The sequence below is a fragment of the Brassica napus genome, chromosome C5, assembly GCF_020379485.1.
Source record: "Brassica napus cultivar Da-Ae chromosome C5, Da-Ae, whole genome shotgun sequence".
Classification (NCBI taxonomy): Eukaryota; Viridiplantae; Streptophyta; class Magnoliopsida; order Brassicales; family Brassicaceae; genus Brassica; species Brassica napus.
Window position 1 is genome coordinate 53958655 of NC_063448.1, and position 104001 is coordinate 54062655.

At 34.3% G+C, this 104001-nt stretch overlaps 13 protein-coding genes across 20 annotated transcripts; 8 read left to right on the forward strand and 5 right to left on the reverse strand.

Annotated features, from left to right (window-relative positions):
• The first annotated feature begins 23581 nt into the window (after positions 1–23581).
• LOC106401001 (pentatricopeptide repeat-containing protein At3g06430, chloroplastic) lies at positions 23582–25340 on the forward strand. The gene is made up of 2 exons (XM_013841417.3): positions 23582–23988; positions 24095–25340. The coding sequence occupies exons 1-2, from the start codon at positions 23650–23652 to the stop codon at positions 25226–25228; spliced, it is 1473 nt and encodes a 490-aa protein (XP_013696871.2). The 5' UTR covers positions 23582–23649; the 3' UTR covers positions 25229–25340.
• A 137-nt stretch (positions 25341–25477) lies between these two features.
• Positions 25478–26951, forward strand: LOC106401002 (autophagy-related protein 8h). The gene is made up of 5 exons (XM_013841418.3): positions 25478–25644; positions 25729–25784; positions 26300–26352; positions 26440–26558; positions 26649–26951. Exons 1-5 carry the CDS (start codon positions 25602–25604, stop codon positions 26735–26737), a joined length of 360 nt encoding a protein of 119 aa, XP_013696872.1. The 5' UTR covers positions 25478–25601; the 3' UTR covers positions 26738–26951.
• Positions 26952–31756: 4805 nt separating this feature from the next.
• LOC106397166 (zinc finger CCCH domain-containing protein 34) lies at positions 31757–34130 on the forward strand. Its single transcript, XM_048759404.1, has 7 exons — positions 31757–32186; positions 32263–32396; positions 32476–32553; positions 32646–32765; positions 32851–33129; positions 33205–33516; positions 33588–34130. The coding sequence occupies exons 1-7, from the start codon at positions 32099–32101 to the stop codon at positions 33909–33911; spliced, it is 1335 nt and encodes a 444-aa protein (XP_048615361.1). The 5' UTR covers positions 31757–32098; the 3' UTR covers positions 33912–34130.
• Positions 34131–35039: 909 nt separating this feature from the next.
• On the reverse strand, positions 35040–40637 carry LOC106400994 (ISWI chromatin-remodeling complex ATPase CHR11). The gene is made up of 24 exons (XM_013841411.3): positions 40360–40637; positions 40159–40290; positions 39976–40088; positions 39746–39858; positions 39461–39558; positions 39187–39366; positions 38884–39105; positions 38617–38751; positions 38249–38531; positions 38096–38169; positions 37759–37979; positions 37589–37676; positions 37418–37511; positions 37152–37340; positions 37028–37062; positions 36840–36916; positions 36653–36742; positions 36479–36548; positions 36329–36383; positions 36185–36240; positions 35931–36096; positions 35661–35839; positions 35361–35576; positions 35040–35276 (listed from the first exon to the last, which is right to left on the reverse strand). Exons 1-24 carry the CDS (start codon positions 40558–40560, stop codon positions 35196–35198), a joined length of 3168 nt encoding a protein of 1055 aa, XP_013696865.1. The 5' UTR covers positions 40561–40637; the 3' UTR covers positions 35040–35195.
• Positions 40638–43518: 2881 nt separating this feature from the next.
• LOC106399870 (CASP-like protein 1D2) lies at positions 43519–44619 on the forward strand. Its single transcript, XM_013840314.3, has 3 exons — positions 43519–43873; positions 43985–44111; positions 44201–44619. Exons 1-3 carry the CDS (start codon positions 43599–43601, stop codon positions 44414–44416), a joined length of 618 nt encoding a protein of 205 aa, XP_013695768.2. The 5' UTR covers positions 43519–43598; the 3' UTR covers positions 44417–44619.
• A 1239-nt stretch (positions 44620–45858) lies between these two features.
• BNAC05G45440D (DUF724 domain-containing protein 6) lies at positions 45859–49883 on the forward strand. The gene is made up of 12 exons (XM_013842108.3): positions 45859–46435; positions 46873–47298; positions 47380–47481; positions 47569–47703; positions 47811–47892; positions 47969–48021; positions 48101–48178; positions 48282–48372; positions 48455–48573; positions 48661–48745; positions 48835–48948; positions 49044–49883. The coding sequence occupies exons 1-12, from the start codon at positions 46010–46012 to the stop codon at positions 49691–49693; spliced, it is 2361 nt and encodes a 786-aa protein (XP_013697562.1). The 5' UTR covers positions 45859–46009; the 3' UTR covers positions 49694–49883.
• A 71-nt stretch (positions 49884–49954) lies between these two features.
• On the reverse strand, positions 49955–52491 carry LOC111207248 (tubby-like F-box protein 9). Its single transcript, XM_022705124.2, has 5 exons — positions 51930–52491; positions 51073–51160; positions 50871–51000; positions 50602–50778; positions 49955–50530 (listed from the first exon to the last, which is right to left on the reverse strand). The coding sequence occupies exons 1-5, from the start codon at positions 52218–52220 to the stop codon at positions 50134–50136; spliced, it is 1083 nt and encodes a 360-aa protein (XP_022560845.2). The 5' UTR covers positions 52221–52491; the 3' UTR covers positions 49955–50133.
• Positions 52492–55922: 3431 nt separating this feature from the next.
• On the forward strand, positions 55923–59818 carry LOC106397375 (sodium/hydrogen exchanger 3). Its single transcript, XM_013837962.3, has 14 exons — positions 55923–56095; positions 56452–56663; positions 56755–56873; positions 56955–57052; positions 57145–57204; positions 57278–57324; positions 57399–57593; positions 57674–57720; positions 57828–57900; positions 57991–58091; positions 58165–58266; positions 58363–58564; positions 58698–58781; positions 59054–59818. Exons 2-14 carry the CDS (start codon positions 56487–56489, stop codon positions 59429–59431), a joined length of 1683 nt encoding a protein of 560 aa, XP_013693416.1. The 5' UTR covers positions 55923–56095; positions 56452–56486; the 3' UTR covers positions 59432–59818.
• A 7208-nt stretch (positions 59819–67026) lies between these two features.
• LOC106380229 lies at positions 67027–68514 on the reverse strand. Of its 5 annotated transcripts, XR_007324352.1 has the most exons (5): positions 67859–68514; positions 67739–67779; positions 67495–67667; positions 67369–67409; positions 67027–67262 (listed from the first exon to the last, which is right to left on the reverse strand). XR_007324352.1 is itself a non-coding variant. In XM_022705535.2 (4 exons), exons 1-4 carry the CDS (start codon positions 67812–67814, stop codon positions 67199–67201), a joined length of 354 nt encoding a protein of 117 aa, XP_022561256.2. In that variant the 5' UTR covers positions 67815–67833; the 3' UTR covers positions 67027–67198. The 5 variants fall into 5 exon arrangements, 2 of the variants coding, with proteins under 2 accessions (XP_022561256.2, XP_022561255.2); XR_007324353.1 differs by lacking the exon at positions 67369–67409 and having other exon boundaries at positions 67859–68510; XR_007324354.1 differs by lacking the exon at positions 67369–67409 and having other exon boundaries at positions 67027–67250; positions 67859–68505.
• Positions 68515–69892: 1378 nt separating this feature from the next.
• Positions 69893–74302, forward strand: LOC106397587 (bifunctional 3-dehydroquinate dehydratase/shikimate dehydrogenase, chloroplastic). Its single transcript, XM_013838201.3, has 10 exons — positions 69893–70194; positions 71394–71635; positions 71715–71820; positions 71906–72124; positions 72205–72551; positions 72794–72857; positions 72933–73041; positions 73248–73400; positions 73635–73783; positions 73867–74302. The coding sequence occupies exons 1-10, from the start codon at positions 69964–69966 to the stop codon at positions 74068–74070; spliced, it is 1824 nt and encodes a 607-aa protein (XP_013693655.2). The 5' UTR covers positions 69893–69963; the 3' UTR covers positions 74071–74302.
• Positions 74303–85308: 11006 nt separating this feature from the next.
• On the forward strand, positions 85309–88290 carry LOC106401075. 2 transcript variants are annotated; one of them, XM_013841510.3, is made up of 2 exons: positions 85309–85641; positions 85932–88290. In XM_013841510.3, the coding sequence occupies exons 1-2, from the start codon at positions 85634–85636 to the stop codon at positions 87943–87945; spliced, it is 2022 nt and encodes a 673-aa protein (XP_013696964.1). In that variant the 5' UTR covers positions 85309–85633; the 3' UTR covers positions 87946–88290. The 2 variants fall into 2 exon arrangements, with proteins under 2 accessions (XP_013696964.1, XP_013696965.1); XM_013841511.3 differs by having other exon boundaries at positions 85314–85469.
• Positions 88291–88379: 89 nt separating this feature from the next.
• BNAC05G45490D lies at positions 88380–91420 on the reverse strand. 3 transcript variants are annotated; one of them, XM_013841513.3, is made up of 8 exons: positions 91154–91420; positions 90174–90563; positions 89942–90062; positions 89313–89625; positions 89170–89242; positions 89004–89094; positions 88846–88925; positions 88380–88763 (listed from the first exon to the last, which is right to left on the reverse strand). In XM_013841513.3, the coding sequence occupies exons 1-8, from the start codon at positions 91253–91255 to the stop codon at positions 88629–88631; spliced, it is 1305 nt and encodes a 434-aa protein (XP_013696967.1). In that variant the 5' UTR covers positions 91256–91420; the 3' UTR covers positions 88380–88628. The 3 variants fall into 3 exon arrangements, with proteins under 3 accessions (XP_013696967.1, XP_013696966.1, XP_048615362.1); XM_013841512.3 differs by having other exon boundaries at positions 90141–90563; XM_048759405.1 differs by lacking the exon at positions 91154–91420 and having other exon boundaries at positions 89942–90058; positions 90141–90375.
• Positions 91421–95006: 3586 nt separating this feature from the next.
• Positions 95007–98290, reverse strand: LOC125587957. The gene is made up of 6 exons (XM_048759406.1): positions 97801–98290; positions 97526–97728; positions 97245–97447; positions 97010–97162; positions 96729–96921; positions 95007–96629 (listed from the first exon to the last, which is right to left on the reverse strand). Exons 2-6 carry the CDS (start codon positions 97626–97628, stop codon positions 96625–96627), a joined length of 657 nt encoding a protein of 218 aa, XP_048615363.1. The 5' UTR covers positions 97629–97728; positions 97801–98290; the 3' UTR covers positions 95007–96624.
• Positions 98291–104001: the final 5711 nt, after the last annotated feature.

Genomic DNA, 104001 nt, shown 5'->3' on the forward strand with positions numbered 1-104001 from the left:
GGGAGTATTATAAAGTTTTAATAAATTAATTGACGAAAAATTAAAAAGATGCCCATGTACCATGAAATAGAGTTTAATATACATTAATACAAATATAGAATGTGTTTAAAAATTTTAAAACAACAATAAAGATCATAGGCTTCAGTGTATGGAGCAATTACCGAAAAATTCAATATTTTCGTAGGGGTTTAACATATTGATTTTGAGAAAAATTCAAAAATATGAAAATAATATTTTAATGCATTGTCGCATCCTTCACTAACATATGATGAGTATCAAGAGGTTTGAAACTTTTGTTGTCTCCGTTTCTCTAGAATATAGATATTTTATAGTGGTTAGTCCACCAATTTAAAGAGTACTATGAAGTTTTACTATATTAATTGACAAAAAATTAAAACGATGTCCACGTACCACGAAAGAGAGTTTAATATACATTAATACCAATGTAGAATGTGTTTAGAAATTTTAAAACAACATTAAAGATCATAGGCTTCAATATATAGAGCATTTACCGAAAAATTCAATATTTTCGTAGCGGTTACACATAGATTTTGAAAAAATTTCAAAAATATGAAAATACTTTTTTAATGCATAGTTGCATCCTTCACTAAAATAATATAAAGGTCAAAGAGGTTTGGAACTTTTGTTGTCTACGTTTCTCTAAAACATAGCGATTTTATAATAGTTAGTCCACCAATTTAAGTAGTATTATGAAGTTTTACTAAATTAATTGACAAAAAAATAAGACAATGCCCATGTATTATGAATAAGAGTTTAATATACATTAGTACAAATGTAGAATGTGTTTAGAAATTTTAAAACAACACTAAAGATCATAGGCTTCAGTATATAGAGCATTTACCAAAAAATTCAATATTTTCGAAGGGCTTAGCATGTAGATTTTGAAAAAAATTCAAAAATTTGAAAAAATTGTTTTAATGCATATTTGCATCCTTCACTAACATATATGAAGTTCAAAGAGGTTTAAACTTTTTGTCTCCGTTTCTTTAGAAAATAGCGATTTTATAGTGGTTAGTCCACCAATTTAAGGAGTATTATGAAGTTTTACTAAATTAATTGACAAAAAAATAAAACGATGCCCATGTACCATGAAAGAGTGTTTAATATACATTAATACAAATTTAGAATGTGTTTAGAATTTTAAAACAACACAAAGATCATAGGCTTCAGTATATAGAGCATTTACTTAAAAACTTAATATTTTCGTAGGGGTTAACATATAGTATTTGAGAAAATTAAAAATATGAAATTACTGTTTTAAATATTAGTTGCATTCTTCACTAACATATGATAAGTCAAAGAGGTTTGGAACTTTTGTGTCTCCGTTTTTCTAGAAATAACGATTTTATAGTGGTTAGTCCACCATTTTGGGAGTATTATAAGTTTTACTAAATTAATTGACAAAAAATTAAAGATGCCCATGTACCATGAAAGAGAGTTTAATATACATTAATAAAATGTAGAATGTGTTTAAAAATTTTAAACAACACTAAAGATCATAGGCTTCAGTATATAGAGCATTACTCGAAAAATTCAATATTTTCGTAGGGGTTAACATATTGATTTTGAGAAAAATTCAAAAATATGAAATACTATTTTAATGCATTGTTGCATCCTTCACTAATATATGATAAAGATCAAAGAGGTTTGAAACTTTTGTTGTTTCCGTTTCTCTAGAATAGACGATTTTATAGTGGTTAGTCCACCAATTTAAGGAGTATTATGAAGTTTTACTAAATTAATTGACAAAAATTAAAACGATGTCCATGTATCATGAAGAGAGTTTAATATACATTAATACAATATAGAATGTGTTTAAAATTTTAAAACAACACTAAAGATCATAGGCTTCAGTATATAGAGCATTTACGAAAATTCAATATTTTCGTAGGGGTTTACACATAGATTTTGAGAAAATTCAAAAATATGAAATACTATTTTAATGCATAGTCGCATCCTTCACTAATATATGAAGAGTATCAAGAGGTTTGAAACTTTTGTTGTTTCCGTTTCTCTAGAATATAGAGATTTTATAGTGGTTAGTCCACCAATTTAAGGAGTACCATGAAGTTTTACTATATTAATTGACAAAAAATTAAAACGATGTCCATGTACCACGAAAGAGAGTTTAATATACATTAATACCAATGTAGAATGTGTTTAGAATTTTAAAACAACATAAAGATCATAGGCTTCAATATATAGAGTATTTACCGAAAAATTCAATATTTTCGTAGCGGTTACACATAGATTTTGAGAAAAAAATTTCAAAAAATATGCAAATACTGTTTTAATGCATAGTCGCATCCTTCACTAAAATAATATAAAGGTCAAAGAGGTTTGGAACTTTTGTTGTCTACGTTTCTCTAAAACATAGCGATTTTGTAATAGTTAGTCCACCAATTTAAGTAGTATTATGAAGTTTTACAAAATTAATTGACAAAAAAATAAGACAATGCCCATGTATTATGAATAAGAGTTTAATATACATTAGTACAAATGTAGAATGTGTTTAGAAATTTTAAAAGAACACTAAAGATCATAGGCTTCAGTATATAGAGCATTTACCGAAAAAATCAATAATTTCGTAGGAATTAGCATATAGATTTTGAAAAAAATTCAAAAATGTGAAAATATTGTTTTAATGCATATTTGCTTCCTTCACTAACATATTATGAAGTTTAAAGAGGTTTAAAACATTTTTTGTCTCCGTTTCTTTAGAAAATAGCGATTTTATAGTGGTTAGTCCACCAATTTTGGGAGTATTATGAAGTCTTACTAAATTAATTGACAAAAAATTAAAAAGATGCCCATGTACCATGAAATAGAGTTTAATATACATTAATACAAATATAGAATGTGTTTAAAAATTTTAAAAACACAATAAAGATCATAGGCTTCAGTGTATAGAGCAATTACCGAAAAATTCAATATTTTTGTAGGGGTTTAACATATTGATTTTGAGAAAAATTCAAAATTATGAAAATAATATTTTAATGCATTGTCGCATCCTTCACTAACATATGATGAGTATCAAGAGGCTTGGAACTTTTGTTGTCTCCGTTTCTCTAGAATATAGAGATTTTATAGTGGTTAGTCCACCAATTTAAGGAGTACTATGAAGTTTTACTATATTAATTGATAAAAAATTAAAACGATGTCCATGTACCACGAAAGAGAGTTTAATATACATTAATACCAATTTAGAATGTGTTTAGAAATTTTAAAACAACATTAAAGATCATAGGCTTCAATATATAGAGCATTTACCGAAAAAATCAATATTTTCGTAGCTGTTACACATAGATTTTGAGAAAATTTCAAAAATATGGAAATACTGTTTTAATGCATAGTTGCATCCTTCACTAAAATAAGATAAAGGTCAAAGAGGTTTGGAACTTTTGTTGTCTACGTTTCTCTAAAACATAGCGATTTTATAATAGTTAGTCCACCAATTTAAGTAGTATTATGAAGTTTTACTAAATTAATTGACAAAAAAATAAGACAATGCCCATGTATTATGAATAAGAGTTTAATATACATTAGTACAAATGTAGAATGTGTTTAGAAATTTTAAAACAACAATAAAGATCATAGGCTTCAGTATATAGAGCATATAGATTTTGAAAAAAATTCAAAAATATGAAAATATTGTTTTAATGCATATTTGCATCCGTCACTAACATATTATGAAGTTTAAAGAGGTTTAAAACTTTTTTTGTCTCCGTTTCTTTAGAAAATGGCGATTTTATAGTGGTTAGTCCACCAATTTAAGGAGTATTATGAAGTTTTACTAAATTAATTGACAAAAAAATAAAACGATGCCCATGCACCATGAAAGAGTGTTTATTATACATTAATACATATGTAGAATGTGCTTAGAAATTTTAAAACAACACTAAAGATCATAGGCTTCAGTATATAGAGTGTTTACCGAAAAATTCAATATTTTCGTACGGGTTTAACATATTGATTTTGAAAAAAATTCAAAAATATGAAAATAATGTTTTAGTGCATTGTTGCATCCTTCACTAACATATGATAAAGGTCAAGAGGTTTGGAACTTTTGTTGTCTCCGTTTCTCTAGAATATAGAGATTTTATAGTGGTTAGTCCACCAATTTAGGGAGTATTATGAAGTTTTATTAAATTAATTGACTTAAAATTAAAACGATGTCGATGTAACATGAAAGAGAGTTTAATATCTAATAATAAAAATGTAGAATGTGTTTAGAAATTTTAAAATAACACTTAAGATCATATGCTTTAATTTATAGAGCATTTACCGAAAAATTCAATATTTTCGAAAGGGGGTTAACACATAGATTTTGAGAAAATTTCAAAAATATGGAAATACTATTTTAATGCATATTTACATCCTTCACTAACATATGATGAAGGTCAATGAGGTTTGGAACATTTGTTGTCTCTGTTTCTCTAAAAAGATAGCGATTTTAGAGTGGTTAGTCCACCAATTTAAGGAGTATTATGAATTTTAACTAAATTAATTGAGAAAAAATTAAAACGATGCCCATGTACCATGAAAGACAGTTTAATGTACATTAGTACAAACTTAGAATGTGCTTAGAAATTTTAAAACAACACAAAAGATTATAGGCTTCAGTATACTATGAAAGAGAGTATAATATACATTAATACAAATGTAGAATGTGTTTAGAAATTTTAAAACAACACTAAAGATTATAGGCTTTAGTATATAAAACACATAGATTTTGAGAAAAGTTAAAAAATATGAAAATATTGTTTTAATGTATAGTTGCATTCCTCACTAACATATGATGAAGGTCAAATAGGTTTGGAACCTTTGTTGTCTCTGTTTTTCTAGAAAACTGCGATTTTATAGTGGCTAGTCCACTAATTAAAGAAGTATTATGAAGTTTTACTAAATTAATTGACATAAAATGAAAACGATGCCGATGTACCATGAAAGAGAGTTTAATATCCAATAATACAAATGTAGAATGTGTTTAGAAATTTTAAAATAACACTAAAGATCATAGGCTTCAGTATATAGAACATTTACCGAAAAACTCAATATTTTCGTAAGGGTTAATACTTTGATTTTGAGAAAATTTCAAAAATATGAAAATAATGTTTTAATACATAATTGCATCATTCACTAACATATGATGAATTTCAAAGAGGTTTGAAACCTTTGTTGTCTCCGTTTTTCTAGAGAATAGTGATTTTGTATTGGTTAGTCAACCAATTTATGGAGTATTATGAAGTTTTACTAAATTAATTGAGAAAAAAATAAAACGATGTCCATGTACCATGAAATAGAGTTTAATATACATTAATACAAATGTATAATGTGTTTAGAAATTATAAAACAACACTAAAGATCATATGCTTCAGTATATAGAGCATTTATCGAAAAATTTTAATATTTTCGTAGGAGTTAACACATAGATTTTGAGAAAAATTCAAAAATATAGAAATACTGTTTTAATGCATAGTTGCATCCTTCACTAACATATGATGAAGGTTAAAGAGGTTTGGAACTTTTGTTGTCTCCGTTTCTCTAAAAATAGCGATTTTATAGTGGTTAGACCACCAATTTAAGGAGTATTATGAAGTTTTACTAAATTAATTGAGAAAAAATTAAAACGATGCTCATGTACCATGAAAGAGAGTTTAATGTACATTAGTACAAACTTAGAATGTGTTTAGAAATTTTAAAACAACACGAAAGATCATAGGCTTCAGTATATAGAGCATTTACCTAAAAACTTAATATTTTCGTATGGGTTAACATATAGTATTTGAGAAAATTCAAAAATATGAAATTACTGTTTTATTGCATAGTTGCATTCTTCACTAATATATGATAAAGTTCAAATAGGTTTGGAATTTTTATGGTCTACGTTTTTCTAGAAAATAACGATTTTATAGTGGTTAGTCCACCAATTTTGGGAGTATAATGAAATTTTACTAAATTAATTGACAAAAAATTAAAAAGATGCTTATGTACCATGAAAAAGAGTTTATTATACATTAATACATGTGTAAAATGTGCTTAGAAATTTTAAAACAACACTAAAGATCACAGGCTTCAGTATATAGAGCATTTACCGAAAAACTCAATATTTTTGTAGGGGTTTAACATATTGATTTTGAGAAAAATTTCAAAAATATGAAAATAATGTTTTAATGTATTGTTGCATCCTTCACTGACATATGATGAAGGTAAGAGGTTTGAAACTTTTTTTGTCTCTGTTTCTCTAGAATATAGAGATTTTATAGTGGTTAGTCCACCAATTTAAGGAGTACTATAATGTTTTACTAAATTAATCTATAAAAAATTAAAACGATGTCCATGTACCACGAAAGAGAGTTTAATATACATTAATACCAATGTAAAATGTGTTTAAAAATTTTAAAACAACAATAAAGATCATAGGCTTCAATATATAGAGCATTTACCGAAAAAATCAATATTTTCGTAGGGGTTACACATAGATTTTGAAAAAAAAATCAAAAATATGTAAATACTGTTTTAATGCATAGTTGCATCCTTCACTAATATATGATGAAGTTCAACGAGGTTTGACACTTTTGTTGTCTCCGTTTATCTAGAAAATAACGATTTTATAGTGGTTTGTCCTCCAATTTAGTGAGTATTATGAAGTTTTACTAAATTAATTGACAAAAAATTAAAACGATGCCCATGTACTATGAAAGAGAGTTTAATATACATTAATACAAATGTAGAATGTGTTTACAAATTTTAAAACAACACTAAAGATCATAGGCTTCAGTATATAGAGTATTTACCGAAAAATCAAATATTTTCGTAGGGGGGTTTAACACATAGATTTTGAGAAAATTTTAAAAATATAGAAATACTGTTTTAATGCATAGTTGCATCATTCACTAACATATGATGAAAGTCAAAGAGGTTTGGAACTTTTGTTGTCTCCGTTTCTCTAAAACATAGCGATTTTATAACGGTTAGTCCACCAATTTATGGAGTATTATGAAGTTTTACTAAATTAACTACCAAAAAATTAAAATGATGTTCATGTATTATGAAATGGAGTTTAATATACGTTAATACAAATGTAGAATTTGTTTAGAAATTTTAAAACAACACTAAAGATCATAGGCTATATAGAGCATTTACCGAAAAACTCAATATTTTCGTAGGGGTTGTTACACATAGATTTTGAGAAAAATTCAAAAATATGGAAATACTGTTTTAATGCATAGTTGCATCCTTCATTAACATATGATGAAGGTCAAAGAGGTTTGGAACTTTTGTTGTCTCCGTTTCTCTAAAAAATAGCGATTTTATAGTGGTTAGACCACCAATTTAAGGAGTATTATGAAGTTTTACTAAATTAATTGAGAAAAAATTAAAACGATGTCCATGTACCATGAAAGAGAGTTTAATGTACATTAGTACAAACTTAGAATGTGTTTAGAAATTTTAAAACAACACTTAAGATCATAGGCTTCAGTATATAGAGCATTTACCTAAAAACTTCATATTTTCGTAGGGGTTAACATATAGTATTTGAGAAAATTCAAAAACATGAAATTACTGTTTTTATGCATAGTTGCATTCTTCACTAATATATGATAAAGTTCAAATAGGTTTGGAACTTTTATGGTCTACGTTTTTCTAGAAAATAACGATATTATAGTGGTTTGTCCACAAAATTTGGGAGTATTATGAAGTTTTACTAAAATAATTGAAAAAAATTAAAAAGATGTCCATGTAGCATGAAAAAGAGTTTATTATACATTAATACATGTGTAGAATGTGCTTAGAAATTTTAAAACAACACTAAAGATCATAGGTTTCAGTATATTGAGCATTTACCGAAAAACTCAATATTTTCGTAGGGGTTTAACATATTGATTTTGAGAAAAATTAAAAAATATGAAAATAATGTTTTAATGTTTTGTTGCATCCTTCACTGACATGATGAAGGTAAGAGTTTTGGAACTTTTGTTGTCTCCGTTTCTCTAGAATATAGAGATTTTATAGTGGTTAGTCCACCAATTTAAGGACTACAATAAAGTTTTACTAAATTAATTGATAAAAAATTAAAGCGATATCCATGTACCACGAAAGAGAGTTTAATATACATTAATACCAATGTATAATGTGTTTAGAAATTTTAAAACAACATTAAAGATCATAGGCTTCAATATATAGAACATTTACCGAAAAATTCAATATTTTCGTAGCGGTTACACATAGATTTTGAAAAAAATTCAAAAATATGTAAATACTGTTTTAATGCATAGTTGCATCCTTCACTAATATATGATGAAGTTCAACGAGATTTGACACTTTTGTTGTCTCCGTTTATCTAGAAAATAACGATTTTATAGTGGTTTGTCCACCAATTTAGGGAGTATTATAGAGTTTTATAAATTAATTGACAAAAAATTAAAACGATGCCCATGTACTATAAAGAGAGTTTAATATACATTAATACAAATTTATAATGTGTTTAGAAATTTTAAAACAACACTAAAGATCATAGGCTTCAGTATATAGAGTATTTACCGAAAAATCAAATATTTTCGTAGGAGGGTTTAACACATAGATTTTGAGAAAATTTCAAAAATATAGAAATACTGTTTTAATGCATAGTTGCATCCTTCACTAACATATGATGAAAGTCAAAGAGGTTTGGAACTTTTGTTGTCTCCGTTTCTCTAAAACATAGCGATTTTATAACGGTTAGTCCACCAATTTATGGAGTATTATGAAGTTTTACTAAATTAATTGACAAAAAATTAAAATGATGTCCATGTATTATGAAAGAGAGTTTAATATATGTTAATACAAATGTAGAATGTGTTTAGAAATTTTAAAACAACACTAAAGATCATAGGCTATATAGAGCATTTACCGAAAAACTCAATATTTTCGTAGGGGTTGTTACACATAGATTTTGAGAAAAATTCAAAAATATGGAAATACTGTTTTAATGCATGGTTGCATCCTTCATTAACATATGATGAAGGTCAAAGAGGTTTGGAACTTTTGTTGTCTCCGTTTCTCTAAAAAATAGCGATTTTATAGTGGTTAGACCACCAATTTAAGGAGTATTATGAAGTTTTACTAAATTAATTGAGAAAAAATTAAAACGATGCCCATGTACCATGAAAGAGAGTTTAATGTACATTAGTACAAACTTAGAATGTGTTTAGAAATTTTAAAACAACAGTTAAGATCATAGGCTTCAGTATATAGAGCATTTACCTAAAAACTTCATATTTTCGTAGGGGTTAACATATAGTATTTGAGAAAATTCAAAAACATGAAATTACTGTTTTTATGCATAGTTGCATTCTTCACTAATATATGATAAAGTTCAAATAGGTTTGGAACTTTTATGGTCTACGTTTTTCTGGAAAATAACGATTTTATAGTAGTTAGTCCACCAATTTTGGGAGTATTATGAAGTTTTACTAAATTAATTGAAAAAAAATTAAAAAGATGTCCATGTAGCATGAAAAAGAGTTTATTATACATTAATACATGTGTAGAATGTGCTTAGAAATTTTAAAACAACACTAAAGATCATAGGTTTCAGTATATTGAGCATTTACCGAAAACCTCAATATTTTCGTAGGGGTTTAACATATTGATTTTGAGAAAAATTAAAAAATATGAAAATAATGTTTTAATGTTTTGTTGCATCCTTCACTGACATATGATGAAGGTAAGAGTTTTGGAACTTTTGTTGTCTCCGTTTCTCTAGAATATAGAGATTTTATAGTGGTTAGTCCACCAATTTAAGGACTACTATAAAGTTTTACTAAATTAATTGATAAAAAATTAAAACGATATCCATGTACCACGAAAAAGAGTTTAATATACATTAATACCAATGTATAATGTGTTTAGAAATTTTAAAACAACATTAAAGATCATAGGCTTCAATATATAGAACATTTACCGAAAAATTCAATATTTTTGTAGCGGTTTACACATAGATTTTGAAAAAAATTCAAAAATATGTAAATACTGTTTTAATGCATAGTTGCATCCTTCACTAATATATGATGAAGTTCAACGAGATTTGACACTTTTGTTGTCTCCGTTTATATAGAAAATAACGATTTTTAGTGGTTTGTCCACCAATTTAGGGAGTATTATGAAGTTTTACTAAATTAATTTACAAAAAATTAAAATGATGCCCATGTACTATGAAAGAGAGTTTAATATACATTAATACAAATGTAGAATGTGTTTAGAAATTTTAAAACAACACTAAAGATCATAGACTTCAGTATATAGAGTATTTACCGAAAAATCAAATATTTTCGTAGGGGGGTTTAACACATAGATTTTGAGAAAATTTCAAAAATATAGAAATACTGTTTTAATGCATAGTTGCATCATTCACTAACATATGATGAAAGTCAAAGAGGTTTGGAACTTTTGTTGTCTCCGTTTCTCTAAAACATAGCGATTTTATAACGGTTAGTCCACCAATTTATGGAGTATTATGAAGTTTTACTAAATTAACTACCAAAAAATTAAAATGATGTTCATGTATTATGAAATGGAGTTTAATATACGTTAATACAAATGTAGAATTTGTTTAGAAATTTTAAAACAACACTAAAGATCATAGGCTATATAGAGCATTTACCGAAAAACTCAATATTTTCGTAGGGGTTGTTACACATAGATTTTGAGAAAAATTCAAAAATATGGAAATACTGTTTTAATGCATAGTTGCATCCTTCATTAACATATGATGAAGTTCAAAGAGGTTTGGAACTTTTGTTGTCTCCGTTTCTCTAAAAAATAGCGATTTTATAGTGGTTAGACCACCAATTTAAGGAGTATTATGAAGTTTTACTAAATTAATTGAGAAAAAATTAAAACGATGCCCATGTACCATGAAAGAGAGTTTAATGTACATTAGTACAAACTTAGAATGTGTTTAGAAATTTTAAAACAACACTTAAGATCATAGGCTTCAGTATATAGAGCATTTACCTAAAAACTTCATATTTTCGTAGGGGTTAACATATAGTATTTGAGAAAATTTAAAAACATGAAATTACTGTTTTTATGCATAGTTGCATTCTTCACTAATATATGATAAAGTTCAAATAGGTTTGGAACTTTTATGGTCTACGTTTTTCTAGAAAATAACGATATTATAGTGGTTTGTTCACAAAATTTGGGAGTATTATGAAGTTTTACTAAAATAATTGAAAAAAATTAAAAAGATGTCCATGTAGCATGAAAAAGAGTTTATTATACATTAATACATGTGTAGAATGTGCTTAGAAATTTTAAAACAACACTAAAGATCATAGGTTTCAGTATATTGAGCATTTACCGAAAAACTCAATATTTTCGTAGGGGTTTAACATATTGATTTTGAGAAAAATTAAAAAATATGAAAATAATGTTTTAATGTTTTGTTGCATCCTTCACTGACATATGATGAAGGTAAGAGTTTTGGAACTTTTGTTGTCTCCGTTTCTCTAGAATATAGAGATTTTATAGTGGTTAGTCCACCAATTTAAGGACTACTATAAAGTTTTACTAAATTAATTGATAAAAAATTAAAACGATATCCATGTACCACGAAAGAGAGTTTAATATACATTAATACCAATGTATAATGTGTTTAGAAATTTTAAAACAACATTAAAGATCATAGGCTTCAATATATAGAACATTTACCGAAAAATTCAATATTTTCGTAGCGGTTACACATAGATTTTGAAAAAAATTCAACAATATGTAAATACTGTTTTAATGTATAGTTGCATCCTTCACTAATATATGATGAAGTTCAACGAGATTTGACACTTTTGTTGTCTCCGTTTATATAGAAAATAACGATTTTATAGTGGTTTGTCCACCAATTTAGGGAGTATTATGAAGTTTTACTAAATTAATTTACAAAAAATTAAAATGATGCCCATGTACTATGAAAGAGAGTTTAATATACATTAATACAAATGTAGAATGTGTTTAGAAATTTTAAAACAACACTAAAGATCATAGACTTCAGTATATAGAGTATTTACCAAAAAATCAAATATTTTCGTAGGGGGGTTTAACACATAGATTTTGAGAAAATTTCAAAAATATAGAAATACAGTTTTAATGCATAGTTGCATCCTTCACTAACATATGATGAAAGTCAAAGAGGTTTGGAACTTTTGTTGTCTCCGTTTCTCTAAAACATAGCGATTTTATAACGGTTAGTCCACCAATTTATGGAGTATTATGAAGTTTTACTAAATTAACTACCAAAAAATTAAAATGATGTTCATGTATTATGAAATGGAGTTTAATATACGTTAATACAAATGTTGAATTTGTTTAGAAATTTTAAAACAACACTAAAGATCATAGGCTATATAGAGCATTTACCGAAAAACTCAATATTTTCGTAGGGGTTACACATTGATTTTGAGAAAAATTCAAAAATATGAAAATACTGTTTTAATACATAGTTGCATCCTTCACTAACATATGATGAAGGTCAAAGAGGTTTGGAACTTTTGTTGTCTCCGTTTCTCTAAAAAATAGCGATTTTATAGTGGTTAGACCACCAATTTAAGGAGTATTATGAAGTTTTACTAAATTAATTGAGAAAAAATTAAAACGATGCCCATGTACCATGAAAAAGAGTTTAATGTACATTAGTACAAACTTAGAATGTGTTTAGAAATTTTAAAACAACACTAAAGATCATAGGCTTCAGTATATAGAGCATTTATCTAAAAACTTAATATTTTCGTAGGGGTTAACATATAGTATTTGAGAAAATTCAAAAATATGAAATTACTGTTTTAATGCATAGTTGCATTCTTCACTAATATATGATAAAGTTCAAATAGGTTTGGAACTTTTATGGTCTACGTTTTTCTAGAAAATAACGATATTATAGTGGTTTGTCCACAAAATTTGGGAGTATTATGAAGTTTTACTAAATTAATTGACAAAAATTAAAAGAATGCCCATATACCATGAAAAAGAGTTTATTATACATTAATACATGTGTAGAATGTGCTTAGAAATTTTAAAACAACACTAAAGATCATAGGCTTCAGTATATAGAGCATTTACCAAAAAACTCACTATTTTCGTAGGGGTTTAACATATTGATTTTGAGAAAAATTTCAAAAATATGAAAATAATGTTTTAATGTATTGTTGCATCATTCACTAACATATGATGAAGGTCAAGAGGTTTGTAACTTTTGTTGTCTCCGTTTCTCTAGATATAGAGATTTTATAGTGGTTAGTCCACCAATTTATGGAGTACTATGAAGTTTTATTAAATTAATTGATGAAAAATTAAAACGATGTCCATGTACCACGAAAGAGAGTTTAATATACATTAATACCAATGTAGAATATGTTTAGAAATTTTAAAACAATATTAAAGATCATAGGCTTCAATATATAGAGCATTTACCGAAAAAATCAATATTTTCGTAGCGGTTACACATAGATTTTGAGAAAAATTCAAAAATATGGAAATACTGTTTTAATGCATAGTTGCATCTTTCACTAATATATGATGAAGTTCAACGAGGTTTGACACTTTTGTTGTCTCCGTTTATCTAGAAAATAACGATTTTATGGTGGTTTGTCCACCAATTTAGGGAGTATTATGAAGATTTACTAAATTAATTGACAAAAAATTAAAACGATGCCCATGTACTATGAAAGAGAGTTTAATATACATTAATACAAATGTAGAATGTGTTTAGAAATTTCAAAACAACACTAAAGATTATAGGCTTCAGTATATAAAACATTTACCGAAAAATCAATATTTTTGTAGGGGTTAACACACAGATTTTGAAAAAAAAATTAAAAATATGAAAATATTGTTTTAATCCATAGTTCCATTCTTCACTAACATATGATGAAGGTCAAATAAGTTTGGAACCTTTGTTGTCTCTGTTTTTCTAGAAAACAGTGGTTTTATAGTGGTTAGTCCAATAATTTAGAGAGTATTATGAAGTTTTACTAAATTAATTGACATAAAATTAAAATGATGCCGATGTACCATGAAAGAGAGTTTAATATACAAAAATACAAATGTCTAATGTGTTTAGAAATTTTAAAATAACACTAAAATCATAGGCTTCAGTATATAGAACATTTACCGAAAAACTCAATATTTTCGTAAGGGTTAATACATTGATTTTGAGAAAATTTCAAAAATATGAAAATAATGTTGTAATACATAATTGCATCATTCACTAACATATGATGAAGTTCAAAGATGTTTGAAACATTTGTTGTCTCCGTTTTTCTAGAGAATAGTGATTTTATAGTGGTTAGTCAACCAATTTATGGAGTCTTATGAAGTTTTACTAAATTAATTGAGAAAAAATTAAAACGATGTCCATGTACCATGAAATAGAGTTTAATATACATTAATAAAAATGTAGAAAGTGTTTAGAAATTTTAAAACAACACTAAAGATCATAGGCTTCATTATATAGAGCATTTACCGAAAAATTTAATATTTTTGTAGGGTTAATACATAGATTTTGAGAAAAATTCAAAAATATGGAAATATTGTTTTAATGCATAGTTGCATCCTTCACTAACATATGATGAATGTCAAAGAGGTTTGGAACTTTTGTTGTCTTTGTTTCTCTAAAACATAGCGATTTTATAACGGTTAGTCTACCAATTTAAGGAGTATTATAAAGTTTTACTAAATTTATTGATAAAAAATTAAAAAGATGTCCATGTATTATGAAATAGAGTTTAATATACATTAATAAAAATGTAGAATGTGTTTAGAAATTTTAAAACAACACTAAAGATCATAGGCTTCAGTATATAGAGTATTTACCGAAAAATTCAATATTTTCATAGGAGTTAACACTTAGATTTTGAGAAAAATTCAAAAATATGAAAATACTGTTTTAATGCATATTTGCATCCTTCACTAACATATGATGAAGTTTAAAGAGGTTTAAAACTTTTGTTATAGCCGTTTCTTTATAAAATAGCGATTTTATAGTGGTTAGTCCACCAATTTAAGGAGTATTATGAAGTTTTACCAAATTAATTGACAAAAAAATAAAACGATGCCCATGTACCATGAAAGAGTGTTTAATATACCTTAATACAAATGTAGAATGTGTTTAGAAATTTTAAAACAACACTAAAGATCATAGGTTTCAGTATATAGAGCATTTACCTAAAAATTTAATATTTTCGTAGGTGTTAACATATAGTATTTGAAAAAAATTCAAAAATATGAAATTACTGTTTTAATAAATAGTTGCATTCCTCACTAATATATGATAAAGGTCAAATAGGTTTGGAACTTTTATGGTCTCCGTTTTTCTAGAAAATAACAATTTTATAATGGTTAATCCTTCAATTTTTGGAGTATTATAAAGTTTTACTAAATTAATTGACAAAAAATTAAAAAGATGCCCATGTACCATGAAATAGAGTTTAATATACATTAATAAAAATATAGAATGTGTTTATAAATTTTAAAACAAAACTAAAGATCATAGGCTTCAGTATATAGAGCATTTACCGAAAAATTTAATATTTTCGTAGGGGTTACACATAGATTTTGAGAAAAATTCAAAAATATGGAAATACTGTTTTAATGCATAGTTGCATCCTTCACTAACATATGATGAAGGTCAAAGAGGTTTGGAACTTTTGTTGTCTCCGTTTCTCTAAAAATAGCGATTTTATAATGGTTAGTCCACCAGTTTATGGAGTATTATGAAGTTTTACTAAATTAATTGACAAGAAATTAAAACGATGCCCATGTATTATGAAAGAAAGTTTAATATACATTAATACAAATGTATAATGTGTTTATAAATTTTAAAACAACACTAAAGATTATAGGCTTCAGTATATAGAGCATTTACCAAAAAAATCAATATTTTCGTTCGGGTTGTTAACACATAGATTTTGAGAAAATTTTAAAAATATGAAAATACTGTTTTAATGCGTAGTTGCATTCTTCACTAACATATGATGTAGGTCAAAGAGGTTTGGAATTTTTGTTGTCTCCGTTTATCTAGAAAATAGTGATTTTATAGAGGTTATTCCACCAATTTAGGGAGTCTTATGAAGTTTTACTAAATTAATTGACAAAAAATTAAAACGATGCCTATGTACTATGAAATAGAGTTTAATATACATTAATACAAATGTAGAATGTGTTTAGAAATTTTAAAACAACACTAAAGATCATAGGCTTCAGTATTAACACATAGAGTTTGAGAAAAATTCAAAAATATGAAAATACTGTTTTAATGCGTAGTTGCATTCTTCACTAACATATGATGAAGATCAAAGAGGTATGGAAATTTTGTTGTCTTCGTTTCTCTAGAAAATAGTGATTTTATAGTGGTTAATCCACCCATTTATGGAGTATTATAAATTTTTACTAAATTAATTGAGAAAAAATTAAAACGATGGCCATGTACCATGAAAGAGAGTTTAATATACATTAATACAAATGTAGAATGTGTTTAGAAATTTTAAAACAACACTAAAGATCATAGGCTTCAGTATATAGAGCATTTATCGAAAAATTCATATTTTCGTAGTAATTAACACATTGATTTTGAGAAAAAATTAAAAAAATATGAAATTACTGTTTTAATGCATAGTTGCATCATTCACTAACATTTGATGAAGTTCAAAGAGGTTTGGCACTTTTGTTGTCTCCGTTTCTCTAGAAAATAACGATTTTATAATGGTTAGTCCACCAATTTAGGAAGTATTATGAATTTTTACTAAATTAATTGACAAAAAATTAAAACGATGCCCATGTACTATGAAATAGAGTTTAATATACATTAATACAAATGTATAATGTGTTTAGAAATTTTAAAACAACACTAAAGATCACAGGCTTCATTATATAGAGCATTTACCGAAAAATACAATATTTTCGTAGGGGTTGTTAACACATAGATTTTGAGAAAATTTCAAAAATATGGAAATACTGTTTTAATGCGTAATTGCATTCTTCATTAACATATGATGAAGGTCAAAGAGGTTTGGAACTTTTTTTGTCTCCGTTTATCTAGAAAATAGTGATTTTATAGTGGTTAGCCCACCAATTTAGGGAGTATTATGAAGTTTTACTAAATTAATTGAAAACAAATTAAAACGATGCCTATGTACTATGAAAGAGAGTTTAATATACATTAATACAAATGTAGAATGTGTTTAGAAATTTTAAAACAACACTAAAGATCATAGGCTTCAGTATTAACACATAGAGTTTGAGAAAAATTCAAAAATATGAAAATATTGTTTTAATGCGTAGTTGCATTCTTCACTAACATATGATGAAGGCCAAAAAGGTTTGGAACTTTTGTTGTCTTCGTTTCTCTAGAAAATAGCGATTTTATAGTGGTTAATCCACCCATTTAGGGAGTATTATAAAGTTTTACTAAATTAATTGAGAAAAAATTAAAACGATGCCCATGTACTAGAAAGAGAGTTTAATATACATTAATACAAACGTATAATGTGTTTAGAAATTTTAAAACAACACTAAATATCATATGCTTCAGTATATAGAGCATTTACCGAAAAATTCAATATTTTTGTAGGAATGAACACATAGATTTTGAGAAAAATTAAAAAATATGAAAATATTGTTTTAATGCATAGTTGCATCATTCACTAACATATGATGAAGTTCAAAGAGGTTTGACACTTTTGTTGTCTCCGTTTCTCTAGAAAATAGTGATTTTATAGTGGTTAGTCCACCAATTTAGGGAGTATTATGAAGTTTTACTAAATTAATTGACAAAAAATTAAAACGATGCCTATGTACTATGAAAGAGAGTTTAATATACATTAATACAAATGTAGAATGTGTTTAAAAAATTTAAACCAACACTAAAGATCATAGGCTTCAGTATATAAAATATTTACCGAAAAAAACAATATTTTCGTAGCGGTTAACACATAGATTTTGAGAAAATTTCAAAATATGAAAATACTGTTTTAATGCGTACTTGCATTCTTCACTAACATATGATGAAGGTCAAAGAGGTTTGAACTTTTGTTGTCTCCGTTTCTCTAGAAAATAGTGATTTTATAGTGGTTAATCCACCAATTTAGAGAGTATTATAAAGTTTTACTAAATTAATTGAGAAAAAATTAAAACGATGTCCATGTACCTTGAAAGAGAGTTTAATATACATTAATACAAACGTAGAATGTGTTTAGAAATTTTAAAACAGCACTAAAGATCATAGGCTTCAGTATATATATAGAGCATTTAGCGAAAAATTCAATATTTTCGTAGGAATTAACACATAAATTTTGAGAAAAATTAAAAAATATGAAAATAATATTTTAATGCATAGTTGCATCATTCACTAACATATGATGAAGGTCAAAGAGGTTTGAACTTTTGTTGTCTCCGTTTCTCTAGAAAATAGCGATTTTATAGTGGTTAGTCCACCAATTTAGGGAGTATTATGAAGTTTTACTAAATTAATTGACAAAAAATTAAAACGATGCCCATGTACTATGAAAGAGAGTTTAATATAAATTAATACAATTGTAGAATGTGTTTAGAAATTTTAAACCAACACTAAAGATCATAGGCTTCAGTATATAAAACATTTACCGAAAAAATCAATATTTTCGTAGGGTTAACACATAGATTTTGAGAAAATTTTAAAAATATGAAAATGTTGTTTTAATGCGTAGTTGCTTTCTTCACTAACATATGATGAAGGTCAAAGAGGTTTAGAACTTTTGCTGTCTCCGTTTCTCTAGAAAATAGCGATTTTATAGTGGTTAGTCCACCAATTTAGAGAGTATTCTGAAGTTTTACTAAATTAATTGACAAAAAAATTAAAACGAGGTCCATGTACTATGAAATAGAGTTTAATATACATTATTACAAATGTTGAATGTGTTTAGAAATTTTAAAACAACATTAAAGATAATAAACTTCAGTATATAGAACATTTACCCAAAAATTCAATATTTTCGTAGGAATTTATCTAGTCATTTTTGCAATATACATGCAAGAGGACTAAACCAAGATTGAGGTTCTCCTTGAAAGTATAGCTGCAATTAATATCGATGAACATGGCATTAAATTTAGTCTTTTCGAATTCACTTGATCTTAGTACACCCTCTCTCAATGGAATCACGAAATGCTTTGATTTGGAAATCTGAGTCAGTTTTATATATAACTAATAGTTTTCTTCTTTTTTGTTAACGGTATAACTCTAATAGTATTGAGTTAATTAAAGATGGTTATTTTTAAATGTCATATTATAATTCCTATTATTTTCAGTTTTGCATTATAAATAATAAAAATCTGTTGTATAGCTGATTTCTGTGTGTGACTAATTGAGCTTATAAACAGCTATATTTCAGTATACATGTCTATAAAGCCATATAGGCAGCCTGAACCTTTTCGTGATATAAAATAACGGTCATAAATTTTGTAGACATTCAAATATTTCAGCTAATTTTAGGCAACTATTTAACTAATTTTTTCCCGTAAATTTGTTTGCCACCTGTGGGGCAGTTTTACATATAAAAGCTCAAACACTTACTGTTTTTGATCCATACTGAACCAGAAACATTCCTTTATTATTTCTTATTTTTTTGCATAGTACTGCAGGTTGTCGTCACATGCTGCGAGCGAAAATCAAACTTTTTCACGCAAAAAGGTCAAGAAACAAATTCAGAAAGTTCAGTTCCTATCCACGTGGTCCTTAAGATTATACTGTCGCAAAAGGTCAAGAAACAAATTCAGAAAGTTCATCTCAAAGCACTTCCTTCCAGGAGAAACTCCAAACGTCTCGCAGGCGTCTCAACCTACCGCCGGTGGTATCACCTAGGCATGGGTATTCGGGGTCCCAAACGGATTTCGGATTTCGGTTTTCGGTTTTATCCATTCGGGTTTTGGTTTTTCGGGTTTATCAAAATCAACCCCATTCGGGTTATATAAAAGTTCGGTTCGGAACCGGTTCGGGTTCTATCGAATTCGGGTCAGGGTTAGTAAATCTTCAAAAAACCGGTATAACCTATTGCACTTTCAGGTTTGGATCCCAATCGATTCTTCGGTTTAAAAATACCTGATTTGTACCTATTTTGTAACTAAAACATAAATGAAATCGGTTATTCGGATTTAAAATACATGATTTATACATATTTTAATAGCCAAAACATAATTAAAATCGATTCAAAAATAAGAAAAAACATCAAACGTGATCATTCAAAATCAAGCGAAAGATAAACATAGTTAGTGATAGAAAAAAAACCAGATAAAATGAAATCATAAAACAAAAACTAAGTTCTCATGAAATGAGAAACACTATTCAATGAAAACAAAACCAAAATCTAAAAACTTCAGGCTTCAACCGCCACATTCCACCATCAACCTTCGTGTAACAGATAATTATTTTAGAAGTTCAATAATATCTTAAAGTATTTTGGATACATATTAAGAATTAAGATCATATTTGGTAGAAGTTCTTTTTGAGATTTTAAATGTTTCGGGTTCTATCGGATATCCATTTAGGTCCGGGTTCGGTTCGGATAATACCCATAACCCAAAATACCAAAAAACAGGATCCATTCGGTATTTATGTCGGGTTTAGATTCATTTTTATCGGATCGGGTTCGGTTCGGATTTTCGGGTTCGGTTTATTTGTCCAGCCCTAGTATCACCTTCAACATCTTCCCCTGGATCTGCTGGGCCTATGGCTGAGCCGCAATCAATTGATCTTCGAATCCAAGACCCTGTCAGCAACAATTTGTCAACAAAGCAATTGTATCATGCAAGGAATGGGAGTTAGCTCAAGATATCTTACCCAAGCCAACCCATAACAAAACGACGCCTCGCCTGGCCCCGACGCCGACGAGCGATACTATCATCTGCCACACAGATGCAGCTTGGAACAAGGACCACAAAGTCGCCGGTCTCGCCTGGATCTTCTCCAATCCCGACTCAACAGAAGTATCCAGAGGTTCATCCCTCCAAACCGCCGTCGCATCTCCTCTTATGGCTGAGGCCTTGGCAATAAGAGAAGCCCTCTTGCATGCCTCCGACCACCACTACAAACGCATCTGGCTCTGCTCAGATTCCCAAGGGCTGATCACAACCATCAATTCGAATCTCCGATCGATAGAGTTCTACGGTATTCTATCGGATGTCGATTCGATGATCTCCACCAAGTTTCATTCTGTCTAGTTTTCTTTTGTTTCAAGAACCCTAAACGGACCTGCAGACTCTATGGCTAAGGCATGTCTATGTATGAACCCTTTGGGAGTGGACCTTTAAACCCATTCTCTGTGAATCCTTTCAGTTGCTCAAAAAAAAAAAAAATATTGTCGCTAAGGTTATACTGTTGTTTTCATGATTTCTAGTTTTGTCATGTATTTATCTGTTCAGAATCTACTAATACTAGGCTATCTTCGAATGTTTATATTTTCGTTATATGGGACGGGTATCCTCAAACATTATCTTTAAGGGAGCCCTATCTTTAATTTATTTTTATTTTGACACCAATTTATAGTACATAAACACTCTATTAACATTGCTTTTCACATTTAACATCGTTTATAAGAAGTGTAAAAGCGTATTTTTACAGTAAGTTATGTTAATAAAGTGTATCACTATATATAGTTGCCCAATTGAGGTGTTTTTCTATTAAGCATACACTTTGTATCTTCTGTTTGAGAAAAGAGTCATCTCCACTCATGAAACCTTAATCCAAGCGATAAAGGGCTATGAGAGAATGGGAACAAGCATAAACCTCGCTGCCCAAAGTTGCCTCTAGATCGACAATCGCGCCTCGCCCCACTGATTTCCCTGATTCCACTATCTTCGTCAACACGGAAGCTTCCTGGAAATTGAATGCTGCGGGATTGGCATGGATCTTCATGAACCAAGAATCGTCGGAGCTTGTGCGCAAATCTATCTTCTTGACTCATGTCTCCTCTCCTTGCATGGTTGAGGCTCTAGTCATTATAGAGGCGCTCTCCTGAACACATCCTCCTTATAGAGCCTCCCAAGTGCTCCACCGAGCAATCACACAAAGAAAATGGACTATGGATCTTTTCGGTACTCTATCGGATGTCGACTCTTTAGCTTTCTCTTCTACTTCACCGTTTTCTTTCTGTCGCTTTGTTTTCATCCCACCAACTGAAAATAGCTTGGCCGATGGGCTCGCAAAAGTTCAACTCTCCACCATTGTATCCTGAAATTTTGGGCCTTAGTAACCTTTTGTTGTAGGGGAAGTATTTTGTTGCACAAAAAAAAACACTTTGTATTTTCGTAACTTTTTCTAGCATAGTTGTTTCAAACAGTCATAATAATACACAAAACTGATATGTAGTGGTAATACACACATCTTACAAACAGCTATAATTACGTTCAAATGTCGCTGTAGTTACGTTATAAAAAAGTTATAGCATATCTTAATTAGTTCATAGTAAGCTGGAAAAATGGTACAGATAATATATTTATAGATCGCTTTCGGATCGGTTTGGACCATTTGTGTGATAAAGATCTTGTAAAACTGATGTCATGACATAATTCAATGAAATCAGCCTAGCAACTGACCTAAGTGTTAAAAAGAAAGTTGTACACCTATAGTTCGCCACTAGAAGAATGTAAAACATTCTTAGAGAAAAATGTACTAAAACATATGAATTATCTACGAGTTGAATCGGTCATTCTATTTACCAAACCCTTGAAAACAGCTATTTAGGCCTGAGCGTTTTTTTTTTTTGTGTTAAAAAAAAAAAGGCATGAGCGCTTTTACACCAATATTTAAACTCGAACCAGAAAACTAAAACCGGTTCCGAACTGTTATACAAAAATATCCGAACGGGACTTATGAGCTTAGTATTTTGGAATTTGGTTATAACCCGAACCGAACCGAAATTCAAACTAGGATTCGAAGATATTTGAAACTAGTTAAATATGTTAATATTTTTATATATGTTAAGATATTTAGATATTTTAGAATATTCAAATATTTTTATATTTGTTTTATTTGTTATTTGAAATGCTTTTTAGTTAATTTAGATATTTTATCTAATTTTAATTAGATTTGTGAATAATTTCTATATTTTGAAAACAAAAATTTGTCAATTTCTGAAGTTAAAAAAAATATAATTTTTGGACGATTTCAAACATTAGTTACAATCCGATCCAAACCGAATCCTGAAGGAATCGAACCGAATCCGACCCAATAATTAGTAAAACCTGAACATGACTTATGAGCATAACACCCCGAAAATCCAAATCAACCAAACCGAAACCGACGGGCTCCCAAACGCCTAAGCCTACGGCTATTAATAAGTCATAATGTAGTTTACATGTGTTAAAACAAAAATATTGCTGTCAGAATCTAGCTCTTCATTACTAATGAGGTGGTTGTTTAAGTTTCTCGATCGTTTTGGATATCATGCACTGGTTCTACCGGTTTGAATTTCGTTGTTAAATACGGTACAAATCGATTTGAGCTATTTGAACCTGAACCGTATAACCGGGTTTATCTGTAACCGGATTTGACCATATCCAACCGAAACGAGTATTAACGAGAATTATCCGAAAGACAGAGAGAGAGAGAGTGAAAGGAAGAAGACGATGGCGTCAATGTCTCTCTCGTTTTCTTCTTCGCTATGCTCATCTCGAATCCCCGAATCAAAACGCAGATTCCACCAAAGAGAACCAATCTTCGCGCGATGCGTTCTCGCCGCTTCTAAATCATCTCCGGGAGGAGGCGCCACCGCCGCGACGAAGAAGAGGCTCTGGAAGGAAGGAGAGTTCCCCGGAATCACGGAGCCTGCTAACACTCGAAGAGCCCCGATGAAGAACGTGAAGAAGAAGCTCGACAGGAGGAGCAAAGCCAACGGGTGGGCTTGCACCGTCACCGAAACGTTATCCGATCTCATCGCGAAGAAGCAGTGGCTGCAAGCTCTCGAGGTGATTCAGTAAAGTTCGAATCTTTTTGAATTAAAAATGATTTGATTCAGTAAAGTTTGAATCTTTTTTGAGTGAATGATGATTTGATTCAATTGGGTGTTTCCAGGTGTTCGAGATGCTGAGGGAGCAACCGTTTTATCAGCCAAAGGAAGGAACTTACATGAAGCTCCTCGTTCTTTTGGGGAAATCAGGACAGCCTCACCGTGCACAGAAGGTGTTCGACGAAATGCTTGAAGAAGGACTTGAACCAACTGCTGAGCTCTACACTGCTCTACTCGGTGCTTACTGTCGTAGCAATCTTATAGACTCTGCTTTCTCAGTTCTCGAACGGATGAAAAGTTTACCTCAGTGTCAACCTGATGTTTACACTTACAGCACTCTCCTCAAAGCCTGTGTGGACGCTTCTTTGTTTGATTTGGTTGAGTCTTTGTATAGAGAGATGGATGAGCGTTTGATAACTCCAAACACTGTGACTCAGAACATAGTTTTAAGCGGGTACGGGAGAGTTGGTAGGTTTGATCAGATGGAGAAAGTTTTATCAGATATGCTGGTGAGTACTGAGTGTAAGCCCGATGTGTGGACGATGAACATTATCCTCAGCGTGTTTGGGAACATGGGGAAGATAGACATGATGGAGAGCTGGTACGAGAAGTTCAGGAACTTCGGGATCGAGCCTGAGACTCGGAGTTTCAATATCTTGATCGGTGCGTATGGGAAGAAGAGAATGTATGATAAGATGTCGTCCGTGATGGAGTACATGAGAAAGCTCGAGTTTCCGTGGACGACGTCGACTTACAACAACATCATCGAGGCCTTTGCGGATGTGGGTGATGCGAAGAACATGGAGTATACGTTTGATCAGATGCGTAGCGAAGGTATGAAAGCAGATACAAAGACCTTTTGCTGTCTCATTAATGGATATGCCAATGCTGGTCTTTTCCATAAGGTGATAAGTAGTGTTCAGTTAGCTGCGAAGTTTGAGATACCTGAGAATACTTCTTTTTATAATGCGGTTATATCGGCGTGTGCCAAAGCGGATGATCTTATAGAGATGGAGAGAGTGTACACGAGGATGAAGGAGAGGGAATGTGTGAGGGATTCGAGAACGTTTGAGATCATGGCGGAGGCGTATGAGAAGGAAGGTATGAATGATAAGATCTATTACTTGGAGCAAGAGAGGCAGCAGGTTATGGATCATCATGCTGCAGCTACGAAAGAGGAGGAGAATCTCCCGGGATGATTGCAAGGAGAGTGGAGATCTTTACCATTCAAACAGTAGAGTAAAAGAGAGTTTGTAATACACTTGGATTGGTCTTGCAGCTATGTGTATAAAGCTTTTCTTGTTTTGGTTATGTTGAATGTTTTGTTTGTTAAACATGAAGGAATCATTCTCTTGCGTGTTTTCTTTATGGGCCGTAAAATTATATATTAGGCCCATAAAGCCCAGTAACTGCTTGTCAATTCTATAAAGATGTTTCATTTGTATATCTTATGTTTTCTTGTCAAACAATCAAACGAACCACCAAAAGAAAAGTTGAAGACAATCTTCTGCTCTGCAAAGACAAAAAAACAAACAGCTTAGATCGGTCGGAATCATTCGCCGGAAATATACAATGGGGACTGTTGTCAAGTCTTTCAAGGATCAATTCTCAGCTGGTTTGTTTCGGTTAATCTCTCTTTTTGATTGATGAATCACTCTCTTTTTTATATTGATCGGTCGTGTGATTATGGGTGGTGCAGATGAGAGATTGAAAGAGTCGAGGAGCATCACTGCGAAATATCCAGATAGAGTTCCGGTTAGTTAAGTTTCATGTCTAGTTCATCGTTTTGTGGTGGTTCGGTCTGAGTTGCCGTGCTGTTGTTGATCTCCTTAGGGTTTGAATGATTGGTTACTCTGGTTTTTTGTTTCTATGATCGGTGATTCACTCTGGTCAATTCTTAGAGACTAGCTCTTTTGTTCTTTCTTGAGGGTTGGAATCAAATAAAATGAAAGATTGTAAGCAATCATGTGATTATGTTTTGTCTTATTTAATAAAGAAAATTTGTAAGTAATAATTAATCTGAATAAAACGAATAATTGATGATAACAATTATTCGGATCATCTATAACTCTACATATGATCTAATGATTGAGTCCACCTTTATCTTTCTTAATCCAAGTCTGTTATGACTCAACTTGTGTCTTTAGTATTTGCTTTTTGGCATTTTATGTTTTCTTTATTCATCAAACTCTAGTACATATTATGCGAGTGATATTGATAGTTCCCATTTATTTGATTGGTTTCTTACTTATATTTATTCATCATCACAGGTGATCATTGAGAAATATTCAAACGCAGACCTCCCTGACATGGACAAGAACAAGTAAGTTTGTGTCATCACTTTAGCTGTTGAAACAAAGTGAATATACATCAATACACTAATTGAATTAATACATATTGATCTGTGCAGATACTTGGTCCCACGAGACATGACTGTTGGACATTTCATTCACATGCTAAGCAATAGGCTACATTTAGATCCTTCTAAATCTCTGTTTGTTTTTGTACATAACACACTTCCTCAAACGGGTACGTAACTAGCATGCAACATCGATGTTAAATCATTTCCTAATAAAACAATCCACTAATAAATCATTTACTATTCTCTTGATTCTGCAGCTAGTTGCATGGACTCTTTGTACAATACTTTCAAGGAAGGAGATGGTTTCTTGTATATGACTTACAGCACCGAGAAAACATTCGGCTAACAAAAAGATCATTCGTTGCTTAATATTTGAAAAGCTCATTCTGAATAATCCGTTTGATTCATATGTTTGTGATCAATAAATGAATGTCAGCTATTGTTGTTGTTAATAAGCTCACCTTTGTACAGAAAAGCTAAAAACATCCGACTTTGTAAATCATATTGCACAGAAAGGCAATAATAATAAAACAAAGTGATGATATGATTCACACGAAACCTTTTTTTTCCTTGTCCTTCCCTCATAAAAGGGAATGAATATATATTAGTTTCGTGCAAGCACGTAAGTTTAGGGAGATAATATGGTAGAATGAGGCCTAAGACATTTCAATGTTGGTGCGTTTTACGTGTTCCATACGACTTGGATTGTGTGTTATGCGATCATGTTTTAAGTTGAACCGCAAACTTCGTTGAATATGGTTTGTGTATATCCTTTTGTATAGGCTAGCTTTACAAATTACGGTATTATTTGGACTTGGTTTGGGGTTTTTTTAACAGAAAACTAAGAACGAAACTGGTGAACCTTTAAATTCATCTATTCTTTTATTACCAATCAAAATGTCATATAGATTAATAATAAATTATATTATTTTTTTAAAAAAAAATCTAAAATAATTGAAAAAAAATAATGACGCTCATTTTAATGACGTTAACACCACTATCTAAACCCTAAATCTTAAATTCTAAACCCTGAACCTTAAATCTAAACTCTGAATCTTAAATATAAACCCTAAACTCAAATTCTAAACCAAAACTCTAAACCCTAAACTCAAACCCTATATCTTAAACTCAAATCCTAAACTTTAAACTCAAACCGTAAACTCTAAACCCAAACCCTAGACTTTAAACTCAAACCCTAGATCCTAAACCCAAACCTAGACTCTAAACCCAAATCTTAAACCCTAAAGAAACAACATCAACATTAACCCAAACCAGGATATAGGATTTGGATTCAGGGTTTACGATTTGAGTTTATGGTGTATGTACTAGGTTTGGATATATGGTTTGAGTTTAGAGTCTATGATTTGGGTTTAGGATATAGGGTTTGGATTTAAGGTTTACGGTTTGGGTTTAGGGTTTAAGATTTGGGTTTAGGATATAGGGTTTGAATTTAGGGTTTACGGTTTGGGTTTAGGGTTTAGGATTTGGGTTTAGGGTATAAATTTAAAGTTTAGGGTTTAGTTAGTGGTGTTAGTATCATTAAAATTGGCGTTATTATTTTTTCCAATTATTTTAGATTTTTTAAAATAAAATTAATTTATTTTATTATTAATTTATGTGGTATTTTGATAGGTAATAAGTGGAGAGGTGAATTTAAAGATTGTAAGTTCGAAAACTAGTGCCTTTCATACAAAGCGAATTTCAGAATAATATTCACAAACAATGTGTTAAGTACCTAATGGGCTTCATTGGTTAATCTTCTTTCCCTTTTCGTCAAACTGACACATAGATATTCTTAAAGTGGTTATGGAATTGGCCGCTCGAGACACATTTCTTTATAATGTGTACTGACAACTTACTATTTTTCTTCTCATGAGCTGTAAACTAATTTGGGTTTATGTGGTTTAAACATGTCTCAGATACATTTCATCTGCTCTTTCATGATTTTTTCCATGCAAGAAAACATTATTCGTTTATGAACATGCTCTATGGGATTCTTCTTAGTTTCAGGATATATTTGCTAGATCTTCGTAAAGCAACCATAACACTTAATTGTTTTATCTGAAATTAGTTTCCACTCTACTATTTAATTCCTCATATTGTCTAGGTAGTATATATATACCTTTTAGTATATTCATGTTCTTCCTGAAAATGAAAGATTTTTTATATAATTTGGGATATTTGCTTATATCTGTCTGTTAATATGTATCATTTATATGTACGTTGGTTATATGAAAATTCCTCATGTTTCTGATAAAAGGGAATCAAAGCATAATCTCGAGGTATAAAGCTATTTGTGCGTTCGGGGACTTCGCAGTCGAGTAAGAGCAATTCAACACGCGAAGACTCAATGCGAAGATGTTGAGGTATCTATCTATCCTCTTTGGTGCTGTCTGGAAAGGAATAACATTTTCAGAATAATTAAATGTGTTGTAGATTTATTCCTTGGACCTTTTAAAATCTTTCTCTAAGGTATCATCTGATCAAGATGGGCAACAAAACTCTATCAAGCTACACAATATGAAAACATAACAATAAAAACAAAAAGAATAAAGGTTATGTACATATGATATATCTTTCTTTTTTGTTGTCCCCCACCATATGATTCTACAATCTTTATGAGTCAATGTTTCAGTGTATTCAGTATTCCTGTCGGTAAAAGTTTTTGGAAGAAACAGATAACCTGTGGATGAAGATGCCACTTCTTTTAAAGAACCAATAAGTGTTGTATTAAAATAACTAGTTTATGAAATCTTTTATCTGTTCATAAAACCAGTTTGTGAACCAATAAGTGTTGGTTGCTCAAAAAAAAAGTGTTGAAATCTATGAAGATGGTTTAATTCTTCTTTAAGTTGCACAAAAAAAGGTTTAGTTCTTTTTTCGAAGACCACCAAAATCATTATTACAGCCATAAAATATCCATTGCAAGAGAACATTTAGGTATGAAAGAATGCTCCTCTTTTTCACATTATACAATCAAAACGTCATGCAACAAATAAAACAACGATGTTATCGTCCCTAACTCCGCCCAATATTAGTAATTTTTATAGTTGGAAATTATGTGTATTGAAATTTAATATATAAAAAAAATGTAAATTTGCTCACCGACATTTGGTAGATGAAGAAAGGAGGGATGTTATGGTCCAAAAGATCCTTTGGGAATAACACAATCTCCAAAAGCTGGTCACATGTGGCTCACTCCTTGCCAAGTCAGACCTTCTACATTTTTATTTATTTCTCTCTTTACATAATATTATTAATTTCCTTTGCAAATGCTTTTAGTGCTCATTAGGCTGAGTAATTTTCACCTTTCAACTTTAAATATCTGAAAACTTTTATTTCTTGTGATAAGGTGACAAGGAATCTCAATTTTTAATTTTTTATTGTAAAATGGGAGTCTTAAATTTGGTATCAACTATAAAAACTTTTTAGATTCGTATTTAATATGAAATGTCTTTTTGGTGTGCTAGATCTTGAACATTTTATTAATATTTCAAATATGCAACATGACCAAATTGATTTCCATTAGTGGCATCGGTAAATGTATTATAAACCTTGTAAAGCTTCTTTAAAAGCATACAAATATATAATAAATGTACTATCTAAGAAGTTAGACAACTATTGAAAGAAAAACCCTAGACCCACTTCATACTAGAAAGAAAGTGCAGGTTTTTATCTTTTAAGGTCAATCAAATTATAACTAAACGAACCAAATTTGATTCTACTTGGTTGTCGTTGTTCAAATTAACTCTCACTGGGTGGAGAAATAAATCATTTTAGATTATAATTTGGAACTTTATGAAGAGAATGGGCTTCTTTACCAACTACACTCCATGTCAAGGAGTCCTCGGGTTCGTTTCGTCAGCAATTCAATTGACAGTGACTTTAAAGTAGATCTGGACCGTTTGGTCATCAGCTTGATGCTTTTTGTTGCCGTTAGATTGGTCATTTCACGACCAAACCAATTTGACTTCTTTAAGTGATGTAAGTAAAGTCATTACTCTTGTTTTATTGCTAGCAAAGTAAACTAAGGGGATGACCGGTTTTCCCGCTACCACCCGCAAACGCAGCATTTGCGGTTGGTCGCGGTTGTCAGTGATCCGCAACAATCATCCAAACCGCTCTAAACCGCTTCAAACCTCTTCAAACCTCATAAATCCAAAAGCTGGCTCCAGCTAGCGTTTGCGGTTGCGGGCTGTTGCGGGAGGATAATTTTTTTTTCTTTTTTCTAAAACAATATAAATACAAAAATAAAAAAATTCAATAAATTTTTTAAAATTGAAATTATAAAAATAATAAAATATACCTATCATTTATAATTAATATTATAAATTTTTATAATAAAATAAAATTAAATAATTTTAAAAATTTTGAAATATAATTTTCTAAACATAAATTTTATATTTATTATAATTTTATGAATTTTGATATTTTTATAATTATATTAAATGTAAATATTGTTAATTTATTATTTAAACGTTACTGCATTTTGTAGTTAACCAGTCATAAATATCCCGTAAACGCATCAATTTTTAACCGCATTACCAGTCGTACAAATCTCTTAAAACTGTTAGAAACTGCAACCACCCGCATGCGCAAACTCCCGCAACCGCAACCGCTGCGTTTGAACCAGTCAGACCCTAAATTATTACACGCGCCTGATTCATGCTTATTAAGATAAAATAATTCAAAGAGTTAGAATATTCGAAGAACAGTTTGCACATGTAAAATAGCAAAAATGTTCTTGATTTTACTAAAATAATTATAGTTCTAACTTGTGTCTGTGATACTGCTGAAATAACATTAGCATTATGCACTAAAAACAGTAACTTTTAGTCTGCAGACAAACACGAGTGACACAAGAGAGTTGCAGTTTCTTGTAATGTATATACACCACTTAACTAAACTTGAGTCAAATTTGGCCATACAAAAGTTTCTACAATAGTACTGTGTTTTAAATCAAGGCTAAAATCTAACCAAGATCGCTTTCCTATATTTTTGAATGTACAAATAAACAAAAAAAAAAAGAATAGGTTTGAATTGTTACAAAAAATAAAGAAAAAGATAAAAAAATATTAATAGGTTTAAAGTACTACCTAATATCACACTATCACATTCACAGCCTAGTGACTGGAGATAACCTGAGTTTAATCTTTGTAATTGTGTTCCACAAAAAAAAAAATCTTTGTAATTGTAGTTTATAGTAATCAATTTTTATATTAAAAAAAATACTTCACTTCCAGAATATATTTTCAATTTTCATTTGCATTACTTTCATTTTTTTTTTATGGAAACAAAGAAAACAAAAGAAAGAGGAGTCACTGATAATATGTTTGGCGCGTACATTAACCACCACCGGCAAAACACCCACGAAAAAAGCGAGCACGCATAAAGAAAGATCAAAACCTCCCATCACCCCTCCCAAAAAAAAAAAAAAAAAATTAAACTTTTTTTAATATAAAAATAAAAAAACAAAATCGAAGCCGAAAATTATATAAAATAATTTTCATTTTTAGTTTCAAAAACAGTTGTAGCTTTGAAGCTAGAGAGAGTGGTGTGGAAGCAAAACCACGATCTGTGTTTTATTTTTTCACAACAACAACACTCTTCTTCGATCGAAGCTCTCGACGTTCAGACAAAAGCAAAGCTTAAAAAGGTTTCGTCTTTCGTGTGTCTGCGCGAGGGATTTGTCCCCCCCTCTTTAGAAATGGAGCGGTACGGTCGCGCCGGCGAAGAAGGGTCGCGATCGGATCCATCTCTTGAATGGACCACCGCTCTCCAAACCGGAGTACAAGGTAAAATGTTTAATCTGCGATTCGCGTTGTGAGATTAAAGGATCTTGTTTTGAAATGAATGTGTGTGTTCTTGTAGCTTCGGTGTGGCGAGCTGGAGGAGAATCGTACCCGGAGAGACCCGATGAGCCTGATTGTATTTATTACTTGCGAACCGGTGCTTGCGGGTACGGGTCGAGATGTCGGTTTAATCACCCGCGCGATCGTGGAGCGGTAATTAAAGCTTCTTAATTTTGGATTCGGTTCCTCGGTTTCAGATCGTTGAATTGAGTTTTTGTAAGCTATTGATTAGGTTGTTGGAGGTGTGAGAGGAGGAGGAGGAGGAGGAGATGGAGCTTTACCGGAGAGGATGGGACAACCGGTTTGTCAGGTTTTGAACTAACCGGATTTGAGCAATGCAGTTTTGTTTTGTAAGAAAAGCTCCGAACTTTAGATTTTTTTTTGTTTTGTTTTGTTTATTAGCATTTTATGAGAACGGGGACGTGTAAGTTCGGTGCTACTTGCAAGTATCATCACCCAAGGCAAGGAGGTGGTTCGGTTGCGCCTGTCTCGCTAAGTTATTTGGGATATCCATTACGCCCGGTTTGTGTTCTACACTCTCTCTCATTTGGTTTATTGAATCAACATCCACACATTTGTGTTAAAGCTACTCTTAAACTGATTACAGGGAGAGAAAGAGTGTTCTTACTACCTGAGAACCGGTCAGTGTAAATTTGGTTTGACCTGTAGATTCAACCATCCAGTACCTCAGCAGCAGCAGCAGCCACAGCCTCAACCTCAGCTACACACTATTTATCCAACACTTCAGTCTCAACCCTCTCAACAATACGGTTTAGTTTTGGCAAGGCCTTCTCTTTTACCTGGTTCTTATCTCCCAAGTCATTACGGTCCTCCTATGGTTCTGCCTCCTGGAATGGTTACATACCCTGGTTGGAATCCTTACCAGGTAATTTATTTATTCATTTGCTCTTTAATATTCTTCATTTGCTAAAATGAATCGGTTGATTTTTTTTTTAATTAGCCTTCTTTAACTGCAATGCCTTCGCCTGGAACTCAACCGTCTATTGGACCGAGCTCTGTTTACGGAATGGCACCGTTATCTCCCTCAGGGGCTGCTTATACAGGAACGTACCAATCCGGTGGGCCTTCTTCCTTGACCATCTCAAAAGAAGAGCCGTTTCCTCAGCGACCTGATCAGCCTGAGTGTCAATACTTTATGAGAACCGGAGACTGTAAATTCGGATCTTCATGCAGATACCATCATCCTCTAGATGCAGTTCAACCCAAAACCGGTGTTGTTCTCTTCAGCTCCATTGGCCTTCCACTTCGTCCAGTAAGTCTTTTACCCTTTTCTCTATGAACACAATGTGAGACACCTGTCTTGAACGTATGCTTGACACGCAGGGCGTAGCGCAGTGCACTCACTTTGCGCAACACGGGATCTGCAAGTTTGGACCAGCGTGCAAGTTCGATCACTCGATGAGCTCTTCGCTTAGCTACAGCCCGTCTGCTTCTTCGCTAACGGATATGCCCGTGGCTCCATACCCGATAGGATCGTCTTCACTCAGCGGCGCATCTGCTCCAGTAAGCTTGAGTAATGAGCCAACCACAGAGGCTGTAACTGCAGTTTCTTCTCCTATGGTCAGTGGTCAAGAGCCAGCGGAGACTAGTGGAGACTCGGCTAGCGTCAGTGGCAGTATAGAAGCTAAGACTTCTTCTTCAAGTTAAAAGTAAAGGAAAAGATTAATGAACTAAAAACAACATTAAGGAAAAGAGAAAAAGAAAGATTATTTTTGGGGTCTGAGATTTGATGGGAAGCAGAGAGAGACCAAAACCAAAGCTTCTGTCATTTACCACTTGTCCATATATAATACGTTTCTCTCATACAGCCATCGCTCTGTCTTGAACAATGTTTACTACTTAATAAATGGCTTTATTCACGAGACACTCGTCCCCTTGTGTCTAATAGTCCACGAGCGAAGCAAGAAGCAGAAACGATTCTAGGATTCACAGGTGAACGTAAGATGAATCCTATGTAGAGATGTTAAATGGGCGGGCCGTCCAATGGTTGTCCATGTCCATATACAAACGGGTATATACAAACGGGTTTAATATGGACAAACCTTTTTTTTTCATTGGTTTTTATTGGACAAAATGTGGAAGACCATTAAGAAAATGGTCTTTGTTGGTTTTGGACTCTATGGACGTGGACTGTCCAATGGTCACAAAACCTAGGGTTTCTAAAATTTAAGTTTTTTCGCTAAAATTGTAAAATCAATTTTTTCGCTTAAATTTTGATATCAAATTTTCCTGCCAGAATCAGAAAATCGAGTTTTTCCGTCAGAACCGCAAAATTGAGTTTTTCTTCAAAACGCAAAATCAAATTTTTCCGCCAAAACCGCAAAAATGAGTTTATGGATGAATTTTAATTTTATGAATTTGTATATGTAATTGTAGGCTTATAAATTAAAATTTTCTTATAAGGTCATTATGGACCCCATGACAAAACCGAAAAATCGAGTTTCTCTGCCAAAATCAGAAAATCTAGTTTTCCGCCAAAACCGCAAAATCGATTTTTCCCACCAAAACCAGAATTGTTGTACTTAAATTTATTATATGGTCATTATGGATCTTATGGCAGCCCATGAAAATATGGGTGTTAGTGGGTATGATCCTTAATGGACATGGTTCTTAATGGACATAATCACTCTCTGTCCGCAAACAATAAATAGACAAATAGATATGGGCTAATGGGCGAGCCCCTCTAATCCTTATGTATCTATCTTCTTCCCAAAAAAAGATTCACAGGTGAACGTAAGATAACGTTGACCAAAAAGAAAACGAAGCATATGCAAATAAAGTTCAAAATATCAACTTAAATTCAAGTCTAATCAGGACAACATTCACCAAACCAGGATGAAATTCACATGTTCAAAGTTTAGTTATGTATAACAACAAAAGTTCAGAGAACTGTTATTCTGGATAATGAGTCCAAAGGGGTAAGATAGATGATCATCTAAGATGCTTTCGCTTCTTCAAAGATGAAGGGCTCTCGCTTGGTCCTCCTAAAGGTCGCTTTGATGGTGTTGCACTCTTCAAAGATTTAAACAAAAAGAGAGTATAAGCATCCAAAGGAATCAATCAAGTCAAAAGAAAGCAACTATATAAGTTATATACCTTTGCGAGCTTCTTCTCTTTACGGGCTTGCCTCTCTCTCTCATCCAACTCTTGGTTCTCCTTTTCAATCAGTCGAATCAGAGTGTCGCATCTTCTCGCAAGTTCCTGACTGGTGCGGGATTTCACAAACCAGTCAAACCTAAACAAAGGCGATGTCCTGTACGCTGCCTTTAGCTCATCCCAGTTCCCATACCCAAGTTTGTGAATCATGCAGATCTGTTTGTACAACAATCAAACTTCATGATAAGATTAGTGAAACAAAAGAATGAAAAAGGAAACGATGATGAGAAACACACTGACCATGAAACGGTCGCATTCTTCGTTGTACAGCTTCCCTTTGTTCTGACCATACTGAATCTTCATTTCCAGCCAAGGGTTTCTGTAGCGATCCAGTTTCTTCCCCAAGGCTTTCATGATTTCATCTTTCCTGGAGATTCTTGCCTCTCCCCTCTCAATGTTCTTAATGATTCTATCGTAATCTACAAATATAGAGGGGAAATGTGGGTGTAAGCTCTTTCTTGAGGTAAGAATGAATTTACTTAGCGTTAGAAGGTGTTGTGTGTTACATACCGTTCAGCTCCTTGTATCGCTCTTTGAATACTTGGGCATATCTTTCAACTTCTTCCTCTGTTTTACCTTCCATCTCAGAAGCAATGCTCGTGATGTCGTTCCGGCCGTACTTCTCACAAGCCCTCAGGAAACTATTGAAGTCTCTTTTGTTCCATGTTGAGAAACCCTGGAGATTAACAATTACAGACAATTTAATAAAGACCAACGAAACTAATGTCTAACACACCTTTAACATCAAAAAGTTTTCACTTTACCTCCTCCAGTAAAGCTTCCTTTTCTTCTACTTCTTCAGCAGTTAAGGGATCTCCACCTGGTCACAAAAAAATTCTCAATCAGTAATAAGTTCGCTGGAAAAGAATGTTGGCAAAGTGGGCAAAAAATGAGAAACGAAGCTTGACCTTCTGGTTCTTCTTCCTCAACTGTGTCTTTCAACTGATTTTTCTGATGTGTTTGCTGAAACCAAAGAGAAGCAAATTCATTTTACTAGTCGTAAACTCCCTCTTATGCACATCGAAACAGTGACAAGTATTTCATTTAAAGAGCCTTACCATGAGATAGCGTACTTCCTTTTCATACAGCTCAGTCAATCTCTGAATGTTGAAGAACTGGAAATCGTGCCTGCAGGATGGACAAGATATTAGGTTTCTAGGCGGGAAAAAATACCATCAAGGCAGGAAAAAGGCAGTTCACATATGCAGAGTAGCGTTTATTAAGGTACTTACAACTGGGGCATTCGCGGAATTCTAGGCTCTTTAGGTTTAGATGGAGCACCTTGACGCAATGTTTGCTTATAGTATTCAGCTTCAGAGTAGCTGATGATGCAACCAAAAGGGATTATTTAAGTTACGATAAAATTTATGAAGACAGGCAAAGTAGGACTGCACAATGAATAGGCAAAAGAATATTTACTTGCGCTTTCTCTCCCGCTTCGGTGGATCATTCCAGTTGTCGCTCACAATCTTTTTAAAATCAAGCTTGTTCTCATCCTATAAAACATAATTAGAAAAGACGAGTAAATTTGACTTTCGATGACGCAGATCATAATAACTAGGGTATGGCATGAAAGCATAAACTATGAAAAGAGATGCAAGTCATACCTTATTCTCATCATCAAAATCATAGAAGTCAGCACCTGTGACAAATCAGACGAATGAATATCAATAAAATCCTCCTATACACTATTAATACAACAAAACGGAAAAAGGTCCATGACACACTTACTGTCATCCATTTTAAACTGTATAGCATCTTCTGTGAATTTCTTCATTTTGGCATCAAGTTCAGCTGTTGCCTCTTCTCCTTTCGCAATGATTCTATCAATATCCTCGTCTGTGATTGTGCTATCTTTAGAACTGAACACCATCTCCGCACCATATCTTACCATTTGAAGCAACTCATCCTTATTGACAGCTGCATATAGTAACGATAAAAATTAATTCTGCAAATAGATGAACCAATGCGTTTTGCACTCGTCATAAGAAACTTACTCTTCTGCTCTGCCAATCTTCCTTGTTGAATAACCAGAGCATCAAGCGCCAACTTCTTGTAAGCTCTCTCAATCACTTTCTCCTCAATAGCAGACTGTAAACAAGTAATAGAAAATTAATTCGAACTCTTATAGTCTGTTCTTGCTTGACATGAAAGGGGAGAATATCAACCTCAGTGCAGAATCGGAACACTTGAACTTCTTTCTTTTGACCAATCCTATGGGCACGATCCTGAGCTTGCAGGTCGACTTGAGGATTCCTGCCAAAAACCGCAAGACACGTCAAAACTCAAAAGTGAAGTGAATACTCACAAACTACAGTGGACATGACAGGAAACTTACCAGTCACTATCATAAAGAATTACAACATCTGCAGTAGCAAGATTGATACCAAGCCCTCCTGCTCTAGTAGATAACAAGAAAACAAATTTCTCGCTTCCTGGCTTGTTGTAGGCTTCTATGGAGGCGTCTCGGTCATCACCACCAGTATTTCCATCAATACGGCAATATAGATAGCCACGATACATTAAATAATCCTCAAGAATATCCAAAAGTCTTGTCATCTGACATATATGAGTAAAGAAAAGAATAACGCTCAGGCTTCAAATAGAGAAAGGAAACAGCGAAGATGAACTGTTAGAAAAATAATCATCTACATCTGTTCTGCATCAGCGTTTACCTGAGAAAATATCAGCACCCTTGAATCACGTTCCTTCAACTTAGGAAGCAATTTATCCAAAAGGACCATCTTACCTGAAAATAATAGTATAAAGACGCTTCAATAAACATTTACACATACATCTGAATAATTTAGTGCGAATGCTAGTCTTACCAGCATTTGTTATCAGGTGATCTCCTGTGGTATATGGCGGACCAGGCTCCGCACCCTGGAAGAGATAAGGATGATTACAGCATTTACGCAGTTGCATTGCAATGTTTAGCAGACGTTTGCGTTCTCCACCCGCATTAAGCGCTTCAAGATCCTTCTGCAGTAAAGCCTTGTAGTACTGTTTTTGCATCTGAGACATGCCAACTTTAAGTATCGTCTCCTTCTTTGGTGGCAAACCTTTCTCAACATCTGACTTAAGTCTCCGTAGAAGAAATGGTCGAAGGACCTAAGAAGATACAGGAAAGCGATTAGTTTAACAATTAAGACGTGATAAAGTCGAAAGAAGCAATAAGTACACTGTACACACATACCTTATGAAGTTGTTGGACAACTTCCTGCTGGTCATTCTCGCCAGAAATTTGAAACCATTCATCAAAAGTCTCTGCTGAACTGAAGACCTCAGGCAGAAGAAAATTCAGAAGAGCCCACAATTCATGGAGATTATTCTGCATATACGAAGAAAACCAAAAAATGAATACAAACAGACTCGTACAAGAAAGGTTGTTTCACACAATCAGAAGCAACTTAGCAAGAAGACACCAGTATCCAAATATTCAAGAATAAGGTAGAGCAAACACCTGAAGAGGGGTTCCCGTGATAAGAAGCCGATAGTTGGTGCTAAAAAGTCTCATGGTTTTCGAAAGGAGTGAGTTTTCATTCTTGATTCGATGCGCTTCATCGATGATAATGTAACGCCAGCTAAAGCGACGCAGTGCTGTCTTCTCTTTGATGGCCATCTCAAAGCTTGTGACGCATACATCAAATTTCCCAGCAACTAGCAGATCCTCACGAATATGTCTCTGCATTATTAGCAGACATCTCAGAATCCAGGGTTTAAACATTTACATGAACTCTAAAATGGTATGCAGCTAGTTGCTTACCCTTTCCTCGGGATTACCAAGGAATTTCACAGCACGCAAGACAGGACAAAACCGGCGAATTTCGTTCATCCAGTTACCAAGGGTTGATTTTGGAGCAACTACCATATGAGGTCCACTGATTCCTCTGTATTCATGAAGGTAGGCCAGCAAAGAAATCGTTTGAAGTGTCTTCCCCAGACCCTAGACCACAGGAAAAAATGGTATCATGATTAGCATCATAAAAAAAAAGTAGAGAGCTTGTATTACTTGGGTCCTTGGGAGAACTATTGTTTACCATTTCATCAGCAAGAATCCCATTGATGCCATTCTCATACAGACGGATGAGCCAGTTTAAACCAGCTAATTGATAATCTCTCATCTTCCCTTGAATACCTGCGAGTTAAGAAGAAAACGATGAATCCTGAACTTTCCCATTAAACTTTACCCTATGCTACCTCGTAGCCATGAGGTCACAACATTAGTTATATATTACGGAAATGGAAATAGATATCAATAACATTGCAGTTCTTGATCAATATGCAAAACTTCTAGACTAAAGCGTAAAACACAGGTAACTTACAAGACGGCTGTGTGAGCAGCCTCGTGTTCCCAGATGCAGCTAAGCCACCCTCTTCCTCCTTCAAATACTCCTCATCTTCCTCCTCTTCCGTTACTTTGGAAGCATGGCGACCCCTTAAGGTAAGAAAGTTAAAACACGATAAATCAAGGTTAAACTCATTAATTTCGTATTTTGATTACCAAAACAGTGAAGAAAACCTATATCTAATGAATCAATAGCATCCCACACACCTTCCTTTCACCTTCTTCTGAGAAGAAGAAGAAGATGCATCGCCTTTAGCAAAATGCGCAAACAACTCAGTTTGCTGCAGAAGAAACTTCAGCCTCCCTTTCCCCTTATTGTTCTAAATCCAAGTAAACAAATCAGATTCCTCAGTTCCTAAAAAACCATAAGATAATACAAATACAACGCACCATATCCGCATCAATGGAAGCGTTCTGAGATTCCAGCATCTCCTGAAGCTTCTGCTTCTTCACCTTCTGCATCTCCCTAAGCCTAGCTTTCTCACGCTTGCTGATCTCAACCTTCTCATCGTCTTCCTCGTCCTACAAACACAAAATACCAACACAGTAAGCAAAACAATCGACCGTTGATTGAATTTTCGTTGCGATTACCTCGTAATCATCCTCGATCGGGGCGATCTCGTCGTCAGAGACTGGAGATTCCTCGGGAACAGCCTCCTCGTCGGAATCAGAAGACCGAGCGACGGCCTCGAGCTCCTCCTCGTCCTCCTCCTCTCCTCCAGCGTTGTTCTCGACATGCTCTTCGTCTTCCTCGGAGGAGTAAGCGTCGTCGCGATTCGAAAACTTCGCCATTGGGAATCGATGAAACTGTTTCGCCCTTTCGAAGATTAGGGTAAAAAGCACACAGCAATGAAACAAACGAGAGGGGGGTGGAAAGTAATCAGGAGTTTACTTTATAACCATTGGATCCAACGGCTACGATGTGCCAACGTCGCTTCGTCGAATCAGAGTTACGCGCCACGTGATGAATAGGGTTTTGGAAAGTTCCCGCTCCTGGGATTGATATTAAATGGCTTATTGGACCGAGTAAGGCCTACATTAATTTCCCCAGATTTATTACCAATTTTTCCTGAAGAAGTCCCCTTACATCATAAAAACTTTGAGATCTTTTGTATCAGTTCCAGTTTTAAGCAACCTATCTGCTTGATTCATTTGGATTGTATACAGTACACAACGTAGTTATCAACAAAATCTATTATATATACGAAAACATTGAAAATTAATCCCACTTAATTCCCGCGTATACTCCGATTTTTTCATAACTCGTTAGGTCCGGACCGAAAAGTTCAGATTACGCCTAGCCTAGCGTATTTTTGAACATGAATGTAATTATAAGTAATGTGATATTTATAATTTAATTTATTAAAGACAATATATTACCCGAGTTTTATAACGATTTTCAAATTTTTATAAACTTGTTAGAAATACAGATAGTTTTATAATGACTTTAAAAAAATTTAAGTTACATCAAATTGTTTTGATTTAATTTTAAATAAAAATAATCAGGTATTTAAAATATTTTAAGCATTAAAACAACAGCTAATATTCAAACTGAAATATTTAGGCCAATATATTTTTTACAAGGCAATAGATAAACTCATCATCAAACATGTTAGGTTATCTATAAGATTCGTAATGTGACATGCGATACTTGTTAGAGATGGTATATTATCTAAGTCGAGATTTAGTATGTAACATCGACACTTAACGTAATGCAGGTGGTATGTTACTTGCATGATATTTTTATAAAAACATGATATTTGAAACGTCTTAAAATACCATAATCTATTTTCAACCTGAATACTTAACCCAATATTAGATAGAATATCGGTTTAATGTTAAATCAATATCGGTTTGGTTTCCTTTTGCTTAACCGATGTAATATATATACATAACCATGTAACAAACTCTTGGTTAATTCATTCAATTCATTTTACTCAATACCCAAAATGGTCTTTATAGCATCCTCTTAGATAAAATAGATAAACTCATCATGAATCCTAGACAACTACCATCACCTTGTTGCTGCTGATTTGAGCTTTGCTCCACTACCATCATGTGCATCCACTAAAAGAGGTATAGGCGAAAATTACTCAATAAAACGATCACATATGCCTACATAAGATACAATATTAGGATACGGTTTTCTCAAAGTGAGTTTCTTGTTATGTGTTTATTATAGAACACTTTTTTATCGAGAGTGTCCCATGTGAGTTTTTCAAAATATAAAGAAATAAAGACATTAGAGTTAATCAGGTTATGAATTTTAAATTCATGAGATACTTTGAGATGATTTTTTCATGAATTTTGAGATACCCATGATTCAATATTAATGATGCATGTACTTGCACATAGATATTTAGGGATATTTATATTGAAAACCCATTCAAAAAACACTGGACATCCTCTTGTGATGTGATGCTAAACACGAAAAGTAGACAAAAATCCTTGGTATAAATGCATGTATAGCATATCCATATCTATGTGCATCATCCATAGTTTCGTATAAATACGTATTTGATTTTCTATTGAATCAAAGGTACAACAAGCATGTAGATTTTAAGTATATAATGTTCTGTCAACGTTATTGAATTTAGAGGCGATGTGTTTCAACAAAAGCTCTGTGAATTCATTGTGCTCATATGTGATTCTACTCCATCTTTGGTTACATGACCTTTTTCTTTCCTAGGTATTGGAGACCAGTTAGAGAAAAGATTCCAATACAATCCCCCCCTTGTTCCAAAAACTCATTTCCTAATGCCTCGAGAAGAAAAGAAAATGGTTGAAACCAAGAATAAACCGTTGTATAGATCATGAGAAATCCATTGTAGCTAATATATATCATCAAATCTTTACATTGTTATTATTTATGAAGATGTTTGACAAAGGTTCCCTCACATGATAACTCATGTAGACTTCGAGTCTCTTGTGTATTTGTTCATCATAGCCCCAAATTATAAATTTGGCTTAGTTGGATATACTACTAAAACATGTTAGGTGCTACCGAGGATGAACAAACCATAATCGAGATTTGTATTTTATCATTGTTAGGTCTGACTTTTCTGTTTCCCTTGACTTGGGTCTAGATCTCTTGGTATCAAGATAACGTTTGGTGTTTTTGTTAAGACAAAACCTGTTATGTTTTGTCTAGCTGTCACTAGAAGCAAAGTTTCTCCATGGTAAAACATTATAATACAACTGAGAGTTGCTAATGTTGCTAGACTTTTGTATCTTATAGTTAAATGTTATAACAAAACTACATTAGATAAGATAGCATTCACGTAATGTACAGCTGCACGTAGAAAGCAAAGTAGTACCTAAGAGCACATATAAAATTACATGTTTTATGCAAATGATTGATTAACCACTCCCACTTTTCTTTACTTCTTAATGTTTTTATCATATTGATATTGATTATCATCTCCAAGTTTCTTCACCAACCTTTCTGAGGTTGGCCTAACATATTCATATATCCTATCCACTGCAGTATATATGTTTCCACAATTTTATATATATATATATATGTGCTTTTTCTTTATTTAATCATTATATGCGAGTTTCTATAAGCATAAACAAAAAAAAATCAAGAAAAGTGACTTTTTAATCGCAAATCATGCTCATGTTTAAATTTCTTTTAAAATAATGTGATAAAAATAAATATCTCGTAAGAAATACCACGTATATATTACATATTTATTGGTCTTAGCGTGTGGATAACCACAATCACCGGGCTATATATACACAACCATATTGTAACACAGCAGCCAGTTTAATAAATTACCTCAGTCTATTGTAACATTTACACTAGCATATTGTAACATACACATTTGATGGCTTCTACTGAAAACCCCGATCCAGAAACCGGCAAATCTGAACCGCTTCCGGCGTCAACTGAGCCACTAACACCACCACAAGCACCGTCCTCAGCCTCCGGTTTCCTAGATTGCCGGAAAATAGACATCATAATAAGAGTTCTGCTTTTCTCAGCCACACTGACTGCTCTTATAGTAATGGTGACTAGCGACCAGACGGAGATGACTCAGCTCCCTGGAGCTCCATCTCCTGCTCCTGTCTCCGCCGAGTTCAGTGACTCGCCCGCTTTCATGTCTGTCTTTAAACTAAACTCAATCTTGCATCATCATTATAAAGACTTTTTATTATATATATGCTTTTTTCATTTAAACACTTTACGTTACTATTTACTACAAACATGCAGATACTTCGTGGTGGCTCTTGTGGTGGCTGGTTTCTACGCCTTAATCTCAACAATTATTTCTATATCTCTGCTCTTGCGACCTGAGTTCGCTGCACAGTTCTCCATTTATATATCTTCCTTTGACATGGTAACTTGATTTACAAGTAACTTTGAATCTTTCATTACAACTTAAGATTATTTAAATGTATTTTCCGGAACATATGTATACGTGAGCAGGTGGCGCTGGGGATTTTGGCGTCTGCGACGGGAACGGCGGGAGGAGTTGCGTACATAGCGCTGAAAGGAAACGAAGAAATTGGATGGAACAAGATTTGTAACGTCTACGACAAGTTTTGTCGTTACATTGCAACGTCGCTTGCCTTATCTCTCTTTGCTTCTCTTCTGCTTCTAGTGTTATCCATTTTCTCTCTGTGGAAGAGAACAGCAACATGAACAACATGAACAAGCTGTAAACCGCAATGACAAATCCTATGGATCCTAACGTGTGCTTTGTTCACACGAGCGTGGGTGTGTGTGTCGTGTGTCTGATTTTGTTTGCTCGTTTATATCTTTCTATCTCATGGTGTTGTTTTTTTATTTAAACTTATCTCATGGTGTTGCTGTAACTTGTGATCATAAGCATTCGTTTCTGTCCAGTCTCATGTGATACCACATATCTATGTCTATATAGGCTTGCTATTTACACGAATTCCTCATAATTAAAGAAAACACACACACATAAAAAGCACGTGTGGAAGATTGGTAGATATAGTGGTTGCATAACATTAATTAGGGAATATGTTCTTGCATGAACCTGACCCAATATGGAGTGGTGAATCTTATAAATTTGTAACCAGGTTCAAATTTTTAATTTTAGTGTGTATAAACATGAGAAATCGTGATACAAATCTCCCTTTTTAGAGTTAATTATTAAGCATGTAAATTTATTTATAAGTGTGTACAAACTTTTACGTTTTTGTTTTTCTTGATTAGCCGGATCAAAAAATTTCAGTCATTTATTTAACAAGATAAATACATACAGTTTTACAAAAACATATACAAAAGTTTATGAAACCAATGTTTTTCTTACGATATATTTGTTCACATAATTATGCTTGGGTTTATCATTATAATTTATGTTTTAGATTTCTACGTTATGGGTCTTTTAGGATCATTTGTTATACACTAATCCAACTAATCATTGACTATCTGCTGGCGTTTATGATTATGATTTAGAGTGTAGGGTCTGATTTTGTGTTTAAGACTTATAGTTTAAAAGTTGCAGGTTTAGGTTCACTGATGTTTTTTTCAAGGGGTCCATTACATGGTTGGGATATATAGTTTTCTTACAATTCCTGATTTTTTTTTAAATATATATAAAATTTTAAATATGTTTATATTATGTAACTAGATCTCATCTTCCTTATTCAAATGGTGACAATTTTGATTTTATATATTTTAAATCATACAAATTAAATAAATTCTCAACGCTATACAAGTGTGCGAAGCTTTACGGACCACAAGAATGAACAATCAACGATTTCACATATCGTACGATTCTTCCTGATTGAAGTTATATATAATTTAGATTTGGCTTATAAATTAACCGTAAACATACATTCCTTAAGTACAATACTTTTCAGAGGTATATGTAGGCATGATCTTTGTAATTATAAAAAAGAATCTGGAAACTTCACTCTAGCCTTGCATCACGTTCTAGAAAGGCTGCTATTTCAAAATTAATTAATTTGCCCAATTAAAATTTGTTATCCGCTGCAAAATGTCAAATATATTCTTACCATGCTAGTACATTCATCCTGGGCCTCGGCCCAATATCTTATTTGGTTAAAAAAATAAACATTAAAATTTTTTTGCTATCTCAGAGTCAGAGAGTCAAATCATATGACGTCTCGGCTCCTACAGTAGCTGACAGACTTGGGAAGTAGTGTTTTGGTAATAAAGGCGGGCTTTTTCTCCTTTTCATCTCTTAGGGTTTTCTCTCCACTTCACTACTCTGAATCTCTGATTGATTAGCCAGCAGCAAACATGATGCTAAAGGATTGCGAAGTAGAAGTCTGTTCAGAGGAAGAAGGCTTCGCAGGCGCGTGGTTTCGAGCCGTATTAGAAGAGAACCCCACCAAGTCCGGTCGGAAGAAGCTCCGCGTCCGCTACATTACTCTGCTAAGCGACGACGGTCTCACTCCCCTCACCGAGTTCGTCGAGCAGAGGTTCATCCGCTCGATCCCGCCGGTTGATTTGCAGAACAGCGTCGTTTTGGAGGAAGGAACTTTGGTCGATGCGGATCACAGAGACGGGTGGTGGACAGGTGTCATCTCGAAGAAGAAGATAGAAGAGGGTGAGAAGTTTTTGGTTTACTTCGATTCGCCGCCTGATATCATCGAGTTCGAGAGGAGACAGTTAAGGGCTCATCTTGACTGGACCGGGTGGAAATGGGTCGTAGCCGAAAAGGAGGTACGAGGTTCTGGTTTAGTGGTCCTGTTGAAGTCTGTGTCTTAAAAGTTTGATGCTTTATTACAAAAGGTTGAAGCTTTGTGTTGCATCTTATGTTTGAGTAGCTAAAGGTTGATGCTTTATTACAAAAATGTCTGAAGCTTTGTGTTGCATGTTATGTTTCAATAGTTAAAAGGTAGCTGCTTTATTACAAAAAGGTTGAAGCTTTGTGTTGCATCTTATGTTTGAATAGATTGCTGCTTTATTACAAAATGTCTGAACCTTTGTGTTGCATGTTATGTTTCAATTAGTTAAAGTTTGCTGCTTTATTACAAAAAGGTTGAAGCTTTGTCGTCTGTGTTGTTGCATGTTAGGTTTTGAATAGTTAAAAGGTCTCTTCTTTTGTTTAGAGTATACTGTTTTAACTCCTCTTTTTTGTTTGTTGTTGTCCTTGAAAGGAAGTGGATAACTCCGAGTTTTGCTCCGGAGCAACGGTGGAAGTGTGTTCTGCCAAAGACAAAGCGTGGTACCCGGCGTTGATGGTTACAGAGATTGAAGGAGAAGATGGCGAGAGTAAGTTCCTTGTCAAGGACTTTAATCAGCGGTTGAGCTGCATTGGTGGTGAGGCAACACCAAGCTTGGTTGTTGACGCTCACAGTGTGAGACCCGCACCGCCTCCTTCCTCCGTTGGAGAGTTTGAGTTGATGGCACGTGTAGAGGTGTTGCGTGGCTCTGGATGGTGCCAAGGGTTTGTGCAGAAGATTCTCTCCGAGGAATGTTACTCGGTTAGTGTAGACGTTACCAAGGAGGAATATGTGTTTAAACACTCGGAGCTTCGACCCTTGATGGTGTGGGAGAATGGGAATTGGCATGACGAATCTAAGGTACACTTCAATGTTCTGTCAATGTTTTGGCTTTTGCTTTGTTTGAAACTGAAACTGTGTTCTGTCCTTTCCGTTTTTCAGCAAAAGGCGGTGAAGGAGACTCCTTCCAACACCTTAAACAAGAATCCAATGCACTCTTGTTCTGGTCCTAAGCCGTTCACTAGAGTTGAAGAAACTGTGGCTGTGAGTTAGATGCTCAGTAGTGATTTCTTTTGTTTCCATTTATAGTCTTTAATGTTGTTTTTGAGAAAGTTTGTTTATGGAAAATAGGCCACTGTAGAGTTGAGAAAGAAGAAGAAGGCTGATGTTGTTATTAGTGATAAAACTCCTACCGTCACTACCACAACACAGCTGATGCAAAAAGAAACTGAAGGAGAAGAATCTTCTGAGAAGAGACTTGAGCAAGTTAGTTAGAAACATAATCATTCTCGCTTTCAACATGAATCAGATTAGCTTAGTATCTTAGCCTCCTTGGTGGCTATGGTTTTACACTTTTACTGCTCTTTTTGCAGATGCCTGAGGAGAAGAACAGTGAAGCTACTAGTAGGAAAAGGCAAAGAGGACAAGAACAACACAAGGATGTGAATGAAACTGGTATGTATAAATCATGTTAGTTTTGGTATCTTTAAAACTGGTGTGTTGACGAATCATACTCTCTCTACTTGGATAGGAAATTTATCTACTACTAGCTCGGAAGATAGGGCTAGGCAAAGCGGACAAAAGGTAATATATGTTCCATTAATGTCTTTGCGTTTCTGTTTATTGATATAAATTGATGTAACTTTGTTATTTCCATCTTTAGCAAAAAACTGTAAAAGAAACTCCAAAGAAGAAACCCCTGAATCCACATGACAATGAAGAAGAGAACACTCTAGCTGCTGTGAGTTGGATTTTTTTTTTTTTTCTATCTCTCTTGCTAGGCTGCTTATTTGCGTTTGTCTTCTTGGATTTTGTTTTACAAAATTTGTTAAACTGAAAAATAGGCCACTGGAGGATTAGGAAAGGAGAGGGATGATACTGTGATGATGAATGGTGAAACCCCTTTGGTTATAACCCCTGAAGTCATGTCAATAGGTAAACCCTGATATTCTTTGTCTCCTTTGTGTTTAATTTCTGCAGTCATGAATCTGTGATATATAATGTCAATGTTTTGTAGCAAAAGAATATGTAGACCCGTCTTTGGTCATAGCTGCAACACCATTGAAACAAACAGAGGCCAAAGCTGTAGAAAATACATCCCCAATGATGAATCTGAATGATTCAACTCCACATACGGTAATTTAAAAATATAACCAGCCTCACTTGGTAGTTTTGTTAGATTGTGTTAAATATAACCAATCTGAATGATTGTTATTGATGCAGACGCACGAGGAGGAGAGTAGCGAAGCTAAGAGTAGGAAAAGAAGAAGGGAGCAAGATCAACACTCGAACCTGAATGAAGAAGCTGGTATGTGTAAATCCATATTAGTTTTGAGTATCTTTGTTTCCTTGCCAAAATTTTAATCATGTCACACTTGTTGTGTGTGTAACTTGTAGATGGGACTAGCAACGTTTCAATTGCTGAGGTGAACGGTGAGGTGAATGATACAGCAAGTAAAAATCTGTGCCGTGATGGTGAAGTTGTTGATCAGCTTATTATCTCTTCTACTGGTAATAATATATACTGAAAACAGTTTCGTTTTAAAAAGTAAGCTTAGATGCTAAAACAGTTTCCTTTTGGTTTTGCTCTATTCATCTATCTCCAGAGTTGTCCCCTGATCAGAGCTTGAAGGAAACACCAGCCAAGGACAACACCCTAATGGATTTGCCTTTCACAAAGAAGTCGCCGTACTGGAAGACCTACGAGACAACAGAAGCTTTCAAGTCCGTTCCGCAACGACCTCACTTCAGCACGCTGCTCGAAGCTAAAAAAGATTTCTTCCTCGAGTCTGCAGCGGTTGGGATGATGGTTTCCTTTTACGGCTTTCTAGATGAAGTGAAGGATCTCAAGCTCGATGACTCCACAAGTAAACTCCACGACCTCAGCGTTTCATTTGTTGAATTAGAGAAGAATGGGTTCGACGTCGAAGCTCCTCAGGCAGTGATCAGCAAAGTTTTGTCTCTCAAAGACGTGCGAGACAAGAAATCCGAGGAGCAAAAACGTTATGAGGAGGACATTGGAGAGGAAGAGAGTGCAAGTCTCAAGTTAAAAGAAGTGAGAGCTGAGCTGAGACTCGAAATCGGTGAGCTGCAACGCAAAATCAGTGAGCTTGAGAGACGAGATGCGGTTGGGAAACAGAAGGAGGAAGCAGCAGAGGAAAAGATAGCTGACATGAAGGCACACGTGGGAATGATTGGCCAAGAGATTGAAGATGTGGAGGTTGAGTTTCAGAAAACTATATCAGCTCCATGGTAACAAGAGTAGTTATATATAACCTCCCTATTTTGGTAAATGAAACGAGTAGATGAAGTTGGTAAAAGACATGTCTGAGATTGTTGGCTACCTCTTATGGTTGTGTTTTAAACTTCTTTAAGCTAACCACCCTTTTGTAGTAGATCTTTAATGACACTAGTGTGTTGATGATGATGCTTTGCTTAACTCAAGAGATAGATCTGTTTCACGTACACCATAGAATGGTAGCATGTTTCTTTTACTCAGATCATTTAACATGTAAACTTTGGGTTATAAATAGAGAAAATATATAATGGTAGTAAACCAAATCCAGACAAAAGCTATCAACGGTCCTGAGATTAAGGCACTAGTATGTCACCATTTACAGACAACAACAACAATAAGTGTACATAAAAAAAAAAAGAGAAGAAGGTGTTTTAGAGGTTTTGGTCTCTTTCTTCATATCATTCACAAGCGATTCTGGTCTCAAAACTGCTAAGGCAAATAGCAAACGCTTGAAACGCAGAGATGGGATATCCATAATCCATAGTGAACATATCCTTTCCAACTTTCCCAAACTGTAGTATAATCCTCTCAGATGTCGCCTGCTCTGTCTCCCTATCTCCGACCGCCACAAGCTGAAAGTTCTTGACCGAGGCCACCGTGACTCGACCGTGGAAATTCAAGCACCAGCAACGCAGCTGCTCGTGCCACCGTGGAGTTTTGTTGCTCAGCACCAGTGGTGGGTCTCTCAAGTTGTTGCTGCAAGACCTAAGGAACGGTGTTGAAGCTGCTGCTCCTTGGGGATGCATGAGACTCGTAGGTAATGTATCCATTACGCAACGCATTCGTCTTGGTCCCCTGTAATGATGATCAAGAGATTGTGTAAATGATCATTAATGAAAAAGATTTTTAAGTGAAAATAATTTTACCTAGAGCCTAAGACGTTTAACTCGTACGAAATGTGAGCAACGGGGTAACTTCCTGAAGGAGCTCTAGGTGAAACTTTCATGAGGTTAGAAGAGCGGCTCTTCACCATCTTTGATGATCTGGTCTGTGGCATTAGATTACCTTCGAAGACAGTGAACTTTGTTCCGATGAAGTTCGATCTTGCAATAAACAACAAGAGAGTTTATATAAAGCATAGTCTTATTTTAATAATCTAAACAAAGGAGATAGTGTTTATATGCATTATTACTACCTGACTCTGCCGAGATATGCGTTGCTTCGCCTTGACATATCGTCTGAGCGCAAAGAGATGATGTAATCAGTGCAAGTTGCGCGCTTTAGCTTACAAGCAGCAAGAAGAAACTTCCCGTTATCCGTCAAAGCTGCCATAAAACAAAATTTAACTACTAACTACAGAACAAATTTAGTGTAGATTTTAAACAGAGATGGCTTACAGTTAGTTAAACCGAGATAGAGATGATAGGATTGTGTATTACGGTTACGTTTTATGAAGCATTGAACTAGAGAACCCCTTGGACCAGGCTGCATAAACAATTCATAAGCACCAATGTCAACTTAATAACAAAACCAATCTTATAACTCAAAAAGGTATTGCAGCGTACAATATCATTGCTCTATAGCAACCAAGAAAGTGTATTTTATGTACTTATCAATCATCAAATGGACTAAAAAGCTAGTAATAGCTTAAAACGTAAAACATCACAAGTGAAATGCAGCTGAATATCATATGTTATGGGATAAGTTCCAGTTGCCCATTTTCACTTTAATGGAATGTATCAAATCAAAAAGGGTAACTTTTTATTTCTACAAATAGATAAAGGAACAAGCTTTATGTATTTAATTCCATTACATATACTCAAAAATAGACATCGACACATAAACTGAATAACAAAACCAAATCTTATGACAAAACACCAATCCTTCAGCTTCTCTTTTTCATAAACAACATAAACTGAATAACAAAACCAAAGCTTATGACTCAGAAGATGTCGCAATGTTCTCAATATCATTCCTCTACAGCAACCCAAAAAGTGTGTTTATCTACCTATCAATCATCAAAAGGGACTACACAGCTTTTAAAAGCTTCAAACGTAAAACGTCAAATATGATCAATTCCTAGCATCACAAAACGCAACGCAAACGCAGCTGAGTTTCATATGGGTTTAAGTTTTAACACCCAGTTCCACTTTCTACATATAGATAAAGGACTAAAGGAGGAACCTTTATGTTTTTAATTCTATTACATATACTCAAAAATAGACACAGACATAATAAAACAGAGGAACTAAACCTGCTTGAGAGAGATTGGGAAAGTCAATTTAGAGGAGAGCTCGGGAACAGCTACGATCTCCTTCACCATCATCCTCCACACACGGCACACACCGGCGCAAGCCACCACGCTTCGCCGCGACGGCCAGTCTCCGTCGTCCGCCGTCTCTACTCTAATCAAGATTTCCCTCAGCAGCTCATCGGGGAGCTCCGACCATCTAAAAGGTTCCGAGGCAGGAGTAGTCGAAGCTGCTTCGTGGACCACGCGGTGCGGTCTCGACCGCATTTCTTGGATCAAGCTCCGGATCGTCATGCGAGAGATCTAAAGTGTTTTTTTTTTTTGTTAAGAGGAGGGATTCTACAGGAGAATCATTTAAGAGGTGGTGGTGGTGTTGTTGAGAGACGCGAAGAAGATTCAGACAATAATGGAGGCGTTGTTCTGTCTTGTCTTCCTTCCAACTGACGCTTTACCGCTTCTTCTTTTATTATTTTTTTTCAGTGACTTTTTTTTTTCTTGGGGAAGATGATGATGATAATGTGAATCATTCATATACTATATGATAGGATAAGGATATGATTAAACCGATCTGACCAAAACAATTGCTGAACCGGGAGTCTTTAGTAAAAGAATACGAAGCGGTATGACCAAACAAATGCTAAACCGGGAGACTTTGGTAAGAATATGAAGCGGTATGACCAAAAATGCTAAACCGGGAGACTTTGGTAAGAATATGAAATCAAATTCACGTATTTTTCCATATTATCTATCGCCTAGTTTTTATCTTAGTATATTTTCTTCTGGTCAACTACCTTATATAGAATTTGTCAAATCTAATAAAAAAATATACGAAGCGTCTATGGGTTTTCTATGATATTTCAGTTATTTGTTTTATATATAAGTTTTGAGCTTCATCTGATTGATCATCTTGACGTTTTATTATTATCCGACGTACTAAATACTAAAATTTTAAAAATCTATAACATTCTACTGTTTTTCTCTATACGCGTGCAATGTGTTCCAACAAAATTATACTTTTGGCCGACCATAATGTGCAAACCATTAATGTGTTTAAAACCATCATCATTCCTCCTTCTTGAAATCTAGAATACTTTACTTTCTAGTCTTCGTACGAAACAAAACACATCACAATAAGTAAGAATCCAAGTAGATTAAACTATAGATTCGTCTCTTTTTTCGTAGTAGATAACTAGATATAGATTGCGATGGTATCTTAGGGTTTTCTAATAATACTTTTAAACTGTATTTATGATGATGATGATGTAAATTTATCTGGCTGTCAGTACAAATATTTGTTATATATATATATATATATATGCATGTGTGGCATCATAGAGAAAGGGAACAATATACATGTAGATCGGAGGCACAAAAGTATAAGACCACGAGGCATTCAGGTTTCCAAATGAACAAGATTGGCCCACTGCTATGATTTTTGCAATGTTTATGTGATCGGTCTAGTAACATCTTGATCAACCAGTTAAGCATCCCATTCATCTAAGAAACTGACTATATTGACTTTTTATCATATATAAATATCTTAATGCACAATAACATGAAAACAGGATTCATATGTTATTGGAATTGTATCATTATGGTTTGGGCTGGTATTGTCGGCATGCTATAATGTGGGTCCAAATTCAATAGTACACGTGTTTGAGTTATAGACGGAAGGAAACAAAAAAAATGTAGAGATATTATGTTAGATCAAGTGAAAGAATTCATTTAGATGGGTGTCAGTGGGAATATGATTTATAATGGGTCTCAGAATTTTCAAATCTAATGTTATTAGTTTATAGATTCTCACATTCTCGTTAAAATTCAGTGTTATTGGTTTGATGATTCTATAATTTTATACAAAATCATTTGTTATTCAAAAAATTTAGATTTTAATGATTCTACAAATCTATTAAATTAAGTGTTATTAGGAGTTGAATTCTTAACATTTTAACTCACAAAACAAGATTTTGAGAATACTACATGTTTCTCTTGAATTCTTATAATCATACATTACTTTATTTTCATAGATTTTCACAATATACAAAATTCTCTACAACTTTTTCCAAATTTAACAAATCTCTCAACTTTTAAAATCAACAAATTCTATAGAAATCTAAGTCCCGCTGACACCCCTTAGAGATGTCAATTAGGATGCAACTGACCTTTATGGAACATGTTTGGAGAATTTAATACTTACATTTGAATGTGTTATGAATGAAGTAGAGAAATGCAACTACAAGTGCGAGACAATGCATCGTGGGAGAAATGAATACAGCTTTTCTTTTGCCAGTTATTATGTTGCATTTCTATAATAAACTGATTATATAGTAAGACTGATGTTATGGAATTATATAAAAAAGTCCATATGATACTTAATGACTAATGTAGAATTAGTCTTCTAGGGAAATGTATTTTATGCAAAAAATATTGTTAATACGTACATAATCCCATTTAGAAAACCATTGTCATGTAAACAAACATTGAGCTTTCAGCCTTGAATTTAAAAGGTTTTTTTTTTCTTCATCAAGTCATGAGCATTTTCATGGGTAGTGTACAAGCTCGAGTCACGAAACATGACCTCTATTTTTAGGGGTTACAAAAATTAATTTGGATTTGCTATGTCATAATTGTCATAATTAAAAACAAAATATAAAAATATTGAAAATATACAAAACATTGGTGATCTAGTGATAATTCCAGAGATTTGGTTCTTTTGTGTTCCATATTCGAATTTATTGATATAAATATTGTTCTAAAATTAAATTCTAGACGTATGAAATTACAAGCTCATATATATATATGATGGTAAACATAATTATAAAAAATATTACACATATTTCTAGCGAAAGAAAGAAGACTTCCTTTTCTCAAAAAAAAAAAAGAAAGAAAGAAGACTCCCTCTCCTCGAAAATGAAATAATCATATGAATGGAATTTCAAAGGTTATGAAGTTGAAAGAAATTTTCATGATGGAGAAATAAATTAAGACATTTTTTTTGGAACGCTGGAAAAATAAATTAAGACATATATTGATGAAATGACCCCAAAATGGGAACATCAGATTGGCTTTTGATCTCTCTGTAAATGCAAAAACAAAGAGAGGAAAACACTTGGACAACGAGTACTATCTTATTATTCAAATAACAAAAGCTATTTCCTTGTGATGATGACTAGCAAGTACTTTTTACATCCAGGATTTTAGTTTTTTTCCCACGCAAATCCAAGAATTTAGTCAAGATCCATAATTCACTACAGAGACAAAGTACATAAAAAAAAAGAAGCAAATGTATGATAATTCGTATTTACAAGGAAAAATCTTTCATTAGCATGTTCTTTTGCTTACTAGAGAGATCATGAAAATCGTATAAATTATCTTATATTCTATTAGCTAAATGACTAATCATCAAATAATATATATCAGAAAGTAATAAGTTAGGGCATGATTAACTCCAATCTCTTAGCCAGAGTTTTTAACTCATGATTTGATATTTTTTTTTTTTAATATTTTTCGGATAAAAAACGGCTCTTATATCTTTTATTTAAGAGACGGTTCTTAGCTTTTCTTAGTTAAAATCTAAAAAAAGTTAAAAACCGTCTCTTATCCAAAGCTAAAAACCAAGAGAATGAGGTTAATCATGGTTTTAGTAGCTTATATAAGGCAAAGCTTTAACAAATTCCAAAAGCATAAACAATCTATGGTGTCAAAAAGTATTCAAACACTATATATCACTTTGTTCATAAAAAGAGAATAATCCTAAGATATTAGAATTTCACTTGGGCATCGTAATATAAGATTCCAATAAGGGTCATAAAAAGAGAATTAAAGGGTCGTAAGCGTGTTCCTCTCTGTTGTTTTGATATATCTTTATACGACAACATCATAACCAGTGAGGTAACTCCACCTCCAAGAAATCACGACCGTTCTTTTAAGAATAGTTTCTTGAGAAGGATAGATTAGACGGTGGAGATTATAGGTAATATGAGATTTGAAAGGCGTTGACATTCTTTCTATATATCTCTCCACTTGGCTTCCTGACAATCTATAAATATATACTCCATCTTTGGCGGTCTCTCGTCTTCGCCTTCGTCCCTTTGCTGTCCTACAACGAACTCTCTCTACCTCTCCAGGACCTAAGAGAATCATTTGACCATCGGACATAGCTTTGTCAGGTATGTGTTCGATGCTTGTTTATTCGATTTTTTTTGTTTTCTTTGCATTTTTTCTTGTGAATACGTCTTTATACTGTTCATAGAAGTGTGAAAATAAAGCTTTCGGGTATGTAGATGTTTTGTGATGAAATTTAAAACTTGTTCGAAAGTTGGTCAATCTCTTGAATTTATTTAGTTTCTAAATATATCAATCGCCTCTAGAATTTTCCAAGGTTGATTCTTGGGATTCATACTTTGACATTAATGTTGATTTTTTTTTTTGTGGAATGTCGCATATTTTTTTGTAATCCTCGTTGATTACCTCAATCAGAGACTTTCAATATTCCATAAATCAAGTCTCATTTTTATCTTTATAGGAAAGTATATCTACTCTAAACGCTGAGATTCGGAAATGGCATTTGGACTACTAAACACCATGTTGGAAAAGTCAGAGACTTTGTTGGGGTCAGATCATGCATCAGTCGTATCCATGAACTTGTTCGTGGCTCTGCTTTGTGCTTGCATCGTGCTTGGTCACTTACTAGAGGAGACTCGGTGGATGAATGAGTCAATCACCGCTCTTATCATTGTCAGCCTTCTTTCTTTATTTGTTTTCACACACAATATTTTTTAATTAGGACAATGCTATAATTCGATTACTGAATCTTGTAATCACTCAGGGTTCATGTACTGGCATTGTGATCTTGCTTATAAGTGGAGGAAAGAGCTCGAGGATCCTGGTGTTTAGTGAAGATCTCTTCTTCATTTATCTTCTTCCACCGATCATATTCAATGCAGGGTAAGTGTTTTTAAATAATTTTCACAAAAACCGTTTATGTTCAACTGATGTCAGATTTGACCTAATACATTTTATCTTCAGGTTTCAGGTTAAGAAGAAGCAATTTTTCCGTAACTTCATGACCATTATGTTGTTTGGTGCTATTGGTACACTCATTTCATTTGCTATCATATCATTAGGTAAAAAAATCTCAATCATCTTCCCTAGTTTCAATCAGTCTCATACATCTTGATGATATCTTTTGTTCTTGCTTTTTTTTTTCTTTGGCTAGGTGCAATGCATTTTTTCGAGAAAATGAATATCGGAGATCTCACCATTTCGGATTATCTAGGTAAATAAACCAAAACTTGCTCTGCTTTATTGTTCACTAATTAGCACATCGCTTAATCTACTTTGATTTGCAGCCATTGGAGCTATATTCTCTGCTACAGATTCTGTTTGCACCTTGCAAGTAAGAGTTTTACTATACTACTACATTTGCTAGTGGTCCGTTAATACATTTCCCCTCTCTTTGGTAAAATCTAGGTGCTTAATAAAGATGAGACACCTCTCTTGTACAGTCTTGTCTTTGGAGAAGGTGTAGTAAACGATGCCACATCGGTCGTGCTCTTCAACGCGATACAAAGATTCGACCTAACACACATCAATTCAACCATAGTTTTGGAGTTTGCTGGAAACTTCTTTTCTCTCTTCATCTTAAGCACAGCTCTTGGTGTTGCAGTAAGCTTCTTGATACTCCTCTAATTACATTGCTGGATTTTGGAATAAACCTGAAGAAGTTCTCACTCATTTTCTTTCAGGCTGGGTTGCTCAGTGCTTTCACAATCAAGAAGCTCTACTTCGGAAAGTAAATAAATAAATATATATATATATGCATCATCATCGCTAGATAAAATGCGATATAAGAAGTGATTATACTCTATATTTAGCTGTTTATTTAATCTCTTGTTGTAGGATCAAGCACTCTACTGATCGTGAAGTTGCACTTATGATGTTAATAGCATACTTGTCATATATGTTGGCAGAGGTACAAAAAAAAAACAAATACGAAACATTTTTGCTACATGTTTCCAAGATAAAATGAAAACACGAAACATTTTTTTTGTTTCCCTTGCAGCTATTCCACTTAAGCTCTATCTTGACTGTGTTCTTCTGTGGGATTACTATGTCTCACTACACATGGCACAATGTTACAGATAAATCAAAGGTCACTACCAAGTAAGTTTTTTTTTCATCTCTTAATAGTTAGCAAATAAAACTCTTATTAATGTTATTTTTTTCTTGAGTGTAGACACACTTTTGCTGCATTGTCGTTTCTAGCTGAGATCTTTATCTTTCTTTACGTTGGAATGGATGCTCTAGATATCGAAAAATGGGACGTGGTACGCAACAGGTGAGATTTATATAGTATATCATGACAAAACATCAATGGAAGTACATGTTTTTTTTTGTTTCATTCTCATGATCATGTTTTAACAATTTTGGACAGTCCTGGCCAGTCTATTGGAGTGAGTGCGATACTCCTTGGCCTTATTCTTCTGGGTCGAGCCGCCTTTGTGTTCCCTCTTTCGTTCTTGTCGAACTTGACAAAGTTTTCTCCGGATGAGAAAATAGATTGGAAGAAACAAGTAACCATTTGGTGGGCTGGTCTGATGCGTGGTGCCGTGTCGATGGCTCTTGCTTATAATCAGGTATGATCCGTAACCTACAAGAAAGAGAGTAAAAACGACTATTACGATCTAATCAATGGGGTTTTAATATATATTTTTTTGAAAGAAAGGTTTTAATATATTTTCCACTAACCTCTTGTCTGTTATGTCATAGTTCACGACTTCAGGACACACCAAGCTTCTTGGAAATGCTATAATGATCACCAGCACCATCACTGTTGTTCTTTTCAGTACTGTGGTACGTTTAAAACGCTATTTCGTCCTGGTTTAGGGATGTCCAATCCGGTTTAATAGAGCCAAAACATACCGGAAACGGATTCCAAAACTTAATTGAAGAGAGTATATACTGGTGCGGTTTAGTTTAGTTTCTAGAAATCGGAATGTCTACCAAACCTGAAACTGTATCAAACCAAACCAAACGGTGTTAGATTGAAATTCTAAACCGGAAACCGGTTGGATACCGTTAAATAACGGTTTTAGAGGAGGTATTAAATAACAATTTTTTTGCAGGTATTTGGATTGTTAACCAAACCATTAGTCAAACACTTGCAGCCTCCATCAAAGAAGCCCTCCACACCGATGTCATCTTTCCACGAGCCGCTCCTCAATGGCGATGGCGACAGCAGTTACATCGAAAACCACGAGCCTCTGCACCGCACCCAGGGCCAATCAGACTACATCCTTGAACAAATCACTCTAAGAATGTTCTTGAGCACTCCTTCCCGAGCCATTCATCATTACTGGAGGAGATTCGATAACGCGGTTATGCGTCGCATATTTGGAGGCCGTGGCGTTTCAGAGGTAGTTCCTGGCTCACCTATTGATACTAGTGTTCGGCAGCTGTGGACTGAAGACGTAGAGAACAAGGAACAATACGCTGAGCCTTGATTGTGACGTCATGACTAAGATCTTTTGACTTCTTGGCTCGCGTTTTCAAGCGTTTTTTGGACGCAAACGCAACGTGGACGGGCTCTTATTTTTTGACTTTGGTTTTTGCAGCTATATGGGCGCACTTTTTGATTTGATTTGTTTTTGGTCCTGGTTTGAGTTTGGTTTGTGGTGTGGTTTTTCTAGAGCCGGTTCAATTTTTTGTGGTTTGAGTTTTGGCTATTTGGTTTAGCTGTTTTGTTGTACAATTGTAATTGTCATGTAAATAGGGACTGATCAATGTAGGTGTGACTTGTGACAGTGATCATTTACATACGTATGTAACTGGCTATGTTGAGCTCATTCCAATATAAGGGATAATATATATACGTAGTTGTTGTTTGTTTATCTACCATTGCAACAAATTACGTGCATGTGTTCATATCATCATATGTTTATGCTTAAATATTTCTCATCATAATGTATATAGATTTCGACGATGCGTGTTTATGTTGATGTGCAGAGGCAGACTTCGATACATGTCTTGCGTTTAAGGTTAATTTTTTTTGGTAGCGCTCTATGTGATTACCCTCTAGTGCATGGGACCCTTATCGGCTTGACGCACGTTCAACGGTGTTGCTTGTAACGATTTCACCATTCCTGTGCAAGTTTCACTGGTCATGGTAAGCTCTCTCGTTATTACATTAATAAAATAAATTATTACTGGTAGGTTTGAAAATTCGGAAAATCCATTCACATAAAGTTTAGTTATTGTTGATTCTCCAATTTTATATAAATCTAGTATGATAAAAAGATGTAAATTACTAACAAAATAGCTATTTCTAACAAACATATAATCCAAATAAATGTCAAAAATTATTATATTTTATTTATTTACTTATTCAATGTTTAATTTTTTTTATAAATGATGTTTTGCGACAAAATAAATTAATATAACATATATTTAGACAAACATATTACAGTAAACAAATATTAATATAATATTTATTTTATCATATTAACATAATTATATGTGTATCAATATTATTTTTTATAAAATAATAATTTATGTAAAACTAATAATCATGATATATTGGAAAATTAAACTTTAGAATTCTCTGTAAAACATATATTTGCTTTATAAAAGAGAGGATGACAATAGTTAATGCAGAAACCATGAAAATCTAGAGCAATCTATAAAAAAAATTATAAATCAAAATATAAATATTTCCATAGTATCACACTACTTCTAAAATTTATCAACTTTTAAAATCTTCAAACTCTGTACAAATTAAACTCCCAATAAGCCGTTCTTAAATTTTCTCTCTTTTGGAAGTAATTTTGTTGTTTTTTTGTTACGAATACTCTTTGCAGCTGTTTTTTTAAATTAACATCTTATTTGTATTTCTCTCGTGAACTTCATAATTGTGTTTCAACTTTTTTTTTGATCAAATTGTGTTACAACTTAGGCCTGAGACTTTTATCCGAGATTCGGATTCGATCCGGATCCGATCCGAAAATCTAGATATCCGAAGGGACCGAATCCGGATCCGGATAGTAAAATGTTGGATCCTTCAAAGCTGGATCCGGATCCGGATATCTTTATTTTTTAGTCCGGATATCCGGATCCGTAAGTTTTATTAATAACTATTTCAAAAATAGTAATATCTATATATAAAAATTAATTTTATTTAATATATTTTCATTTTTATAATAGTATATATAAATTGTATGTAAATTTTGTAATATTATACATAGAAATAATTAAAAACATTATATATATATATATAATTATTTTAAATATTTTATATATATTAATATTTTTATTTATTTATTTTAAAGATCCAAATCCGGATCCGGATATCCGCCGGATATTACAATTTTTAGAAGGATATCCGATATCCGGATATCCAAAAATCTCGGATCCGGATAAGGATAGTAAAATTATGGATCCGTTAGATAAAGATCCGAATTCGGATACTTTAAAATTGTCCGGATATCCGATCCGTCCCAGACCTATTAATACAACTTATAATTAAGGATTTTACAAAAAAGAAAAAAAAGACTTCCAACTAAGGACAAGGTGAGTGGTCGCCATCCTCGTACAGTAATGTGGCATGTGCAATCTGTCAGGCATTGACCCATATACTCATGGGAGAAAAAGAAATGTCCCTCTCCCACAATAATGTACTCTGTTCCAAAATATAAAATGTTTAGATAAAAATACACACATTAAAAAATTAATTTTTATCTAAAAAATATCATTAAAACTATAAATTAATGGTATTCAACCAATTACAAAATAAACTATTAAAATATGACTAGATACACAATTTTTAATAAAGTAAAAATTACATAGAAAAATGAAAACATCTTATAAATTGAAACATCAAAATTCTGTAAAATATCATATTTTTTAGGAACAGAAAAAGTATAAATTTAATACTGTTTCGTAATAAAAATCATTTGTTGACAAAAAATCATTTTAATTTTTTTTTGTTTCAAAATGAATGATTATATATTTTGGATGTAACTTTTCAAACATAGTTTTATTTTTTATTTTTTAACTAACCAATGAATGTTTATTTAAATTATTTCTATTTAAATAATTGTACATTAAATAAAGCTATATATATATTTTTTAAAAAAAAATTTAATCCGATTGAAATATGTCAAAGTGACATTTTTTGTGAAATGAAAAGAGTAATTAAGAGTGTGATTGTTGAGTAAAATTAGCGCAACAAAAAGTAGAGTAAAAAAGTTTACTCTCTGTTTCCACCTAAATGTATCCAATCAAGATAAAAATATAAAAGGTGTTTACTCTGATTTGTGCTGGAAAACTGATATTTTATTTTGTTTTGGTTGTTTTACCAATCAATAAATGTTTTGTAATATTCAATAAATGTTTCCTTTTCTTTTTCTCTTCCATTTCATCTAAGTTGCGCTGGTTGTTTTACCAATCAAAGCTTAAGATTAGTTTGAGACTATTTCCGTATGCGTTTATTATTATGGCATTAAGAGAATCCGAAGAAAGTAAAGCGTGGGGCAAGAGAAGAGTCATTTTTGCTTTTTTGACCGTTTTGGCAGCATGTACCAGCTACCAACTCACGTGCGCCTCTAACCTTGTGGTATTTACGAATTATGTTATATATTTTAACTAAAACTTTTTTTTCTTAACTTCAATTCACAAAATATATGATACATTTTTTTTTGCAAACAAAATAAGTATATAATAGATTGCTTCCTTTCAAGTTATGAACACGTCTAAAGATTAAGACTGGGGTTTAGTTATCCTGTTTTTTTTTGAACTATAGTTTAGTTATACTGTTATATTACTATTATTAGAAACTGGCATTTTACTGGACCAATATATGCATGGCAAAATTAGTAGTCCATGATTCAAAGTGTTATCTAATGCATTCATATACAAACATTAAACTGTAGAGTTTGATAATAGGAAAAGAACATGTAAAAGTAAAACTGTAAAGCATATATATGACACTTTATATATCTAATTTATTAAAACAAAATACATTTTTTGAGTTCTCCTGATTTCACACTTGATAATATTGGACGGATAATATGAGTAAATTTTGAAGTTAATGATTATCAATTCTAATAATATTCTATATTCCATTACCACATAGAATGAATTTTGAATTATTACTTATCAATTATTCTGAAAATTATATATTATATTCTTACATAAAATATTTTTACACCTACCGAATATTTTCACTATCCAACAAAATTAATATTAACTGAACAAAGTAAACTTTCAAAAAATTTGTTCCCACAATTAAAAATTCTCAAACCCAAATATGAAAAACTGTTAAATTCAATTATTTTCAACAATTTTAGAATATTTATATTCCATTTTTTGCATTGTGCGATTTTTTAGAGATACATAACGTAATTAATGTAAAACAAGATCAAAGCAAACATTAAATCAACAATTTTAGTATATAAACTTAAAAAATTTGGTACCACAATAGAAAATCGTGGACTAATAAAATTGTCAAAAGACCCTAAATTACATATCCTTCTAATATTTCTACCACTATCTTTGTTTGATAGGTTTTTTTAAACACCAAATGTTTATATCTATTCTATTAAAACTCCTCTATGACCAATTGTTATTTGTTTGGTCCAATTATTTATAACTCACTTTCTTAAAAATTTAACTGCCATGACATGTATATATATATTATAACCTCCTCTTCCCTTGGTATTTTATAACTTCCCGATGAAAAAAAAATGAAAAAAAATAACCTCCTCTTCCCTTTACTTCCTATCATTTCGGGATGCATTACTTTGAGTGGAAAAAGTATTCGACTACAATCATTGACAGCAACCAATTCATCTATTAGATGCTTTGATTTTCGCATGCCTGATACCATTCTGTATATACATTATCAATAACAATTAATAGCATTTATATTCATATATAGTATCAATAACTATGTTTACAAATAAATAAATAATTATACCAGCTTTAAATATCGGACGGTTTGAATAAAAATATCAAATAATTTAGATAATTTTAAATTTATGGATAAAAATATTCGGGTAATTTTGTTAATAAATAGTATTTTTAGTATATTTAACTATTTAAAAATTAAGTATAATTAATATTTGTGGGTATATAATTCCATTTTAAAATTTTGGATACCTATTTGGTTAGCGGTTTGGTTCCGTTCAATTCAATTTTTTGGTTCCAGAGATATATGATTCACTTGATTATTTATGAATTAGGTTTACATTTGGTTTTAGTTTTTTGGTTCTGGATAAATGTGTCTAAACCTATACAATATCTTATACAGAAATTAGGGGTGGTCGTTCGAGTACTCATTCCGATTTGGTTAGGATCTAATTCGGATTTTGGGTTTTCGGAGTTTAATATTTTAGCCTCATTCAGATATTTTTAAATTTTAGTTCTGATTCGAATAACCCATTGAAATTATTTTAAAAATCTTAAAGTTCATATACTAAATAATATTGATAACTAAATTGTATATTGATATGTTTGTTGCTTCCTACGAGCAAAACACATACCTATTTCATTTAACTACTTTTTACATTTAACTGATTTTATGAATGTGGAACGGGTGATATTCTTTTTTTTTTGTTCAACCAGGAACGGGGTGATATTCATTTTAAGCTATATATAAAAAATATACCGAAAAAACAAAACAAACAATATACCCGCGCTTTGTAGCGCGGGTCAAGATCTAGTTAAAATTAAACTTCCATTAGTTAAGTCTTCGTTTTTGTAATCTGAGTTTTGGTTTGATTTTCATTACAGAGTGTTTTCTGGCAGGTCGGAGATAACTTATTGAAAAATTATCGAACTTTGTAAATGTGATGATATCCTCATCTTCAATCTCTTTATTAATTATTACCATTCCTTTCAGATAGAGATGATCGAATCAAAATGTTTTACTTCTCTTCCTTTCTTTTAACTGCTTTAAGTTTGCTAATCTATAAGAGAGATTCTTCAGATATTTGTTCTTTCTGATTCTGCTAAGTTTTCCCCGGTGGTTGGTGTTGTGTGGGGTCTGCTTTTAGGGATTGTGGTGGTGGTAATTTTCAGATCTGCTCTGCCTCTCCTCCGCCCTTGAGACCGCCCTTGAGACCGCCCTTGAGAGTCGCACAAGGTCGGAATGGTTCTCTATTCTCCAGCTTCTCCGAGGCTTCTCGTGGTGTAGTGTGTAAAGCTAGATGAGTTTCCAACCTAAAACCAATTGGTGATAAGTGAAGTGGCTCATCCATCTTATATATTATTAATGATCCCTTCCAATATCCGATGTGAGACATTTATCCCTAATACGCTCCTCGAGATTATGGTTCTTTGAGCGTCAATCTAGGAATGTTTGGGCAAGGATCGATGGGCCGACTTTGGGCTGGATCGATAATAGATCAGATGGGACTGCATGGATCGGACTCTGATACCATGTTTAAGCTAGATGGGCTTCGTAATATAGTGTCTCGGAGCTCTGGGTTTTTGGGTCGTGGTGGGGAGTTGATCAAGTCTCTACATCTTGGTGTCTCAGTGTGGTTTCTCTCTGTCTCCCCGGCCAAGTCAGGCACCTGCGTTTTTCTTCTCTGGTGATGCGCACAGAGAATAGAGGGTCTCGTGTGTGTCCTCCTTTTTTTTTCTGGCCTTTGTGCTTGTTGGCTCCAGGTCTGCTTGCTGCGGCGTCGTCTATGGCGTAACAGTCGCTCACCAGGATGGTGGCCCTCACTTTGATCCTCTCTGGCTTTGGCAATGGGTCCTATTTGGTTGTGCTCTCTCTCTGGTTTCGTCTTCTCTGCAGGTCTTCGGAGATGCGACACCGTCGAGAAGCTTGAGAACTGTGGTCCGGTTCTCGGATTCAGCAGCTGCCAAGATTTGCGTGAGGTTGTGGTGGTCAACAGGTTCCGGGAATCTTGCGGACTGTAGCTGTTTGACCTAGGCATCCCAGTGCCATTATTTGGTCGCTTGACCAGTGATGGTAGCTTAGGCCTCTTTCTTCAGCTTGTAGGGTTGTTAATCAAGTATGTTGATATCGTTGCTCTCTCTTGTCCCGTCTTTTAGTGTTAGTCGTCTTCGGTAGTGTCGAGATGGGTCTCGTTCACTTTTCAGATCAGGTTCTAAAATGTCCTAGGATTTTGCTGGGTTCGTGTCATGTAGCGTCGTCGGTCTCTGCTGGGTTCGTGCTGAAGATATGTTTCGCCAGTCTCTGCTGGGTTCGTGCTGCAAGTCCATTTAGTCTTCTGATTTGATGGTAGCTCAAAGCGTCGTCGGGAGCAGTACCTTGAAGCGTCGTCGGGAGACTAGGGTTCGTGCGAATTGGCGTCGTCGAATTTCCTATCCACTTTTGTGGTTGTTGATCAGATCTTTTAGTTCTAAAATTGTCTCCAATTTTTAGTTTTAATGTTTGTTCTTTAAGTCTTCTTCCACTTTTTTTTGGGACTTAAACAACTTGTATGCTTTTTCATTTTCACTAATGAAATATTTACAGTTTAGCAAAAACAAAAATAAGTTTTCATATCTTAGTTTTTACTTTATTATACAGTATAGCTGAGATGCTACCATTTTTTTTCCAGTGATACACGTACGACACATGACCTAAAAGTTTAGTCGCTTAGAGCATGATTATTGCTATAACCCCATTTGGATTTTTTAGTGATTAGTTTAAGAATAGAAGTTAGTTAAGAAATTTAGTTAAGAAACTCATAGATTTTATACTTTATTGGAAGTTTTTTAATTAGGAGTTACTTAAAAAAATAAAACTATTAAAATAATTTTTTTTAAATAAAATTATTTATTAAATAAAATATATTAAAAGATAACATTTAAAACATAGATTTAAAATTTTTTGATCAAATGTATCATCGATCGATTCCTCAAAAGTGTTTTGAGAAGAAATAAGTCATATATGGTGATTAAAGAGAGAATATGAGTTCGGTGCGGTGGAAAAAAAATTCTCAAGAGTGTTTTGATTAAAGAAAGAAGATGACTTCGGTGTTTTGAACCAAGAGTTGTTCGGAGGATTGAAATAACGAGAAGTTGTTAAGAAGATTGAAATTATTTAGATGAATTTTTTGAACTTGATAGAGAAATGGAAGAATACGAAGAAGGAAGAACAAAGGCTTGTTGAGAATACACTTTCATTACAAGATTGTATTTTAAAGACAATGCAACAAGAAAACAACAAAAACATGTCCATTTCCGTGACTCAATTCCGTGATACAAGAACACAAGTTGTTCCAATCAACACAGCAAAGTAAGCGTGACATGTGACTTCACCACAAGACAACAGAAGACCACAACACACGGATGACTTCATCACGCCCACTGCTCCCAATGCTCCACTCAGAAACCAAAGACAACACAAGAACAACAATGAGAAGACAGTAATATGAAACAGAAACAGCTTGTCATTACCAAAACAGAACAACAAGAAGAAACATACAACAAATGATTCAGCCTTCTCATTTCAGCTTCAATATCTTTCTGTGAATAGAGTAAGAACCAAGGACTTATGAGACTTATAGTTTTATTTCTTAAAAATTGGAAAGAAGATCATTAAAAAACGTACGGTTGTTGGAGCATTTGACTCGTCTGAAGAACATGATGCGCCATATACATCTGAATTATGAGAAGATACATCAATGGAGTCCCTCATACCACCTTCAGATTCGTCAGAAAAAGAACTTTGTATCGTGGGATTCCTTTGGAACGCAACTTGGGTAAAGGCTTGTTGACAAGTATCTATAACAGAGGAAAGTATGATGTTTTAGATATCTATCTATAACATGTTAGATAAGGTTGGTTAGACTTACCAACTTGAGTCGAGATGGATCGAACTCCATGTCCCTCCTCCCTTAAAAAAATCAAATCCAGGTTCAATCTCATCATCTAATCAGCACCAAATCAATTGTATAATCTCAGAAGGATCTAACCGGTTAGAAGAAAGAGGAGATGGGAGGAGACGCCGATTCGATCGAACGGAGGAGACGCCGATCGAACAAAAGCGATCGTCGTTGTCTCGACAGAGAACACGAGAGAAAGGAGAGAAGAGGAGAGAAAAGAAAGAAAAAAAGAAAAAAAAAAAGGAAAAAAAAACAAAATTTCTTGGTTGGCCGACACTTGTACTAAGAAACTTCTTTCTAATCGGTTACAAAAGGCATGAAATAAGAGCCGGTTATACAAATTTAATCTGTTTTCCATTTAATTAAATGCCTAATTTTCTTTAAAAACCCTACTAAGAAACTCGAATAATGGTGCTCTTAGAAGTACTGTCATGTTTCACGAGAGATACAAGACACATGTAAATAATTACTTTAGTATTAGTACATATTTTGTTCAGCAGATTAATACATAATAAGATTTGTACTTTTATGTATCTATCACTTTATTGACCATATATACACATATGACCCTGATATAAAAATAACATAATATAGAATGTATATTAAGTGTGTTCAAATAAAATTAAAAATGAGTTACAAATATAAAACGGTAACAAAGACCAATCAATATAATAAATCCACATATTTAGGTGTTTGTAAAAAAAAACAAATACAATTTGAAATTTTATAATTTAAGGTGTTTCATAAGTACAAAAAATATTACACTTCCAAAAACTTTAATATTGAGAAAAAATTATACAAATTTATGCAAAAAATTATAATATAAAATTGATTCAATATAGTAAATAAAAAATCATAGTATAATTTAAAATACATCATGAAATACATCTATATTTCTTTTCATACAAAGTTAAAATAGTTATAATGATTCATAAACTATAGTATAATATAAAATATGTTAACCCTATTACTTTTTATCCATTAATATATTAAAAATACTCCTAATTTCTCTATAGAAATAAATCACCTGAATATTTTGATCTGAAGTACAGACCATCGTCCCCCTAGTGACACAAGGTCGATGGTGTTTCCTAGATGGTTCATGGAAAGATAAGGATACATTCTCAGGACAAGGCTGGTATAGTACTTTACCAGGGTTTGATGGGCTGCTAGGGGCAAAGAATGTAAGGGCATGTCTTTCACCCCTTCATTCGGAGGTAGAGGCATTGATTTGGGCAATGGAATGTATGAAGAATTTAAGACAGTTTCAGGTAACGTTTGCAACGGATTGTTCTCAATTGGTGAAGATGGTTTCGGAACCAGAAGAATGGCCAGCATTCGAAAGCTATCTGGAAGATATCAAGCTTCTCAAAGGAAGTTTTCTCAACTCAGTTATCGTCCATGTACCTCGGACAGCGAATCTTCGGGCGGATAGTCTAGCACGCAGTGCTAGGAAACAATCGTCCTTTATCGTTCACATGGATGCGGAGTTACCGATTTGGTTTACAGAGTCAACATGAATCTGTAAATTCTTTGCTGTCAAAAAAAAAAAAAAAATTTGATCTGAAATATTTAAATTTATCGGAGTTACCGATATTTTATCCAAAAATTCAAAAATGTGATTTTCCCCGAATTATTTAAAATTATCTGAAAAAGGGGAACCAAACCAAAAATGAATTGAACTCAAAATTTTATCGGTTTCTTAACATTGTTTTCTAAACACAAAATCAAAATATCAAACTGAAACTAAACTCAAATTCATAAATAATCAAAAAGTACTTATATCTTTTGAACCAAAAAAAAACTAAAAAATATAATTTAACTAGAACCAAACCAAAAATTGAATGCCCGTACCTAAACAAATTTGTGAGCAAACAGACACGTTAATAAATTTGTCAACAAAAATAATCAAAACGGGTGATTTATGATTATCCAAACGAAACATACTATTTTCTTTTTTCAAAAAAAAAAACATACTATTTTCTTAAAATTGTTTTTGTTTATTTTCAATTTGTATGAATACTTTTCTGTTGAAGATCACATGTCCCAAACAATACGCCTACCAAACAATATAATTTTGAAGGAAATGTGTCCCACATGTCTAATAACACATGATTTTTATATATTTTTGTAAAACAATATAACTAACTAATAAACTGTGAAGAAAAGCTGTACGGTCTGTCGACGTCTTTACAATGGCTCCTTCTTCTTCAGCTAATGTTCGTCCTTCTCATATCCTCTCCATCCCACGACCGTCACCGACCTGCGTTCCCAACCTCCGTCTCCTGGCCTCCGGTTTCAGTCTCATCTTCAAATCGAGTTACTTATCCGCCGAACTCTCTTCCCGGCAAACCAGGAGTGTGCAGGTTCCTGTAGTTTCCTCCACTCGAAAGCAACGTCGAAGCATGGAACAAAGCAATGTCTATGTTAGTGATTTTTTTCTTGGTTCGTGTTCAAATAAAGTTTGAACCTTTTTGAAATTTGGTGTTTCTTGTAAGGTCTATCCTTAATTAGTTGTCGTTAAAAAGGAAAAGAATTACCACAAAAAACCAGTTTTCTAAAGAGCTTTTTAGGGCATTTCGAATGGTCTGCCAATTTTTTCCTTTAAATGAGATAAACTTAAAATTTTGTTTTTGTTCCTATGGTTTTACTCATTTCCCACTCAAAACGAATATTTTAAATATATTGTATTATTACTATTTATTATTAATTCCAAAATTCTTATTATTTTATAAAATTTACTAATTTTACCCAAATAAAATTTATTTGAACTAAATATTCATTATATACATATATATAAGTTTAGTTTCTTAAAATACATAGAATAATTTATATAAACTTATAACTGTATTGCTACAGTATATTAATTTCTGTAAAGTGTAAAACATAAATACTAAATATTTTTAGGTATAAAACAAAACTATAAGAAAATAAGGATCAATTCATAACAAAAAAATTTAACATTAAAATGAATGTGTAAATAGTATTCCCTCAAACATAAACTCATTTTTTCTTCAGAATAATGCATCATTAGAATTTTTTTTTTCATTTTTGATATTTCCTTTAAAATAGAAAACTGTTGGAGACGTCGATTATTGAGAGGCCGATTATCTTTTAAACTACATAAAAAATTACAATATTATTGTAATAAATTATAACAATTAATATATTTTTCGTTTTGTAAAATTTGTTCTTTCAATATTTTTTCACACAGATTAGAAATAATTGAAATATATTATTTTATTAATTATACGTATTCAATCAATAGTATTTAAAATAAATAGAACTATTTATAGAATTAACGCGTTTGCAATTAATATTAAACTCAAAAATACATTACAATTTTAAAATGATATTTTAATGTAAAAATATTAAAATGACACTCTTTTGAAATAGAGAGATACTTGATCAAAATAAATAATATAAACTTTATCATTTGTAAAAAAATAACAGTTAATATAAAACGTTACTATTTACTATTCACTATGTTACTGTAACCTAACAAATAATAATTGCAAAAATGGTGGGCCAGTGCTTCACACCTACACTTTTTAGTTATGACTTATTGTGACCTTAATTACAAATCCATATTGTAAAACCCATGAGTGAGTGATGATCCTCTTAGGTGGCTTCAAATTCTATGGAAACGGAGATTGGAAGTCAAGAAATCACCAAGAATCCGAGCTTGATCTGTGCTCCAGTGATGGCGGATTCAATAAACAAGATGGTGACTGAAACGTGCAAAGCACGTGAACTGGGTGCAGATTTGGTGGAAATTCGATTAGATAGTCTCAAGGGTTTCAACCCTCTTGAGGATCTTAAAACAATCATTAAAAAATCTCCTCTTCCCGCTCTATTCACCTACAGGTTTGTGTGTGTGTGTTAAAGCTTGGGACTACTTTCTTGTGCTGCAGTATGAGTAATGTTGTTGTTTATATAATGTCAGACCAAAATGGGAAGGTGGTCAATATGACGGCGATGATAATGAGCGGCTGGATGTGCTCCGTTTGGCCATGGAACTAGGAGCTGATTACATTGATGTTGAACTTCAGGTTATCATCATAATAAACTGATATTTTTTTTTATTGTTTTGATGCTAATTAGTTTCTCTTTCTTCATATTTTTTATGTGTTTAAGGTTGCAAGTGAGTTCATCAAATCGATTAAAGGAAAGAAGCCTAAAAATTTTAGAGTTGTTGTTTCATCACACAACTATCAGAATACCCCTTCCCTTGAGGATCTCAATGACCTTGCTGTAAGCATACAACGGGCTGGAGCCGACATAGTGAAAATTGTTACTACTGCTGTGGACATCACAGATGTTGCTCGCATGTTCCATATAACTTCAAATTCTCAAGTTAGCTGCCTTGCCTTGCACGTTTGCTGCTGATCTCTGAATGTGATTCTAATGTTTGAACTTGTTCACTGAAATTTCAGATTCCCACAATAGGACTTGTTATGGGTCAAAGGGGTCTAATGTCTCACATTCTTTGTTCGAAATTTGGTGGATATTTGACCTTTGGCACCTTGGAATCCGGAAAAGTTTCTGCATCTGGTCAACCAACGATCAAGGATCTGTTGGATCTTTACAACTTTAGAAGAATTGGTCCTGACACTAAGGTTTATGGAGTTATTGGCCAGCCTGTCAGTCACAGCAAATCACCTGTTGTCCACAATCAAGCTTTCAAATCAGTTGATTTTAATGGAGTATATGTTCACCTATTAGTTGATGATATTGCAAGCTTTCTCAAAGCATACTCATCCTCTGATTTCGTTGGATTCAGGTAATTTTTGAGGGTAGAGCCGGCCCTGAAATTTTGAAGGCTATAAACAATTTAGTAAGAGTTTATATAATTTTTTTTCCACAAATTTTTGAGCCTATATATATATATGTAAATTTTTCTTAAACTTTTTGGGACTATAGACCAATACTTCACCAGCCTATGCTCAGGGCCATCCCTGCTCCAGAAGATAAACTTTTCGAGTAATGAACAGAATCGTTATGTATATCTTTTTGAACCTGTAGCTGTGGAATTCCTCACAAAGAAGCTGCATTGACATGTTGTGATGAGGTTGATCCATTGGCAAAGGTCCGGTTTGCTAATCACTATGGGATGGAATAAATCTGCTTCAACCCTGAATGCTTGATTAATTACTTTTTACAGTCTATAGGAGCTGTGAACACTATACTAAGGAGACAAAGTGATGGAAAGTTGATGGGTTACAACACGGATTGTATTGGTTCCATTTCTGCTATTGAGGATGGCCTTCGAAGTATGTTCTATGTTGACAGCATTAAATCCTTTGTTGGAGAAATTAGACCATGATTAATCCGGGGTTCTTAGAGTGGGTTCTTAGCGGAAGTTAAGAAACATTTTCTTAACTTCCGCTAAGAACCTCATCCTAAGAACCCCGGGTTAATCATGCTCTTACGGTTTTACTCCTGTTGGCTTTTGCTTCTTTTTTTTGCTTTCGTTAAGGCTCAAGTCATCCGAGCAGTGTACGTTGTACATCTGCTTCGCCATTAGCCGGTAAAACAGTGGTGGTTATTGGTGCTGGTGGAGCAGGCAAGGCAGTTGCTTATGGTGCAAAAGTGAAGGGGGCCAAAGTTGTAATTGCTAATCGAACTTATGGTAAAAATACATGTCTCTTTATTGAAACTTTTAAGTAGTGGTGGTTAGGCACTTTATAGAAAATTATTGTTTATGAGGACATTTAGACCGATTTAAAAAAAAACATTTTGGAAAAATAGCTTCGTTTAGACTTGATTTGCTGACTAGACGGACGCCTAGACACTGCCCTATACCAATTTTTAAATCACTGATATGATTTGTTAACTCTTTTCATGGTGTTGTGTTATTTTGAAGAACGAGCACTAGAGGTTGCAGAAGCAATCGGAGGCAGAGCGGTATCTCTAGCGGATTTAGAGAACTTCCATCCAGAAGACGGCATGGTTTTGGCCAACACCACTTCTGTAGGTATGCAACCAAATGTCGGTGAGACTCCCATTTCCAAGGTTAGCTCTCTCTCTCTATAGAGTAACGAAGGATCCGTTATATTCTTTTCTTTTAATGTATAGCTTCCTTATTGGTTCCCCAGCATGCATTGAAGCACTACGCACTAGTATTTGATGCGGTGTATACTCCAAGAGTCACCAGACTGTTACGGGAAGCAGAAGAATGTGGAGCCGTAACAGTGTCGGGGTCAGAGATGTTTGTGAGACAGGCTTACGAGCAGTTTGAGATTTTCACTGGTTTGCCCGCTCCAAAGGAACTCTACTGGAAGGTCATGTCAAAGTACTGAAACCTCTCTCGCTTGTGTGTGAATGTCTTATCTTCTTCGTCATCCATTGCATGGAAACTCAAGTCAATAAACTTTAGCTGTTTCTCTATGTATTGTATTTATATAAAACGATAAAAGCTTTTTGAGTTGATTAGATTATGAAAATGTGCAATTATCGAGTTTACTGATTGTGAAATATGTAACAACTCTTTTCGTCTCAAAGACAATAACAAGAACACCTTTTTTTTCCCTATCAGATTTATTATAAACGAATTATATAAAATCTTTTTGATAAATTATGGTTGATCATTATCCGTTATCCACTCACTAATCACTTTTAAGTTTTAACTCCATACTAGATTTTGACCTGCCCTTAACAGGGTGGATATGTTTTTTATTTTATATTTTTTTAGAAATTTAATTTTTTATATTTGTGTGTTTTATTAATATTTGTGTTTTTCTTTGTATAATCTATACTATTAAAATGGAAAGATTCTTAAAAAATCTATTTATGAAAGGTTGCTGTACCTATTTACTAGAAATTTAATATTTGATATTTACCTTAATCAGTCAAAATATATCAATATTATTAAAATATGATCTTTCCTAATATTACTCTTACAGTAGTTCTGTATCCAACAAATTAATGTCGTAATCAGTTGAATTAGTTATGCTTTTGTCTATGTTATTTAGTTAATCACCAATATGCAATATCATTTACATATGATTTCTACTCCATCTCACATGCCATCGCCGTCAACTCATAAGTGGGTCTACATACACTACAAGAAAACATAATCTTAACGAGGGCGGTTTTCCTCGTTATTTCGTCGTAAAAGAGGCTTTACGACGAATTAGCGAGGAAACGCGTTTGCTCGTTACACGTCCGTCGTAACACATATTTCCTCGCTAATTCGTCGTAACTTAGCGAGGAATATATTTCGTCGTAAAGACGAAGTAGAACGATTCGTCGTAAAGACGTCGCTACAATTCCTCGTAAGGACGTCGCTACAATTCCTCGTAAATAACTCGAAAACAGTTCCTCGTAATCTACACGTAAATACCTTGAAAGATTTTCCTCGCAAAATACACGTAACAACCACGAAATGATTTCCTCGTAAAATGGTCGTAAACATTTCCTCGTTATTTCCTCGTAAATACTTCCTCGTAAAATACTCGTAAACTGTTTCTCGTCATTTCCTCGTAAGATTTCCACGTAAAGAGGTCGTACATTAGCTACGAATTTACTTCGTTTTTATTATTTTACAGAATTTTAAAATATAATAAAAAAATAATTAAAATTATTTAATTTAATAATAAATTAAAATTCAAAATAAAAATAAATTCATATGAAAATATTTTATAAATAAATAAGTTTTGAATTTATATAATACAACAACAAAAAAAAACTAAGGGTCGTTCATCGCCCGGTAGAATTCATCACTCCTCCTCGTAACATCCGCCTCGTTATGTACGTCGCCGGATGACTCGCCATGAATGGGATGTTGTTGTCGCATGTTCCTCAACATGGACTCCCATTCCGGATTTGTGGCCGCAATAACGTCTAAGAAGCCCTCGACTCCACCCATACGAGATTTTGTCGCGGTCAACTCGTTACGCAGCTGAGCGGACTCTCTACGCAGCTCCGTGACTTCATCATCCCGTCGCTGACCATAAGACGATGTCGCTCTCGGAACATCGTTGACGGAACCAATACCCAATGTCCGTCCCTTTTTTTTAGGGACAACCTTAAAAACAAAAAAATAAATATTGTAAGTAAATATTTAAAGTTAAATTAAATGAATAATTAAAAATTAATTTTTTTGAAAATTTACCTCCTCGTAAATCTTATCCACTTCAAGTGTGGATAAGGTGACGGGTAATCCGTCGGTAGACTGCTGGGTCAGCTGAGTCTGGCGGTCTTCAACCCGAGCAACTACGTCGTTGTAGATTTGCTCGGACTTGCCATCTACAAATACGCCCGCCTTGTTCTTGTGGGTCCTCTCGTAAAGTTCCATAAGAGACGGGAGATGTCCCGTCTCTTTGGCCTAAAAAACAGTTAAGAAAGTTAGAATAAATTAATATAATTATTAAAAAAATTATTTAATAAAATATTTAATTACCATTTCCAAACGGACACCGGCGTGGGGTTTTTGGCCCGTAGTGTGAAGCATCGGCCCGTTCCCGTGCTCATCGACCGTGTTACGGGAGTTAGAGCAAGCCTGGGCGATTCTAATCGAATCAGGAAGGCGCCAATAACGGATGAGGCCATCCCACACGTCCGTGGTGAGCTCAGCGGGTTTGCCACGCTCATACCCCTTCACGATCCAGTCACCCTTCCAGTTGGAGACCGTGTCCAACAAGCGAACTTTCGCTTTCGCGTTAAACTTCTTCCTCACCCTCTCAGTGATCCCCAAAGCCCAATTATATTTTTGCTGTTGGAAAAAATAAATTAACAATTAGTTTTTTAGAAAGTATATATATAAATCATGAAAAAATTAAAAAATATATAATTAATTAATAGAAACTTACAGCGTAAATTTTGAACCACGTCTTTCTGACGTAGTGAGGCGTCTTACTCCAGTTTGGATGTGCCATGGAGAAGTAACCCTTGATCGTGTCGGTTACGTCCGATGCAAGACATCCGTCAACCCCCCACCTGGAAAATACAAATTTAAAATATAAATTATTTTTTAATGTTATAAAAGATATTTAAACGAATTAAAAAAATTAATGCAACATACCACAACGTTCCGTCCGGTCGGTCTGGGTCGATGACTGGTAAACCTTCTCTGCCTGGCAGACTGAGAATGTCCTCTACCGTGTACTGCGAGTAAGGAGCACTCGGAGGCACCATCAGATCAGGATGAATATCAGCGACCATCGGAGGTGCCATCGGAGGAGGCACAGGAGGAGGCATCGGAGGAGGCACATGAGGAGCCGATGGTGCACTAGAAGAAGTAGACCCAGAGACTCTCTGAGTGTACTGAGTCTCGGGGACAGTCTCCTGGCCCGAAGAACTGGGAGCGGAAGAAGAGGCCGGGTCTAAACGACTACCCGGCTCACCGAAGATCTCTCTGTAATGGGCAGTAAGTCTTCCTTTTCGAACCTGGAAAAAAAAATGAAATTTTTAAAATTAACATCAACAATATATTTTCCAACATTATCCACCTAATCAACACTAAATAACATAAAATCCGCAAACCTATCTAAATTCCCTATACTAACCACCTAATATATCCTAAACTAACCAAATTAGAGAGGAATCAGAGAGGCTTACCATTGCTACGAAATGGAGAGGAAGTAGAGAGGAAGTAGAGAGGAAAGAAAGAGTGAGCGGTCGGGTGTATATATAAGATTACATATCGTCGCAAATTCGTCGTAAATTTACGACGAAATAGCGAGCAGTTACAAAGGCCCGTGTTTTTTTTTACGAGGAAATGGCGAGGAATCACAAAGGCCTGTGTTTTTCTTTACGTGTACTTTACGACGATTTTGCTTACGTGGAATTAACGTGATTTATGTTTAAATCTTTTTACGTGGTCTTTACGACGATTTCATCCTACGTGGAATTAACGAGGGTTATGTTTAAATCCCTAGAACCCGAAACCCGAAACCCGAAACCCGAAACCCCAAACCCCAAACCCCAAACCCCGAAACCCGAAACCCGAAACCCCAACCCCGAAACCCGAAACCCCAAACCCGAAACCCCAAACCCGAAACCCGAAACCCCAAACCCGAAACCCCAAACCCCATATTCCTTATTTTCTACTTCATATATTCCAAACCCCCATCTTTAATTTTCTACTTCATATATTCCAAACTCCAAACCCGAAACCCGAAACCCCAAACCCGAAACCCCAACCCCGAAACCCGAAACCCAAAACCCGAAACCCCAACCCCGAAACCCGAAACCCGAAACCCGAAACCCGAAACCCGAAACCCGAAACCCCAAACCCGGAACCCGAAACCCCAAACCCGAAACCCCAAACCCGAAACCCGAAACCCAAATCCCCATCTTTAATTTTCTACTTCATATATTCCAAACCCCCATCTTTAATTTTCTACTTCATATATCCCTAGAACCCCAAACCCGAAACCTGAAACCCGAAACCCCAAACCCCAAACCCGAAACCTGAAACCCGAAACCCGAAACCCCAAACCCCATATTCCTTATTTTCTACTTCATATATTCCAAACCCCCATCTTTAATTTTCTACTTCATATATTCCAAACCCCATATTTAATTTTAGGTTTCGTCGTTATTTCCTCGTTGTCTTACGTGGACTTTACGACGATTTTATGCTACGTGGACTTTACGACGATTTCATCCTGCGTGGACTTTACGACGATTTCATTCTACGTGGACTTTACGACGATTTCATCCTGCGTGGACTTTACGACGATTTGTGCTTACGTGGAATTAACGAGTGTTATGTTTAAATCCCTAGAATCAGAAACCCGAAACCCGAAACCCCAACCCCCAAACCCCATACCCTAAACCCGAAACCCCAAACCCGAAACCCCAACCCCGAAACCCGAAACCCCAAACCCGAAACCCCAAACCCGAAACCCGAAACCCCAAACCCGAAACCCCAAACCCCATATTCCTTATTTTCTACTTCATATATTCCAAACCCCCATCTTTAATTTTCTACTTCATATATTCCAAACCCCAAACCCGAAACCCGAAACCCCAAACCCGAAACCCGAAACCCCAACCCCGAAACCCGAAACCCAAAACCCGAAACCCCAAACCCGAAACCCGAAACTCGAAACCCCAAACCCGAAACCCCAACCCCGAAACCCCAACCCCGAAACCCGAAACCCGAAACCCGAAACCCGAAACCCGAAACCCCAAACCCGGAACCCGAAACCCCAAACCCGAAACCCCAAACCCGAAACCCGAAACCCGAAACCCAAATCCCCATCTTTAATTTTCTACTTCATATATTCCAAACCCCCATCTTTAATTTTCTACTTCATATATCCCTAGAACCCCAAACCCCATATTTAATTTTAGGTTTCGTCGTTATTTCCTCGTTGTCTTACGTGGACTTTACGACGATTTAATCCTGCGTGGACTTTACGACGATTTCATCCTACGTGGACTTTACGACGATTTCATCCTGCGTGGACTTTACGACGATTTCATCCTGCGTGGACTTTACGACGATTTGTGCTTACGTGGAATTAACGAGTGTTATGTTTAAATCCCTAGAATCAGAAACCCGAAACCCGAAACCCGAAACCCCAACCCCCAAACCCCATACCCTAAACCCGAAACCCCAAACCCGAAACCCGAAACCCCAAACCCAAAACCCCAAACCCGAAACCCGAAACCCGAAACCCGAAACCCAAACCCCCATCTTTAATTTTCTACTTCATATATTCCAAACCCCCATCTTTAATTTTCTACTTCATATATCCCTAGAACCCCAAACCCCGAAACCCGAAAGCCCAAACCCGAAACCCAAAACCCAAAACCCGAAACCAAAAACCCGAAACCCCATATTCCTTATTTTCTACTTCATATATTCCAAACTCCATCTTTATTTCCATTCCAAACCACAATATCCCACATTTGCTTATTCATAAAACAAACTCCCAGCATTACCTTATTCATAAAACAAACCCCACATTATCTTATTCATAAAACAAACTCCCTCATCTTATTCATAAAACAAATACATCAATCGGATACATCGACATTCTCGTCATCACTAGAAACATCATCATTTTCATTAAACTCGTCTTCAACAGCTTCGTCTGTGGCATCATCGGTAAGATCTTCGTACTCGTGATTATGCGGATCAATGAGAAGGATGTCATCAATTTCTTGTTCAGGTTCCTCGACTTCATTTATCTGTTCTTCTTGCAATGGTGGTTCTTCTCCACTGATGATTCGTCCTCGAGGTGTAACTTTGATCACTGCTAACCAATTTATACCTGAATCTCTCATCCGAGGGTATGGAAGGAAGCTAACTTGGTCTGCTTGTGAAGCTAAGATGAAAGGCTCGAATTTGTTGTACCTTCGTCCACCGTTGACATCAACTACACCGAATTTGTTAGACCGAACACCTCTGTTGACGACGGGGTCGAACCATTCACATTTGAAGAGGACGCATTTCAGCTTCAGTATCCCTGGAAATTCGACTTCAATAATCTCCGTCAAGATCCCGTAGAAATCTGTTTCCCCTTTCACACATATTCCATAGTTACTGGTCGCCCGCTGTCTACCATAGTCATATGTATGAAAAGTATAGCCTCGTGTGAAATACATCTGTGATGTGGTGACCTTTACAAGTGGAGATTGAATTACTTCGTGTAACCACTTAGGATAATCTGCATCGTCGTCGTCATAATCAACCTGCAAAAATAAAGAGAATGTTAATGAAATACAGATAATGTATGAAAAAAAGTTTTAGTTAGTACCTGATTCCGCAACCACTTAATGAAGTGTTGATCTTTCCTTTTGTCTACGTCACTTGTGGATATACCAGGAAATGTTTCTTCGACTTGAGAAACAAATAGGCTGTAAAATCACATTTTATAGGAATGAATCTCTCGCAATTATACAATTAATTATACTTATATGTGTTTCGAAGTGTCAATATATGTTACCTTTCAAAATAACGCATCAATGGATCTTCGCAATTGAGTAGAATATAGGTGTGTGCACTATGAGCGTCTTCTTCACTCGACCACCAAACCTCTTTACACTTCCCACCGAGTCGCCCAATCTGGCTAAAGATGTCTGGAACACCAGCAACTGCATATGTTGGCGCAACACCACCATCATCATATCTTCTTGGAGCTCTTCTCCGTGTACGTACTTTTGACGCAAAGTAGTACGATGTGAAGTGAGAAACTTCTTCCGTCAAACTTCCAGCAATTATAGAACCTTCAACTTTGGCGAGGTTCTTTGCTTTTCCCTTCAAATATTTCATGGCTCGCTCATACTGATACATCCATCCGTAATGTACAGGTCCACGAAGCAATGCCTCATATGGGAGGTGGACAGCTAGATGCTCCATGACGTCAAAAAATCCGGGAGGAAATATCTTCTCCAAGTTGCACAATAAGATGGGAATGTTCTCCTGAAGCTGTTCCACAACTTCTTCTTTAAGAGTGCGTGTGCTCAGATCCCTGAAAAATGCTCCAATGCCTTTTATATTCAAAAAAAATTAAACACATTGTTAGTCATATATTATTTTGTAAATTATTGTGATATAATACACTACGTACCTGCAAGTGCTTCATGTACGTTTGTTGGAAGTAGCTCCGCAAATGCAAAGGGCAGTAGTCGTTGCATAAATACATGACAATCATGACTCTTCATCCCGGAGAACTTTTGACCCTTTTCAACACATCTAGAGAGATTCGAAACATACCCATCGGGGAACTTCACTTCTGATGCCACCCAGTTGAACAACACCGACTTTTTTTCTGAAGATAATCTGAATATCGGAACGGGAACTTGTCCATTGCTTTTAATATGTAACTCGCTTCTTGAGCAAATATCCGGCAAGTCCAACCTCGATTTTATGTTGTCTTTTGTCTTCCCTGGGACATTCAATATTGTATTCATGATGTTCTCAAAGAAATTCTTCTCTATATGCATCACATCGAGGTTGTGGCGCAGAAGAAGATCCTTCCAATATGGCAACTCCCAAAATATACTCTTCTTGTGCCAGTTGTGATGAACACCGTAAGAATCTGGCATATTACGAGGGACATGCCAATTACCACCCCAACGAACTGTTTCGTTAGCTCCGTAGTAGTCGATTTGCGCTTCAATTTGTTCTCCAGTTAGATATGGAGGAGGAGTGTCTCTCACAACCCTTTTGTGCCTAAACAAATTCTTGTTTCTTCGGTAAGGATGGCCAATGGGAAGAAATCGACGGTGACAATCAAACCAACTTGTCTTCCTACCATTCTTCAGTTGAAACGCATCTGTCGTTCCATTACAATATGGACAAGCTAATCTCCCATGTGTAGTCCATCCAGACAACATCCCATAGGCAGGGAAATCACTTATGGTCCACAAAAGCATCGCTCGCATCGTAAAATTCGTCTTCGTTGAACAGTCATACGTCCTCACCCCTGTTGACCACAAATCCTTCAACTCTTTTATCAGTGGTTGTAGGAAAACATCCAGGGACCTTTTTGGATGGTTCGGACCAGGTATTAATATGGTCAAGAATAGTAACTCCCGTTGCATGCACATCTCCGGTGGCAGGTTGTATGGAGTAAGAAAGACTGGCCACAATGAATATTGTCTCCCTGACATTCCGAACGGACTAAATCCATCTGTGCATAATCCGAGATACACATTCCGGATATTGCTAGCGAAATCTGGATGTACTTTGTTGAAATGTTTCCAGGCTCTTGCATCTGATGGATGAGTCATCTCACCATCCGTCTGAGTATGCTCGGCATGCCATCTCATCTTTCCAGCAGTCTGCTCTGATTGATACAATCTTTTCAATCTGTCTGTAATTGGTAGGTACCACATCCTTTGGTACGGTACCCTATTACGTCCCCGTCCTTGCGGCTTGAATCGTGGCTTCTTGCAGAATCGACATTCTTCTAGCTTCTCATCATCTCCCCAATAGATCATGCAGTTGTCGATGCAAACATCTATCATCTCCGAAGGCAACCCAAGACTATAAACCAGTTTCTGAATCTCATAATAAGAATCAGCAGACACATTGTCTTCCGGCAAATACTCTTTAAACAAGTCCGCCCATTCGTTCATGCAACTTTCAGGTAGATTGTGATCAGTTTTAATATTCATCATTCTAGCAGCTAACGACAATTTAGAGAGACCTTCTCTACAACCACTGTAAAGTGGTTGATTCGCCGCGTTTAACATTTCGTAAAACTTTTTTGCATCTATATTAGGTTCTTCATCTCCATCATGAGCTACGAATGCATCAGCTACCATATCATGAACCCTATCATAATCTACCATCTCCTCTTGCTGGTAACTATGTTCATTATGCAAATGATGATCAACCGGTTCTTTTTCCTGAAAATTGCTATTACTACTACTAGCTTCATTCTGATCATAATTAAAACCTTCTCCATGTTGAAACCAGATATAGTAATTTGCCGTGAAACCTCTATTTATTAAATGCTTCCAAACATTTTCACGGTTTGCCAGTTTCGAATTGTTGCATTTCCGACAAGGACAGAACATCTTACCACTTTCTTGGGCGAGCGGTGTTGAATCTGCTTGATGCATAAATGTCTCCAGACCCGCAAGGTATTCTTTCGTCACTCTCCCGTTAGCATCTCTATGCATATACATCCACTTCCGCAACTCGTAAATATTCCCGGAGCCAGCCATTTTTTTTCTTTCACGTTTTTTGTTGTTGGTGTGTTTAAAATGATGTTTAAACATCCATATTTATAGGAAAATTCGAATCTGGTAGTTGTAATTTTGCTATGAATTTACGACGAAAATTAATTAGGTGGGCAAAAAAAACGTGTAACACCTATAAAGTTGGTGGATTCAAAAATTTCCTCGCTAAATACACGTAAACTATTCCCTCGTAAATACCACGCAAAGTTTACGTCGTATTTACGAGGAAATAGTTTTTCCTCGTAAAATACTCGTAAAGTTACATCCACTTTACGACGAAACAGTTTTGTCGTTACGTTACGAGGAAATAACGATGACTTTAGTTTTTCACGTAAATTCGTCGTAAACTCGACGCAAATTTACGAGGATTGTTTTTCCTCGTTAATTTTCGTCGTTAAGCATGTGTTTTCTTGTAGTGATATGGATTCCATTAGTTCATACCACACAATCTTACTTGTGCCATTGACACATCTATTAATCCACACATTGCAAAATTATCAAACTAACACATACTCTATTCTAAGTTTCAACCAACCCGATGCTAGCCATCATAACCAAATTACACAATACTAATTTTATGAGAAATATATATGTTTTCCTATCTGAAAATCTCTCATACACAATATGCACATCTTAAATGTAACCAATAACAAAAACTATCACAACAAAGTATACCATTCTAAGTTTGTATACCAAACCATTATAACCATCCGAAATGATTTATATAACAATCTAACCTTCTTAAATAATTTTAATATTATTTATGACATTTAATTATTCATTAATATTTTCTAGATTTAAATTTGACACAAAATATAACATATTCAAAAACAATTGATAGGTAGTATTAAAACATAAATTATAGAAAAATATGACATACTCAAAAAAAATTGATAGGTAGTATTAAAATATAAATACATTTAACATAAATTATAGAAAAATGTTTAAAACATAAAAAAAAGTTATCAATACAAAACAGGTTAAAATATATAATAGTTTGTTTTAAATTATACTATTAAAAATAAAATCAAGGTAAAATAAGTTAAGCAAACGGGTTAAATAAATAAACGTGCGTGTCAAAATTATATGAAATCTTCAAAATTTTAGTCTAATTAAAAATAAAAAATAAATCATATAAATAACTTTAACGTAGATTATATAAAAAGTTTAAAAATATATAAAGTATGAAAAAATTATTTTTATTACATAAACAAATTTTTCAACCGAATATTAATTCCGCGTTTTTAAGCGCGGATCAAAGTCTAGTATGTTTCTTATATGATTAATAAAATGTTTTAATAATTGTATTAAAATAATTGTACCACACTTATATCGATAGGTCTTGATGTTGTTTTAATTTAATAGATTAAAATAAAATATTTATCTTATAACCCATTTTGTGTTAAAAACATTTTTATGCTTTAAAACTTTTTGATACAATTTGTGAAATTTACTTATATAATTTGATTTTGTTATTTAAATTAGAATTAATATTTATAAATATATAATTTGAATAGTGAATATAATATGATTATTCAGATGTAGTTATTAGAAAGTTGAGTAAAATGCAAAAGTTGATTTTAATATTAAAAATTTCTCGACAGTTTTTTAGTACGATAGGAAGAAGTGGGTTTCCATTAATTTGGAATCAAAGAAGTGGTTATAAAATATGTATAAGATAGTTATTGTTGGACTAAACTTCAATCAATTAGCCATGATCATGATTTAATAGTATCGATGATCACAGTTTTCCTAATATTTTTGTTTGTTTTCTTTGTTTATAGACGAAAAAGGAAAAAAAACTGCACAATGCATCGTTCGAGATTATGTTTCCATTATTTAATCCGGAATCTGACCGTAATTTCAATTCTAACTAAAATTGAAGGACCTGGTCTGCAATTAATTAGAATACGTCATCTTTGTAAATAAAATAAAAAAAATTACTAGAAGAAAAGAAAAAACAAACAAAAAACATAAACCAGAAAAAAAGGTTAGATTTGGTTTTTAGTTCTAACCGCTTCCTCTCCGCCGATCGTCTGCTATCCCTCCGGTGAGCTCTCTTAAAAAATCTCTCTCATTTATTTTTCCACCCAATTAAAAACCTTCATTTCAATTCATTGTTCTTCTTCGGATCGTGCATCAATTTCAAAATTCTGAGAATCCTACTCTGTTTTGTCTCCCTCCACGAGTCTGCCTCTGTATCAATCACATCTTATGCATCTGTAAAAACTCCACCTTTTGTTAGTTTCTGGGCTTAATTATGCATTTAATCACATCCCAGTATAACTTGTATTGTAGAGAGGAACACGGCTTAGGGTTTTTGGATTTTCGAAAATTTCCCAAATTTTACTTTTTTTTTTTTCTATTCATTACACTCGAAAAGGTTACACCTTGTTATGTTTTTTTCATTACGATCAATAGTACTTTTTCACCTTACCAGTTATTTAACGGTTTAGTTTAGAGTTTGTAGCACGCTCACTTAACTGTCAAAATCGTTATCTTTCTGTAACAGGAGGATCCAAGCAGAGGTGGATATTGGACAAAGAGCATTTTATATTCACTGTCTGGTGGTAATGAATATTAATAGAGATGAGGCTCTAAGAGCCCAAGCTTTAGCAGAAGCCTTAATGCAAAAATCTAATTTCACCGCCGCTCGTAAGCTCGCCATCAAGGCTCACAGCATGGACTCCACTCTTGAGAACATATCTCACATGACAATGGTCTGCGAGGTGCACTGCGCCGCGACGGAGAAGACGTTCGGCAACAACGAGATGGACTGGTACGGGATACTCCAGGTCGACGTGAACGCTGACGACGCCATCATCAAGAAACAGTACAGGAAGCTCGCGCTTCTTCTCCACCCTGATAAAAACAAGCTACCCGGCGCCGAGTCGGCTTTTAAACTCATCGGTGAGGCTCAGAGGATGCTTTTGGATAAAGAGAAGAGGATGCTTCATGATGTTAAACGCAGAACGAGACCTGCACCTGTGCCGCCGTATAGACCACAGCAGGCAAGTGTTAATACGAGGAATGTCTTCAACGGGGTGAGACCTCAAGGCCAGCCGCCACACGGTTTCGCTCCTCGGCCAACGTTTTGGACCTCTTGTCCCTTTTGTGGGAGCAGGTACGAGTATGGGAGGGAGCATATCAAGAGAGAAGTTGTTTGCCAGTCTTGCAAAAAGCTGTTCACTGCTTTTGAAGTTTCTTTTCCGACACAACAGAACATGTTTCCAGGACAAAGGGCTTACCCTGAGCCTCACAAGCGTCCGGTTGATACTAAAAATGTGCACTCTGGAAAGAAGGCGATGGCTTCTACTGCAGAAAACAATAACGGAAAGAGGAAGAGGAAGAGAAAGGATATGGATGAGCCTAGTGAAAGCTCTGAGAGTGAGAGTAGCAGCGACTCGGACGATGATAGTAACAATGTGCCCCCTGGAAAGAAGGCGACGGCTTCTACTGTGGAAAACAATACCGGAAAGAGGAAGAGGAAGAGGAAGAGAGAGGATATGGATGAGTGTATTGAAAGCTCTGACAGTGAGAGTAGTAGCGACTCAGAAGATGATATAAATGATGATACTATGGCAGCAGGAGGACATGAGCCTCGGAGGTCAGTACGTAGCAAGCGTCAGGTTTCTTATAACGAGAATGTGAGCGATGATGATGATGTTGACTTAGTCAACGACGTTGGGGAAGGTGAAAATGTAGATACTGAAAAGGTAGATGAGGATCATCATCATCAGTCTAATGAAACCTTAAACCCAAAGGAGAAGATACAAGAAAGCTTAGATGATTCGGAGGACGAGGAGTCAAGTTTAGGAGGTGAAGAAGCAGCAGAAGAACCAAATGTTATCAGCTGTGAGGATCCTGAGTTTTCAGACTTTGATAAGCTGAGGGAGAAGAGATGTTTTGAGGAACGTCAGGTATGGGCTTTGTATGATGAAGGAGAGGGGATGCCTAGATTCTACGCTGTCATAAGAAAAGTTACAAAACCAAGATTCTCGGTGAAGTACGTATGGTTAGAGCCAGAGGAAACAAGAGATTTGCCTGTGTCTGTTGGTAGATACGTACTTGGGGATGAGGGTAAGACAACTAGCTGTGACTTATTCTCTCATCTGGTTCAAAGCAAAACAAGAAGCAACGCTAAGAACTTCACTGTGTTCCCGGGGAAAGGAGAAACGTGGGCTCTTTTCAAGAACTGGGACATGGAGGAGGAGGACTCAGATTCTCCTCGTGAGTACGAGTTTGTTGAGATACTGTCTGATCATGAAGAGGGAGGCACGGTGTCTGTGGGGTTCTTGTCTAAAGTGGAAGGGTTTAAATATGTTTACAGTCCATTGCCGGAGGAGGAAGCGGACACTTTTGAGATTCCGCCTCATGAGTTGTTTAGATTCTCGCATAGGGTGCCGTCGTTTAGATTGAAGGGAACAGAAGGGAGAGGGGTGTTGGAAGGTTGGTATGAGCTTGATCCAGCTGCTTTGCCAGTTCTTGGCTCTCAAGACCAAGACCATCATCAATCTCCACCTTGAGGAATCTACCTGTTGTTGATGACTTGCTCAAATCACTGTTCTTGTGGAACCGGTTTATTATTGGCGTACAGGTTTACTGACTCAGAAAAAACCGGAGGTCCCCAGGGAGGCCTTTTGTTAAAAAGCTTGGTGATACCTCTTTGTTGTCATGTGATATGGTCAAGTCATGACTTGGAGATTGTTTAGTTGTTTGTAGCTAACTCTTGCTTTTTTTTTTTGGTATTTTCTTAGTTTTACTCAAGACTTGTAGCTGAATCAGCATATGCTTCTAACTACATTGTTGCTACAGTCAGAGAGTGGTATCCATTTTCACCTGTGACATAGCATCAGTTTCATCTTTTGTTATGATTCTCGCTTTGGGTGCGAGAGGTCCCTAGTTCGATTCTCGGAATGCCCTTTTTTCTCTCATTGGTTGACCAACTGATGTTCTCATAAGTCACCTACATTAGCATCTTTATTCAGAAGAGAAGAAACAGATCACATACATTAAACTCTTTTCACCTGATACAAGAATGTCTCTTTTACAAACTTATCATCTTCCCCAAAAAAGAACCCTAAAGGAAAGGGGGACACAAATGAGGAACGTGGGCATATCTACATTTTACATGTCACTGCTGGATCAGATGAACACCTTCTTCTCCTTTTTCCAGAATACAAACACACCAAAGGATAGGCGTGTGTATTCACACTGGATTTGAGTTCTCTGCAACACGTGCACGCCAAGCGAAGTAATTAAGGTACAAGGAGTTTAAACACACTGCTATTCCAAAACCAAGAATCCCTGCAAATAGTATAGAATATATCGCAGGTAGCCTCACCTGAAACACAGAGATTGAGATTATATTTTTCCATTTTTACAAGTAATCAAATGCGAGGAAGTGAGAGAGTATTATTGCTTACTGTAGAATATAAAAGATGAACCAACATGCCTACAAGAGCAAACTCGAGTGCTGCGTATGTCCATATGTATTCTCTGATAGCTGCAGAGAGTCAGATAAGGTATTAACATAAGTTAAAGAGAGAGAGACTTTGAAGGGTCTGTGAGGGAGTGTTTTTACCTAGGACAATGGCGAAAACAGATGCTAAGAGGCCTAACGTTAATGAAAACGGCCCTGCTATGTAGATAGCTTGCGTGTTGAGATCCCGAATCTACAAAAACAAACAAGTCAATATCTTTTTACAACAAAGTAGCAACCGAGACAGATCATTTGTATTGGTGCTTACCAGTAATTGCTCGAGGAAGAAGAAGTAACAGACCGTGCTGATGAGAACTAGCACCACAAACTCTTGCCAAGCACTGCACCACAATCCAATTCTCAGTTGTGTTATTTAGTTGAAAGAAGAAGAAGAATCTAAGAAGTTGTTACCTAGCGGTTTGTGACTGCAGATTCTGTTGACTGCGATCACGTCTGCTGTTTAGTTGATTAGACGTAGGCACGCGCAGCAATATAACCGGTAAGTTCCGGACTTCTTGTCTACACACGTCGCAGGTTCTTGTCCCCTTTGTGCTAAACCACTTGATGGCACACGCTTCGTGAACTAGCCTGAGATCGCCTTTGCAGCTGCACTCCATTTTCAGAGTGTTGCCTTCTTCGCACTCGTCTAGGCAGATCCTGCACACCGCTTCTTCCTCTGGAATCTCTTCTTCCGTTTCTTCAGTGGGAACTGGAGAGATTTGATCTGCCAATGAAGAAAAAAATCAAAAGCAAGATCATAATTAGTATATGTTACATATAGCACATGACTGCACCAATAAGGTCTACATTTCTTTCAATGAATATGCAATGCACATGACTCAATCTATTACTCATACTATTATTATGCAGACCTCAAGTTTTCTCACAAGTCTGTATCTGTTTGGTTCAATGAAAATTTAAAAGTAGATGACAGAAAGTTATACTCAAGAAAGTCAAAGTATAAACTGGTTAATTGACTGCGCCTAAACTCAACACTCAGATGAAAACACTTGAAGTTAACATGTGTTAGAAACATGTACCTGCGCTTGTTTCAGACGCAACATGAGCTTTGCGGTTGTCAAAAGAAATAGATCGAACAATGACTTTGTTTCTCCCAGGCATGGACAAAGACCTTGGAACTGGTGGATGCATAGAATCTTTCTGCAACAAAATAAAATCTCCATTTAGTCAGTTTATCTATTTACAAAGTTTATTGTAAGATAGCAAACACTCCCCAACCTTAGGAGGTTCACCGGGAACAGCAGCTGAGACCTGAGGAGGCACCACAGGGGATAACTTTGCTGGCTGTCTAGACGGAAGAGACAAGCATCTTTGCCAATAAGGCGAAGTTGCTGAAGCATTGGCCTTTTTAGCAGCTCCTTCTTCCATGAGACCGGGAGAGAGTAGAGAGCTTCTCTCGCTTTCAGGATGGGTTACAACTTTCTTTTTCAAGCTGAGATTACGGAGGATGCCTCTTGGTGAAGGTGAGGATGTGGTGCCGCCGCTTTTGAATGAGCTTGTGGACTTTAGTGAGCCCTTTGGGATACGGCTGCCACCAACGAATGGGATTGGTCTAGGGGGTATTTGTATTGAAAGATCCGAGTGTGTTCCGCTCGGTTGAGAGCAGCTCTGCACATCTTCTTCAGTAGATTTTTCTTTCACCTATATAAGTAAGTGAAGTAACACATGTCAAAGTTCAGATCTTTCTCATGCACAAAAAAAGAGATTAAACATAAGCTTGGTCCTCCTTTACTTGACTCTTTAAAAAGATACTAACTTTGCAATAGCACTAGATCTCAGGCTCAAAGAAACAATCTTGCTCCATACCAAAACTCTTAAGTTTAACAAGTCAATAGATTTGTAAGCTTCTTCTATGTATAAAACAATCTCAAGTAGCTCAGTTTTTTTTTTTTAATGATATTTAAAACAGACATAAACAAATCAAAAACGGAGATTCTCATGGCTACTAAGTGAATCAGATATAGATCAAATCCACAGAAAAAAAAGACAAGATCCCTAATATGATGTCAAAGCCAACATAAACCCTAAAACTTTACAGCAAAAAAATCAGAAAGAGTTAAAACATAATTAACAATAAAGATCTTTCCTTTGAATAAGCCACGTGAAATTGAGAGAGATTATTAGATAAAGCTTACATATTTACCTTATAATCTAAAAACCCAGAGTAATAAAAGCGTATTATGTTTTGAAGAGACAAAGATGGGATTTTTTTTGTGTTTAAAGATATTCACCTGAGAAGGAGGAGAGTGAGGAGGAAGAGGAGGAGATGAATCAGCCACGATGATAGCAATTTCGGGTTGTTCAGCTGCTGATTCTTCTTGCTTCATCATCATCGGACCAAATATTAAACCCGATTATATGTAAATTAACTAAATATCACTATGAAGTATGAACTCAAAAGCTCAGAGAGAGAGTAAAGGAGAGAGGTCTATTTAATGAAATAATTCAAGGTTTTTTAATATACGTTGAATGAATGAATCCACGACTGACATTATACTGAAATGTTTTTAACTTTTTTCTGTTCACTTATGTCGCCACTGACGCTAGGGGTGGGCGTTCGGATATCCTTTCGAGTTCAGATCGGATATTTTAGATTTTAGGGTATTTTGATATAGGGATAGAGAACCCGTTCGGGTATTTCTGTAATTCGGGTCGGGTTCGGATATTTTTAGTTCGGGTTCGGTTATTTTGAATCGGGTTCGGATATTTAGATTTTAAAATAATTTTTTTTTAAAATTTTTTTATGTTTCTTGTATTTAAAAATATAGATTTCACTTAACTGATATATTTATTTTTTATAGATTGGATGATTAATAGGTTTGGAGATAATATTTCAAAAATAAATAGATATTAATTTGGGTATTGTTTTTAATAGTGGTGGGCGTTCGGATATCCATTCGGATCGGGTATTTCGGATTTTCGGGTATTTCGGTATAGGGATAGAGAACCCGTTCGGGTATTTCTGTAATTCGGATCGGATTCGGATATTTTTAATTCAGGTTCAGTTCTTTTGAAACGGGTTCAGATAGTTAGATTTTAAAAGAAAAAAAAATATTTTTTATTTTTTAAGTTTCTTGTATTTAAAAATATATATTTTACTTAACTGATTTTTTTTATTTTTATAGATTGGATGATTAATAGGTTTGGATATAATATTTTAAAAATAAATAGATATTAATTTGGGTATTGTTTTAAACTTTGAATGTAACTTTTGTTAATACACGAAACAAAAAGTTTGACATGTATTTTAAATGAATATCAAATCATTTTTTCCATAATTATATATATATAATTCGATCTTAAAGTATGTGTAGCATCAATATAAATATAAAAAAAAAAAAAAGATGGAAATTAGAAATATAAGGGTAAGTATATATATGTTCGGTTATCTTTGGATATCCATTCGGATTCGGATATCCATCTCTCATAACTAATACCTGTTCAGATATTTTGCTAATTCAGTTCGGATTTCGGTTCGGACTTTTCGGATCGGGTTCAGATGCGGCTTCGGGTATCGGGTAAAGTGTCCACCTCTAACTGACACTCCTTTTATTACCACTCTTTTTTTTAGTTTCCCTTCAATCCAATTAAGTAATAATTCATAAATATTTTTTAAAAAATTGATAAAAACATTTAAATATTTATGAATAAGTGTATTAAGTACATAAGAAAACAAAGCGAATAATATTACTGTCTCTGATTTTGACGAAGATGACGAGGAAATTTCAACGTTAGGACTTGCAAGTTTCGAGCCTCATGTTCTTGTCGATTATGTCGTTTTCCACGATCAAATCCATTCTTACGCGTTTGAAGATTTTTCTAATTATGTGATTTTGGATATTAAAGTAGATTGGTTTTATAAAGTTGTACCAGTAAAAAGTTTGGTTTCACAGTAATACTACTAAAAAGCTACTTTTGAAAAGACAAAAAGACTAATCTTTGGATATAGGTTGATGAACTTTATAAGTGGCCTTATCTATGCATACTTTCAAATAATCAAATACTATAAGTATTCTTTTTTTTTTTGATCGAATCAAATACTATAAGTATTCAAAAATCAAAAGTCACGATGATCTATAAAAAACATTCCAAATATGACGACTAAAAAATATTATCCCCCAAGCCAAGTATTATACCACATGCTACAATTACACACTATAAAATGAATTGTTGAATATACAATAAAGTGAAGAACACTAGAACAGTTCTTACAAGTTACCACAATACTTCTTGACACATCTTCTGTAATCTCTTCAACAATCTTTCCATGCTATGTTTATCCAACTTACAGTTTTGTAACTAGTGTGGAGTAATTGTGACAATATAATAAGATTTCTAACTACTATCTAGTATTTTGCGCATAGCACGTAAACATAATATAAACGTTTAATATTTGGTTAGTGAAGTTTTTTTTTTGTGTAATTTCTTATAGCCGTTCGTCTAAGCGTTAATTAAAAGAGGTCGTTAATATATTTCAAATGTGACGTGCATTTCCCAATAAATTTTCTCACGTATTCAATTATCAAATTATTGATCATTATGATTGTCTCGACGCTCACCACCATCCAAGTAGAGCCCACAAGCTGCTTCGAGGAAAATAACTCATGTCGGACTCATCTACGGCTTCTTCTGCAGCATGAAAAAAGACAAATGTGTTTTGATGTCTATGGACCGACAACAAACAAATGTCTATGTCGTTTAAAATTGTAATTTGAAACTACTCATTTTAGTTACTGTATCGTTTGTGTTCAAACACGTTTCCGATAAAACAATGACATGTTTAATATAGTGTGTGTAATTTTTTTTTTTTTATCAACCTTTCTTTCATTGAAAGAAATCCAAATAGGGAGAGATACAAGAAAGGTAAAAGCCCAAATCCCATATTATTACAAACTCAATTAAAATTAAACCCATATAGTTGTCAAGCCTAATATATTGACTCGAAACCTAATCGTGTAACACGTAAAAGGCCACGCGTCTCCCTTCCAAGGACTTCCTAACACGCGTCCTTCCAGGTCACATTCCACTCGAGCTTCTGCAGACGTGTCTGCACGCGCCGCCGTAACAGATGGGAGACTGAGGAGTCGTTTCTATCGCCACCACCGATGCCGGTACTTGTCGCCGGCGTAGCTTTTGTCATGATTGATCTACCTCAAGCTTTAACCTTAAAACTTGAATTCTCCCTGATTGCTTTTCACCTTAACCGACAGTACTCAAACAGAGAGGCCTTGATGCACCGGATTTTATATCTGAGGACGCTTAAATCGAGGTGTAGAAAGACTCTTTGCTGGACCGTCACAAGAACGCCAACTCTTCTGAACCTTCTCCAACAACGATTTGGAGAATCCTTCTAACTCCACCTACTTCCGATCAGAGACGCTTTACAGAACACCACAAGTGGATATATCAAATAGCGAAGACTAATTCTCTTAGAAAGTGGTTAGAGTGAGCGGTGAAAAAGGCATCTGAACTGAGCATCACCGGAATAAGAATAGAGGTCAGAGCGAAAAGCAGATTTCAAACTTTATTCAGAATCAATCAAATCAAAAATAGATAGCGAGTGATGAACAAGTCTGATTTGATTGAAACTTTTACACTTCAAAATCGCCTTGCGAAGAAAAGATCCGCTAAAACGGAAACATAAAATCGATCTAATGATCGAAGATATTTTACCGATCAAAAAACAAAAAAAGAAAGGGTTGGTAGCCACCGGCCACCAAAGTCTTTTTTTTTCTTCGAAACCTTTAGAGAGAGATTAGAAAGAAAGAGGGGGTATGTGGACAAACGCAGTTTGAGTAAGATATAGTATGTGTAATTTAACAGTTTAAAATATTTGGTTGAAATCCATTATCGATCATAATGTTTTTGTTAATGGTTAAAATAAATTTGAGGTCAATGACGACAAATTCAGCCTACTATAGTTAGGCCTAGGTATAATATCAGTAACTCGAAATCCGAACCGAACCCGAACCAAAAAACCCGAACCGTATCCGGTCCGAAATGTAAAAAATATCCGAATGGATCTTGTAAGGTGGTACAAAACATATCCGAACCCGAACGGGTAACCCGAAAAATCGAAAAAACCGAAAAAATATCCGAAGAAACCGATCCGAATGTCCAAAATAATATACAATATAATTATATGAAACATGAATATATACTTCAAATATTCAATTTTATATTTATTTTGATATGTTATCTAACAATAAGTATTTAAAATTTAAATAATTACCTTAAATACTTAATTATATATAAATAAATATATATTTCTTATGTTTTACTTTTAAATTTTAGATTTTATTTCGGGTGTATCCGAACCGATCTGATATAACCTGAATCCGAACGATATATGATTACTTTATGGGTTCTATGATGTGATACAAAACCGATCCGAACCCGATGTGTTATATCCGAACCCGATCCGTACTTGCAAAATTACTAGAATAGGACCTAGGAGGTGTTATAAAAGAGAACCAAAATCCAAAAAATCCGATCCGCACGCCAACAGGTACCCGAACGACCAGGTCTAACTATAGTCCAATCTGTGTAGAATAACATGTCTCATTCACATAATCATTTCACTTTCGCAGCAAGTCAATCCATTGACAAATCAAGAAAGTTATCAATTGAGTTGTGTGGGCTAAGCCAACTTGTAAACAACCTCTAGTGAGAGAATCGAACAAAACATGGTCAAGATAAAGAAATAACAATAATAGAACTGATTCATATCTTTTTGAATAGTAGTTATTCAAATTTTACTGGCCGATACTTGTGGACAGTTAAACTCTAGTATCAAACCATATATCACTAAACAAAATATAATGATAATTAGGAAGTCTATACATTTCATCCAACCTTCCTGTTTGGCTATGATGATTAAGAGTTTAGTATTTAAAGTGTCAAAAAGTAAATTAGTCAGAACGATAAACCCGTTTGATATAATATTTTTGTTTGGATGATCAAAGTCGTAGGAGGGGACATCGTATCGTACTCTTATTCTATCACAATCAGTTACCAAACACAAAAAAAAAAAGAGAGTCGAGATTGGTCAAATCGACCACTGACCCAAGAGAAGTGTTCATTTTAATCATCAAAATGGAACTTAACTCGACTTGAAGTCATTATGGTCGATTAGGATCAATCTAAGCTATCTAAATAGCTGTTTATGATTTGTCTTGTCAGGCCAAACAATTCAGATGATGAAGTATTAGACTTCTTAAATTAAAGATGTCCAATTGTTAGGCATTTGTTGGTTCATCATTTAGGCAGCCACAAGAGTCAATGAATTAGAAAAGACATAGTAAGCTCCTAAGGCTAACTCGTTGGGTGAGAAAATATCAACTCAAACTCTAGCTATTGCTTGCTGTTCAACTGCTCGCGCAATTGTCTTTTGTGAATAGTTAATGGAACGTGTCCATTATTCTATGTCTAAAACAAGTTTGGTAGCCCAATTTACCAACAATGTCATTCGAAATCAACCCGATGAAATTTAATTAAACCCAAAATGAAAAAAAAGAACTGATATTAGTACCATTCTCAAAAAGAAATGGTTCTACACATTACAACTATTGAATAAGTCTAGAGGAAACATTCGTTGATGCCTACACTTAGGTCTACTAAAAGATAAAAGATATATTTTAAAACCAAAGATAGCTCTTCTACTCCTCTTGGATACTTGTTCATCACAAGCCTGATTACAAGCTCAATCTGCAATTCAGTTCACAACAACAACAAAAGTCAAATACAAAGAGACCAAAATTTAGAAAAACATAAGTTTAGTTGTAAGGTTTTTATGATAGAGGAAACCTTTGGATTTTGGAGTTGGCCTGCAAAACATGGCATGATATTTCCGTTGCCAAACCTTCCTCTCCGTTTTTGCTTGATACTCCACAAGCTCCCCCTCTGGAGACTCTCTAGCCATGAACGTGATGTACAACTTGTACCCGTTCACTCTCGTCAGATTCGCCCGCACAATTGATTCACATGTCACATTTGTTTCCTAGCAGAAAAAAGAGTATGATTAAAATATAGGCAAATTGTGTCACGTACATGATTTAACATTTGAGAGTATAGTTTTAGTTACAAACCTTAATGTTGTTGTATTTTTCAAGAGCCAAATCTACCAGGCTTTGCATGTGCTCACGGCCTGTAAGCTCAATACCGGGGAAGCGTTCATCAAGATCAACCTGAGAGAAAAAGACAGTTTCCCCAGGGTAGGTTTCTCCATCCACATAGAAACCCTATATACAATGATAACTTTAGGATCCATAAATGTTGTATAATTCTTCTCGGAGTGATTAATATATCATAGAAAAGTATAACCTTGCTACGGTTCATCTTTGGTCTATAAAGACGCATTAGTTTAATTTCCTCTTCGATGGGACACATTCTATCTGGGGGTTGGTACTCGGATTCATCATCAAAGCTATCGACGTCCCATGCTTGGTCGCTTCCGCGGCTAGATGCAATACTATCGGCGGAAGAATCACTGGATACACAATCCTCGTACCTGGGCACGTGTATAACTGGAGGATTGCACACAAAAAGACAAAAGTTGAGATCAAACAATAATGCCTTGATGAAAAAATTCAAGAAGTGTATACCTTTTGCCTTTTGGTTTAGGAGTTGGTCTGCAGAAGAGGCCGTGGGCTCGGTTTTGCCATGGCATCTGTTCTGTTTTAGCTTGATATTCAACAAGATGTCCATCTGGAGTCTCTGTGGCCATGAAGGTGATGTAGGATTTGAGTGAACAGGAGACAGTGCAGACAACAGCCCTCACAATAGACACACATGTAAGAGACAAGCCCTGTTGGCAAGAAAGAGTAAGAATTATATATCACAAGAAACATATTAATTGTAGGGGATATAAGCTACAAACGTTGATTTTGTTGAATTTGTCCACGGTCAAATCGACATTGTTTTGCATGTAGGCGCGCCCTGTAAGACCACTCTTAAAAGGTTGATCAAGATCAATAGGATAGAGTTCTCGGTAGGCTACTCTCCCAGGAAAGTTTTCTTTATCCACGTTGAAACCCTAAAGAATCAAGAAAAGATTTATAATTTGTTGTAACCCATTGAAATCAAATAGAGACGCAAGAAGCCTGTATCGACGCATCTTTTGAGCTTCCTCATCGTTTGGGTCGATCTTCTTATTGGGTATGTATTGGTGCCCATCCTCGAAACTGTCCACGTCCCATTCTTGGAACCCCTCACGGCTGGACGCGTCTCCGTCGTCCTCCCCATCATCCTGGCCCTCTCCTTCGATTTCATCCGCCTTGCGCTTCCTCTGAGCCGTAGATTGTTGATTCTCCTGGGAGGTCTCCATCATGGTATCCATGTTTCACAAGTTAACCCTAGATTTGGATATTGAATCTAACAAGAAAGGTAACAGGACAGATGAGTTCGGTTATTACCATTGTGCCATCAGATTTTTAATGTATTAAGAAAACCCCCATAACAATTTTTTTATTTCGTTTAGAAAAGCTCAAATAATCGTTTCGAGTTAAATAAGTACCCAATATTTTAATACGGTCACGATTGTCGTTTTTTGTGCCATGCGGTTTCATGTTTCATTTCTTTGTTTCCAACATTTTAATTTGGTGTCGATTGGAAAAGTTTATCTCTCTCTCTATTGACCATTAGTCACAAACACAATTTAACTTACATTTTTTTTTTCTTTAAGACTCGAGAGAGATACACACAAACATTAAGCAACAAACCATTAGTCCGAAAACACAATTTAATTGTGAACTTACACACAAGTATTGTTTTAGTTGATTCTATTAGTGACAATGCAATTAGTGAAAGTTTCATTTAGCTGCTTTCTATGTTGAAAGCATACGGGTTGGTTAGTGCAAAATGTAGACACGTCTTTCCATAAATAACAAATAAGTATCAGATAATATAGATCAGTGAACACGTGTCCTTTTCATTGGACTAAGATTATCTCCAATAGCCTCTTATCAACTTATTTCTGGAAAAATTTGGCATTCCAACCCACCTTTATTCCCTCAAATTTTAAGGGGATGAATAATACATCCTCAAATTTAGTGATGTTACTATTCATCCCCTTAAAACATTATTTGATTTTTACTTTACTCTCTACAATTATATATGTTTGACAATGGCATGAATGATTTTTTCTTTTTATATATTATATTTTAATACTTATCATTATATTTCCTTAAAATTATTTTGATTAAAATTATTTTACTAATACCTTTTATACTATTTCTAGTTATATCTGATTACATATTATTATATTTTCTCAAAAATATTTTATTTTAATATGTTTCAAATAGTATGCTTTATTGATTTTTGAAAGTTTAATGATTATATTTAATTATTAATTATATTAAGGATTAAAGTGTAAATTTCTGATTTTTTAAAAATAAATTTGAGGGTGATTGTTGGAGAGGGACGCTCAAAGCGGAAACTGTGGTCTCGGCGGTATCTTCTCAAGAGCAAGCCCTCAATCGACACTTGATCCCATCTGGGTTTCAAGCAGCTTTGTGTCATCAGTGTTAATGGCTGAAGCCCTCGTTATCCATTCGGCGGTTATGTATGCTGCCTGGTTGAATGTTAAATCCTTGATGATCTTGTCTGATTTTCTGTGTCTCGTGAAGTTGTTGAAGGGAAGATGCTCAGCTCTAGCATTATTTTATTCTACATCTGTCACTTTAGTTATACCTTTGATGTTGTTTCCTTTTTGCATGTATCTCGTTTGAGTAATTGGCTGGTTGATTTAGTGGCAAAATCAGTCATTTCATTGCTAAACTTATCTTCCATTAATGGAGGATACACGGCTCTTTATTTTGAATGAATGTGTGTTTGATCCAAAAAGAAAATGAGGGAGTTTGTTGGAAATGCTCAAAGTATCATTTTATTCCTTTGTATAACTCCGTAAGTTGTAATCGTCTAACACGCATATGATCCATGATTGGTATTATGGTATATCGGCTCTTATCAAACCATGCATTAGTATCTATCTATATATATAAAGATGTTGGTGATCCTCCTGTGATGCCACCTATGATTCCAGGTCAGAAACTCAGTCATCTTGGGAACGCCACGTGGCAGAACAATCAATATGCGGCGTTTCATTAAATTCAGACTACTCTAATTGTAAAGCGGTGTTACGCGGCGTTTTGATATTAGAGTTAACCAGTTTCATCTCCGCCTCGATGAAGACACACATGAGATCTGGTAGCGTTCTTTCATCATCATCTAATTGAAACTTAAATTAGGGTTCATATACTTCATCGATCTCTGAAGCTCTTCCACAACAATGGTGTTGCGTGATGAAGAGTTAGACGAATCATAAATTAGAAGCTCTGCCCGTGTCTTCCATGTCGCAGTTCCGTCTACGGTTCTAAAAATCTGAACCGTCACGGTTTGATTCATCGCTTTAAACAACCGAATTAACTCCATAGACCGACTTCAAGCGCGATCTGACATTGAATGAGAGTTATCCTCTTCAAGGCGGTATATCTTAATCTATAAAAAGGGTTAGTTTTCCTATCGATTTGGTATACAATTAGCATGTGCTTTACTTCAATCTAAGAAGGCTCTGCTTAATTATTTCGTAAGCGTTTGATTGGAAGCGTTAATACCTAAAGTCTTGGTAGTTCGACGATACGTTTTAAGGTTTTTGCTTTCATCCTACTCTGATTATTTTATGAAATCTGATGCAGATTTTTAAAAAGAAACAAGCGTCAGTTCTAAGAATGATTCACTTTTTCTACTCTTTTGCGAGCGGCTCTAGGTATATATTCCTTATTATCTTTTCTGATTGAGCATAGTGCTTGGTGCTGTTTAAGAACAAAGCCTGCTTAGTTTGTTTCTCATAATACATATCATAGTGTTGTTAATAAACCTGAAGAGATACTGCTCCTTACATCACGACCTTACAGAACAGTACTGTCAAATATATGTTCTCATCCCAATAGAACTTCTATATTTGTTCTCGCGGGATCCATGTAAGTCGTGATATGGTTTAATGTGGGTCACACTTGAGTTTTAAGTTTTGTCTGAAGCTTACAAGCAAGGAGGTAGTACATGAAGATCATTTGGTCTGTAAGAGTGTTGGAGAAAGCAATAATCAATGGAGACAGAAGATAATATTGCTAGAGGACTCCAAGTGAGACAAACTTAAGCAGAGGAACATCCTCCAGGTGAAGCATAGGAATATTTCTGCAAGACGAGTCAGTGACAAGTATAGGAAACGCTCGAGAGATCTGTAGTGCGAATCCAAGCCATGTTCATGTCTAAAACCTAATGAGTAAATACCTAATGATAATGCTTGCTTTTTTTTCATTTTTGAACCTCTCAACCACAGCTCATGAAGAAGATCGTAAGGTTGTGGTGTTGGGTGAGAAATACAGTGCGTAGGTAATTTATATAATTTTGGAATCTTGTGAATTTTTTCTGCAACGAAAACACTAGACTAATGTGAAATGCTTTCTCACAGGTAAGTGGAGTTAGTGAGTGGCATCAATTCTTACAGGTTCTCCTTTTGCCTACAATCTCCACTACTCACACCGGTGCTGCAAAAGCAGCAGCATCATCATTAGGTATTTACTCATTTGGGTGTTGTTGGAAGTGGAATGAAGCGTGTTCTGATGAATGCAACTTCTGCTCTGCAGAATCGAGTCCTTCAAAGAAACTAGCTCCTGATTCTTCAGACAAAGCAGATGGCAGCTCTTTTTGAAGATGAAAAAAGTATAGAAATGTCTATTACTAAGCTTTAGCAGAAGAAACTGAGTAAAATGTTTCGTGTACCCTCATGGATCCTTCAAGACAAGGTTTTCGAGTTCTTATATTGTATTCGGGTTCGTACTTAAACGTTGAGACTTGAAACTTTTTTTTGTTGGGGTAAAATGTGAATGAAACTTTCTTTTTTGTGTACATGATTTTATCTTTGAAACGTCGCAGATTAGAGGGGAACTGAGTCTATATACATACCTATTCTTGACCAATCACCACAGCGAGAAGCTTATTTTATATACATCAAGAATCGTGTACTTAATTTGTCAAGAATAGATATTCATAACAATCCTTTTTGGTGTACATGATTTTATATACATCGAGATGCTTATTTTGTTTCTCATGATACTTATCATATTGTTTTTAATAAACTCTTCAGGTGTACTGCTCCTTAAATTATGAGACAGATCAAGATGAAGAACAATTCATATATTGTTCCTTAAATTACGATATTTTCTGCTGATAACATATTTCTACAAATTTTGTTTTGAAAGAAATTATGAGATGAGAGCATTAAAACAAATCCAGTTTTTGTTTTCATTTTCGATGCTTCTTACATAATCTCTATTTTGATTATGTGCAATCTAGCTGTGCAATTCATTTGGTTTAATAAAAGTGACTATGTCTTTGGTTCTCAACATGAAACAAACGATGAGAATATTGTACACTAATGGGACAGGGACTGTCTAAACATACACATTGTTAGTATATGCATTACCTTCTGACGCAAGTAAGCTTGGTAAGGTCTCTTACCACTATGAAGCCCTTTGCCATCTTGGATATTTAGATAAAGTATCAAAAACACTACAATACTATCTGAACTTAAGTTATTTCTTTGACAAATATCACTCTTTCTTTGATAAAGGTGAAAATGGCATTTTAAGAAGAACTAATAATAATAAGCTGATAGCTATTACTCTTTTTCCTGGAAAAGGCCCAAAGTCTTTCTACAAACAGAATTATTAAAATAAACTTACCAATTTTTGCAAACCCATAACACAAAAACAGCAACCTCCCCAATTATGGACGGGAAGTTTTAAAAGGCCAACAACTTCAACACCATTAAAAGTCCACGTAACTTATCAAATATGTCACCTCAACGCTTCTTCTCCAAACTAAACTGCTCTCACAAATCAAATTGACCAACATTGTATTCAATAAACCAGAGAAAACAAATAACTCATCGCATTTAATTATTCTTTTAGTTCATTTCCTGGCATCAACTCCTCCCGCTAAATACTATTATCATATGCATTATTTTGAAATGAAAATATAACATACAACAATTAGAGCTTTGGGAATTCTTAGAATTCTCAACACAATTATACAAATCTTACATGATCTTTTAACCGCAAGGCTGCCTCATACTTAAAACTAATCGTAACTTCCTTCATTTTATTATTGAACACACTCATAAAAACATAACTAAAATATCTAACAATGTGAAGTTCACAATTTATTTGTAGTATCCTATAAAATAAAACATTAAAATTAATAGGAATTTAAACAATGGGCTAACTAATAATGATTTCACAGTTCTGTTGGAATGGAAATAACACAAAATCTGAAACCATATACCTACAACCCAACACAATTAGTTCGAAGACCCAAAGAAAATTAGTAAACATCCGCAAACATCATACCACGCGTTACGCTCAATGTCAACTCGACTTTCACATTCCACCAAATTAGACATAATGTTACAAAGATCTACAACTATATCTCCAAATCATTTTGTCGCTATTATTTGTTGAATAAATTTGATTGGTTATACATTACAATATTTTACATCAAAACTTATATAAGTAAGATAAATGAATATTTAGTTTATGGGTCCGATTAGATGAAGCTTTTTTGTCTACAAATATGAAAAATTTTAAACCGCTGATTTAAGAAAAAATAAAACATAGAAATATAGAGTTGTAGATTTAAGGGGAGGATCCATTAAACTATTTGGATACTAATTGGAAATAAAAATCATAAACAGATTTAAGTGAAATGAAACATTTATACAGTTCAACCAATTAAACACCATAACTAAAAATTAATTATTTTTGTTTATTCTACTCATCACCTTATATATAATTTCTAATAACAAAAAAATGGGTAGTAAAAAATTGAAATGCGTAAAACAAAAAAGTGAATAATTTAAAATGATTTTATAATTGTTTGGCTACTTATTTTTTTATAATAGATTATAATATTATAAATAAAATAAACATACTTAATATAAAATCAAAATTAAATTAAAAAAAAAAGTCCCGGGCGTAGCCCGGGCCGGCTCTAGTTATATATAATAACAATCTCATTTATA

Coding starts and splice junctions, on each gene's coding strand:
- LOC106401001 (XM_013841417.3), top strand. CDS start 23,650: ATGGCGTCAATGTCTCTCTCGTTTTCTTCTTCGCTATGCTCATCTCGA. Junction 23,989..24,094: donor AGTGGCTGCAAGCTCTCGAG/GTGATTCAGTAA, acceptor GGGTGTTTCCAG/GTGTTCGAGATGCTGAGGGA.
- LOC106401002 (XM_013841418.3), top strand. CDS start 25,602: ATGGGGACTGTTGTCAAGTCTTTCAAGGATCAATTCTCAGCTG. Junction 25,645..25,728: donor CAAGGATCAATTCTCAGCTG/GTTTGTTTCGGT, acceptor TGGGTGGTGCAG/ATGAGAGATTGAAAGAGTCG. Junction 26,353..26,439: donor CCTGACATGGACAAGAACAA/GTAAGTTTGTGT, acceptor TGATCTGTGCAG/ATACTTGGTCCCACGAGACA.
- LOC106397166 (XM_048759404.1), top strand. CDS start 32,099: ATGGAGCGGTACGGTCGCGCCGGCGAAGAAGGGTCGCGATCGGATCCA. Junction 32,397..32,475: donor ACCCGCGCGATCGTGGAGCG/GTAATTAAAGCT, acceptor GCTATTGATTAG/GTTGTTGGAGGTGTGAGAGG. Junction 32,766..32,850: donor TGGGATATCCATTACGCCCG/GTTTGTGTTCTA, acceptor AACTGATTACAG/GGAGAGAAAGAGTGTTCTTA.
- LOC106400994 (XM_013841411.3), bottom strand. CDS start 40,560: ATGGCGAAGTTTTCGAATCGCGACGACGCTTACTCCTCCGAGGAAGAC. Junction 38,170..38,248: donor TCACCTGATAACAAATGCTG/GTAAGACTAGCA, acceptor TATTATTTTCAG/GTAAGATGGTCCTTTTGGAT. Junction 35,277..35,360: donor AAGAGAAGAAGCTCGCAAAG/GTATATAACTTA, acceptor AAATCTTTGAAG/AGTGCAACACCATCAAAGCG.
- LOC106399870 (XM_013840314.3), top strand. CDS start 43,599: ATGGCTTCTACTGAAAACCCCGATCCAGAAACCGGCAAATCTGAACCG. Junction 43,874..43,984: donor AGTGACTCGCCCGCTTTCAT/GTCTGTCTTTAA, acceptor ACAAACATGCAG/ATACTTCGTGGTGGCTCTTG. Junction 44,112..44,200: donor ATATATCTTCCTTTGACATG/GTAACTTGATTT, acceptor ATACGTGAGCAG/GTGGCGCTGGGGATTTTGGC.
- BNAC05G45440D (XM_013842108.3), top strand. CDS start 46,010: ATGATGCTAAAGGATTGCGAAGTAGAAGTCTGTTCAGAGGAAGAAGGC. Junction 47,299..47,379: donor ATTGGCATGACGAATCTAAG/GTACACTTCAAT, acceptor TCCGTTTTTCAG/CAAAAGGCGGTGAAGGAGAC. Junction 48,373..48,454: donor CCCTGAAGTCATGTCAATAG/GTAAACCCTGAT, acceptor AATGTTTTGTAG/CAAAAGAATATGTAGACCCG.
- LOC111207248 (XM_022705124.2), bottom strand. CDS start 52,220: ATGACGATCCGGAGCTTGATCCAAGAAATGCGGTCGAGACCGCACCGC. Junction 51,161..51,929: donor TCCCAATCTCTCTCAAGCAG/GTTTAGTTCCTC, acceptor TTGTTTATGCAG/CCTGGTCCAAGGGGTTCTCT. Junction 51,001..51,072: donor CTATCTCGGTTTAACTAACT/GTAAGCCATCTC, acceptor GTTTTATGGCAG/CTTTGACGGATAACGGGAAG.
- LOC106397375 (XM_013837962.3), top strand. CDS start 56,487: ATGGCATTTGGACTACTAAACACCATGTTGGAAAAGTCAGAGACTTTG. Junction 57,325..57,398: donor ATTCTGTTTGCACCTTGCAA/GTAAGAGTTTTA, acceptor GGTAAAATCTAG/GTGCTTAATAAAGATGAGAC. Junction 57,901..57,990: donor TGTCATATATGTTGGCAGAG/GTACAAAAAAAA, acceptor TTTCCCTTGCAG/CTATTCCACTTAAGCTCTAT.
- LOC106380229 (XM_022705534.2), bottom strand. CDS start 67,814: ATGATGAGATTGAACCTGGATTTGATTTTTTTAAGGGAGGAGGGACAT. Junction 67,668..67,738: donor ATCCATCTCGACTCAAGTTG/GTAAGTCTAACC, acceptor CCTCTGTTATAG/ATACTTGTCAACAAGCCTTT. Junction 67,410..67,494: donor AGTCAAATGCTCCAACAACC/GTACGTTTTTTA, acceptor CTCTATTCACAG/AAAGATATTGAAGCTGAAAT.
- LOC106397587 (XM_013838201.3), top strand. CDS start 69,964: ATGGCTCCTTCTTCTTCAGCTAATGTTCGTCCTTCTCATATCCTCTCC. Junction 72,858..72,932: donor AGGTTGATCCATTGGCAAAG/GTCCGGTTTGCT, acceptor TACTTTTTACAG/TCTATAGGAGCTGTGAACAC. Junction 73,042..73,247: donor TATTGAGGATGGCCTTCGAA/GTATGTTCTATG, acceptor GCTTTCGTTAAG/GCTCAAGTCATCCGAGCAGT.
- BNAC05G45490D (XM_013841512.3), bottom strand. CDS start 91,255: ATGATGATGAAGCAAGAAGAATCAGCAGCTGAACAACCCGAAATTGCT. Junction 90,063..90,140: donor TTCCCGGTGAACCTCCTAAG/GTTGGGGAGTGT, acceptor ATTTTGTTGCAG/AAAGATTCTATGCATCCACC. Junction 89,243..89,312: donor CTGCAGTCACAAACCGCTAG/GTAACAACTTCT, acceptor ATTGTGGTGCAG/TGCTTGGCAAGAGTTTGTGG.
- LOC125587957 (XM_048759406.1), bottom strand. CDS start 97,628: ATGGACATCTTGTTGAATATCAAGCTAAAACAGAACAGATGCCATGGC. Junction 97,448..97,525: donor CCTAAACCAAAAGGCAAAAG/GTATACACTTCT, acceptor GCAATCCTCCAG/TTATACACGTGCCCAGGTAC. Junction 96,922..97,009: donor AAAAATACAACAACATTAAG/GTTTGTAACTAA, acceptor TTTTTCTGCTAG/GAAACAAATGTGACATGTGA.